Raw genomic sequence first — 144,179 nt, 5'->3', positions numbered from 1 at the left:
GCACTCTTATTTTTTTTTAAATGGACCCCATATTGGTGAAACCACATCCTTGATGGCAAACACTTTTTAACATTTGTGTACCTTTAAAGAGCTCACTTGAAAAGCTCCTTTTTGTGTTGCCTGGTTGCTCACATTGGACACAATACACTTCATATATATTTGATAAAGCAATGCTGTTAGTTTGGCTCAGTAGTTCATTAAAAATATAGCTTTGTACATTATATTAGTTTCTCTCCTTGAGAGCCATAACTTTGGCTGCCTCAAATGTACAAATGGCGAATATGCAAATGGCGATTTGTAAACAAGATTGAAATGCTGTATACCGAATGCATTCAATCACATAGCTGCATTTCTTGTAAAACATTTACAGATGTGACAGACAATGCTCATAGTGACACAATCTTGAGAAATGTTTGTTTGTTTACTCACTTCACAAACAATTCTAAGCCTCAATAGGTTTGCGGTTTGTTATTGTAAAACATTAAGGTTTACTGAAACTATGCCTGCAGTGGTTTGATCTAAATCCTTGTGGCTTTTACTTTCTAGGGGTTTATGGCCCCTTGTCCGATGACTCCATGATATCTCAGTTTCATCCAATCTTGAAAAGTAGCCACTTGAAGGTCTGGGTAAAACTAGAGTTACTACATAGTGTAAATCACTATATAAGACCAGAGAATCATGACTAAGACAGATGCCAAAACTGGGGTACCTGTACATGTACAGTGTCATGATACCTGCATAATTGGGGATGCCCATGCAGTGTAGGTAATCTCCCAGGGGTTCTCTGTCTTGGTGTTGCTTCTCTGATATTCCAGATGGATGATGTTTAAAAGCCTCTTGGTGATGATCTAACTATACTGTATGTAGTGAATCTTCATATATACGTAATCACTATATTTATGTAATCCTTATATGTACTTATTAACCTTTGTATTTTAACTTATACAAAAGTGTACGCACTCACACTATTCAATCATACTATTCCTTGAATTTTGTAGTTTGCAATTAAATTGCTTTGTATTGCAAGGATTAGCCTTTTTTAAAGCCGTATTTGAACCTTAGTGTTAAAAACATGGCAAATACAATTGTCAAATTCTCCTGTAAATAATTCTGGAAAGAGGGAACCATCATACCATTAAAAAATACGAATGGATTTTCATGGGCTCATCCAGTATTTGGTTTCTAAGGCGTAATGGGGTGCATATGACTGACTATGCAGCAGGGCTGGCCTTGCTGCCAATCTGTAAAACAAAGGAGTACAGGAGTACAAAATGCATATTGTGAAGTGGATTTTTATGGGCCCATCCAGTATGTGGGTTCCAAGGCGTAATGGGGTGCATATGACTATGAAGCGGGGCTGGCCTTGGTGCCAATGTGTAAAACAAAGGAGTATGAGAGTACAAATGCATATTGTGAAGTGGATTTTCATGGGCCCATCCAGTATGTGGGTTCCAAGGCGTAATGGGGTGCATATGAGTATGCAGCGGGGCTGGCCTTGCTGCCAATGTGTAAAACAAAGGAGTACGGGAGTACAAATGCATATTGTGAAGTGGATTTTCATGGGCCCATCCAGTATGTGGGTTCAAAGGCTTATTGAGGTGCATATGAATTGGTAGCAGGGCAGGCTTTGAATTTAATACAACACTTTTTCAGGAGTCCCCCCTGGACATCTTATCACAGGGTTATTGTGGTGCATCGTAATTCTTGCCAGCCATCCACTCACAGAATAGGCTACAAAAGCTTAGGAGACCCACTGTTTCATAATGGCCCTTTAAGAAGATTAATGCCACCTGATGCACCAGTAAAAATAGGCTCTGTGACGTTAAGAGTCCCTCTTTCGTAAATGAAACAAGATGGGTCTGCTTATGTGTCACACACCACATGGCCAGCTAGGGTTGTTAAATGTTACAGTGACATTTCCCAGTGAATGCATTTGTAATGGTTGAAAGCAATGTTAAAGTTAAAAAAAACGCTTCAAAAACGCTGCGTCTGAACTAAGCCTAAGTGGGGGGAGGAAATTTTCGGTCTGGGGTTAAATATTTGGCCTTACAGGCAAGTCATTAATCTGCAAAGGATATACCTTGACATATTTCCAAGCAAAATACATTTTGGTCTCATTTTAGTGTGTTTTTTTGTGGCACCGGGATAAATGGCATGAATCTCGGAAAAAAATGATTAAAGCTGTGAACTAGGAGTCGGGAATGCTTCCTGGGGCGATCCCCATGATGTCCCTGTGTCATTTGAGCAGTGATTCCATAATTTTCAGACTTTTTAGACCTTAAAAGGACCCCCGGGGGGATCGTGATAAAAATACTTGGGTCTACCATAGACTTACATTGGGCTTGTTGTACCCGAGTATTCCAATTTGCTCGACCCAAGCAACGAGCACCAGATCATTTTAGTGCTCGCCCATCACTAGTAAAGACTCGTTGCTCGGGTTTTCCCAAGCATGCTCGGGTGGTCTCCGAGTACTTATGACTGCTCGGAGATTAAGTTTTCATTGCGTCAGCAGCATGATTTACAGGTATTAGCCAGCTTGATTACATGTGGGGATTACCTAGCAACCAGGCAACCCCCACATGTACTCAGCCTGGCTAATAGCTGTAAATCATTCAGCTGCCGTGATGAAAACTAAATCTCCGAACGCTAACAAATACTCGGAGGTCACCTTAGCGTGCTCGGAAAAACCCAAGCAACGAGTACACTCGCTCATCACTAGTAAAGACCTGCTCGATTACAACCAACGCTTTCTCTCTTGCATTCCTGCACCAATCCAGAATTCTAGAGAGGTGAGAAGCTATATAAAAGTATCTAAAATCAGGCAAGGCTATAACCCCTGCGGACTTGAAACAATGTAATGTATTTCTACTGACATGGGGAGATTTACCAGACTATGGGAACTTGGTTTGAACTGAGGAAGAGGGAACCCCAAGCGAAAGAGCCTGAGGGTCATTCCACGTCAAACGAACCAATAAATATTACCACTAAATTTTTTAATTCTTTTAAGAATTTGTTCTTTGGTAATACTCTGATAGAGGATGCAAATTGTGAAAAACCTAAATTTTTGGGGGTTTTTTTTAAATAAATTTTCAAAGTTGGGAAAAAATACAAATTTCTGTGTTGTATGCCCTTTATGTTTCTCATAATTCAGGCAAGAAACAAGATGGGGAAATGGGAACAACACCATTCAACTCTGAACTATACAGGCTTTCAACAGATATGCCACAAGAATCTTCATTACTACTTTACCCATTTGGAATCAAATGTAAAATTTCAAAACGCATTTCCAGATAATCAGTTGTATTAAATTAGCAAAAAATTCACACGTGCCTCCTAAGCTCCTAACCATATCTGAACCAAAATTCAAGTTGCGCACTCAATGGGATCATACTTAAAAAACAAACAAAAAACCTATATAACTAATGTCAATTCGAAAATCTTAAATTCAGATCTGTTCAGCCTGTGGTCTAAAAGTGTAGTGTCTGTTTTCCAAATAAAAACTTTTTTAACTAGTAGGAGGGATGCTTAGGCTGCTTCTTCACACAACGAACCGCTGACTGGACCATGAGATGAGCTTGAGAAACACTCAAATCTTTGCCCTTTAACTGCTCTCTACCAATCCAGTCACATCTTCCAGATCTGTCCAGTAATGAAGACGACATGAGCAAATTCTAGCAAGGCGAGTACCACAAGCACACTCGAGAAGGAGTGTGGAATATAGCAATAATTAAATTAAAAAAAAGGAACAAATCAATAAATACCTGAAGGGGAAAATTAAGGGGTTATTACTGACAGAAGTGAAGTAGTATTTTAAAAGCGAGAGAGGCAAAGGAGAACCCATGTCCTGACATGCCTGGACCTGTGCCCTCTTCCTGAGTTAAACCAACAGTAGTCTCTACACAGGCATCAAGTGAGTCAGTGTACTACAATCTGGTTTGACGTGTTCAGTTTCAGTGGATTTGTATTAATAGTTTAATGTTTGTCTTTTAGTATTAATACTGACTAGTTATATCTGTTACTACAGTGTAGAGTACTGAAAATCTTTTCCTTTTATTCGTGTTACTACAGAGCAGAGTTCCCCAACCTTTTTTACCTAGAGAGACACATTCAGCTCTGAGTGAGGCTCACAAGCCACATCCAGCTCTTGCCACCCTCACAGTAGTGACACCCAGAGCCCCCATTCATGGTATAATGACAGTCAAAGCTTGCCCACAGAAATTGCACTGGGGCAGTATACCAAGATCCAGAGGTTCCTCCCTTACCCCCTTTCTGATCTGCACTTCTAGGGCAACTGATCTGACAGGCGCAGCTCACTTAGGGTATGTGTCCACGATCAGGATGGCCGGCGGTATCGTCGGAGCGGCTTAGCCGCTCTGCGGTAAGCCCCGCCCCCTTTCTGGGACACGATGATGCCGGATGTGTTCATAGCACACATCCGGCATCATCGCTCCCCACCATAGGGCCCTGTGCTATATCTTGCGGCGACGCAGCGTCGCCGCAAGATATACGGACATGCTGCGATCTGAAAAGACGCGCAGCATGTCCGGAGTCGCAGGGCCCCCGCGTGCGTGTTACCACGCATAGTGGAGACGGGATTTCATTAAATCCCCTGCACTATGCTGTAACATCTGGACGCTGCGTGTCTGACGCTGCGGCTCTATGCAGCGTCAGACACGCAGCGTTTCCTGCACGTGGAAACAGACCCTTAGTTTCATTTCTCTACTTTAATTGGTTTGTCTGGGAAACACCATCCTCCCAGTACCTTCCTAAAGGTACCTTCACACATAACGATATTGTTAACGATATCGTTGCTATTTGTGACGTAGCAACGATATCGTTAATTAAATCGTTATGTGTGACAGCGACCAACGATCAGGCCCCTGCTGGGAGATCGTTGGTCGCTGAATAAAGTCCAGAACTTTATTTCGTCGCTGGACTCCCTGGAGACATCGCTGGATCGGTGTGTGTGACACCGATCCAGCGATGTCTTCACTGGTAACCAGGGTAAACATCGGGTAACTAAGCGCAGGGCCGCGCTTAGTAACCCGATGTTTACCCTGGTTACCATGCTAAAAGTGAAAAAAAACAAACACTAGATACTTACCTACAGCCGTCCATCCTCCAGCGCTGTGCTCTGCTCTCCTCCTGTACTGTCTGTGAGCCGGAAAGCAGAGCGGTGACGTCACCGCTCTGCTTTCCGGCTCACAGCCAGTACAGGAGGAGTGCAGAGAAGCAGAACGCAGCGCTGGAGGACAGACGGCTGTAGGTAAGTATCTAGTGTTTGTTTTTTTTCACTTTTAGCATGGTAACCAGGGTAAACATCGGGTTACTAAGCGCGGCCCTGCGCTTAGTTACCCGATATTTACCCTGGTTACCGGCATCGTTGGTCGCTGGAGAGCGGTCTGTGTGACAGCTCTCCAGCGACCAAACAGCGACGCTGCAGCGATCCGGATCGTTGTCGGTATCGCTGCAGCGTCGCTTAATGTGAAGGGGCCTTAACTTTAAAGGCTGTGTGAAACCTGAGAAGCCTCTTGTGCTGCAGGAGATCAGATATCAGTGTTTTGGCTTCTCAGGCTCATTGCCCCTGAATGCGTCACACCTTTGACGGCTAGTATTTGCTGTTTTTTATTCATCCCAATTGTTTTTTTAGCTTGTTTTATGAATAGCTAGTGCTAAATTTGTGGATTTGTCATAGAAGGGTTTTGTTAGAAATAAGAGTGTGCTTCTCAGGCACATTGCGCCCTAAGGCTATATGCACACGTTCAGGTTTTTTTGCATTTTTTTCGCCAGTAAAAACGCTATAAAAAATCATTAAAAAAAATGCATACATTATGCATCCTATCATTTAGAATGCATTCTGCATGTTTTGTGCACATGATGTGTTTTTTTCTGCGAAAAAAAACGCATCGCGGTAAGAAAAGCAGCAAGTTCATTAATTTTGCGGATTTTCTGCGTTTTTCACGCTATTCTATGCATTTGGGAAAAAACGCATAAAAAACGCGTCAGAAACGTGGTAAAAACGCATGCGGATTTCTGGCAGAAATGTCTGGTTTTTGTCAGGAAAATTTCTGCAATAAATCCTGACGTGTGCACATACCCTCACACATATTCTCTCTCTTGCTTCAGCTTATCTTCTGAAATGGCGAGGAGAATATTTGACTTGTCAAATGCCCTTCATGTTGAGCAATTGCAAAATATACTGCTTGATGATGAGACAGACCCCTTACAGTTAGAAGATTTAGGGGAAGAAAGTGACATTGATTCAGAAGATGATGTGTCTGATACAGATCAAGATGGAGAGAGTGAGGAGGATGCTCAAGACATAGAAACGTATTATTTGGGCAAAGATAAAACAACAAAATGGATAAAAAAGCCACCCCCTAAACGTTCTCGCACACGCTTGCATAACATTTTGAGCCACCTTCCTGGTGTCATAGGAACTGCAAGGAATGCTAAAAATGAAATGGAATGCTGGAACTGTTTATTCACTGATGACATTCTGGTCACAATTGTGACATATACAAATCAGTACATGGACACCATAAGGGACAGTTTCATTCGAAAGCGAGATGTCAACCCTATTGATGTAATTTGAACTGAGGGCGTTTATTGGTTTGCTATATCTTGCAGGCGCCTATAGGGCAAACCGACAGAGTTTGGAGGAGCTCTGGGGTAGAGATGGGGATGGCATTGAGACATTTTCAATAAAGAGATTCAAAATTATAATGCGGTGTCTTCGTTTTGATGACAGAAGTACCAGAACTGAGCGAAAAAAATATGACCGGATTGCTGCGATTCGTGAGATATTTGAAAAATTTGTGCAAACCTGTCAAAAAAGCTATTGGCTAGGTCAAAATGTCACTATTGATGAAATGCTCCCGGGAATTCGTGGTAGATGTGCCTTTCGGCAATATATCCCATCTAAACAAAACAAACATGGGCTAAAAAATTTTGCCTTTGCTGACTCCAGGATTTCTTATACCTACATATATGTATATATATACTGTACTGTGACTATACACTGCAATCACAGTATCACCTATATAATGTATGTACAGCAGTCTATATACATTGTATAGGTGAAACTGCGACTGCGATATGTAAGTTATTACACTGTGTGTAATATACTGTGCCCGCTGTGTATAGCTCATATAGGCCAGCGCAGTGTGTGTGTGTGTGTGTATATGTGTGTATACACACTTTGCCTGGCCTATATGAGCTATACACAGCGGGCACAGTATATTACACACAGTGGTGTAACCTACATAATGTACATACCGCTGTCGCAGTTTCACCTATATAATGTACGTGTGTGTGTCTGTGTACATATATATATATATATATATATATATATTTATACACACGCACACAGCACTCTTGATTGAATGTGATAAAAGTGTCAGACTCTTTATTGGACCATGTGGCAACGTTTCGGATCAATAACTGAACAATTCTCTGATATGAAACTGAAATGTTACCACATGGGCTAATAAAGAGTCCACTGTTTAAAGGGATTGTCTCCCGCTAGAACAACCTTGTCTTAAACTGAATGTTCAGCCCAGATAAATTAATAAAGCCTATACTCACCTCCTGTGCCGGCGCCGTTCCAACAGTGGCTGTGATGACCCCCTCGGGGCTGTGATGTACTGTTGTGACTCCCGGCACCAATCAGCGCTGGTGTCACTTTCTCTATCTTCGGACAAACTGAATGTGAAGAGGAAGTCCAGGACGAGGGTGTGAGTTTGGATCAGGCTACCCTCCACGAGGCTGGAGGCTGTGGTCTGTATACAGACCATGAACTTCACTCTTGTGAACACAGCCTACAACTAAGGCCAGCGTCACACTCAGCGTATAAAAATACGGTCCGCAATTTACGGCCGTAATACGCAGAAAAATCCCCAAAATAGTGGTCCGTATCTCCTACGTAGGCAGGGTGTGTCAGCGTATTTTGCGCATGGCATCCTCCGTATGTAATCCGTATGGCATCCGTACTGCGAGATTTTCTCGCAGGCTTGCAAAACCGACATACAGACATACAATGGATCCATGTGCTCCCAAAAACATAAAAACATATGTACTGTCTATAAAATATATATATATATATATATATATATATATATATATATATATATATATATATATATATACAGTGGGGCAAAAAAGTATTTAGTCAGTCAGCAATAGTGCAAGTTCCACCACTTAAAAAGATGAGAGGCGTCTGTAATTTACATCATAGGTAGACCTCAACTATGGGAGACAAACTGAGAAAAAAAAATCCAGAAAATCACATTGTCTATTTTTTTAACATTTTTTTTGCATATTATGGTGGAAAATAAGTATTTGGTCAGAAACAAACAATCAAGATTTCTGGCTCTCACAGACCTGTAACTTCTTCTTTAAGAGTCTCCTCTTTCCTCCACTCATTACCTGTAGTAATGGCACCTGTTTAAACTTGTTATCAGTATAAAAAGACACCTGTGCACACCCTCAAACAGTCTGACTCCAAACTCCACTATGGTGAAGACCAAAGAGCTGTCAAAGGACACCAGAAACAAAATTGTAGCCCTGCACCAGGCTGGGAAGACTGAATCTGCAATAGCCAACCAGCTTGGAGTGAAGAAATGAACAGTGGGAGCAATAATTAGAAAATGGAAGACATACAAGACCACTGATAATCTCCCTCGATCTGGGGCTCCACGCAAAATCCCACCCCGTGGGGTCAGAATGATCACAAGAATGGTGAGCAAAAATCCCAGAACCACGCGGGGGGACCTAGTGAATGAACTGCAGAGAGCTGGGACCAATGTAACAAGACCTACCATAAGTAACACACTATGCCACCATGGATTCAGATCCTGCAGTGCCAGACGTGTCCCACTGCTTAAGCCAGTACATGTCCGGGCCCGTCTGAAGTTTGCTAGAGAGCATTTGGATGATCCAGAGGAGTTTTGGGAGAATGTCCTATGGTCTGATGAAACCAAACTGGAACTGTTTGGTAGAAACACAACTTGTCGTGTTTGGAGGAAAAAGAATACTGAGTTGCATCCATCAAACACCATACCTACTGTAAAGCATGGTGGTGGAAACATCATGCTTTGGGGCTGTTTCTCTGCAAAGGGGCCAGGACGACTGATCCGGGTACATGAAAGAATGAATGGGGCCATGTATCGTGAGATTTTGAGTGCAAACCTCCTTCCATCAGCAAGGGCATTGAAGATGAAAAGTGGCTGGGTCTTTCAACATGACAATGATCCAAAGCACACTGCCAGGGCAACGAAGGAGTGGCTTCGTAAGAAGCATTTGAAGGTCCTGGAGTGGCCTAGCCAGTCTCCAGATCTCAACCCTATAGAAAACCTTTGGAGGGAGTATAAAGTCCGTGTTGCCAAGCGAAAAGCCAAAAACATCACTGCTCTAGAGGAGATCTGCATGGAGGAATGGGCCAACATACCAACAACAGTGTGTGGCAACCTTGTGAAGACTTACAGAAAACGTTTGACCTCTGTCATTGCCAACAAAGGATATATTACAAAGTATTGAGATGAAATTTTGTTTCTGACCAAATACTTATTTTCCACCATAATATGCAAATAAATTGTTAAAAAAACAGACAATGTGATTTTCTGGATTTTTTTTTCTCAGTTTGTCTCCCATAGTTGAGGTCTACCTATGATGTAAATTACAGACGCCTCTCATCTTTTTAAGTGGTGGAACTTGCACTATTGCTGACTGACTAAATACTTTTTTGCCCCACTGTATGTCAGTGAGACATATATATATATATATATATATAATATTTCATCCAGCGCGAGATAGCTTAAAAGCCGGTAATTCAATTCGAGCCTGGGAACTTTTCTGAATATTTTCCCAGGCTCGAGTTCATATGAGGACATCCAGCAGAGTGCGCATCACCGCGAATGAAGGTAAGTGCAGGTCATTGACCTTTCCATTCATTCGCTGGGGTTTTACAGGCAAGAGCATAGCTGCATTATAGCAGAGCTCCTTCCTGTAAAATAATTTAACCCCTTCAGATGGATTTACATCGTAGGACATATCGACGGAAGGTATGAGATATTGTTGGTTTTTTATTTTTAATTTGTTACAGGTCGAGGGTCTTCAGGTGGATTGAGAGTGGAATAAAATATTACAACAATCTTTGTGTTTATTTCATTAAAATACTTTGCAATATTGTGTGTGTGTTTTTAACCATTTCATGCTATTGGATTAATAATGGATAGGTGTCATAATTGACGCCTCTCCATTATTAATCTGGCTTAATGTCACCTTACAATAGCAAGGTGACATTAACCCTTCTTTACCCCATATCCCACCGCTACACGGGAATGGGAAGAGAGTGGCCAAGTGCCAGAATAGGCGCATCTTCCAGATGTGCCTTTTCTGGGGTGGCTGGGCGCAGATGTTTTTAGCCAGGGGGGGGCCAATAACCATGGTCCCTCTCCAGGCTATTAATATCTACCCTCAGTCACTGGCTTTACTACTCTGGCAGAGAAAATTGCGCGGGAGCCCACGCCAATTTTTTCCGCCATTTAACACTTTAATTTAATAGACAGCCCAAATTTTGCACATACACACTACTAACAGTAGTGTGGAATATGCAAAAAAAAAATGGGGATATGACATGGTTTACTGTATGTAAACCATTTCTCATATCATGTCGGGTTTAGGAAGGAGATAGCAAAGCCGGCAATTGAATTACCGGCTTTTAAGCTATCTCGCGCTGGATGAAATATTAATATATATATATATATATATATATGTGTCTCACTGACATATATATATATATACAGTGGGGCAAAAAAGTATTTAGTCAGTCAGCAATAGTGCAAGTTCCACCACTTAAAAAGATGAGAGGCGTCTGTAATTTACATCATAGGTAGACCTCAACTATGGGAGACAAACTGAGAAAAAAATCCAGAAAATCACATTGTCTATTTTTTTAACATTTTTTTTGCATATTATGGTGGAAAATAAGTATTTGGTCAGAAACAAAATTTCATCTCAATACTTTGTAATATATCCTTTGTTGGCAATGACAGAGGTCAAACGTTTTCTGTAAGTCTTCACAAGGTTGCCACACATTGTTGTTGGTATGTTGGCCCATTCCTCCATGCAGATCTCCTCTAGAGCAGTGATGTTTTTGGCTTTTCGCTTGGCAACACGGACTTTCAACTCCCTCCAAAGGTTTTCTATAGGGTTGAGATCTGGAGACTGGCTAGGCCACTCCAGGACCTTGAAATGCTTCTTACGAAGCCACACCTTCGTTGCCCTGGCGGTGTGCTTTGGATCATTGTCATGTTGAAAGACCCAGCCATGTTTCATCTTCAATGCCCTTGCTGATGGAAGGAGGTTTGCACTCAAAATCTCACGATACATTGCCCCATTCATTCTTTCATGTACCCGGATCAGTCATCCTGGCCCCTTTGCGGAGAAACAGCCCCAAAGCATGATGTTTCCACCACCATGCTTTACAGTAGGTATGGTGTTTGATGGATGCAACTCAGCATTCTTTTTCCTCCAAACACAACAAGTTGTGTTTCTACCAAACAGTTCCAGTTTGGTTTCATCAGACCATAGGACATTCTCCCAAAACTCCTCTGGATCATCCAAATGCTCTCTAGCAAACTTCAGACGGGCCCGGACATGTACTGGCTTAAGCAGTGGGACACGTCTGGCACTGCAGGATCTGAGTCCATGGTGGCGTAGTGTGTTACTTATGATAGGCCTTGTTACATTGGTCCCAGCTCTCTGCAGTTCATTCACCAGGTCCCCCTGCGTGGTTCTGGGATTTTTGCTCACCGTTCTTGTGATCATTCTGACCCCACGGGGTGGTATTTTGCGTGGAGCCCCAGATCGAGGGAGATTATCAGTGGTCTTGTATGTCTTCCATTTTCTAATTATTGCTCCCACTGTTCATTTCTTCACTCCAAGCTGGTTGGCTATTGCAGATTCAGTCTTCCCAGTCTGGTGCAGGGCTACAATTTTGTTTCTGGTGTCCTTTGACAGCTCTTTGGTCTTCACCATAGTGGAGTTTGGAGTCAGAATGTTTGAGGGTGTGCACAGGTGTCTTTTTATACTGATAACAAGTTTAAACAGGTGCCATTACTACAGGTAATGAGTGGAGGAAAGAGGAGACTCTTAAAGAAGAAGTTACAGGTCTGTGAGAGCCAGAAATCTTGATTGTTTGTTTCTGACCAAATACTTATTTTCCACCATAATATGCAAATAAATTGTTAAAAAAACAGACAATGTGATTTTCTGGATTTTTTTTTTCTCAGTTTGTCTCCCATAGTTGAGGTCTACCTATGATGTCCGGACCCGTCGAAGCACCTGTGTGTGCGAAACGGCCGTCGTCCGAGCTCCTATACCGCACCCTCGTATATACCTGATGTCCTGATGGATGTAACTTGCATTTTTCTCCAATAAAGACCACAATCTTCACAGTTATCCTGGGGTGAGTGCCGCATATTTTCTTCTTCTCTACTGTTGATGGATTTCTTGTTGGATATTTATGCAGAGCACCGGTTCCCATACTGATTGTGGCGCCTGTATACACAGCTGTCTGCTAATAGTCCTGACTGCTTGGAGACGTTCTACTCTAGTGCCGTTCTACTCTCTGTATTTTCACAAATCTTAGAGTCTTGATCACTACCTCCTGGAACTGAAGGTATGTATCACTCTGGCCTGCACATCGTGATAGCAAATAAGAGTTATACATTGCCATGTGTACAATGTGCATAGCCAGCTGTTTCTACCACACCTTGGCTTTTCTCATGGCACTATATGGCTGGAGGACATGATCAGAGAGATGAACTCCCTCATGTTCTTGGTGTACTCCAGTACAGTTTGTTTTGTGGACCTGTGTAGAGGTACCAGGTACACGGGTGGGGCTGCTGCCATCACCATGTCTGGTGCTCAGAAAAAGGACATCCCTTTTGTACTTGTAGATGACCAGCAGCATGTTGTCACTACATTGGGCTCTTCTCTCATCCTTTCTGTTCTGCTGCCCAATTAGAGACTTAGATTTTTTTTTAGGATAGTAATGCAGGTTGCAGTAGTTTGCTCAGAGAGGGACTTGAAGACTGGCATGCTGATATAAAAGTTATCTGCGTAGAGGTGATAACCTTGATCCAGCAGTGGGTACACCAAATCCCACACAATTTGGGGAATAGACAGTGACAGAAAAAAAAAGTCCTGGAAGACAGTGAGAATGAGTGCTAATAAGTGATTTGCGTCACTGATGAACGCTCGACAGTTGCTGGACGCACGTAAAAGAAAAAAACTGCCAAAAATTGATCAAGTACTGATCAGCGATCAATTACTGAAGGGTGGGATGGGGTGATGGGGATTGGGGTGGATTAGCAATGGTCAGGAATGTCTTCTTAAGCAGCAGCAGTGATGGCACAGGCTTGAAAAAGTCTGTGGCACCAAAAGGCCTGGCAAAGTGCAACAAATTGACACAGTAACCATCCTGTACACATCTGCAGCTAGAATGAGGAAGTACAGGACGGTCACTGTGGGGTCAGTTTGTGCCCGATCACACCAATTAAAGCTGACCATGGTGGGTGATGCCATAGTTGCTAGGCTACAGCCTATGATCTGTGCTGTTACAGCACCGATCCTAGGCTAGACATCAGTGTTTCAGGTGAACACTAAAAATGCTGTGATTGGCTGTTCAGAATTGAACAGCCAATCACAGCAATTGTAGAGAATTGAACAGCCAATCACAGCGATTTTAGTTGTGGGAGGACGTCGCCGCCCTCGGGATGACTACTCCAGGTGCCCTGCTGCAAGGTTCAACAGGCAACTTAATGCGATCAATGCATCTTAGCCATGACGTATCCATTATTTCCAAGGTCGGTAAGTACTTACCAACCTGGACATACTGGGTACGTCCAAAGTCAGGAAGGGGTTAAAAAGTGGCCTAAAAGTAAATCAACTGATAGTGTAGATGACCCAGGTTATAAAAAAATGCACCACATTTATCATTCATCATGAGCCATTGGGATAAACTTGGTGCTCCTTAAGATTTGGGACCCAATTAATTAGGACTGGAATTTTATACGCCAATCTTGATAAAGTGTCCAATGGAGCAAGTTGCGCCAGGTTCATTAAGAAGCTTTGTCATGGATTTGGCATCTCTTTCCATTGGCCATGCAGGACTACAACAAATATATTCCAGTGTCTGATTGTACATTTCTTGCAATTTATGCAGTTTTGTAGCGGAAATTGTAGTAAATTTGTTGGTCGTGCTTGGCCACATCTCCTCCCAGCGTAAACACTCTAAAAGTTTATAAATCTTGGCACAACTAGCAGCTATGCAAGAAATTACAATATTTAGTGCAGTTTTAGGTTATAAAAAATGGTGTAAACTGCTTGCTGAGTAGGCCCCTTAGGGTATGTGTCCACGGTTCGTAATCACGGCGCTTTGGACGGAGCGGAAAACCCGCTCCGCCCAAAGTGCCGCCCCCTTCTGTACTCGCGGTGATTCCGGGTGTGTTCATTGAACACATCCGGAATCTCCACACCCCATACATAGGGCCTGTGATTTACCTTGCAGCGACGCAGCGTCGCCGCAAGGTAAACAGACATGCTGCAGTCTAAAAAGACACCCACATCTCCGTTAATGCAGGGCCGCCGGATGCGTGTTTGCATGCATAGTGGAGACGGGATTTCAGAAAATTTTAGGGGGGCCTAAAGAGGTTTTCTGGATTAATAAAATCCATTCAAAGCGTTTTTGCTTTTTTTTCTTTAAACAAAACTGTTCTTCACTCACCGTCCTTGGGCCCAGAAAAAAAAAGAAACCATGTAAAGGAATATATATATATATATATATATATATATATATATATATATATATATATATATATATATATATATATATATATATATATACGGTCTTTTATCGCCCCCCAAAAAAAAAGAAAAAGGGGGGGGGAATACTATCATAAATAGTCTCAATTTTCATCTGTGCACTATGCATTTTCTGAAGAATTAGAAATGAAAAGTCAGCATTTTATCTGTGTGGTTTATGCATTTATTTTTTTTGTAATGGTGTCTCATTCACAGAGAAGTCTTAAAACAATAAGGGAGAAATTAAGAAATTTAACAACGGAGATTCGTGACTAAAAATCACCCATATCGTATGATATTACCCAATGAACTGACTAAAATGGTACAATGCAGTTAAAGATGTGAGCATAACTTAAAATTTTAGAAAATAAAAAATTATTTTATATATATTATATATATATACAGTTGTGCTCAAAAGTTTGCATACACCTGCAGAATTTTTTTTTGCTTTCTTGGCCTCAGAATATGAACGATAACACCAAAACTTTTTCTCCCCTCGTGGTTAGTGGTTGGGTGAAGCCATTTATTGTCAAACTACTGTGTTTTCTCTTTTTAAATCATAATGACAACCCAAAAAATCCAAATTACCCTGATCAAAAGTTCACATACCTTGGTGATTTTGGCCTGATAACATGCACAGAAGTTAACAAAAATGGGTTTGAATGACCTATGACCTGTTTGCTTGTAATCAGTGTGTGTGCATAAAAGCTGAGTTTCTGGGATCCAGAGAGACTCTTGAATCTTTCATGCAGCCAAAGACTTTTCTGGATTGTGAGTCATGGGGAAAGCAAAAGAATCGTCATTGTATAAAACAGGAAAGGGATACAAAAAGATATCCATTGAATTGATAATGCCAGTCAGCATCGTTCAAACTGTTATTAACAAATCAGGGTCTCCATAAAAACAAAACCATAGTCGGGTAGACCAACAAAAATGTCGTCCACAACTGCCATAAGAATTGTTCGGGATGCAAAGAAAACCCCACAAATAACATCAGCTGAAGCACTTGAAGAAAAATGGGCTGTATGGTCGAGTCGCCAGAAAAAAGCCATTAATGCGCAAATGCCACAAAGTATCTCGCCTACAATACGCAAAACAGCACAGAGACAAGCCTCAAAACTTCTAGAACAAGGTAATTTGGAGAGATGAGACCAAAATTGAACTTTTTGGCCACAAGCATAAACGTTACATTTGGAGAGAGGTCAACAAGGCCTATGCTGAAAGGAACACCATTCCTACTGTAAATCACAGAGGCACGGAGGTGGATCGCTGATGTTTTGGGGAAGTGTGAGTGAGCTACAAAGGCACAGGAAACTTGGTCAAAGTTGAAGGAAAGATGAATGCAGCACATTATCAGCAAATACTGGAGGCAAATTTGCACTCATCAGCCCGGAAGCTGCACATGGGACGTACTTGGACGTTCCAACATGACAACGATCCAAAACACAATGCGAAGTTGACCTGTCATTGGTTACAGCAGAACAAAGTGAAGGTTCTGGAGTGGCCATCTCAATCTCCTGCCCTCCATATTATTGAGCCACTCTGGGTAGATCTCAAGCGCACAGTTCATGCTAGACAGCCCAGGAATTTACAGGAACTGGAGGCTTTTTGCCAAAAAGAGTGGGCAGCTTTACCATATGAGAAAATAAAGAACCTCATCCACAACTACCACAAAAGACTTCAAGCTGTCATTGATGCTAGAGGGGGCAATACACGGTATTAAGAAATAGGGTATGCACACTTTTGATGAGGGTCATTTGGACGTTTTGGGTTGTCATCCTGATTTAAAAAGACAAAGCACAGTAGTTTGACAATAAATGGCTTCACCCAACCACTAACCATGAGTGGAGAAAAAGTTTTGGTGTTATCATTCATATTCTCTAAAAAAAAAAGGCCAAGAAAGCAAAAATTCTGCTAGGTTATGTAAACTTTTTAGCACAACTGTAGTCATAGCTGAAAGTGTTGGTACCCTCCCTTGATATTGTTCAAGAAAATGAAGCATTTCTCCCAGAAAATTATTGCAATTAAACATCTGTATAACAAAACAAGTGTATTGGAACAACACAAAAAATGAAGAAAAAAAAGGCAAGTTGGACAGAATTTCACACAAAACCCCAAAAATGTAAACAACTTTGTTTCAACTCACCTGTGGCAAAGAACAGGTGTGGGCAATATGAATATCACACCTGAAACCAGATATAAAGGGGAGAAATAGACTCAATCTTTGCATTGTGTGTTCCACACTAAGCATGGAGAACAGAAAGAGGAGAAGTCGTCTGAGGACTTGTAACCTTGAGATTGTTGATATTTTTCAACTATTTTGGTTCTCAAGTCCATCTCCAGAGATCTTTAATGTTCCTTTGTCCACGGTTCACAACACAATCAAGGAGTTGACAACCCATGGCACTTTAGCCAATCTCCCTGGGTATTGATGACAGAGAAAAATTGCTAAAAGGTTGCAACGCAGTATAGTCTGGTGCTGCTTATCCACCATCCAATCAAGTTCCAAAGAAATTCAAGCTATCCTGCAGGCTCAGTGTGCATTGGTGTCAGTGCGAACAATGAATCGTACGCCAGATTTGATATGGGATATATGGATGTGTGCTGCTAGGGCTTTTTGGCTATCGACATTTGCGCAGCTTCACTGTGTCTGTGCACTATGGTCTTATGCTACCCATTAGCGTGGGCATTACAGTTTAGAGATCGATCTCCTAAGTTTATGGTTCAGTTCTGGACACTACTGGCGTCGGTATTCCGACGCCCGTATGAGTCTAGCTGCTGTAAGCAATAATGTTATCACATGACCGCTTAAATATCTCCTTGCTGGCTTTGCATAGCTGTATGTATACTTGAGTTTATTGTTGCTGTGAGTGGGATTTTACAGCATTTTTCGTTGCTAGGCACCAGGTATTCCGGGTGTCTATATATATATCTGCCTCTGCCAGAAGGGTATTGTAGCGTCTAGACCGGTGTTCTAATGCCTGTGGTTCAATCCCAGATATCTCTTTGCTCCGGTACACCGAATTTTGCCACAATAAAATCTCGTAGTTGTGAGCAAGATGATACACCTATGTGCGGACTCGGCATCTCCATTCCTTATGAGCATCGTTGCTTTTTACCTGGGCTCCCCGGCAACTTGGTAACATCCTTTGTTGGCTGCTTGTGGGCAGCGTGAATAAGTGACTGCTGTTTCATTATCATTGCTTGTCACTATTCTACTCTGGCATGCTGATGCCTGTGCAGATCTGACCGCTGGGAACATAATGTTACCACACCCCGCTGGTCTGTCTGTGCGGGGATAGTATTGTCTGTTGTTGTGTGTTGTTACCTAGCACCGATGGCTTCCGGTTTTCTGGACGCCGACGCATGCGCAACTGATCATGCTGAACGCCATTCTAGTGTCTCTGCTTTACCATTTCCAGATGGTGTAGTATCGCTGTTTATCGTTGCCTAGCACCAGTGGTTTCCGGTCTTCAGGGCGCCGACGCCTGCACAATAGATCATACTGGATGCCATGTGTGTGTCTCTGCTCTGCCATTTCCAGACGGACTTCCACAGCTGCGTCCACTTAGACATCATATTATGAGGTATTTATACATGGGCTTCTAGAGCAAAAACCATACCCCTGATGAAGCCACCATAGTGGCGACACGCGTCGGGTATTTGCTCCTTGTATGCCTGTCAGCACATTTGGGTTATTATACCTGTTGGTTGTTTGGGGAAATGATTTATGTGCAGGATTTTCCAGCCCTGCATGTAGGTAGTGTGTTCACTCAGGGTGCCTTATTTTGGTAACATATTGGTACATCTTGGTTTTGGGGCATGTAGGGTTATTATGCTTGTGCTATTTTGCATTATTGGAAGAATAGGAGTGTGATAAAGTTCAATTTCCTTGCCTTATTTGCCTGCATATACCTGAGTGACTTTATTTTATTGTGTGTGCACTACCTTAGGCTTCTGAGCTTTATTTCTAGCTTTTAAAGCTCCTATATTGTACTGCATGTTTCTCTAACACAGTATATCTATATGTGTCTTATTTGTTGAACATGCGTTTATTTTTTACGCTTTGTAATCTGAGTAATATGCTGTCCATATAGTACTTCTAGGAGGACCTGTTTTTGTCATGCTGTCATGTGCTGCTCCCATCCTGCCATGTGCTACTCTCTTCCTGAGCCCTCATCCTGTCATGTGCGCCCATCCTGCGCCCCAATCCTGTCATATGGTGCTCCCATCCTGCGTCCCCATGCTGTCATGTGCTGCTCCCATCCTGCGCCCCATGCTGTCATGTGCTGCACCCATCCTGAACACCAATCCTGTCATGTGGTGCTCCCATCTTGCGTTCCCGTTCTGTCATCTGCTGCTCCCATCCTGCGCCCCGTTCTGTCATGTGCTGCTCCCAACCTGTGCCCCGTTCTGTCATGTGCTGCTCCCATCCTGTGCCCCCATTCTGTCATGTGCTGCTCCCAACCTGCGTCCCCGTTCTGTCATGTGCTGCACCCATCCTGCGCCCCCATTCTGTAATGTGCTGCACCCATCCTGCGCTCCTATTCTGTAATGTGCTGCACCCATATTTTGTAATGTGCTGCACCCATTCTGCGCCCCCATCCTGTCATGTGCTGCTCCCATCCTGAGTCCCCCATTCTGTAATGTGCTGCTCCCTCATCCTGTCATCTGCTGCTCCCATCCTGCACTCCATACTCATGTGCTGCTCCCATTCATATGCCCGGTACGCTGCTCCATAAAGGTTGATGGCCCCAATAAGATGCTCCATAATATAATATGCCCCATATGCTGCTGTTGCGATTTAAAAAAAAAAAAAGACATACCTATCGTCGCTGGGACCCCCGGCACTTGCTATATTCACATACAGTGGGGCAAAAAAGTATTTAGTCAGTCAGCAATAGTGCAAGTTCCACCACTTAAAAAGATGAGAGGCGTCTGTAATTTACATCATAGGTAGACCTCAACTATGGGAGACAAACTGAGAAAAAAAAATCCAGAAAATCACATTGTCTGTTTTTTTTTTAACATTTTATTTGTATATTATGGTGGAAAATAAGTATTTGGTCAGAAACAAACAATCAAGATTTCTGGCTCTCACAGACCTGTAACTTCTTCTTTAAGAGTCTCCTCTTTCCTCCACTCATTACCTGTAGTAATGGCACCTGTTTAAACTTGTTATCAGTATAAAAAGACACCTGTGCACACCCTCATACAGTCTGACTCCAAACTCCACTATGGTGAAGACCAAAGAGCTGTCAAAGGACACCAGAAACAAAATTGTAGCCCTGCACCAGGCTGGGAAGACTGAATCTGCAATTGCCAACCAGCTTGGAGTGAAGAAATCAACAGTGGGAGCAATAATTAGAAAATGGAAGACATACAAGACCACTGATAATCTCCCTCGATCTGGGGCTCCACGCAAAATCCCACCCCGTGGGGTCAGAATGATCACAAGAACGGTGAGCAAAAATCCCAGAACCACGTGGGGGGACCTAGTGAACGAACTGCAGAGAGCTGGGACCAATGTAACAAGGCCTACCATAAGTAAAACACTACGCCACCATGGACTCAGATCCTGCAGTGCCAGACGTGTCCCACTGCTTAAGCCAGTACATGTCCGGGCCCGTCTGAAGTTTGCTAGAGAGCATTTGGATGATCCAGAGGAGTTTTGGGAGAATGTCCTATGGTCTGATGAAACCAAACTGGAACTGTTTGGTAGAAACACAACTTGTCGTGTTTGGAGGAAAAAGAATACTGAGTTGCATCCATCAAACACCATACCTACTGTAAAGCATGGTGGTGGAAACATCATGCTTTGGGGCTGTTTCTCTGCAAAAGGGCCAGGACGACTGATCCGGGTACATGAAAGAATGAATGGGGCCATGTACCGTGAGATTTTGAGTGCAAACCTCCTTCCATCAGCAAGGGCATTGAAGATGAAACGTGGCTGGGTCTTTCAACATGACAATGATCCAAAGCACACCGCCAGGGCAACGAAGGAGTGGCTTCGTAAGAAGCATTTCAAGGCCCTGGAGTGGCCTAGCCAGTCTCCAGATCTCAACCCTATAGAAAACCTTTGGAGGGAGTTGAAAGTCCGTGTTGCCAAGCGAAAAGCCAAAAACATCACTGCTCTAGAGGAGATCTGCATGGAGGAATGGGCCAACATACCAACAACAGTGTGTGGCAACCTTTTAAAGACTTACAGAAAACGTTTGACCCCTGTCATTGCCAACAAAGGATATATTACAAAGTATTGAGATGAAATTTTGTTTCTGACCAAATACTTATTTTTCACCATAATATGCAAATAAAATGTTAAAAAAACAGACAATGTGATTTTCTGGATTTTTTTTTTCTCAGTTTGACTCCCATAGTTGAGGTCTACCTATGATGTAAATTACAGGCGCCTCTCATCTTTTTAAGTGGTGGAACTTGCACTATTGCTGACTGACTAAATACTTTTTTGCCCCACTGTATGTCTCCGTTGCACCGCTGCGTGCCGCTTCGTCTTCCGGTCCTCTGGTAGTGACTGTTCAGTTAGAGGGCGCGCACTAACCACGTCATCGAGCCCTCTGACCTGAACGTCACAGGTAAAGGACACGGAAGACAGAGCGGCGCGCAGCGGTGGAACGGGGGCAGGTGAATATCGCATACTCACCCTCCTGGCACGTCCCTGCTTCTCCATTGGAGATTACAGTATGTGATCAGTGCTTACGCATACCGCGATCTCCTGGGCTGCGTCACTCTGTGGGGTCCAGACTGCGCAGGCGTTTGCGCAGTCTATAAATGGGACAGACAGAGTGACGCTCCCAGCGTTTATATTATATATATCGTATATACTCATGTATTAGTCGACCCATGCAGGGCTGCCACTAGAAATTTTGGGGCCCCATACTGGCAAAATTTTCGGAGCCCCCTTGAGACTCCGCCCAGGCTTCACCCCAGCCCCGCCTCCAGGCTCCACCCCTCGAACTGTCCACAGTCCCACCGTTCTCTCTTGGAAAATCTCCACTTCTCACCTATCACACATTGACAGTTCCCATCACCAGATCACACATATAGCCAGCAGCTTTTGTTTTGGCCAAAAGATTTTTTAAGCCGCCACCATAACACGGTAGACACTTTTGGCCGGGCCCTACTCTGCTGTAACCTATTAAATATTTGTTAAAATATGCAATACAATTTAGGTATATTTTTATTTATTTTTCAATTTTTAAAATGACCTATAATACCACATACAAGGAACAAATACCACAGCACTATGACCAGATGACATATTACCACCACAGTGATCGAATAATATCAAATACAAGGAACAAATACCACAACATCATGACCAGACCACATATTACCACCACATAGTGACTGAATACTACAATACTGATCAGTAATAAAAAAAACCACAATACTATCACCATCAGTGCCATTATACACAGATCTGTAATTAGTAAGCAGTGTCTGTGTACAGGTAACACAGTGATCACCGGTGACATTATACACAGGAGCTCTGTATATAATGTATAGGTAATACAGTGATCACTGGTGACATTGTACACAGGACCTCTGTATATAGTATACAGTGTATAGTGTCAGTGTATAGGTAACACTGAATCACCAGTGACGTCTCTAGGTGAAGTCCTTCATCTTTCATCCAGCACAGACCGCCATCACTTCATCCAGCCAGGACTCGTCTCTGCAGGAAATAACAGTTATCTCGAGTTCCGCTTGTAAAACACATTACTTCATTTTCCCAGCCTCTACATTACACATGAAGAAGGCGACATACTATCACTCTACACAGTAACAGGACCGCCCCCCATTTAAAACAGTATACTCAAAAAATAAAATAAATACATCACAATAATAATATCCCTTAATTAGCCCATATGGTAATATTCGCCATCCTAGCCCCCGTGTGTCTCATTCCTGGCGTCAGCCATATGTTCTCCCATCCTGCCCTCATGAGTATCCATTCTGCCCCATATGATCTCCCCATCCAGCCCCATCGTATCCATCCTGCCCCATGATCCTGCCCCATCTGTCTCCAATCCTGCCCCGTGTCTCCAATCATGCCCCCATGTCTGCAATCATGCCCCCTATGTCTCCATTCTGCCCCATCTGTTTCCAATCCTGCCCCATCTGTCTCCAGTCATGCCATGTCTTTCATCCTGCCCCGTGTCTCCAATCATACCCCGTATATCCATTCTGCCCCTGTGTCCAGCTTTCTGCACCTGTGTCCAGCTTTCTGCCCCCGTGTCCAGAGTTTTGCCCCCGTGTCCAGCGTTCTGCCCGTGTCCAGCTTTTTGCCCATGTCCAGCTTTCTGCCTCTGTGTCCAGCTTTCTGCCCTGGGCCCCCCGGATCGCCGCTATCAATAATAAAAAAAAAAAGTTCTTCTCACCTGGCCGTGCTCCTGCGGCGGGCGAAGTTCTCCGTCTCCATGCAGCTGCAGCGTGCACTCGCCGGCGACTGACAATGATGTCAGACGCCGGCGACATGCACGCACGCTGCGGCTGACGTCAGCTGCCAGCCTCAGATTGGCTGGCGGCTGTTAACTATTGACGTGTGGGCCCGCGCCCGCACGTCAATAGCTTTAAACAGCTGCAGCGTCGGCGCTAAGGGCCCGGTTAGCCTGCGGCTGCCGGTAGGGGCCCGGTGAGCAGATGAGACTGGGCCCGATGCCCACCGGGCCCCATACGCCAGTCACGGCCGTAATGCCCTGATGGCGGCCCTGGACCCATGTATAAACCGAGGCACCTAATTTTGCCACAAAAAATCTGGGATAACTTATTGGTTTTAGTATAAGCAGAGTATGCGTTGTCCCCTCATCCCTATCCTGGTATGCATGGCTCCTCATCCCTGTATGCATGGCTCCCCATCCCTGTATGCATGGCTCCCCAGTCCTGTCCTTGTATGCATGGTTCCTATAACAAAAAAACAAAACAAAACATCCTACTTAAAGGGAAGGTGCCATTAAAAAAAAATGTTTTACCGCAATTGAAAAAATGTAAAGAATTAATGTTTACATTTAAAAAAAAAAATATTATCATTTGTTTATAATTTAGTAAAATATGAAAAATAATTTGAAAAGTTTTGGAATTTCCACTTTTAAACACTAAGGGGGGCAGCTGCTGAAATTTCACAAAAACCTAGTGTACAAATAGCTCACATTACAGCACTGCAGTAATTATGGGCAGAGTCTGCTGACGTGTGATGTCTCCTCTCCTCCCCTTCTGGGTGTTTGCTAAGGGATTAGAGAGGATGATATTCAGGAACCCAGTGAGCAGCCATTTTGTTGGTGACTGCAGAGTTAAAGGGACACTGTCACCTGAATTTGGAGGGAACAATCTTCAGCCATGGAGGCGGGGTTTTTGATTCACCCTTTCCTTACCCGCTGGCTGCAATATTGGACTGAAGTTCATTCTCTGTCCTCCGTAGTACATGCCTGCACAAGGTGCAATCTTGCCTTGCGCAGGCATGTACTATGGAGGACAGAGAATGAACTTCAATCCAATATTGCAGCCAGCATGCAGCCAGCGGGTAAGGAAAGGGTGAATCAAACACCCAAAAACCCCGCCTCCATGGCTGAAGATTGTTCCCTCCAAATTCAGGTGACAGTGTCCCTTTAAGGTACCTTCACACTAAACGACGCTGCAGTGATCCAGACAACGATCCGGATCGCTGCAGCGTCGCTGTTTGGTCGCTGGAGAGCTGTCACACAGACAGCTCTCCAGCGACCAACGATGCCGGTAACCAGGGTAAACATCGGGTTACTAAGCGCAGGGCCGCGCTTAGTAACCCAATGTTTACCCTAGTTACCATCCTAAAAGTAAAAAAAAACAAACGCTTCATACTTGCCTTCCGCTGTCTGTCCCCGGCGCTGTGCTTTCCTGCACTCACTGTGAGCACAGCGGCCAGAAAGCAGAGCGGTGACGTCACCGCTCTGCTTTCCGGCCGCTGTGCTCACAGCCAGTACAGAGAAGCAGAGCGCCGGGGACAGACAGCAGAAGGTAAGTATGAAGCGTTTGTTATTTTTACTTTTAGGATGGTAACCAGGGTAAACATCGGGTTACTAAGCGCGGCCCTGCGCTTAGTAACCCGATGTTTACCCTGGTTACCAGCGAAGACATCGCTGAATTTGTGTCACACACGCCGATTCAGCGATGTCAGCGGGAGAGCCAGCGACCAAATAAAGTTCTGGCCTTCTAGCCCCGACCAACGACATCACAGCAGGATTCTGATCGCTGCTGCGTGTCAAACTGAACGATATCGCTAGCCAGGACGCTGCAACGTCACGGATCGCTAGCGATATCGTTTAGTGTGAAGGTACCTTTATACTGACAAGTAGACGGTCACCGAGGATGGCAGGCAGCAAGGATTCTAGGAGATATATGGTGGAGGGAGCAGGGTGACAGCAGTACAGAATTTCAGGAGAGCAGTGTGCTGGTCTATGGGGGCCCCCTGTTCGGTGTGCGGAGCAGCCAGGGATTGTACATAGAGCGCTGTCTTGTATACACATGGATGGACCGTCTGCTTGTCTGATCCACAGAAATCCAGGAAACATTTCTGTGGATTGATGGCCTGTTCTGATCCAGACTTGCATACAGACCCATTCCCCTCCTCAGATCCTGTCTTCTCCATCCTGTCCTGGCGATGTGTGAAAGCGAGGCGACAGGCGAAGTATGGGGTGACGCTGGGAAGGAAATGTAGCCATATAGTAACCATAAAAATGAGACGCCTCTCTTCAGCTGCCTCACCAGCCCTGACTGCACCTAACTGGAGATCATGTTGCCCCCTCTATTACAACAGACCCGTGTGCAGCTGCTCAGCCAGGACCACCATAGAATGGGTCCCCTTTCTGAAGATAATACCGCCATATAGATCACACACAATACCGCCATATAGATCACACAATACTGTCATACAGTTCTCACATACCACCATATAGATGAACACATAATACCGCCATAGTGTTCACATAATACCGCCATAGTGTTCTCACATAATACCGCCATATAGATCACACAATACCGCCACATAGATCTCACATAATACCGCCATAGAGATCACACACAATACCACCATATAATTCTCTCAATACTGATCAAGCATAATACCACCATACAGATTACATAATACCGTCATATAGATCTCACATAATGCCATAATACAGCATGACACCCGCAGCACCTGTTATCGCACACATTGAGTTGTGTGTGCAATGGTGAAAGACATGCAGGGGGAAAGGAGTGCATAGGAGAGGATTAGATACACGATTCACCAGACAGTATCACACAGGATAGGATTAGATACATGGCTCAGCAGACAGTATCACACAGGATAGGATTAGATACACAGCTCAGCAGTCAGTATCACACAGGACAGGATTAGATACACGGCTCAGCAGTCAGTATCACACAGGACAGGATTAGATACACGGCTCAGCATAGTATCATACAGGATAGGATTAGATACACGGCGCAGCAGACAGTGTCATACAGGATAGGATTAGATACATGGCTCAGCAGTCAGTATCACACAGTATAGGATTAGATACATGGCTCAGCAGTCAGTATCACACAGTATAGGATTAGATACACGGCTCAGCAGTCAGTATCACACAGGACAGGATTAGATACACGGCTCAGCATAGTATCACACAGTATAGGATTAGATACACGGCACAGCAGACAGTATCATACAGGATCGGATTAGATACAGTTATATGAAAAAGTTTGGGCACCCATATTAATCTTAACCCCTTAATGACCGCCAATACGTCTTTTAACTGACCTGAGATATAAGAGAATAGCCTCCCCAAACAGGTGACAATCCATTATGTGTCGGCTGTACACTATAGCTGACAACTTGCTGTATCAGCCACGATCAGTATTTGCACCTTCTAAATCTGTTTAACCCCTTAGATGCTGCTGTCAATAGTGACTACATCATTATAAATGGTTAACAGAGTGTGGGGGCTTCTTCTTTATCCCAATTGGTGCCCTCAGATCATGATTTTGTTGTCCTAATGTTTGCGATGGCAATTCATGACCAAATAGCGGCCTTAGAGTCTGACGGCTGTAGTAATCTGTTTAGAAGTTAGCAACATTTAGGTGGTAAAAATACACATTTTCATTTCTGTCATGTCACTTTGCATTAATTCCTGTAAAGCACCTGAAGGGTTAATAAACTACCTGACAGCAGTTTTCAATATGTTTAGGGGTGCCGTTTTTAAAATGGTATCACGTTTGGGGTTTTTCCAATATATGGGACCCCTAAAGTCACTTCAAACATGGATAAGTCCCTAAAAAAATAAATGTGGTAAATTTCTTTGAAAAAATGAAAAATTGCTGCTACATTTTTAAACCTCCTAAAATGCTAACAAAATAAAATAACATTTTACAAATGGTGCTGATGTAAAGCAGACATGTGGGAAATGTTATTTATTAATGGTTTGCTGTTGTATGACTATCTGGATTAAAGGGATAATCCTTCAAATTTAGAAAATTGCTAATTTTTTAACATTTTTCTCAAATTTGTAATATTTTTTATAAATAAACACAAAAAATGTTGAACTAAATTTACCATTATCATAAAGTATAATGTGTCACGAAAAAACAATCTCAAAATCACTGGGATTTGTTGAAGCATTGCAGAGTTATTACCACATAAAGTGACACTGGTCAGATTTCAAAAATTTGGCTCGGTCACTAAGGGGTTAAGCTTAATGTTTTATAAAAATTGTTTTTCTTTTGCAACAGCTATTTCAGTTTCATATATCTAATAACTGTTGGACACAGTAATGTTTCTGCCTTGAAATGAGGTTTATTGTACTAACAGAAAATGTGCAATCTGCATTCAAAAAAAATTTGACAGGTGCACAAGTATGGGCACCCCACCAGAAAAGTGACATTAATATTTAGAAGATCCTCCTTTTGCAAAAATAACAGCCTCTAGTCGCTTCCTGTAGCTTTTAATGAGTTCCTCTTTACAAAACAATTCCAGTTCAGTTAAGTTTGATGGTCGCTGAGCATGGACAGCCCTCTTCAAATGATCCCACAGATGTTTAATGATATTCAGGTCTGGGGACTGGGATGGCCATTCCAGAACAGTGTAATTGTTCCTCTGCATGAATGCCTGAGTAGATTTGGAGCGGTGTTTTGGATCATTGTCTTGCTGAAAGATCCATCCTCTGCGTAACTTCAACTTTGTCACTGATTCATGAACATTATTGTCAAGAATCTGCTGATACTGAGAGGAATCCATGCGTCCCTCAACTTTAACAAGATTCCCAGTGCCGGAATTGGCCACACAGCCCCAAAGCATGATGGAACCTCCACCAAAGTTTACTGTGGGTAGCAAGTGTTTTTCTTGGAATGCTGTGTTTTTTGGCCGCCATGCATAACACCTTTTTGTATGACCAAAAAACTCAATCTTGGTTTCATCAGTCCACAGGACCTTCTTCCAAAAAGAAATTGCCTTCTCCAAATGTGCTTTTGCATACCTCAGCCAACTCTGTTTGTGGCGTGCTTGCAGAAACGGCTTCTTTCGCATCACTCTCCCATACAGCTTCTGTTTGTGCAAAGTGCGTTGTATAGTTGACCAATGCACAGTGACACCATCTGCAGCAAGTTGATGCTGCAGCTCTCTGGAGGTGGTCTGAGGATTGTCCTTGACTGATCTCACCATTCTTCTTCTCTGCCTTTCTGATGTTTTTCTTGGCCTGCCACTTCTGGCCTTAACAAGAACTGTACCTGTGTTCTTCCATTTCTCTATCGCCTTTCATTGGGGGACACAGAAACCATGGGTGTATGCTGCTGCCACTAGGAGGCTGACACTATGCAAATAAAAAAGTTAGCTCCTCCTCTGCAGTGTACACCCCACCGACAGGAAGTAGGATATTCAGTTTAGCTTAGTGTCAGTAGGAGGTGGACACGGGTCTTTCATTAGACCCTTATCTACCTCAATGTGCGTCGTTTCTTTTCAGATTTTTCTGGAGGGATACAGGGTGAACAGTCACACCTGTAGTCCCACAATGCGGACTATGAGTACGGCGTGTACTGCCACCCCGTATCCTCATAGATCCCTCTCCAGGACCAAGATCCTAGCACACAAGCGTGCTTAGAAGTCCGGTCCTGGCTCCGTCCCCCACCCACTCGCCCACCAGAGCCTGTCAGTTGGAGGAGACGAGGACGTCCATCACAGCTCCGTGGACATCTCAATCCCTTCAGGTTAGTAACTGCATGGGATGTTTAGGTGAGTATTTCCTCTAAATTTCCAGATCTTCCCCTTACTCTCTCACAGTGTGGGGGAGTAGTAGTCCATAAATACGCTGCACGAGCAGTGGCTCTTCTATGGCGGCGCTGATTTTATTTTAAAAGGGATCCTAGGGGCACCAAGATGAGCAGTGGCTCTGCACTACGGGCTATCCCCTTCATCAGGCCGCAGTGCCCTCCCTGCGGCCGCACTGCGCAGTGGCCGCAATGTCACTTTTCTGGCGACGCCGGCACCCCCCCTGCGGGCTTCGGCACCGCGATCCCCTTTCCGGCGGCCTCTAATTTGGGTCCAGGCTTCAGCCGGAGCCTACTTCAGCGCCGTGTCCCGTTCTCCCTGCGGTCCTGGCAGGCTGCCGCGCTGCTCTGCGGCGCACTGTTCCGGGGCCGCGGCCTCTTTTCCAGCGGCACCGGCCTCTAATTTAGGTCCCGGCTTCCGCCGGGGCCTACTTCCGGTACCGCGCTCCTCCACTTCCTTCGGGCGGGCTTTCTCCCGCCCGACAAACTGTGCCCTGCAATCTCTGCCCACCGGCGCCATCTGGGCTGTCTCCGCCCCTTCCTTCACGTCGCTGCTGAGCACAGGGCAGGAGATTCCAACCTGCACGCATTTTCACCTGGGGGCACAGCACATCATCAGCGTGGATTGCACCAGAGGCCGCAGGGCAGCAGCTCCATCTTTCTGTTCCACTGCTGTTCTTCAGGCCTGCAGTAAGTTCCGGACAAGAGTGCCCCAGATGTGTCTACCTGTTCTCCTAGGGGCTATCGTTCCTGAGGAGCATCTTCCAAGCCGTGCAGCCTTCCATCTGGACACCGCAGCGCCTGCCATGAGTACCTCTGCACCGCAGTTTGACTCAAACCCCTAATCTTCTGACATTTCCCTCAGGGGCCCGTTCGGTCTAATTTTAAGGGAGGTCGCTCCCGGCCTCCTACCTTTTCCTGCGTCTTAGTGAAACACTTTCAGGGTTCGCCTTGTAACCACAAGCTCCCCTCAGGCAGGCCTGCAGCAACCCACATTTTGTCCCCCCCCCCCCCCCCCCCCGCTGCTCCGCCTCAGAGCGAAGTCCCCACCCCAGGCTGGGCCTCCCCTCTGTCTCTATCAGTAGCGGATCTCACACGGGTGTCCCAGACCCTTGTGTCCGTGCTCGATCGGTTGCCCCTGCAGCCTTCCGTAGTAGCCAGCGGGTCGCAAGAAGCTCTGCCGAGTCTTCCAATACAGGCCGCGAAAGATTCAGACGGGAACGCCAGTCTGAGTTCTCTTCTCGGTCCATCTCGCCCCACGGTCCTTCTCTGTGGTCGAGTTCCCCCTTATCCTCCCCCCGCAGTCAGGCGAGGCTTTCTCTGATGTGCCTTCGGAGGATATTTTGGGGCCGGAGTCGAACCATATCTTAACATGAGGGATATGGTTCAAAGCCTCATTGGAGCGTTCAATCTGACCAGTGGCAACAAAGATTCCTCTACGAAACCCGCAGATCAGGCGGTTTCGTTTAGATGGTCTAAACTACCTCCCAGGGGATTCGCTCCTCATCCTGAATTGAGGAGCTTCTGGCCAGAGAAAGAGCGAATTCGACCAGACGTTCTCAAAGAGGAAAGCGTCTTGGAGTCTCATATCTCTTTCCTCCGGATCTCATCGCCAACCGGAATGAGAGGCGATGGAGAACGACCTCTCCCCCTGTGGATCCGCCGGCTGCTAGACTTGCCACCAACACAGTCCTCACGCTGTCCGGTGGGGCGACTCTGACAGATTCCATCGATAGGTTCATGGAATCCTTTGTGAATTCGGCTCTCGAACCTGCCGCATCATCCCTATGCCCGGATTTCGCTTGCACTTGGGTTTCGAAGTCGGTATCCGAAGGGGCTAAAACAACCCCGTTGGGGCATTCAAGCCGGAGCTCCACCAGACTGGCTGGCGGAAGTTACCACCCAGATTACTCTAGCCGGGGAATAATTTGTTCTCTGGACGTCGCGTCTTCTGCCGCTCAGACACCCAGTAATGTTGTTGCCAGCCGTCGTTCTGTTTGGCTCAAGAGTCAAAGAAGTCCCTTACGAGTCTGCCTTTTTCAAGGATCACGTCTTTTCGGTTCCAAGCTGGACCAAATTATTAAGGACGCCATTGGCGGCACCAGTTCTCTCCTTAGGCGGCAACTTCGGTCCCTTTCGGCCTTTTTTTTTTTCGTCGTTTCGCGGCATCAGATTCCTTTTCGCAACAGAGGCCACAGGCACGTTAAGAGAAGAAGGTATTCTTCGACTCACTCCTTCCTGGCGTTCCCGCTACTCCTAGGGTGGTATCTCCAGGTCCAGGACTGGAAGTTCCACCTAGTTATGACCCACGACTAGACTCTAGCCCGTTTCTCCTGTTCCTCAGGGACGTCTGGGTCTCCTCAGTAGAGGACGCATGGGCCAGGGCACTTGTATCCTCTAGATAAAAAATCTTCATTTCTCGGCCCTGGGATCGTTTTCTTCGAATCCCAACCTCCAAGACCCCGCTCTAGTCCCGGGTTTCTTTACAGCCATTGTTTCCCTCCTTGGATCCGGGGTAATCGTTCCCGTCCCAGAACAGGAACGGTTCAACGGTTCACAGGCTTCTCTTCGAAGCTTTTTGTACTGACAGAGGACGACAAGGTTCGTCCCAGTCCGGATCTCAATTTGCTGAACAGGAGGTTTCGTCGGAGACACTTCAGGATATTCCCTCGTTCAGTAATCGCTTCCATGGAGGCTCAGGAATTTCGGTTTCAGGCTCCCGAAAGTCTATCCATCTTTCCCGACACTCTAGCCGTTGCGGGTGGCTCGTCAACAGGAAGAAGTTCCGTCTTGTTCAGCGCCTCGTATCTCCGGGCATGTTCTTCGACACTTGTCGGACCAGAGTCTTCCTTCCCGAAGACAGGATATTCCTCCTTTGTCAGGAAGTTCACTTACTCCAGGGTTTTCGGCTCCCCTCCTTTCTGATGGGCCTTAAAGGTCCTAAGGAGGTTGGTTGCAACATCGGAAGCAATTTTCCCTTCGCCAGTTACATTCAAGACTTCTTCAGCAGGCTATTCTATCACAGGGGGACAGGTCTGTCTTCTCCCTGCATCGTCCGATCCGGCTTTCTCCCGGGTCAAATGGTTCCTCGACTGGTGGCCGAGGTCACTTCTCTTATCCCAGTTCCCTAGCAGGTGGTGACGACGGACGCCAGCCCGCTCGGCGGAGGCGCGGGGCTTTGTCACCTGTTCTTTTCAGGGTTGTTGGTCGGCGCAGGAGTCCTCTTTGCCGATCAATGTCCTCGAGTTCCGGATCATCTTTCTGTCTTTCCTTCACTGGGTAAGGATTCTCAGCAGCCTGCCAATTTGAATCCAGACAGACAATGACACAGCAGTGGCATATGTCTACCACCAGGGGTGGACTCGGCATTCTCTGGCCTCGGCCGAGATTCCAGGATCCTCCTTTGGACAGAGGCAACGGTCCTGGTGAGCTCCGCAGTGCATGTCCCCAGCGTGGACATTTAGGTCGCAGACTTCCTCGGCCGCGAGGGCCTTGTGGCAGGGGACTGGTACTTCAGGAGGTTTCCTATCGGATTGCTCTTTGATGGGGGACTCCAGATGTGGACCTCATGGCGTCCCGATTGAATAGGAAGGTCCCTCGGGTCGGCCCAAGGTCCCGCGATCCTCTCACAGTGGTGTTGACACTCTGGCCATTCCTTGGTTGCAGTTCGTACTCCCCTATCGGTTCCCACCCCTTTTCCTTGCTTTCCAAGCTGTCGAAAAAGATCAAGGCGGGATGGGGTGCCGGTCATTCTGATCGTCCCGGATTGGCCCAGGAGGTCTTGGTTTGTGGACATCGTCAATCTTCTCGCGGACACCCCTGGTGCCTTCCAAACAGACCCGATCTGCTGTCTCAGGGTCCGATCTGCCACCCGAATTATCGGTCGCTCAGTTTAACGGCGTGGCTGTGGACTCCACAGTTCTAAGAGCGTCCGGTCTTTCGGCCCGGATGGGTCACGCTATAATCCAGGCTAGGAAGCCTTCGTCTTCTTCCAGGATCTACTATCGTACCTGGAAGGCTTACTTTCGTTGATGCGAGTCCAACCGCTTTTCACCTATGTCCTTTCCCTGCCTTCCATTTGGTTTTCCTTCAGGCAGGACTGGATTCGGGCGTCGCTCTCAGTTCCATAAAGGGCCAGGTTCCTGCGCTCTTCTTCCCTTTTAGAAGACGTTATCTTCTCAGCCACAGGTTAAGACCTTCCTTCAAGGAGTAGCCCATGCTGTCCCTCCGTACAGGGCCTCTGTGGATTCATGGGATTTAAAGGTTGTGCTGGTTGTTCTTAGGGGTTCCCCCCTTTTGAGCCTCTGAAGGAGTTTTTCCCTGTCAGTTCTATCTCGGAAGGTGGCTTTTCTCAGGTCCATCTCTTCGATCCGCCGTGTTTTTGAGTTGGCGGCCATTCTTGCCGACCTCCTTTCTTGTTTTTCCACCAGGACAAGGTGGTCCCAGGGCTCCGCCTTCCTTCCTTTCACGAGGTGGTTTTCATCTTTCCACCTCAACGAGGACATCGTTCTACCTTCCTTTTGTCCAGCTCCGACTCATCTTCTGGAGCGATCGTTGTACATGCTGGACCCCGTCAGGGCAGTGAGGATCTCCCTGGCTAGCACGGCCGCTTTCCGAAAGATGGATTCTCCTTTCGCCATCCCTGATGGCGTGCGTAGAGGCCTGCCGGCTTCCAAGGCGACTATTGCTCGCTCGATCAGAACGGCAATTTTGGAAGCTTACCGGGTCAAGAATAGAGTGCCCCCTCCTGAGATAAAGGCTCACTCTACCCGGGCAGTCGGCGCTTCCAGTGCGGTACGTCACAGGGCTTTTGCCGACGGCTTTGCAAAGCGGCAACCTGGTCTTCCATCCACACGTTTCGCCGGACTACGGCGGACTCCAGCCTGGGCAGAAGGATCCTGCAGGCGGCAGTGGTGAGTCCTCGGACTTGATGGAAGTCTGTTTTTCCCACCCCAGGGACTGCTTTGGGACGTCCCATGGTTTCTGTATCCCCCAATGAAAGGCGATAGAGAAAACAGGATTTTTGGTTGCTTACCGTAAAATCTGTTTCTCGGAGCCTTCATTGGGGGACACAGCACCCTCCCAAGTTGAACAGCTCTGTTTACTGTATACGTTTGAGTTCTTTAAACACTCTTTGAGTGCTTGAAACTGTTAATCTATGGAGCGCCGTGGAATTTGTTGGCGCTATGTAGATAAAGTTTATTATTATGTTATTATTATTCTTTCTCTTTTACACGTTGCTTCTCCTACTGCTTTCTCACTAACTGAATATCCTACTTCCTGTCGGTGGGGTGTACACTGCAGAGGAGGAGCTAACTTTTTTATTTGCATAGTGTCAGCCTCCTAGTGGCAGCAGCATACACCCATGGTTTCTGTGATCCCCAATGAAGGCTCCGAGAAACAGATTTTACGGTAAGCAACCAAAAATCCTGTTTTTCTTACTATGTTCCTCACAGTGGAAATTGACAGGGTAAATCTCTGAGACAGCTTTTTGTATCCTTCCCCTGAACAACTATGTTGAATAATCTTTGTTTTCAGATCATTAGACAGTTGTTTTGAGGAGCCCATGATGCCACTGTTCAGAGGAGATTTAAACAGGAGAACTTGCAAGTGGCCACTTTAAGTAGCTTTTCTCATGATTGCATACACCTGGCTATGAAGTTCAAAGCTCAATGAGGATAGAAAACCAAAAAAAGTGCTTTAGTAAGTCAGTAAAAAGTAGGTAGGAGTATTTAAAACAAGAAAATGATAAGGGTGCCCATACTTATGCACCTGTCAAATTTTGTTTGAATGCAGATTGCACATTTTCTGTCAGTACAATAAACCTCATTTCAAGGCAGAAACATTACTGTGTCCAACAGTTATTAGATATATGAAACTGAAATAGCTGTTGCAAAAAAAAACAATTTTTATAAAACATTAAGCTTAAGATTAATAGGGGTGCCCAAACTTTTTCATATAACTGTACACGGCTCAGCATAGTATCACACAGTATAGGATTAGCTACATGGCGCAGCAGACAGTATCATACAGGATAGGATTAGATACACGGCTCAGCAGTCAGTATCACACAGGACAGGATTAGGTACACGGCTCGGCATAGTATCACACAGGATAGGATTAGATACACTGCTCAGCAGACAGTATCACACAGGATAGGATTAGACACACGGATCAGCACATTATAGTGATAGATACACGGTCTGATGTCCTGATGAGGAGCTACAGTGAGAGGCAGGGTCGGAGCAGCACAGAGAGCCTCCCCCATCCCCCTGTTACCTCTCTGAAGCTCCCGATAAGAGGACATCAGACCGCAGCACTTCATCCTCTCTAGCGATTCTAGAGATTAGAGCCAGGGCACAAGGCAGCATAGAAAAGGACAGGGAACGGCCGCTGCTGACAGTGTGAAAGGAGAGACAGATGGAGCTGTCCCTCCTATAACAGCGCAGCTCTTAAGTCACAGTGGAGCTCACAGATACACTCCATGGGCTGAAGATGGCGCCGACCTCCTGCCTCTACTGTGATGTGGAGACAGCCCAGGGGGCATGGCCAGATCACAGCAGGGAGCAGCTCAATTATAGCAGTCTCCTATGCCCAGGGCTGCCGTATTTGCAGAGTGTAAGTGTCGTGCTGGGACTTTTACACTCCTGCAAAGGAAAATGGTGGCGCCCAGTGGCTGCAAAAATAATAATAAAAAAGATATTAAAGTTAAAAAAAATAATTTTGTATTAAAAATAATTGTTTATATAAACTGTCATTTTTAATACAAAAACAAAATTGCAGCACCTTCCCTTTAACTTCCCTGCGCGCCCTCGCTACGTCTTGTTCCATGCCAGCAGCTCTTCCGGCCGAGCGATCAAGTGTCCCTCGCTCATTAAGGTAATGAATATTCAATCCACACCTATGGAAGTGGAGAGAGGTGCGTGCAGGGAAGGTAAGTAGGATGTTTGCTGGAAGCCAGCAGCTGCGGCTGTAACTGTGCATGCTATAAGAGACATTCATATTCAGTGCCAGCGCCGTGAAAATTCATTTCTCTTTAACAGCGGGCACAGGCTTTTGCCATAGCCACTGGCTCCTGCCTCGGACCTGCTGCTCCCTCTCCCCTGCTGTCTTTCTGGGACAATGACTCGTGTATAAGCCTAGGGGGGCATTTTCAGCACAAAAAATGTGTTGAAAAACTCTGTTTATACACATATGTATGCATGTATGTGCAGCGCCCCAGAGTCCTGGTTCGTTGCAGTAATGTTATTCTTCCACCAGGGGGGAGTGATGTTACGTCTGAAGGCAATGAAGGAGATCTTCTGTTCAGGTATCACAGCCACACACACACACTTCACACGCCAGTCCACCAGGGGGAGCTAAGGGTGCGATCTATTAGGCCACTGCTCACATTAGGGTAAAACTGGGGGGGGGGGGGGGAGGTTGGTGAGGAAGTTAGTCAGAGTCAGAACGAGAAGTCTGAGGAGAGTTCCTGACTGGGGACCGACGAGGAAAGGTCACCCGGTCGAGCTGGCTAGGGTGATCTCTAGTCAGATCCAGACTGAAGGACACGGAGCTGCGCCTGCAACCCATGCGGCAGCATCCCAAGAAAGGAATTGTGCTGTAGTGAGTGAGAATAGAAGTCATAGCAACAGGAGTGAAACACCAGTGGGAGACCAGCTAGAAGCATGCTGCCTCCATCTGAAGTGCAGATCCGGTGGCCAGAATACCGAGGGAGTAAAGAGCTCTATGCCGTTACTTCAGAGACTGGCAGGACAGTTAATTCCAAGTTGGCTGTCCGATCTTTATACCGAAGAAGACAAGGTGGCAACTTGTGGGGGTCGGGGTGTCTCTAGGGTCCCTATAAACAAGCCTCAGGCCATCAGTCATACGGGTTTTGTCCTATCCGTACCATCTGGGGGACAGAGAGGAGTAACAACAGTGAGGACCTTATGGTAGCTTATGCAAGTAGGGACCTACTGAGTTACTGTGCACTAGGGGAAGGCTATTGAATTCCTCCTGGATAAGGGGACTCTGGATATTGCCTTCAGACCGGCCGGACTGTGCCTACCCTGTGGTCCCTACCCTGGACTGTGGATGCTGAAGCCTTCAGTAAAGGTAAAGAGACTGCACCCCTGTGTCCTCGTTATTCACTGCGCCTTGCACCATCCACCATCAACACTCTGGGAAGCCCTGGGGACATACTTCACCTGTGGGAAGGTATACCATCTAGCTGCCATAACATCACCCCAGTGGACCTCTAAGCAGCATCGGTCACCCTGACCGAATACCACAGGTGGCGTCACGAACACTATACCATAAACTGTTATCCTTTTATTGGACGCCCCTCAAAGGGCCATGGGCCGGGTCCAGCCACTGTGACATCCCAACCGACTACAGAAGGGGCCCGATACCGAGTACCCCATTGCCCTACTCTGGGGGAGATATGTATGTATGTATGTACTGTGCAAATTAATTGGGACAAAGCATTTTTTAAGTAAAATCGTAAGTTGGTTACCAGTCAGTGATTCAAACCAGTTTTAATATATAATAAATAAATCTTGGTCAACTAGCCAGTGGAAAAAGGTAATTTTCAGAATTGGTATGTAACAGTGCATTATATAATTTTATTGTTAAATATTCAAAAAAATTTGTTTTTTTAGCTTTGTCCCAACTAATTTGTACAGCACTGAATAAATATATATATATATACACACACACACACACACACACACATACTCTCATGGCCAAAAGTATTGACACTCCTGCAATTCTGTCAGATAATACTCATTTTCTTCCTGAAAATGATTGCAAACACAAATTCTTCGTTATCATTATCTTCATTTAATTTGTCTGAAATGAAAAAACACAAAAAGAATTGTCCTAAAGCCAAATTGGATATAATTCCACACCAAACACAAAAAAGGAGGTGGACAAAAGTATTGGCACTGTTCGAAAAATCATGTGATGCTTCTCTAATTTGTGTAATTGACAGCACCTGTAACCTACCTGTGGCACCTAACAGGTGTTGCCAATAACTAAATCACACTTGCAGCCAGTTGACATGGATTAAAGTTGACTCAACCTCTGTCCTGTGTCCTTGTGTGTACCACATTGAGCATGGAGAAAAGAAAGAAGACCAAAGAACTGTCTGAGGACTTAAGAAACTAAATTGTGAGGAAGCATGAGCAATCTCAAGGCTACAAGTCCATCTCCAAAGACCTGAATGTTCCTGTGTCTACCGTGCGCAGTGTCATCAAGAAGTTTAAAGCCCATGGCACTGTGGCTAACCTCCGTAAATTTGGACGAAAAGAAAAATTGACAAGAGATTTCAACGCAAGATTGTGCGGATGTTGGATAAAGAACCTCGACTAACATCCAAACAAGTTAAAGCTGCCCTGCAGTCCGAGGGTACAACAGTGTCAACCCGTACTATCCGTCGGCGTCTGAATGAAAAGGGACTGTATGGTAGGAGACCCAGGAAGACCCCACTTCTTACCCCGAGACATAAAAAAGCCAGGCTGGAGTTTGCCAAAACTTACCTGAAAAAGCCTAAAACGTTTTGGAAGAATGTTCTCTGGTCAGATGAGACAAAAGTAGAGCTTTTTGGGCAAAGTCATCAACATAGAGTTTACAGGAGAAAAAAAAAAAAGAGGCATTCAAAGAAAAGAACACGGTCCCTACAGTCAAACATGGTGGAGGTTCCCTGATGTTTTGGGGTTGCTTTGCTGCCTCTGGCACTGGACTGCTTGACCGTGTGTATGGCATTATGAAGTCTGAAGACTACCAACAAATTTTGCAGCATAATGTAGGGCCCAGTGTGAGAAAGCTGGGTCTCCCTCAGAGGTCATGGTTCTTCCAGCAGGACAATGACCCAAAACACACTTCAAAAAGCACTAGAAAATGGTTTGAGAGAAAGCACTGGAGACTTCTAAGGTGGCCAGCAATGAGTCCAGACCTGAATCCCATAGAACACCTGTGGAGAGATCTAAAAATGGCAGTTTGGAGAAGGCACCCTTCAAATATCAGGGACCTGGAGCAGTTTGCCAAAGAAGAATGGTCTAAAATTCCAGCAGAGCATTGTAAGAAACTCTTTGATGGTTACCGGAAGTGGTTGGTCGCAGTTATTTTGGCTAAAGGTTGTGCAACTAAGTATTAAGCTGAGGGTGCCAATACTTTTGTCTAGCCCATTTTTGGAGTTTTGTGTGAAATGATCTGTTTTGCTTCATTCGCTTTTGTGTTTTTTCACTTAAGACAAATTAAATGAAGATAATACCTCATAATTTGTGTTTGCAATAATTTTAAAGGAAGAAAATGAGTTATCTGACAGAATTGCAGGGGTGTCAATACTTTTGGCCATGACTGAATATACACACACACATATATATATGTAATGTATGTGTGTATATATGTAATGTATGTGTGTATACATTACATATATACATTATATGTGTATTTGTGTATATACATATATATATATATATGTGTATTTGTGTATATATATAGATAGATAGATAGAGAGAGAAAATATATATATATATATATATATATATATATACATATATATATATATATATATACATACACACACACACACACCTGTTAGGTGCCACAGGTAGGTTACAGGTGCTGTTAATTACACAAATTAGAGATGCATCACATGATTTTTCGAACAGTGCCAATACTTTTGTCCACCCCCTTTTTTATGTTTGGTGTGGAATTATATCCAATTTGGCTTTAGGACAATCCTTTTTGTGTTTTTTTCATTTAAGACAAATTAAATGAAGATAATAATACCAAATAATTTGTGTTTGCAATCATTTTCAGGAAGAAACTGAGTATCATCTGACAGAATTGCAGGGGTGTCAATACTTTTGGCCATGATATATATATATATATATATACGCATATACGCATACATACATATAGTGGGGCAAAAAAGTATTTAGTCAGCAATAGTGCAAGTTCCACCACTTAAAAAGATGAGAGGCGTCTGTAATTTACATCATAGGTAGACCTCAACTATGGGAGACAAACTGAGAAAAAAAAATCCAGAAAATCACATTGTCAGTTTTTTTAACATTTTTTTGGCATATTATGGTGGAAAATAAGTATTTGGTCAGAAACAAACAATCAAGATTTCTGGCTCTCACAGAACTGTAACTTCTTCTTTAAGAGTCTCCTCTTTCCTCCACTCATTACCTGTAGTAATGGCACCTGTTTAAACTTGTTATCAGTATAAAAAGACACCTGTGCACACCCTCATACAGTCTGACTCCAAACTCCACTATGGTGAAGACCAAAGAGCTGTCAAAGGACACCAGAAACAAAATTGTAGCCCTGCACCAGGCTGGGAAGACTGAATCTGCAATAGCCAACCAGCTTGGAGTGAAGAAATCAACAGTGGGAGCAATAATTAGAAAATGGAAGACATACAAGACCACTGATAATCTCCCTCGATCTGGGGCTCCACGCAAAATCCCACCCCGTGGGGTCAGAATGATCACAAGAACGGTGAGCAAAAATCCCAGAACCACGCGGGGGGACCTGGTGAATGAACTGCAGAGAGCTGGGACCAATGTAACAAGGCCTACCATAGTAACACACTACGCCACCATGGACTCAGATCCTGCAGTGCCAGACGTGTCCCACTGCTTAAGCCAGTACATGTCCCGGCCCGTCTGAAGTTTGCTAGAGAGCATTTGGATGATCCAGAGGAGTTTTGGGAGAATGTCCTATGGTCTGATGAAACCAAACTGGAACTGTTTGGTAGAAACACAACTTGTCGTGTTTGGAGGAAAAAGAATACCGAGTTGCATCCATCAAACACCATACCTACTGTAAAGCATGGTGGTGGAAACATCATGCTTTGGGGCTGTTTCTCTGCAAAGGGGCCAGGACGACTGATCCGGGTACATGAAAGAATGAATGGGGCCATGTATCGTGAGATTTTGAGTGCAAACCTCCTTCCATCAGCAAGGGCATTGAAGATGAAACGTGGCTGGGTCTTTCAACATGACAATGATCCAAAGCACACCGCCAGGGCAACGAAGGAGTGGCTTCGTAAGAAGCATTTCAAGGTCCTGGAGTGGCCTAGCCAGTCTCCAGATCTCAACCTTATAGAAAACCTTTGGAGGGAGTTGAAAGCCCGTGTTGCCAAGCGAAAAGCCAAAAACATCACTGCTCTAGAGGAGCTCTGCATGGAGGAATGGGCCAACATACCAACAACAGTGTGTGGCAACCTTGTGAAGACTTACAGAAAACGTTTGACCTCTGTCATTGCCAACAAAGGATATATTACAAAGTATTGAGATGAAATTTTGTTTCTGACCAAATACTTATTTTCCACCATAATATGCAAATAAAATGATAAAAAAACAGACAATGATTTTCTGGATTTTTTTTCTCTCAGTTTGTCTCCCATAGTTGAGGTCTACCTATGATGTAAATTACAGACGCCTCTCATCTTTTTAAGTGGTGGAACTTGCACTATTGCTGACTGACTAACATACATACATACACATACATACATATACAGTCATGGGCAAAAGTTTGGACACACCTTCTCATTTAAAGATTTTTCCGTATTTTCATGACTATGAAAATTGTAAATTCACACTGAAGGCATCAAAACTATGAATTAACACATGTGGAATTATATACTTAACAAAAAAGTGTGAAACAACTGAAAAAATGTCTTATTTTCTAGGTTCTTCAAAGTAGCCACCTTTTGCTTTGATGACTGCTTTGTACACTCTTGGCATTCTCTTGATGTGCTTCAAGAGGTAGTCACCGGAAATGGTTTTCACTTCACAGGTGTGCCCTGTCAGGTTTAATAAGTGGGATTTCTTGCCTTATAAAATGGGGTTGGGACCATCTGTTGTGTTGTGCAGAAGTCTGGTGGATACACAGCTGATAGTCCTACTGAATAGACTGTTAGAATTTGTATTATGGCAAGAAAAAAGCAGCTAAGTAAAGAAAAACGAGTGGCCATCATTACTTTAAGAAATGAAGGTCAGTCAGTCTGAAAAATTGGGCAAACTTTGAATGTGTCCCCAAGTGCAGTTGCAAAAACCATCAAGAGCTACAAAGAAGCTGTCTCACATGAGGACCGCCCCAGGAAAGGAAGACCAAGAGTCACCTCTGCTTCTGAGGATAAGTTTATCCGAGTCACCAGCCTCAGAAATCGCAGGTTAACTGCACCTCATATTAGAGACCAGGTCAATGCCACACAGAGTTTTAGCAGCAGACACATCTCTACAACAACTGTTAAGAGGAGACTTTGTGCAACAGGCCTTCATGGTAAAATAGCTGCTAGGAAACCACTGCTAAGGACAGGCAACAAGCAGAAGAGACTAGTTTGGGCTAAAGAACACAAGGAATGGACATTAGACCAGTGGAAATCTGTGCTTTGGTCTGACGAGTCCAAATTTGAGATCTTTGGTTCCAACCACCGTGTCTTTGTGCGACAGAAAAGGTGAACGGATGGACTCTACATGCCTGGTTCCCACCGTGAAGCATGGAGGAGGAGGTGTGATGGTGTGGGGATGCTTTGCTGGCAATACTGTTGGGGATTTATTCAAAAGTGAAGGCATACTGAACCAGCATGGCTACCACAGCATCTTGCAGCAGCATGCTATTCCATCCGGTTTGCGTTTACTTGGACGATCATTTATTTTTCAACAGGACAATAACCCCAAACACACCTCCAGGCTGGGTAAGGGCTATTTGACCAAGAAGGAGAGTCATGGGGTGCTAAGCCAGATGACCTGGCCTCCACAGTCATCAGACCTGAACCAAATCTAGATGGTTTGGGGCGAGCTGGACCGCAGAGTGAAGGCAAAAGGGTCAACAAGTGCTAAGCCTCTCTGGGAACTCCTTCAAGATTGATGGAAGACCATTCCCGGTCACTACCTCTTGAAGCTCATCAAGAGAATGCCAAGAGTGTGCAAAGCAATTATCAAAGCTAAAGGTGGCTACTTTGAAGAACCTAGAATATAAGACATATTTTCAGTCGTTTCCTTCAGTGTGAATTTACAATTTTCAAAGTCATGAAAATACAGAGAAAAAAAAAAAATCTTCAAATGAGAAGGTGTGTCCAAACTTTTGGTCTGTACTAATAGAGATATTATATATATATATATATATATATATATATATATATATATATATATATATATATATATATATATATATATACACACATACACACACACACACACGCAGTCCTGTTTGAGTTGTTTGAGGTGCATAAATAAACAAATTATCAGTTTGTTATAATATGCAGTATAAAATACATTTTACTAAAGAAAATTTAATTCCACAATCTATGAAGTTTTAAAAATACTCCCAGTGTCAGACACCTAGTTTAAGAATAACTCCATTTTAATATATTGAAATTGAACCACGACTTACTAATACTGATTTTTAATGGAAGACTTCGGTATTACAGTATATACAAAATTAAGATTTTTCTTTTCAATCTGGAAGACTAGTGTAGCAGTGATCAGTCTGCGATGTATAAAGTGCAATGCTGTATTGTCTGGGGCAATACCCTGAATCTCAGCCAACATAGTTCTTCTGCTCAGCTGCTGCTTGGGAAGTAGTCATCAGTACTGAACACTGTGGGAGGCTCATATCTTGCTTGCTGACTTCTCGGAGAAGATGCTGCTTTCTATTAAAACACAAACAGATTTTTTTTAAGAATCTTATTTATAGGATTGTTACAAATTTTAACAAAAATGTGTTATTAAAAGAAGTGCATGGTTCTGCCTCTTGAAATAGCATCTATGTATCTTGTCCGACAATGCTCGATGGCCTAAAGAGAGCGCTCCGTATGAACGGCATACTCCTGTAAGCTCACATTACAAACAGTTCATGAGCAACCACATGTGCACACGGGCTTCACTGCTATGATTGCTCGCTATTTAGCTGCCATCACACTAGCAGTATTTGGTCTGAATTTTACATCAGTATTTGTAAGCCAAAACCAGGAGTGGAACAGATAGAGGAAAAGTATAACAGAAACATGATCTGTGGTCATAATAAATGGACAGGTCTTACATTTTTACATTTACAAAACCTGTCCATTTATAATGACCATGGACAAGATAAAGATCCCCAATTCACATCAGGACTACAAGATCCCAGGTGTCATGATCCAGTTCTGAGATTATGTTCAGCTCTTGTCTCTGGACTGGTCATGTGGGAGTTAATCCTCTCTGCCTCACCCTGGAGCTGGCTGAACTATTTAAGTCCTCTGTAGCCATTGGGCCAGTGTCAGCTATAGTTCATGCTGCAAGGTTTGAGCTCCTGACCTGATCCCTGTTAATGTGTTCCTGTTTGCCTCTGACTGCTTACACCCGTTTATGACTTGTTCTGACCTTTGGCCTGTACCCCGACTCCGTCTCTGTCTCACGTTTTGGTTACCACGTTCCCGGTAGGTTCTGACATCTTGCTTGTCCCCGACGATTCTCTGCTCGCCCCTTCTGTACCGTGCTGCTATCTCCGTGTATGACCTTGGCTTGTTTCATGTCCCTTTCATTACCTGTGACACCTGTGTTGTTGTTCAGTGTTGCTGTGCTGTGTGTGCAACCTCTTTTCCTTAGCCAGCACCCCCTGGTGGAGATTGCTCTATACTGCACTGCAGCAGCACATCACACCAGGTACTTTCAGCTGCATCACATCTAATGTGGTGTACTTAATTATTTGTACTAAATGTCCAACTGGGGGTCTGTATGTGGGGGAGACAGGGCAAAAGCTTAGAACAAGAATCAATTCTCACCGCCACACAATAAGAGAAAAAAGAATGGATCTACCTGTGGCAATACATTTTTGTCTCCTAAATCATAACATTATGGACATGAAATTACTTGTGTTAAAAGGTAACTTTAAATCTCAGAGAGACAGAAGAGTCTGGGAATATAAACTGATGACGACCTTTGACAGTCTTAGTGGAGGAATGAATGTGTCGCACGGATTTATGTCTTTTTACATCAACTAAGGAACTTGCCCCTCAGACTATGAGGGGTCATCACAACAGAACTTACCCCAATCAAAGAACAATAAAACAATCCTTATCTAAGAACTGGCCCAATATTTATGGACATAACTGTTTATCACTCATGGAAATTCTGCTTCATGTCACCTGTCCATGGTTTTTCCTTTTTTTTTTCTTCTGTGCTATGTTGTGCATAAATATGTGATTCTTCAGACTTTCTTTTAGTCTTTGCCTGATGAAGAGACCTGTGTAGTCTCAAAAGCTTGCAATTTGTTACCATCTTTTCAGTTAGCCATTAGGCCGGCGTCACACTAGCGAGTTTTACGGACGTATGAGCGCAGAAAATACGTCCGTAAAACTCGCAAAACAAACGTCCCAATTATTCTCTATGCCCCTGCTCCTATCTGCTGTATTTTACTGATCAGTATTATACGGCTTTCAACGGCCGTAGAAAATCGCAGCATGCTGCGTTTGTCACCGTATTGCACAAAAAAAACGCCAATGAAAGTCTATGGAAGCCCCAAAAATACGGATTACACACGGACCAGCAGTGTGACTTGCGAGAAATACGCAGCGGTGTTAGAGAGAAAAGCCGGCAATTCAGTGCGGTGTACAGTAAAATCACACTGACAGCTTACAGTAGAATAGGTAGAATAAATGTGTACACACATATATATATATATATTCATTCTATGTCAGTGAGACACATATATGTATATATATTACTTCATACAGCGCTAGATAGCTTTAAAGCCGGTAATGCAATTACCGGCTTTTGCTATCTCCTTCCTAAACCCGACATGATATGAGACATGGTTTACATACAGTAAACCATCTCATATCACCATTTTTTTTGCATATTCCACACTACTGTTAGTAGTGTGTATATGCAAAATTTGGCCGTTCTAGCTATTAAATTAAAGGGTTAAATGGCGTGGGCTCCCGCGCAATTTTCTCCGCCAGAGTAGTAAAGCCAGTGACTGAGGGCAGATACTAATAGCCTGGAGAGGGTCCACGGTTATTTCCTGTATTTTCAAAAATATGCAATCACAGGACAGATTAGCAAAAGTGGCTCAGGTGTTTGGTGGTATTGGTCTGGATCCAGTGGGGAGTGGTGATTTCGCCACATGTATGAACTAGAGAAATTAATGAAAACTGAAACGAAACTATGGTGGAATTACACCACTCTAGAAAATTACCTAACGAAAGAAATGATTCCTAGAGGTCTGAGGATCAAAAAAATCTCAACAACTTCTTACTCTGATGAGTTTAATAAAGAGTGGAATCAGATCCTCACGGACTGTTCCTTCAGTTTAATGAAACTCCTGATTACAAATGAAGAGCACAAATTGAAATTTAATAGCTAGAACGGCCAAATTTTGCATATACACACTACTAACAGTAGTGTGGAATATGCAAAAAAAAATCGTGATATGAGATGGTTTACTGTATGTAAACCATGTCTCATATCATGTCGGGTTTAGGAAGGAGAAAGCAAAAGCCGGTAATTGAATTACCGGCTTTAAAGCTATCTAGCGCTGTATGAAGTAATAATATATATACATATATGTGTCTACTGATAGATATATATACATCAGTAGACACATATGTATATATATTATTACTTCATACAGCGCTAGATAGCTTTAAAGCCGGTAATTCAATTACCGGCTTTTGCTCTCTCCTTCCTAAAACCCGACATGATATGAGACATGGTTTACATACAGTAAACCATGTCATATCACCATTTTTTAAAGGGTTAAATGGCAGAAAAAATTGGCATGGGCTCCCATATACAGTATATATGTTTTTTTGTTTACACACATGGATCCCTTGTATAGCCGTATGTTGGTTTTGCAAGCCTGCGAGAAAAACACGCAGTACGGATGCCATACGGATTAGATACGGAGGATGCCATGCGCAAAAAACGCTGAAACACCCTGCCTACGGAGGAGCTACGGACCACTATTTTGGGGACTTTTCAGCGTATTACGGCCGTAATATACGGACCGTATTGTCTTACGCTGAGTGTGACTCCAGCCTTAAAGGGACTCTGTCACCTGAATTTGGCGGGACTGGTTTTGGGTCATATGGGCGGAGTTTTGGGGTGTTTGATTCACCCTTTCCTTACCCGCTGGCTGCATGCTGGCTGCAATATTGGATTGAAGTTCATTCTTTGTCCTCCATAGTACACGCCTGCGCAAAGCAATCTTGCCTTGTGCAGGCATGTACTACGGAGGACAGAGAATGAACTTCAATCCAATATTGCAGCCAGCATGCAGCCAGCGGGTAAGGAAAGGGTGAATCAAACACCCCAAAACTCCGCCCATATGACCCAAAACCAGTCCCGCCAAATTCAGGTGACAGGTTCCCTTTAAAAGGTATCAACCACTGAGGACTCAATTCTAAATATTTTTCCATATTTCTCAGGCTTTCAAGGAGAAATGCATGCACAGCATGTCCTGGCTTCACCCTTAAATAAGGGTCACCTGATTCACACCTGTTTCTTCAAATAATGATTGACCTCACTAATTGAACTCCACACTGCTATTATTTTGAACACACCCCCTATAAATTAATTATCCTAATACACAGAGTCAAAAACATACAAATCATGACTGCACCAACTGGTAAATTGTTTGACATGTGGTAATATAATTTGTACCAAAACCATGATTAATCTGATTAGTCATATTGGACTGCTGTTATTTTAACCCCTTTCTACCGTTGGACGTACTATTCCGTCCATGTGGGGTGGACCTTACTTCCCAAGGACGGAATAGTACATCCAGCGCAATCAGCCGCGCTCACTGGGGGAGCGCAGCCGAGTGTAAGCTGACTATCGCAGCTGACATCCGGCACTATGTGCCAGGAGCGGTCACGGACCGCCCCCGACACATTAACCCCCGGCACACTGCGATCAAACATGATCGCAGTGTTCCGGCGGTATAGCGAAGCATCGCACAGGGAGGTGGCTCCCTGCCGGCTTCCCCGAGACCCTCAGAGCAACACGATGTGATCGCGTTGCTCCGAGGGTCTCTTACCTCCTCCTCCCTGCAGCAGGCCCGGATCCAAAATGGCTGCAGGGCTGCATCCGGGTCCTGCAGGGAGGTGACTTCACAGCGCCTGCTCAGAGCAGGCGCCGTGAAGCCTCCAGGCGTGCACGTCAGTGCACAGCAAAGTGTTAGATCAGCGGTCACTTTACTGTGTTAAATTCTTAACCCCTTTACCCCCAGGGTGGTTTGCACGTCAATGACCAGGCCAATTTTTACAATTCTGACCACTGTCCCTTTAGGAGGTTATGATTCTGGAACGCTTCAACGGATCCCAGTGATTCTGACACTGTTTTCTCGTGACATATTGTACTTCATGATAGTGGTAAAACTTCTTTGATATTACCTGCGTTTATTTGTGAAAAAAACGGAAATTTGGCGAAAATTTTGCAATTTTCCAACTTTGACATATCTCTGATTTAATTGCATAAAAATTCACACAAAATATTTAATAAGTAACATTCCCCACATGTCTACTTTACATCAGTACAATTTTGGAACCAAAATTTTTTTTTGTTAGGGAGTTATAAGGGTTAAAAGTTGACCAGCAATTTCTCATTTTTACAACACCATTTTTTTTTTTTTTTTAGTGACCACATCTCATTTGAAGTAATTTTGAGGGGTCTATATGATAGAAAATAAAGTAAGACACCATTCTAAAAACTGCACCCTTAAAGGTGCTCAAAACCACATTCAAGAAGTTTATTAACCCTTCAAGTGTTTCACAGAAATTTTTGGAATGTTTAAATTTTTTTTTCACAAAATTTATTCAGCTCCAATTTGCTTTATTTTACCAAGGGTAACAGGAGAAAATGGACCCCAAAAGTTGTTGTACAGATGGTCCTGAGTACGCCGATACCCCATATGTGGGGGTAAACCACTGTTTGGGCACATGGCAGAGCTCGGAAGGGAAGGAGCGCCATTTGACTTTTCAATGCAAAATTGACTGGACTTGAGATGAGACGCCATGTTGCGTTTGGAGAGCCACTGATGTGCCTAAACAAGGAAACCCCCCACAAGTGACACCATTTTGGAAAGTAGACCCCCTTAGGAACTTATCTAGAGGTGTGGTGAGCACTTTGACCCACCAAGTGCTTCACAGAAGTTTATAATGCAGAGCCATAAAAATAAAACAAAAATTTTTTCCCACAAAAATTATTTTTTAGCCCCAGTTTTGTATTTTCCCGAGGGTAACAGGAGAAATTGGACCCCAAAAGGTGTTGTCCAATTTGTCCTGAGTACGCCGATACCCCATATGTTGGGGTAAACCCCTGTTTGGGCACACGGAAGAGCTCGGAAGGGAAGGAGCACGGTTTTACTTTTTCAACGCAGAATTGGCTGGAATTGAGATCGGACGCCATGTCGCGTTTGGAGAGCCCCTGATGTGCCTAAACAGTGGAAACCCCCCCAATTATAACTGAAACCCTAATCCAAATACACCCCTAACCCTAATCCCAACTGTAACCCTAACCACACCTCTAACCCAGACACACCCCTAACCATAGTCCCAACCCTATTCCCAACCGTAAATGTAATCCAAACCCTAACTTTAGCCCCAACCCTAACTGTAGCCTTAACCCTAGCCCCAACCCTAACCCTAACGGGAAAATGGAAATGAATACATTTTTTAAATCAAACCCCCTTTCATCACCCCATTAGTTAGGGAAAAATTAAAAAATTTACTTATATAGTGGGTTTTTTATGATTGGCAGCCGTCACACACTGAAAGACGCTTTTTATTGCAAAAAATATTTTTTGCGTTATCATATTTTGAGAGCTATAATTTTTCCATATTTGAGTCCACTGAGTCATGTGAGGTCTTGTTTTTTGCGGGACGAGTTGACGTTTTTATTGGTAACATAAGCAATGCAAAAATAATTATTTTTTCTATAAAATAGTTTTTATCGTATAAAAGCGCCAAAACATAAAAAAATGATATAAGTTAGGTATTGCTGTAATCGTACTGACCCGAAGAATAAAACTGCTTTATCCATTTTACCAAACGCGGAACGGTATAAACGCCTCCCCCAAAAGAAATTCATGAATAGCTGGTTTTTGGTCATTCTGCCTCACAAAAATAGGAATAAAAAGCGATCAAAAAAAGTCACGTGCCCGAAAATGTTACCAATAAAAACGTCAACTCGTCCCGTAAAAAACAAGACCTTACATGACTCTGTGGACTAAATATGGAAAAATTATAGCTCTCAAAATGTGGTAACGCAAAAAATATTTTTTGCAATAAAAAGCGTCTTTTAGTGTGTGACTGCTGCCAATCATAAAAATCCACTAGAAAACCCGCTATAAATAGTAAATCAAACCCCCCTTCATCACCCCCTTAGTTAGGAAAAAATAAAAAAAAAATTATTTCCATTTTCCCATTAGGGTTAGGGCTAAGGTTGGGCTAAAGTTAGAGTTTGGATTACATTTACGGTTGGGAATAGGGGTGTGGTTAGGGCTACCGTTGAGATTAGGGGTATGTTTGGATTAGGGTTTCAGTTATAATTGGGGGGTTTCCACTGTTTAGGCACATCAGGGGCTCTCCAAACGTGACATGGCGTCCGATCTCAATTCCAGCCAATTCTGCATTGAAAAAGCAAAACAGTGCTCCTTCCCTTCCAAGCTCTCCCGTGCGCCCAAACAGGGTTTACCCCAAAATATGGGGTATTAGCATACTCAGGACACATTGGACAACAACCTTTGGGGTCCAATTTCTCCTGTTATCCTTGGGAAAATACAAAACTGGGGGCTAAAAAATATTTTTTGTGGGGAAAAAAAAAAACACGATTTTTTTATTTTCACGGCTCTGCGTTATAAACTGTAGTGAAACACTTGGGGGTTCAAAGCTCTCACAACACATCTAGGGGGTCTGCTTTCCAAAATGGTGTCACTTGTGGGGGGGTTTCAATGTTTAGGCACATCAGGGGCTCTCCAAACGCAACATGGCGTCCCATCTCAAGTCCAGTCAATTTTGCATTGAAAAGTCAAATGGCGCTCCTTCCCTTCCAAGCTCTCCCTTGCACCCAAACAGTGGTTTACCCCCACAAATGGGGTATCGGCGTACTCAGGACAAATTGTACAACAACTTTTGGGGTCCAATTTCTGCTCTTACCCTTGGGAAAATAAATAATTGGGGCGAAAAGATCATTTTTGTGAAAAAATATGATTTTTTATTTTTACGGCTCTGCAGTATAAACTTCTGTGAAGCATTTGGCGGGTCAAAGTGCTCACCACACATCTAGATAAGTTCCTTAGGAGGTTTACTTTCCAAAATGGTGTCACTTGTGGGGGGTTTCAACATTTAGGCACATCAGGGGCTCTCCAAACGCAACAAGGCGTCCCATCTCAAGTCCAGTCAATTTTGCATTGAAAAGTCAAATGGCGCTCCTTCCCTTCCGAGCTCTCCCTTGCGCCCAAACAGTGGTTTACCCCCACAAATGGGGTATCGGCGTACTCAGGACAAATTGTACAACAACTTTTGGGGTCCATTTTCTCCTGTTACTCTTGGTAAAATAAAAACAGATTGGAGCTGAAGTAAATTTTTTGTGAAAAAAAGTTAAATGTTCATTTTTATTTAAACATTCCAAGAATTCCTGTGAAACACTTGAAGGGTTAATAAACTTCTTGAATGTGGTTTTGAGCACCTTGAGGGGTGCAGTTTTTAGAATGGTGTCACACTTGGGTATTTTCTATCATATAGACCCCTCAAAATGACTTCAAATGAGATGTTGTCCCCCCAAAAAAATGGTGTTGCAAAAATGAGAAATTGCTGGTCAAATTTTAACCCTTATAACTCCCTAACAAAAAAAATGTTGGTTCCAAAATTGTGCTGATGTAAAGTAGACATGTGGGAAATGCTACTTATTAAGTATTTTGTGTGACATATCTCTGTGATTTAATTGCATAAAAATTCAAAGTTGGAAAATTGCGAAATTTTCACCAAATTTCTGTTTTTTTCACAAATAAACGCAGGTAATATCACAGAAATTTTACCACCATCATGAAGTACTATATGTCACGAGAAAACAGTGTCAGAATCACCAGGATCCGTTGAAGCGTTCCAGAGTTATAACCTCAAAGGGACAGTGGTTAGAATGGTAAAAATTGGCCTGTCATTAACGTGCAAACCACCCTTGGGGGTAAAGGGGTTAAACGCTACTGTACAAAGTTTTGTTGAAATGCTTATTCACAGCTCTCTGTGTATTTTGATGCCTATATATACACACATCTACTATTGCACCGATAACGATATCCAACGCAAGTAATAATCATTTCTTCAGGTACTCACAGAAGGAGAAAAGAGGGGTGAAGAACTGAGATTCTGGAAGATTTTCTTGAGTGGATTAGGAAACGTCCCAAGGTTAGTTTCAGCCTGAGTAACCTGATCATCCATCTGAGCAACGTTGCTTCCAACCCTTTTCACAAAGGCCTGTTAAGAAATTAATATAATAGTACAACATTCACATAACCTTAAAAGAGTTGCCCACCATTAAGAATCGCAACAATTGTATAGATCACAAAAAAAAAAAAAGATTTTGAGTCCGACTTCAAAAAATATGGTAGTCTCTAACTATAAGATGCACCCCAAATATTGACGTGGGAAATAGCAGAAAAAATATTTTTTATAAAATGGGGGGTCAGTCTTATTGTTTGAATTTAAGGTAGCTTACCTGAGGGCTGGCGGTGGTACAGCAGGGTCACAGAAGGCATGGTTCCTTCCTCAGGAAGCCGGTGGCGTCAGAAGTGGGACAATGCTGCAGTCCCAGGGTGCGATGCTGCGGGTCCGGTGTCGGCGGCAAGGCAGAGCATGGAGCAGGGTCCCTTCCTCAGGATGTTGGCGGCAGAAAAGTGGCGATGCCGCAGCTTGATGTCCACAGTGAGCAGAGCCGAGTGCATCACTGGTTTCCCTACGGCCATCTTCCTGAAGCCGTGGGCCGCCAGAGGCTTCAGGAAAATGGTCGCTGGAGGTCGCACGTACGTAGTTTGAGATCTCGGTGGCCATTTTCCTGAAGCCTCCGCTACCCATGGCTTCAGGAAGATGGCCACAGGGAAACCGGTGATGCACTGGGCTCTGCTCACCATGGACACTGGGCTGTGGCGTCTCCACATTTCTGCCTCCGGCATCCTGAGGAAGCGACCTAGCTCAGGTGCACTCCGCACCGCCCACCGTCACAGCATCGCCACACCTCTGCCGCCTCTGGTTCTGCTGCTACACCACTGCCGCAACCCCCCGGTAAGCCTGCGTTTGCACTATAAGACGCCCCTCCCCCCATTTTCCTCCCAATTTTTTGGAGGGAAAAGGTGCGTCTTATAGTCTGAAAAATACAGTACTTGTAAGCCAAAACCAGTGGTAACATGTTTCTATTATACTTTTCCTCTGATTGTTCCACTCCTGGTTTTGGCTTACAAATACTGAACATGTGAACGTGGCCTAACATTATGGCTTTCACAAAGTTTGCAGCTTCAGTTTTTATAGTGGCAATTTGCAATAAGTCTAGATTGTTATGAAGAGAGAACAGATTAACTTAACAAAAAGAACCAAAAAAAAAGTCATTGATTTTGTGCCCTGCCACAAAATAACCTGCTTAAAGGGAATCTGTCAACAGGTTTTTGCTATGTAGTCTGAACACAAAAGGAGACAGAGGCTGAAACACAGAATTCAGGGATGTGTCACCGTTTACTAACTGAAGAATTGATCACTAATAGATCATTGCAGACTACACTACTTCGGCAATGCCCCCTCCCCCTGTGATAAGCAGCTCACTGTCTATGGACTTTGTACATGGAGAACCTGTTGTGGACAGGGTTAGCTTTCTCAGTTCTGCTTCATTCTGTGTGAACACAAGAAAAAAGGGAGAAAACCGAACTACAAGGATCAACACAGTAATAGAAAAAAAACACATGATAATGTATAAAGTAGTCCAAAAAACACTTTTATTGGTAACAAATAGGGACAAAAAAAAGGAGAAAGAGATGGCAATGTGGCGCTAGCCACACACAATGTGTATCAACCCACACAAACACCACATACACATACCAAGAATGTATAGATACTCAAATGTACATAATGTAAACAAAGAGAGACAATGACATATATCAAAAATATAATATATATATATATATATATATACAGTGGGGCAAAAAAGTATTTAGTCAGTCAGCAATAGTGCAAGTTCCACCACTTAAAAAGATGAGAGGCGTCTGTAATTTACATCATAGGTAGACCTCAACTATGGGAGACAAACTGAGAAAAAAAAATCCAGAAAATCACATTGTCTGTTTTTTTAACATTTTATTTACATATTATGGTGGATAATAAGTATTTGGTCAGAAACAAAATTTCATCTCAATACTTTGTAATATATCCTTTCTTGGCAATGACAGAGGTCAAACGTTTTCTGTAAGTCTTCACAAGGTTGCCACACACTGTTGTTGGTATGTTGGCCCATTCCTCCATGCAGATCTCCTCTAGAGCAGTGATGTTTTTGGCTTTTCGCTTGGCAACACGGACTTTCAACTCCCTCCAAAGGTTTTCTATAGGGTTGAGATCTGGAGACTGGCTAGGCCACTCCAGGACCTTGAAATGCTTCTTATGAAGCCACTCCTTCGTTGCCCTGGCGGTGTGCTTTGGATCATTGTCATGTTTAAAGACCCAGCCACGTTTCATCTTCAATGGCCTTGCTGATGGAAGGAGGTTTGCACTCAAAATCTCACGATACATGGCCCCATTCATTCTTTCATGTACCCGGATCAGTCGTCCTGGCCCCTTTGCAGAGAAACAGCCCCAAAGCATGATGTTTCCACCACCATGCTTTACAGTAGGTATAGTGTTTGATGGATGCAACTCAGTATTCTTTTTCCTCCAAACACGACAAGTTGTGTTTCTACCAAACAGTTCCAGTTTGGTTTCATCAGACCATAGGACATTCTCCCAAAACTCCTCTGGATCATCCAAATGCTCTCTAGTAAACTTCAGATGGGCCCGGACATGTACTGGCTTAAGCAGTGGGACACGTCTGGCACTGCAGGATCTGAGTCCATGGTGGCATAGTGTGTTACTTATGGTAGGCCTTGTTACATTGGTCCCAGCTCTCTGCAGTTCATTCACTAGGTCCCCCCGCGTGGTTCTGGGATTTTTGCTCACCGTTCTTGTGATCATTCTGACCCCACGGGGTGGGATTTTGCGTGGAGCCCCAGATCGAGGGAGATTATCAGTGGTCTTGTATGTCTTCCATTTTCTAATTATTGCTCCCACTGTTGATTTCTTCACTCCAAGCTGGTTGGCTATTGCAGATTCAGTCTTCCCAGCCTGGTGCAGGGCTACAATTTTGTTTCTGGTGTCCTTTGACAGCTCTTTGGTCTTCACCATAGTGGAGTTTGGAGTCAGACTGTTTGAGGGTGTGCACAGGTGTCTTTTTATACTGATAACAAGTTTAAACAGGTGCCATTACTACAGGTAATGAGTGGAGGAAAGAGGAGACTCTAAAAGAAGAAGTTACAGGTCTGTGAGAGCCAGAAATCTTGATTGTTTGTTTCTGACCAAATACTTATTTTCCACCATAATATGCAAATAAAATGTTAAAAAAACGGACAATGTGATTTTCTGGATTTTTTTTTCTCAGTTTGTCTCCCATAGTTGAGGTCTACCTATGATGTAAATTACAGACTCCTCTCATCTTTCTAAGTGGTGGAACTTGCACTATTGCTGACTGACTAAATACTTTTTTGCCCCACTGTACATATATATATACATATATATACACACACACACACACACATATATGTACACATATATATATACTCAATGTGGAATTTAAAATCCAACCAAATATGTATTAGCCCCGTTTTTAGTATGCCTAGGGGGTTAGATGTATATGGACTTCTAGTTGTATATTTGGATAGGGTTATGATAACTTTATTCCAATTTTAATTTTAAATGTGATTTTATTTTCTTCTAGATATATCCTCACATCTATCAAGAGTTACAACATAATCTGTCGATATATGGAGCATAACCACATGGAGGCTGAGATTGAATCTTTCTGCGCAAAATTATTACTATTATATTTTCTATTTTTTTATATAATTTTGTCATTGCTGTCGGCCAGTACAAAGCCTTAATAAAAGAAATGCAATATAAAAAAGAGTTGAGTCTGATGACCTACAAAATATACATGGACATTTGGCAATTTAATAGCACCTAGATGTATCGTTTGGCGATGATTTCTGGCTGTAACAGGCCGGGAATCTAGCTGAAGGGACATTGGTGGGCGGGGGTAGCCCGAAGAAGGTTATGTCCGCGTTACCAGAGTGCAAACCCATTAAGCCACATGATGCCTATGAGCCCAGAACACAGTGAAGCATAGTAGGAGGCAAATGTAAATATATGTACCGCTGGATAAAAGCAGGCTTATTACAAATTATAAATAATTTATATAAGTAAACCACAACCAAGATGGTGCTGCGGCACGGATGGGAGCCGAGTGCGCATGCGCAAGTGGAAGGTCACTATAGGGGACTTTGTATTGGCTAACAGGCTATGACTGAGTGCTGTGACGCTAGGACATGCGCAGTAAGGAGAAAGGAACGCCGATAATGGCGTCTTGTGTCCTCCATGTGGTGTGCACTGTGGGCGGCAGGGGAAGGTAACCTTATAGATATGAAATATTAATAACATATGATGAGTACATGAAATAATGAATAGAAAGAGGTACAGAATAAGAGAGACAAAAATATGTGTGAGGATATATAATAGTATTGTACATTAGCACTATGCACTTTAATGATGGCACAAAGAATATATCTATATACACATTTGAATATTTATGTATGAAGTAATAAGTTTTTCTGAATAATTATGTAAATGGTTGTAGATTATGTCTATAAAAACACTGCTATTGGTACCACTCACTGCTTGAAAAAGGCTCAGTGTGAGCCGAAACGTCGCACAGAGATGTGGGCTGAATAAACCTCACTGTTTTCACCCTGACAAGGATTTGGAGTGCTGCCTTCTTTTGCTTCTTTTTGGGTAGAGGATTGGACTACTCTACTCAGGAGGCCTGGCACCCGCTGGTGAGCAATTGTGCTGTTCCAATTCTATTTTCTATTTTTGTCTGGAAATGTATGCACAAATATGAACAATTACGTTGGTAATTTTTGCATAATCTACAACATAATTTTTTGCTTTGCAAGCCATTTTTTGTGTTCCATGGACAAAAGCACCATGGAACTAGGAGTATTTAATTATACACCTGAGGAGGAGGAACGGATACTTGGGGGCATTAATGGAGAAGCTATATTTTTGAGAACACCTACCACATTGGAGTTGAAACGCAAGTATGAAAGTGATGTGAAACGATTAACGAATCTACAACTACATATGATGACTCTGGGGCAGTATTATAAGGAAGGTAAAATCCCTAGGGGATTGAGATCAAATATACGTCCTAATCTTTTCCAAGGTAATGCGGTATATTGCTCCCGTTTTATGATGATCTCTAATAAATATGCAATGGACACTATTCTATTAAATATAGACTTTTTGCAAGTAGAGACCAAGAAATTGCAATTGAATATTGGAGAATCTGAGTGCAAGATAAAGGCATTGGTAACAGTGGAGGAGTGGAATGTATTTAAAGATAAAGTGGAGAAGGAGAGTGTTAAGTTGCGTAATGATTTGGAAGAAATCAAAAGGAGAAAGTGGAATAGAGATCTGGAGGATTATGAAAGTGGACAGATATACACATGGCAGAAGGAGAATAGTAAACCTACTTGGAAAAAGAAAGGTGGTTGTGTGGACAAATATGAAAGGGGTGATAATATATCAATGATCAATAATAACATTGTTCCCTATAGACCAGGACAGTACTATGGAAGGACAATCAAGCGCAAGAGGAGAGGAGGTAAACGCCACCGCCGGTACCAAAAGAAAACCAGAGAAGAACAGGTCACAGCCGCAGCGACAAGCAACGTCCAGAAAGAAGGATTAGAACTTGTGATCAATATATCAGATAAGGTATTAACCCCTCCGCAGGTCTCCATCCTTAGTAGAGGACTATCGTTTTCTCCTTGTTCACATACAAAGTGGTTTGATTTACGTATTGATATGGAGAGGTTCTTTAGGACAATCAAACTCAGAGAATGGTTCCAAGATAAGAATGTGATAAGTACAATAGGGAATAGCGAGTTTAGCTCTAAAAATCTGGGGTTGAGAAAAAGTGGTGATTTTGTGCCGCCTGTAAATTCTACCATTATAGATGCCTTTGAAAAAATAGTAAAAAGGGAAATTGAGGAAATTAGAGATGGAGTTTCTGACAAATTCAAACGACCGAATGTAACGAAAGAGGAATATGAGGCATTGCAGGAGCTTGTCCATGATGACGACATCATAATTAAACCCGCGGATAAGGGGGGTGCTGTCGTCATCATGGACAGGTCCAAGTATATTACAGAAATCAATAGACAACTTAGGGATGAAAATGTATATCAGAAATTAGAAAGTGATCCTAAATTTAACATAATGGAGGAGTTAAAAAGTTGCCTGAAAGATGCTTGGGAAAATAAAACAATTGATCAGGAATTGATGGACTATCTATATCTGGAATTCCCCAGGACTCCAGTGTTATACATAACCCCAAAGATTCATAAATCCTTGGTCGACCCACCTGGGCGACCAATAGTGTCAGGGGTGGATTCAGTTTTTAGTCGGATAGGCACATTTCTGGATAGGATTCTCAACCCCATTGCCAAAAAAGCAAGTTCATATATCAAAGATACTACTGACTTTTTAAATAAATTGGAGTCGGTTGAGTTGAGGGGGGAGGTGATTATGGCATCAATTGATGTCACCTCACTCTACACCTCAATCGAGCATACCTCTGGGATAAAAGCTGTTGAGAAAAAGTTGGATAGTATTGAAATATCAAACGCAGGCAAAGTATTCATAAGAAAACTATTGGAAATAATTTTGAATCGGAGCCATTTCCTGTTTGGAGATACATACTATACACAAAAACGCGGTACAGCGATGGGGGCCAATATGGCCCCCGCGTACGCAAACCTGGTCATGAGTGTCTTGGAGGAGGACCTCGTCTATGTGTCCCACCACTTCCGGCATGTGCTGGTGTGGTGGAGATACATAGACGATGTCTTCCTCCTATGGAGTGGCACAGAAAAAGAACTTGAGGACTTCCATCAATATTTGAACATAATCGATGAGACCATTAAATTCACATTAATCTCCTCTAAGAAAGATTTACAGTTCTTGGATGTCTTGGTTAGACAGACTAATGGAGAACTGGTAACCACTTTGTTTGTAAAAGAAACAGATAGAAATAATCTATTGACATATGACAGCCAGCACCCTCGTAGTATGGTCAGATCAATCCCGTTAAGCCAACTACTAAGGGTACGTAGGATTGTCAAAAAAGATGAGGATGTAGATGGAGTTATGGATACCCTGGTAAAGAAATTTATGAAGAGGGGTTACCCACGAGAAATAATGAACAGAGCAAAAGATATGGTCCGGAAAAAGGATAGAAAAGTATTATTATTGGGGAGTGAACAAAAAACAAAAAAACCTCTAAGTAGAATACCATGTGTAATGACGTACACGGAAGAAAGTGGTAGAATAGCAGAAATAATTAGAAAACATTGGGGAATGCTGGGAAATTGTCTACCAAGTATAAAAGAATTTAGGGAGCCCCCATTGTTTTCATATCGCAGAGGTAAAAGTATTAAAGACCATGTGGTCAAGTCTGACATTGTTGTCTGACAACTATTTTTTAAAGGACCAATCACTGGGACAAGTAAGAAAGGTTGCTTCCCATGTTTGTCATGTGTGAATTGTGCCCACATGTTGAAAGGTTCTGTATTCAAACACCCAGATTCAAATAAAATATATACACTCAAGCAATTTTTAACATGTAACTCCGATCATGTAGTTTATTTGCTAGAATGTCCATGTAAATTGTGGTACGTAGGGGACACGACGTGCGAGCTAAAAGTGCGTATCAATAATCACCGACATTCAATTAGAAAAAAACGACTTGACCTGCCGGTCTCTAAACACTTCACGGAATTAGGACATAAAGAAAAGGACTTAAAATTCCGAATAATAGACAAAATCCCCATTCAGAGAAGAGGAGGGGACAGAGTCTCCCTTCTAAAAAAAACAAGAACTAAAATGGATCTATGAATTAAATACGTTAAAACCGAAAGGACTCAATGTGGAATTTAAAATCCAACCAAATATGTATTAGCCCCGTTTTTAGTATGCCTAGGGGGTTAGATGTATATGGACTTCTAGTTGTATATTTGGATAGGGTTATGATAACTTTATTCCAATTTTAATTTTAAATGTGATTTTATTTTCTTCTAGATATATCCTCACATCTATCAAGAGTTACAACATAATCTGTCGATATATGGAGCATAACCACATGGAGGCTGAGATTGAATCTTTCTGCGCAAAATTATTACTATTATATTTTCTATTTTTTTATATAATTTTGTCATTGCTGTCGGCCAGTACAAAGCCTTAATAAAAGAAATGCAATATAAAAAAAGAGTTGAGTCTGATGACCTACAAAATATACATGGACAATTGGCAATTTAATAGCACCTAGATGTATCGTTTGGCGATGATTTCTGGCTGTCGTTGTCCATACGATTACGCAGATACCAAACAAGCATTTTATTTTTCATTTAAGTGGTGAAGAGAAAAATATTCCTTGCGTTACCATTTGCCTGGAACCATAGCATTTTAAATTTCTTTGTCAATGGGGCTGTGTAAGGGTAATTGTTTTGTACACGGTGCTGCCATTTTTATTGATACTACTTAGAGGTAGACACAAGGTTTTGATCGCGATCGCCCATTATTGCAATGTTCCATTGGCCTAGTAAAAAACGTAATTCTGTTTCGATTATTTTCTTGTTACATCGTTTACGAATTGGGTTCATTTATAGCTTGATAGATAGGAGAACGGATTTTACGAACGCAACGATATCAAATGTGTGTATTTTTTTTATTTTTAATGTGGGAGAAAGTGGATGATTTGGATTTATGCTTTTTGTCTCTCCATATTTTTAACGCCATCACAACCTTTGACATACCCACACATCCCGGTCGCATAAGGGTCCACAACCTTTGACGTATAGGTACATCATAGTGATCTTGTGGGGAACAGGAGCTGTGCCTGCGCAATCACCACCACAAGCTCAGCTTACATAATAGCAAAGACACAGTTCAGACAGCCAGGAGCTGTGCCCACACCAACTCTGGCTGTTTAACCTTCTCAATGCTGCGATTGGTATCGATCACAGCATTTGGGAAGCTAGGAGAGGGAGGGGCTACCTCTTACTTCCAATCGATGCCACCCACGAAGTCATTGCAAGGTCCCAATCATTGCCATTCCAACGTGAAGTCTTTTAAAGGCTTTTGTCAATGTAATACTGATTGGTATAAAGCATTGAAATGCTAGTGCGTAGCAATGCATTATACCAGAAATTAGGGTAATGAAAGTCAAAGTCCCATAGAGGGATTAAGTACATTTTTTTTGTAAATCTCTATATAAATATATAAAAAAATAAATAAATAATATCATACCAATAAATTTATGTAAAAACAAAACAAAAACGTACACATTTGGTATCGCCGTGTTCGGAATGACGACCTATTAAAAAAAAAAAAAAAAGTGTCAATCTAGTTATCCCTTTCAGTCAATACTGTAAAAAATATATATAAAAAAAGGCAAAAAAAAAAAAACTATGGTTTTTCATTATATTGTCGAACAAAAGTGGAATAAAACATGATTAAAAAGACAAATAGAAAAAAAAAATAAGCCGCCATTCAGCTCCATCAGCAGAGAAAAAAAAAAAAAGCTATAGCTCTCAGAATAAAGCGATGCAAAACAAATTCTTTTTTCTATAAAATTGCTTTTACAAAATAAAACCTTCAAAATACAGGGAAAACCCCCCCCCCCCACAATTCCTGAATTGACGGTTTTTGTTCAATATGCCTCACAAAAAATTAGAATAGAAAGCAAAAACAAGTCCTCACATGACTGTCGGCAGACATACAGAAAAATGATAGCTTTCAGAATATGGCGACGCACAGTAAAAGGCATTTTTTTTTTTTGTGTGCAACAGCAGCCAAACATAAAAAAACAATATAAATTTGGTATCGCTGCAATCGCACAGACCCAAAGAATAAAGTAATCTATGGTAATTACTTATGCCACATGAGGAACAGCGTAAAAAATGAAAGAAACCAAATCTTCACCTGCCATTGATTTGTTCATTCTGCTTCCCAAAGATCACAGTAAGCCTCGGCGCATATTTATTCTGCGCTCTGAGCTGAGCGCTTACACATGGGTTTCCATGAAAGGCCGGGGTCCCATTAACATATGGCATCTGATGATTCTCATGTGAGAGAATCGGATGCGATATGCTAGTTTCTAGTGATGAGCGAGTATACTCGTTGCTCGGGTTTTCCGGAGCACACTCGGGTGATCTTCGAGTATTTGTTAGAGCTCGGAGATTTAGTTTTCGTCACCTCAGCTGAATGATTTACAGCTATTAGCCAGCTTCAATACATGTGGGGATTCCCTAGCAACCAGGCAACCCGCACATGTACTTAGGTTGGCTATTAGTTGTAAATCATTCAGCTGAGGTGACGAAAATGAAATCTCCGAACACTAACAAATACTTGGAGGTCACCCGAGCATGCTCAGGAAAACCCCAGCAACAAGTAGTCGCTCATCACTACTAGTTACCCTTGGCTCCTGCTCTGCTGCGATCGGGAGCCAAGTGTCAGTGCTTTGAGCCTCTCGCATAAGATCGCAGCACAGCTGCGGAGGAGACGGAGAAAATAATTTCTCCATCTCCTCTGCTGCTGGCGTCGGTAGGAATCACACTGCACTTGGGTGATATCGGACTGCAGTGCGATGTTTCGCACGCACCCATAGACTTATATGGGTTTGTGTGATCCGATTCTCAAGTGAAATCACAGCATGCTGCAATTGTTTTTGCATGCCAAATCGGCATGACAAAATCGTAGATGTGAGCTGAAACATTGGGGTGAGTGCAATCCAATGTTTTATTGGATTGCATGCGTCTGATTGCATCGCAAGTGGTAATAAGCCCTAACTCTCTTGATTCAGATGGAACCCCTGGCCGAAGATTCCCTATAATGAAGCAGATTTTGACTGTCTTGTGATCCAGTAGTGTCTGCCTTTTTAACCACTTCACGTCATCTGCCGCAAATGTACGGTGCATGTCGGAAACAGGTATCTGGAGCAGGCTCGCTGCATTAGGCAGGTGATGGCTGTGTGTTACAGCCAGAATCTGCCCTTTAGGCGGTGTTCATACTGCGTTAAAGCAGCCCGTTCAACGCATGCGTTAAAACGGACTGCGTTAACGCAAGTGCCGAAATGTGATCGCGCTAGCGCAGATAGAGCTAGCAGATGCTCTATCTGCGCTAGCAGTGACGAACCCGGAAACGCTGCAGCCGGCGTCCCAGGGTCCGTGACAGAATGACAGCACATCGCTAGTGCATGCCCATTATAACGCAGTCCTTCTAACGGACTGCCATAATGCAGTATGAACCCAGCCTAACCTGCGTGCACATCATTATCTCAATCCATTGGAGCGCCCGTGATGTGTTTGCTGCTCGCCGATGGGTTGTCATGACATGACAGCCGAGGGTCAGCTGATGACCCCCATGCTAGTCATTACAAAGGTCCTTTGAAACCCTGCCTGTGGCCAGGCTTAGAAAGAGATTGTGATTTCTGCTATATGCAGCGATGTTGTTGCATCGCTGCATGTAACAAGAGATATTGGACTTGAAAATGCGATCATTCTAAGCGCTAACAAAAACAGTAAAAACACAAAAAAAATAATACCTAAAACGTTAAATCAGCCCCCTTTTCCCCCATTGAAAATAAAGATATAACAAAAAATGCACATGTGGTATTGCCGGTTCCAGAAAAGTTCGATCTATCAAAATATAAAACAATTAACCTGATCAAAGTAAACACTGGAAACGGAAAAAAATCAAGAACACCAAGATTGTTTTTATGGTCGCAGCAATTCCACAAAAACGGCTGTAACAAGCAATTAAAAAGTCACATCTATCACAAAATGGTACTAAAAAAAACCAAAAAAAAAAAAAAAAACACAAAAAAAAACCAAAAAAAAAAAAAAAAAACACTTTGTCTCATCCCGCAATAAGCAAGCTACACAGCTCCGCTGGATGAAAAATAAAAATGTTAAGGGTCTCGGAAAATGGTGACACAAATCCCCTTCCCCCCATGATTTGTTTTCGCAAACATCTGATTTTTTTTTTCCCACCACTAAAATAATAATAAAACAAAAACTGGACAAGTTTGGAATTGCCGTTATTATACTGATGAGCAGAATCATACTGTGAAGTAATTTTTACCACAAAATGTACACAGTAAAAACAATTCCCCTCTCCCCCCCCCCCCAAAAAAAAAAAAGTCAATTGTGTGTTGCTTTTTTTTCTTCACAATTTCACATTGGATTTTCACATTTCGCATTTGGATTTTTTCCCCCCATTTTCCAGTACACTATGAGGTAAAATTAATGATTTCATTGAAAAGTACAACTTGTCCAGCAAAACACAAGCCCTCATATGCGGACAGAAAAATAAGAGTTATGGCTCTGGGAAGAAGTGGAGAAAAATCGGAAACGCAAAAACAGAAATTGGGTGCAGCATGATGAGGTTAAGCGTGCATAAAAGTGCAGAGGGTCACAGTTGTGTGCACCTCTGAAATGAAGGATATCACTGAACAGAGGCCAGGCGGAGTCCAGAGTAACTCTGCGGCCTCACTATAGTGAACGGATCCCCTGTCACGTCACTCAGAGATTTAGATGGAAATCCCAAAGTAAGTGCTCATCGTAGAGCACCAGATAAATGTGATAATTATGTAAAATGTTCCCAATAAAAGCGTCAACTCAATCCACAAAAAAAGCAAGTCCCCACTCAGGTCTGTCATCTGTTAACGGAAATATAGGGGCTTCCAAGTTACGTTCCACGTCAGAGACCTGGCATATGATGTAACTGTACGTCATATGTCAGAAAGGGGTTAAAGGGAACCTTGTCAGTAGAATCAACACTCCTAAATCGTCTATTTAGGCATGTAGGTCACCAGCTAAATAAAATGATATCTACCTTTAAAGGGAACCTGTCACCCCGAAAATCGCGGGTGAGGTAAGCCCACCGGCATCAGGGGCTTATCTACAGCATTCTGTAATGCTGTAGATAAGCCCCCGATGTAACCTGAAAGAGGAGAACAAGAGGTTAGATTATACTCACCCAGGGGCGGTCCCGCTGCTGGTCAGGTCAGATGGGTGTCTCTGGTCTGCTGCGGCGCCTCCCATCTTCATTCCAAGACGTCCTCTTCTGATCTTCAGCCACGGCTACGGCGCAGGCGTACTTTGTCTGCCCTGTTGAGGGCAGAACAAAGTACTGCAGTGCGCAGGCGCCGGAAAGGTCAGAGAGGCCCTGCGCTTGCACACTGCAGTACTTTGCTCTGCCCTCAACAGGCTGTAACCTGAGCAGCATTAGGTAGAGTCAGAAAGCGTGATTGCAGGGATGCTTCACTTCGCTTACCGGATGGAGGTTATGATAGTCACAGTTTTCTCTGCTGCAGAAATAGCAGAGCTCAGTTGTTGAGCTATGTATAATCCTGAACACACCACTGCTTTCTCTATACATTGTATAGTGAGAGAGCAGAGAAGCAGTCCTGGGGGCCTGGTTGGACTCCAAGGCATGAGGCTGCTTGCCTTTAAGTGATAAGCTTAGGGTGATAAAACACTGATTGTATTGAAACAACAAAACAGAGCCCAGTAAGTAACATCACTGCATTCAGGGTCTCTGACAGGAAGAGGTCAAAACTAAAGCAAACTGCTGGTTTACAGCAGACAGATTTATCTGTTACCATAAGCCTATGTGCACAGGTTCAGGATTTCTTGCAGAAATTTCCTGAGCAAAACCGGACATTTTCTGCAAGAAATCAGTATGCGGTTTTTTTCGCGTTCTTGATGCGTTTTTTTTTCCTGAAGCTTCCCAATGCATTAAATAGCAGGAAAAACGTTAACCGCAATGCGCTTTTTCGCGGAAAAAAACGCATCATGTGCACAAAAGTTGCGGAATGCATTCTAAATGATGGGATGCATAATGTATGCGCTTTTTATGCGTTTTTATAGCGAAAAAAACGTGAAAAATCCGCAATGTGTGCACACAGCCTAAGATGGGGGCACTTTACAGTTGTGGCCAAAAGTATTGACACCCCTGCAATTCTGTCAGATAATACTCAGTTCCTTCCTGAAAATGATTGCAATCACAAATTCTTCGTTATCATTATCTTCATTTAATTTGTCTTAAATGAAAAAACACAAAAGGAATTGTCCTAAAGCCAAATTGGATATAATTCCACACCAAACATAAAAAAGGGGTGGACAAAATTATTGGCACTGTTCGAAAAATCATGTGATGCTTCTCTAATTAGTGTAATTAACAGCACCTGTAACTTACCTGTGGCACCAAACAGGTGTTGGCAATAACTATATCACACTTGCAGCCAGTTGACATGGATTAAAGTTTACTCAACCGCTGTCCTGTGTCCTTGTGTGTACCACATTGAGCATGGAGAAAAGAAAGAAGACCAAAGAACTGTCTGAGGACTTCAGAAACCAAATTGTGAGGAAGCATGAGCAATCTCAAGGCTACAAGTCCATCTCCAAAGACCTGAATGTTCCTGTGTCTACAGTGTGCAGTGTCATCAAGAAGTGTAAAGCCCATGGCACTGTGGCTAACCTCCCTAGATGTGGACGGAAAAGAAAAATTGACAAGAGATTTCAACGCAAGATTGTGCGGATGTTGGATAAAGAACCTCAATTAACATCCAAACAAGTTCAAGCTACCCTGCAGTCCGAGGGTCAACAGTGTCAACCTGTACTATCCGTCGGCATCTGAATGAAAAGGGACTGTATGGTAGGAGACCCAGGAAGACCCCACTTCTTAGGGTATGTGCACACGTCAGGATTTCTTGCAGAAATTTTTATGACAAAAAAACTGACATTTCTGCCAGAAATCCGCATGCGTTTTTAACGCGTTTTTTCCCAAATGCATAGAATTGCGGGAAAAACGCAGAAAATCCGCAAAAATAATGAACATGCTCATTTTTTTTACCGAAATGCGTTTTTTTCGCGGAAAAAAACGCATCCATGTGCACAAAACATGCAGAATGCATTCTAAATGATAGAATGCATAATGTATGAGTTTTTAAGCTTGAAAAAAAACGCAAAAAAAAAAAACACGTGAAAAAACCTCAACGTGTGCACATAGCCTTACCCCGAGACATAAAAAAAGCCAGGCTGGAGCTTGCCAAAACTTACCTGAAAAAGCCTAAAACGTTTTGGAAGAATGTTCTCTGGTCAGATGAAACAAAAGTGGAGCTTTTTGGGCAAAGGCATTAACAGGGTTTACAGGAGAAAAAAAAAAAAAAAAAAAAGAGGCATTCAAAGAAAAGAACACGGTCCCTACAGTCAAACATGGCGGAGGTTCCCTGATGTTTTGAGGTTGCTTTGCTGCCTCTGGCACTGGACTGCTTGACCGTGTGCATGGCATTATGAAGTCTAATGACTACCAACAAATTTTGCAGAATAATGTAGGGCCTAGTGTGAGAAAGCCGAGTCTCCCTCAGAGGTCATGGGTCTTCCAGCAGGACAATGACCCAAAACACACTTCAAAAAGCACTAGAAAATGGTTTGAGAGAAAGCACTGGAGACTTCTAAGGTGGCCAGCAATGAGTCCAGACCTGAATCCCATAGAACACCTGTGGAGAGATCTAAAAATGGCAGTTTGGAGAAGGCACCCTTCAAATATCAGGGACCTGGAGCAGTTTGCCAAAGAAGAATGGTCTAAAATTCCAGCAGAGCATTGTAAGAAACTCATTGATGGTTACCGGAAGCGGTTGGTCGCAGTTATTTTGGCTAAAGGTTGTGCAACCAAGTATTAGGCGGAGGGTGCCAATACTGTTGTCTGGCCCATTTTTGGAGTTTTGTGTGAAATGATCAATGTTTTGCTTTTTGCTTCATTCTCTTTTGTGTTTTTTCATTTAAGACAAATTAAATGAAGATAATAATACCAAAGAATTTGTGTTTGCAATCATTTTCAGGAAGAAACTGAGTATTATCTGACAGAATTGCAGGGGTGTCAATACTTTTGGCCACAACTGTAAATGATCTAGCTCCAACCTGGGCAAACTGCATCTTGCGGTCTATATTCAGCCCCTTAACTATTCTTATCAATCCAAGCAAAGTATATCTATGCTTATCTAAATTCTAGGTTGAATAACAGGAGCAATATTACTACTACTTTTTTCAAGTTCATAAAAAGCAGTAAAATTAGATTAATTTGATAAGCCCCACCGTAACATGTATTACCAGAATAATAATATTCAGAATTAAGTTTGGCCCATTGGTTTGGACCTCCACAACAGTCATGGTCTCCACCGGATCAGCATGAGAAAATAATTGCAGATGTGCACTGCCCCATAGAGTAACACTGGTGCGAGTGCAAGCCGATTTTATATATCAGATTGCACTTAGGGCTGTGGAGTCAGCGCCTGAGTCCATTTTGGTGGAGTCGGTATAAAATGGACCGACTGACTCCTAAAATAAATAATACATTGGGTACAGTAGTACAATGCAGGATGTGCTGTAATTTTCATAAGAATTTGGGAAAGTTATGAAATGTCCTATAAATGTCTGCTCTGCTCCTGATCTAATGATCTCGGCTTTTAGTTGAGATGAATCTGTGCTGCACTTTATGAGCATGCTCAGTAGGGAGGCAGTGCTGTGGAGGAGGAGTCAGGGAAATTGAGGAGACGGCGGTTTGGCTTACCGACTGCATAGCACTGATTGCACTTGTCCAATTTATTCGCTAGTGCGAGCGAGCCCTTAGACTGATGGGAGGAGTGTTCAGCCGATTAAGGAGGAAGTCACCACCTCCATATTTATACTAAAAAACAAAAAACTGAGCAGCAACTCCTAAGGGCTCGTGCAGAAGATCAGATTTTCGGTCAGAGTGCAACCAGACAAAACATCGGATTGAACTCGAACCAATGTAATTGAATATGGCTGTGCACATGTCCAAGTTTTTCCTGGAAAAGAGTCTGTCAGAGGTAAAAAAAGAAAAAAAAATTGCAGCATCCGATATTTGGATAATCAATTTATATCACTGTAAGTCAGTGATTCAGTGGGAGGAAAAGAAAAAAAAAAAAAAAAAAAAAAAAGCGACTTCACTTGGATGACATCTGATTGCAGTGTAATTTTCAAAGACTGACAGAATGGAGATTTTTTTTTTCCATTTCGCCTCATATGAGAAAGTCGAATCACACTCGGATCAAATTGTGATCAGAGTTTTATCAGAGTGTGATTAGCATAATCGACTCGATTCTTTCAGATGAGAGGAAAAATAAACTGTTGTGTGACACTAGCATAAAAGGTGTGTGTACTCTATATAGCATTGGATCATACCTACCCATTACATTTGTAGGCTTCTTGCGTAGTAGAGGCATAGCTGATGGAAACAGTAAGGCCAAGTTCACACGTTGAGTATGTGGTTGGTATTTTACATCAGTATTTGTAAGCCAAAACCAGGGGGGGAACAATCAGAGGAAAGTATAACAGAAACACGTCACCATTTCTGTATTTATCACCCACTCCTGGTCTTGGCTTACAAATACGGATACAAAATACTGACCAAATACCTAAGGGTCTTATCAGAGAGCAGGCGCATTCCCGTGACTGGTGTGCACACTTAAATTGGACAATTTATGTGCTAATTACCTTCATTTTCTAAGTATATTCTATATAATAGTAATGTAGGTTAAATTTCACATATTCAATGTTTGCCTGCATCTTGGCACATAGAGTGCTGCTGTATTCCTTTCTGCATGTAACGCAGTTATAGTAGCTTGCAAATGTTCACACTTGCATCATTCTGTTAGGAGGTGCTGGTCAGTTTTATTGTAATTGTATTTATGTACTATCCAAAGGCATGCGACTTAGACACGTAGTGATGTCCATGCTGCACATCATTGAAGGAGCACGAGTAAGGCTTCTTTCACACTTCCGTTTTTACAATCTGCACAGGATCCGTCAAAATGTTGGATCCTGTGCAGATTGCAAAAAAACGGGTGCACTGGGCCCGTTTTTCTGACAGACCCGTCGAGGCTAGGTGCACCTGTTGTGTATGAGTCTTCGCAGCGGTTTTCCGCTGCGAAAACGTATACACAACACAACCCAGGTTTAAAAAGAATAATAAAAAAAATTGCAATATTCTTACCCTCCAGCGAGACCGCGACGTCATCGGGTCATTTTGCAATGCATCCATGGGAGCGCTAGCTGCCAGGAACATCGCGAGCATCGATAACGCTGCGCGGGACACCGGAAGGTGAGAATATTGCGATTTTTTTATTTATTTATTTATTTTAACATTATTTCTTGTTACTATTGAAGCTGCATAGGCATCAATAGTAAAAAGAGAGAGAGCGCGAGACAATTTCCCTGACGGGAAATTCTTCCACGCATGCTCCGTTTCAAAAGACGGAACCCGTCGCTGGATTCCTGCTTTTCACAGTCAGCAACGGATCCTGCGTTCATAGGCTTCCATAGCCAACGACGGGCAGCGCAGGATCCGTCGCTGAGCAATTTTGCGACGTGCAGAAAAAACATTCCACTGATAGTTTTCTCCACCCGACGGACAGCAGTTTTCCGACAGATCCAGTGCACGACGGATGAAACGGATAGCCATCCGTCACTAATACAAGTCTATGGGAAAAAAATCAGGATCCAGCTGAAAAATTTGCTGGATCCTGTTTTTTCAAAAATCGACGGATTTCCATGGGAGCTAAAAGACAGAAGTGTGAAAGAGGCCTTACAGAGACCGGCAGGAGATTACTATGCAACAGGAACATAGAGGGATTAGCGAGATGAATGTAACTTTTTGAAACCATTTGAGGTTGCCTGAACTGAAGACGTTCCATCCATCGTCACCTCTCAATGGCTTCAGCAATCATGTGACTGAATGGAGAGAATGGAAGCACGAGGAGAGGGGAAGACTGAGGTTTAGAGATCTGAGTGGTTAATAAAGGTTTATTTTTTTTTATTTTACGACATTCTCTTCCCTCTGGTCAGTTTGAAGAAAATGGGTGAAAAAAAAATCTGTGGGTATGTGCACTTGTCAGGATTTCTTGCAGAAAATTCCTGAAGAAAATCGGACATTTTCTGCAAGAAATCCGCATGCATTTTTTTTTTTTGCGTTTTTTGACGTGTTTTTTTTGCGTTTTTCCCCAATGCATTAAATAGCGGGAAAAACGCAGAAAAACCCGCAAAATTGATGAACATGCTTCGTTTTTTACCGCGATGCATTTTTTCGCATCATGTGCACAAAAATTGCGGAATGCATTCTAATTGATGGGATGCATATGTATGCGTTTTTTATAGTGAAAAAAACGCGACGCGTGCACACAGCCTAAGGACGGTGTCACACTTGCGTGTATAATGTGAGAGACTCGCATCAATACCTGGCACTGCCGCCGGCACTCGGGACCGGAGTGTGCGGCTGCATGTATTTCTATGTAGCCACACACTCCGGTCCCGAGTGCCAGCGGCAGTGCCAGGTATTGATGCGAGAGACTCGCATTACACACGCAAGTGTGACCCCGACCTAAGTAACATACTCACTCAGCACTTCGCATGAAGCATCTAAGTCCATACCTCAAGCAAGTCAATTTTCTGGTACAGTTTTCTCATTTCTGCAGCTTTGGTGTAAATCTGAGGCACTTTTTCATTAACAACTTGAGAAGTATCATTTCTAATCTAAGGAAAAAAAACACATTCAGGTTAAAGTGATTTCTAAAGAGTTAAAAGGCACCCAAGGCTAACTTTCTGTGATCTGGTAGCATGCAGCACTGTATGTTGTGAGCATCTGCATCATTGGCTACACAGACAATTTTTCCCACCTACAAAGAATGGAGAGGGCTGTAATTTTTTATCGTAGGTACACTTCAACTGTGAGAGACAGAATCTAAAAATATTAAACAGAAAATCACCTTGTATGATTTTTAAATTATTAAATTGCATTGTATTTCATGAAATAAGTATTTGATTACCTACTAACCTACTCTGCACTCATTATTTGTACTAACTAGATCTGTCTAAACTCATTACCTGTATAAAAGACACCTGTCCACCCATTCAAATCACATCACACTCCAACCTCTCCACCATGGCCAAGACCAAAAAGATGTCTAAGGACACAGGGACAAAATTGTAGACCTGCACAAGTCTGGGATGGGCTACAGGACAGTAGGCAAGCAGCTTGGTCAGATGGCAACAACTGTTGGCTCAATTATTAGAAAATGGAAGAAACACAAGATGACTGTCAATCTTCCTTGGTCTGGGGCTCCATGCAAGATGTTGCCTCGTGGGGGTAAGAATGTTTCTGAGAGAGTTCAGAAATCAGCCCAGAACTACACAGGGGACCTGGTCAATCACCTGAAGAGAGCTGGGACTACAGTCTCAAACATTACTATTAGTAACACACTATGCCATCATGGATTAAAATCCTGTAGTGCATGCAAGGTTCCCCTGCTCACGCCAGCACATGTCCAGACCCGTTTGAAGTTCACCAATGACATCTGGATGATCCAGAGGAGGCATGGGAGAAGGTCATGTGGTCAGATAAGACTAAAATAGAGCTATTTGGTATCAACTTCACTCACCGTAGTTGAAGGAAGAAGGAGGAGTACAACCACAAGAACACGGTCCCAACCATGGTTAATGGTGGGGGAAACATAAAACTTTGGGGGTGCTTTTCTGCTAAGGGGACAGGACCACTGCACTGTATTGAAGGGAGGATGATGGGGTCATGTATTGCGAGGTTTTGGCCAACAACCTCTTTCTCTCAGTAAGAGCCTTGAAGATGGGTCATAGATGGGTCTTCCAGCATGACAATGACCAGAAAGAAAGTCAGGGCAACTAAGGAGTGGCTCTGTAAGAAGCATTTCATAGTCCTGGAGTGGCCTAGCCAGTCTCCAAACCTGATCCCAATAGAAAATCTTTGTAGGGAGCTGAAACTCAATGTTGCCAAGCGATAACCACGAAGCCTGAAAGATCTGGAGAAGATCTGTATGGAGGAGTGGGCCAAAATCCCTGCTGCAGTGTGTGCAAACTTGGTCAAGAACTACAGGAAACGTCTGAGCTCTGTAATTGCAAACAAAGGTTTCTGTACCAAAAATGTTAAGTTGTTTTTAAATTAATAATAACAATTTTTATTTATATAGCACCAACATATTCCGCAGCACTTTACAATTACCGTATATACTCGAGTATAAGCTGAGATTTTCAGCCCAAATTTTGGGGCTGAAAGTGCCCCTCTCGGCTTATACTCGAGTCACGGTAGCGGTGGGGTCGGCGGGTGAGGGGGAGAGGGCGCTGAGGTATACTTACCTAGTCCCAGCGATCCTGGCGCTCTCCCTGCCCTCCCACGGTCTTCTGTGCTGCAGCTTCTTCCCCTCTTCAGCGGTCACGTGGGACCGCTCATTAGAGAAATGAATAGGCGGCTCCACCTCCCATAGGGGTGGAGCCGCCTATTCATTTCTCTAATCAGCGGTGCCGGTGACCGCTGATAGAGGAAGAGGCTGCAGCACAGAAGACCGTGGGACAGGCGGGGAGCGCCAGGATCGCTGGGACTAGGTAAGTATGTCATATTCACCTCTCCCTGTTCCAGCCACCGGGCGCCGCTCCATCTTCCCGGCGTCTATCTGCGCTCTGACTGTGCAGGTCAGAGGGCGCGATGACGCATATAGTGTGCGCGGCGTCCTCTGCCTGATCAGTCAGTGCGGAGAGACGCCGGGACCGGACGCCGGGAGCTGCAAGCAAGAAAGGCGAGTATGGCTTTTTTTTTTTTTTATTATCACTATATGGCACAGCTATGGGGAAATAATGATCTATTTTTATTTTTGAAATTCACCGGTAAATGCTGCATTTCCACCCTAGGCTTATACTCGAGTCAATAAGTTTTCCTAGTTTTTTGTGGCAAAATTAGGGGGGTCGGCTTATACTCGGGTCGGCTTATACTCGAGTATATACGGTAAGCGGGGACATGTACAGACAATAAATTCAGTACAAGTTAAGACAATTTAAATAGTGACATTAGGAGTGAGGTCGCTGCTCGCAAGCTTACAATCTACAAGGAGATGGGGAGACACAATAGGTGAAAAGTGCTTGTTATTTCAGGTCTGGCGATTATAATAAATAGGGATTTTCATATAAAGCTGCATGATCCGGTCATCAGCCCGTGTGTTTAAGTGCAATAGTCAAGTATCAAGTGCAGTTATCGTGTGCATGGAGGGTGTGGAGACAGATGAATAACATAGTAACATAGTAACATAGTTAGTAAGGCCGAAAAAAGACATTTGTCCATCCAGTTCAGCCTATATTCCATCATAATAAATCCCCAGATCTACGTCCTTCTACTGAACCTAATAATTGTATGATACAATATTGTTCTGCTCCAGGAAGACATCCAGGCCTCTCTTGAACCCCTCGACTGAGTTCACCATCACCACCTCCTCAGGCAAGCAATTCCAGATTCTCACTGCCCTAACAGTAAAGAATCCTCTTCTATGTTGGTGGAAAAACCTTCTCTCCTCCAGACGCAAAGAATGCCCCCTTGTGCCCGTCACCTTCCTTGGTATAAACAGATCCTCAGCGAGATATTTGTATTGTCCCCTTATATACTTATACATGGTTATTAGATCGCCTCTCGGTCGTCTTTTTTCTAGACTAAATAATCCTAATTTCGGGTGCAGTAGGGTGCAGATTCAGAATAATATTTGGAAGGAGGGAACAGGGCAAAGTTAGTTTGCTGAGTAGTTCATGTGGTAGGCTTGTTTGAAGAGATGGGTTTTCAAAGTGCGCTTGAATAGGTCGGGGCTAGGTATCAGTCTGATCGTCTGGGGAAGTGCATTCCACAGAGCTGGCGCAGCACAAGAGAAGTCTTGGAGACGGAGGTGCGAGGTTCGGATTACGGGGGATCTTAGTCTTAGGTCATTTGTAGAACGGAGGGCACGTGTAGGGCGATAGAGATGAGATGAGAGAGGAGATATAAGGCGGTGTAGAACTATGGAGAGATTTGTGGGTGAGAGAGATGAGTTTATACTGGACCCTGTAGTGAATGGGTAGCCAGTGTAATGACTGGCACAAGATGGCGGCATCGGTGAAGCGGCTGGACAGAAATATGACCCTGGCTACCGCATTCAAGATGGATTGAAGAGGAGAAAGTTTGGTAAGAGGGAGACCGATTAGAAGAGAGTTGCAGTAGTCCAGACGGGAATGAATAAGAGCAACAGTAAGAGTCTTAGCAGTTTCAAAGGTGAGAAAAGGTCGGATTCTGGAGAGGTTTTTAAGATGCAGGTGACAGTAGCGAGTGAGTTGTCGGATATAGGGAGTAAAAGAAAGTTCGGTGTCGAATGTGACTCCAAGACAGCGGGCATGCTGCTTGGGAGTTATGGTTGAACCCTCCAGGGTAATTTCGATATTGAGTAGAGTGAGGTTAGTAGAAGGGACAAACACAAGAAATTCAGTTTTGGAGAGATTTAGTTTCAGATAGAGGGAGGACATGATGTTAGAGACAGCAGACAGACAATCCTTGGTATTTTGAATTAGGGCAGGGGTGATGTCGGGGGAAGAAGTGTATAATTGGGTGTCGTCAGCATAGAGATGGTACTGGAACCCAAATCTGCTGATTGTTTGTCCAATAGGGGCAGTGTATAGAGAGAAGAGGAAGGGACCTAGGACTGAGCCCTGCGGAACCCCGATAGTAAGGGGACGAGGAGAGGAAGAGGAGCCGGCAAAAGATACAGTGAAGGAGCGGTCAGAGAGGTAGGAGGAGAATCAGGAGAGGGCTGTGTCCTTGAGGCCTATAGAGCGGAGCATAGTGAGGAGGAGCTGGTGATCCACAGTGTCGAATGCTGCAAAGAGATCCAGGAGAATCAGCAGGGAGCAATGACCTTTGGATTTAGCTGTTATTAGATCATTAGAGACTTTAGTGAGGGCAGTTTCAGTGGAGTGTAAAGAGCGGAAACCAGATTGTAAGGGGTCGAGAAGAGAGTTATCTGAGAGATAGCGGATTTGACGGGAGTGGACCAAGCGTTCCAGGAGTTTAGAGATGAAGGAAAGGTTAGAGACAGGTCTGTAGTTAGCAGTGCAGGTCTGGTCGAGGGATGGCTTTTTAAGTAAAGGGGTTATGGTGACATGTTTAAATGAGGAGGGAAAGATACCTGAAGAAAGAGAGAGGTTAAACATTTTAGTCAGGTGAGTGGTGACCACTGGTGAGGGAGACTGCAGGAGATGTGAAGGAATGGGGTCACTGTTGCAGCTTGTAGGCCGAGCAGATGCGAGGAGCTTGGAAAAATCTTCTTCTGAAACAGGCTCAAAGATGTCTAATGAGCTTGAGGTGCGGCAGGGCAGGGGATCCAGGCACTGAGGAGATTGGGCTGAGATATCCTGATGGATGTGGTTGATTTTTTCTAGGAAATAAGTGGCCAGATCCTCACCGCTGAGGTTGGTGATGGGGGCCTGTACTTTAGGTTTCAGGAAAGAGTTTAAGGTTTCAAAATTGTATCAAATACTTAATTCACGCAATAAAATGCTAATTAATTACGTAAAAATCATGCAAATGTGATTTTCTGGTTTTTAGTTTTAGATTCCGTCTCTCATAGTTGAAGTGTCCCTACCACCATGTAATGTAAACAGAGTGCCAATGACCCTACCTATGAGTAGAACCCTCATTTTTCATGTGAAATAATCCTTTGGCTTGCTTAAAAGATCATTGTTCTCGGCAGCACTACGCCCTTTGTGAACATGACCTGTGCTGACGAGAACAATAGCAGCCTATGTTCAATGAACAATCTATTACAGATAATTCTGAGTGCATATTATATTGGTCGGCCTACCTAAATAGGCTATTAAATGACCACAAAAAAAGTAGCCGATTGAGGGTCATTTAATAATCCCACAAGTCAGGTGGTGTGTCTATTCATACTATGGCGCCAATTCATCCTTTGCATTTTTTACATCATTCTTTAACCTTTATTTTTTTTTTTTGGCTTTACCCCTTTTGCTTTGTTTGTACTATTGCATAAAATATCACATTAAACCATTAATTAACTTTAAAGTGTAAAAGAAGTCAAGAAAACAAATCCCCACAAGGGATACAGAGGACAATTGTGCAAAAATGGTTCGTAATTACAAAAAGTAAAAAATTAGAATTAGCCGAAAAACATTTTTGGCAACTAAAAACCATGCACACGGTCAAAGAAACCCACAAAAAGAAAATGATAAGGACTGAAAAAAAACTAACATGAAAATGGTGCAAAAGCCATAATGAATCTGGCACAAACATAAAAATGCAGACGGTCCTAGTTTATATGCCCAAAAAGTCAGAAAAAGAATGATGAATTGATGCCTGTGTCCTTCTATTCCGGTTTGTTGTATACACTGAGGAAGCTCGGATGATAAACAGCCTTCTGTTATGCGAGTGTCGGGAGCTTTTGCTGAGTATGTGTTTAATGCAAGGAAAAATGCAGTGTGAAAAGTCCATCTATAACAGCAGTGTGAGCTGGTAATCCCTGCTGTGCCCATTCTCCCTGGGTGGATTACATGTGCACAGCTGCTATAAATGCACTCATATTTACTTCACTATTAAAGGGATTGTCCCCTTTCAAAGATTATCGCTCCAGAGGCTCAGGCAGGCAACAGATAAACAAAAATCAACGACAAAAAAATTCTGCAGTTACTCTCCCTGCCTTCTGGGGTCTAACACGGTTTCTTGCTACCGCTCCAGTGATTGTCTACATACACAATTGTGCGCCGTTGTGACATTACATCAATAATGCTGTAGGCCGTGATCTCATTGGTCTTGCCGATAAAATCGGCACAAGACACTGACTCCTGCAAGGGCTGCAGCCTATACACAGTCACCAGAGCAGGAGGCAGCACAGGGGGTCAGGGAGAGGAACAGCTCAATTTGTTTGCATTTATTTCTCTGCATGACCCTTGGAGCAATAATTCTTCAAAAGAGGACAACCCATCTTAGGCATTTCTGTTTACACCATAAATGGTCAGTACCAAGCAATCTTTACATACCACATCAAGTACGTCTTACACTACAAAAATGCTCTATGATCTGGACTTACCATATCCAACATCCCAACAAACTCATCAACTCTTACAAGTAAATCTTCCAAGCTCTTTTCCAAATTCTCAATCTTTAAAACAAAAAACAAAAACAAAAAAAAAACACAATAAAGAAACAAAGTTTCAGTTGAAGTTACATTTTCTTTAAAATTTATCTGGTCATATGATATTGATGACCGATCCTTAGGACAGGTCATCAATATCGAGGTAGCAGCAAGGATGAATGGTAGGATAACAAAATCTAACCTTTAATTGATATACGGTAATTGAAATATGGGGAACATAATCAAAACAATCCACGAGGTGCTCAATAAAATCAGTGCTCATTAAAAATTGGTTTGGCCTGACCCTTTTGATGTCCAGGATGAGCCATCCAATTTTTAGGAGAGGGGAGGGGGTTAGTAGCCATGTCTAAGCTCCTATGTCCTGCCCAGTGTAGGTCTCCAAACCCGACAAGGACCGTCCCCAAGTGTGGTCTTGTCCTCTGCAAAGTAAACAGAATGAGTAGTAAGGCTTTACTCATCATTTTGTTTAGCGCCTGAACCCTTATCTCCATCATGGTTCCAAACTTAGAACCTTGAAATAATTTCTAAGACCTACTAAAATTTAACCTGATGAGTCCATGGGTGGACAAAACACGTTAGGAGGCTATTAAGGGACATTAGGGAGGACAGGACCACACTTGGGGACTTGTTGCATTTTCTTGCGTCCGACGCTAGCGTCGAAAACGACGCACATGTCGGAAAACGCTACCAAAAAAACGCACGCGTCCCCCATGTTAAACATAGGGGCGCGTCGCCGACGCAACAGCGACGCACATTAGCGAAACGCTAATGTGAACGTAGCCTGAGTCATATCTACTAAGCCCCCCCCCCCCCTAAGAAATTGGAAGGCTCCTCCCGGACATCAAAAAGGGTGAGACCACACCATTTGGTAATGAGCACTGGTTTTATTGAGAACCTTCTGGATAGTTTTGATTATGTTCACCATATTTTAATGATCTATTTTAATAAGTTAGATTTTATTATCCTACCAATAGTCATCCTTGCTGCTACCTCTATTAATTTATAGGATATTTCTTTTGCTTATGCACAGGTCATCAATAATTCTCCGGACCCCTCCACTGATCTGCTGCTATTTGCTCGAGCAGCCAGTCTAAAGCACAGAATGGAGCAGAACAGTACACCTTTGTTCAATTTGTAGTAGGAGCTGGAAGGTACTGAAGATCAGAAAAACCTAGAAGACCCTCCTACCATTTACAAATGTAGAGCCGCTGGAGCCGAGAGCCCCCCCCCCCAGGTTGTTTCCACTTTAGGATTTGATGTGGATTGGACGCTGTGTACAGCCAGTGTCCAGATGTTACAGCACAGTGGAGGGGATTTTATGAAATCCCGTCTCCACTATGTGTGCAGGGCCACATCCGGCTTCCCTGAATATCCGGACATGCAGTGCGTCTTTACCGACCGCGGCTGTGGAGACGCTCCGTCTCCACAAGATAAATAACCTGGCCTATGTATAGGATGCGGTGACTCCACATGTATTCAATGAACACCCGGAATCACCACGCGTACAACAGGGGGTGACACTTTGGGTGGAGCAGGGTGTCTGTTGCGTCCAAAGCGCAGAGATTACGCCCCGTAGAAACATAGCCTAAAGGTACCTTCACACTGAACAACGATAACGATAGCGATCCGTGACGTTGCAGCGTCCTGGATAGCGATATCGTTGTGTTTGACACGCAGCAGCGATCTGGATCCTGCTGTGACATCGCTGGTCGGAGCTAGAAGTCCAGAACTTTATTTGATCGCTGGATCACCCGCTGACATCGCTGAATCGGCGTGTGTGACGCCGATCCAGCGATGTCTTCACTGGTAACCAGGGTAAATATCGGGTTACTAAGCGCAGGGCTGCGCTTAGTAACCCGATGTTTACCCTGGTTACCATTGTAAATGTAACAAAAAAAAAAAAAAACACATACTGACATTCCGGTGTCTGTCACGTCCCCGGCATCTGCTTCCCTGCACTACTCCTGCATCCTGTGTCAGCGCCGGCCGTAAAGCAGAGCACAGCGCTTACACAGGATGCAGGAGGAGTGCAGGGAAGCTGACGCCGGGGACGTGACAGACACCGGAATGTCAGTATGTGTTTTTTTTTTTTACATTTACAATGGTAACCAGGGTAAACATCGGGTTACTAAGCGCGGCCCTGCGCTTAGTAACCCGATGTTTACCCTGGTTAGCCGGGGACTTCGGCATCGTTGGTCCCTGGAGAGCTGTCTGTGTGACAGCTCTCCAGCGACCACACAACGACTTACCAACGATCACAGCCAGGTCGTATCGCTGGTCGTGATCGTTGGAAAGTTGCGGAGTGTGACGGTACCTTTATACTCACCTGTCCCCACTGTAATCCATGCGGCCAATCATGCAGCGGAGTCGGGGAGAATGACGCCTGCAGAGAGTGGCCCAGACCTTAGCGAGCGGTGTCCTGTCACTCCCTGAGGTCGGGGGCCGCGTGCTGCAGGGGTCATTCTCCCCGACTCCGCTGCATGAACGGTCATGAGCTTTACAAGGGAAGGGACGATTAGGGTAAAATAACACAAGTCACAATACAGAGTAGGAGTGAGGGCCTGAACCCAGGAGCTACAGTCTGAGAACATGGCAGAGCTAAAAGCCTCCCCCAGACACCTGTGCAGGCGAATACTGAGGTCCGGGCTTTATAGTGAAGGGACAGGAGTGAGAACAGCAGCACTGTGTGCAAGAAGGGTAAATGCTAGAGTGTATGGGCTCCTTCCAGGTGTGACGTCATTTCCGGGGGCGTGTGCGTGTTTTCAGTCACATCATGAAGGCGGCAAAGCAAAGCAGCATGATTATAGCTTGTGGACGCCATGGCACATGGAGGTTAGTGGTTTCAGGGTGAAAAAAATGCTACTTGCGCTCTGGGGGGAGGCTCTGTGGTGGGCGACCTGCTTGTCTGTGTGGGGGGCACCGCTGCTGCTGTGGGGGACCCCCGTGGTGGGCTTTGTGGGGGGGCACCGCTGCTGCTGTGGGGGACCCCTGTGGTGGTGGTGGGGGGGCACAGCTGCTGCTGTGGGGGACCCCTGTGGTGGGCTTTGTGGGGGGGGGGCACCGCTGCTGCTGTGGGGGACCCCCGTGGTGGGCTTTGTGGGGGGGGGGCACCGCTGCTGCTGTAGGGGACCCCCGTGGTGGGCTTTGTGGGGGGGGGCACCGCTGCTGCTGTGGGGGACCCCCGTGGTGGGCTTTGTGGGGGGGGCACCGCTGCTGCCGGCCGGCTGTTGTGGGGGGGCCACCTCTGCTGCTGTGGGGGACCCCCATGGTGGGCTTTGTGGGGGGGGGGGGCACCGCTGCTGCTGTGGGGGACCCCCGTGGTGGGCTTTGTGGGGGGGGGGGCACTGCTGCTGCTGTGGGGGACCCCCGTGGTGGGCTTTGTGGGGGGCACCGCTGCTGCTGTGGGGGACCCCTGTGGTGGGCTTTGTGGCGGGCGGCACCGCTGCTGCCGGCTGTTGTGGGGGACCCCCGTGGTGGGCTTTGTGGGGGGGCATCGCTGCTGCTGTGGGGGACCCCCGTGGTGGGCTTTGTGGGGGACCCCCGTGGTGGGCTATGTGGGGGGGCACCGCTGCTGCTGTGGGGGACCCCCGTGGCGGGCTTTATTTTTTGGGGGGGGGTCACCGCTCTTGTTGTGGGGGACCCCTGTGGTGGGCTTTTTGGGGGGGGCACCGCTGCTGCTGGCTATTGTGGTGGGACCCCTGTGGTGGGATTTTGGGGGGCACCTGCTGCGGCTGACTATTGTGGGGGACCCGTGGTTGGATTTTGGGGGGCACCTGCTGGCTGTTGGGGGGGACCCCTGTGGTGGGGTTTGGAGGTGACCTGCTGCTTACGGGGTGGACCCCTTTTAGTGGGGGAGACCTGTGGTGGGGTTTGAGGGTGACATGCTTGTGGTTCGGTTTGGGGGGGACCCCTGTTGTGGGATTTGAGGGCTATCTGCTTGTGGGATGTGGGGGGAGACCTGCTGCAGGCTATTGGGGACCCCTGTGGTGGGATGTGGTGGCGACCTGCCTGTGGTGGGACGTGGGGAGGCGACCTGCCTGTGGTGGGACGTGGGGAGGCGACCTGCCTGTGGTGGGACGTGGGGAGGCGACCTGCCTGTGGTGGGACGTGGGGAGGCGACCTGCCTGTGGTGGGACGTGGGGAGGCGACCTGCCTGTGGTGGGACGTGGGGAGGCGACCTGCCTGTGGTGGGACGTGGGGAGGCGACCTGCCTGTGGTGGGACGTGGGGAGGCGACCTGCCTGTGGTGGGACGTGGGGAGGCGACCTGCCTGTGGTGGGACGTGGGGAGGCGACCTACCGCTTACGGAGGGATCCCCTTTATTGGGGGGCGACCTGCTTATGGGTTGGGTTTGGGGGGCTGATGAGGGCTTAGGCTGGGTGGAGTGGACGTCCGATAAGAGTTTAGGCTGGGTCGGGGGTGGACGTCCGATGGGGGGTTTGTGCTGGGTGGGGTGTCCGCGTCTGATGGGGGTGTGTGCTGGATGGGGGTGTGTGCTGGATGGGGGGGTCCACGTCCTGTGGGGGTTTGGCCGTCCGGTGGGGGTTTATTATTGGGTGGGCGTGGTGTACGATGGGAGTAATGCTTGGAGGAGGGGTGGACGTCCGATGGGGGTTTATGCTGGGGGGTTTATGCTGGGGGGTTAAGCTGGGGTGGCATCCGATCGGGGGGGGTGTCTGATGGGATTTATGGTTGGGGGCAGGGGGCGTCATATGGGGATTTACGCTTGTGGGAGGGAATGTCTGGTGGGCTGTGGGTTTATCCTGTGGGGTCCGCTGGTTAATGTGAGGTGGAGGTTTCTGACTGGGGGAGCGAGGTTATGCTGTGTGGCCTTCTGGTTGATGTGGGGAAGCTAATGCTTCATTGGGGTACACAAAAAAAAAAAATGGGTGTATGCTGCTTAGGCTATGCAAAAATTTTTTTTTAGGTATTTCCTGTAGAGGAGGGTACACCACCAACTAGCACGAAGCTAATCCGTTTTAACTTAATGTCAGTAGGAGGAAGACATGGGTCTGGACCGCCCAGCCCAGTTTAGGCCTTAGGTTTTTTTATTAACGATTTTTCTTTTTAATTTTTTTTTTTCTTCCCAGATATGGCTTTTGAGGGCGTCAGTGGAATTGTCACTAATCTCCCACCTAGAATTGTCACTACCATATCATCTGTGGTCTACGAGGCAAGGCCCTAACACATCAAGAGTGTTTGGGGTTCCCCGGAGGACTGTTCATGCCACGAATCGCCCTACCCTCTCGCCTCTCTGCGTCCAGGTTATTCCATGCCCATCTTCATCATCGCTCTGCGAAAAAGGATTTGTGATCTTAAGGACTGGTATATCCTATGAGGCAGTAAGGGGGCTACTTTAAAAAAAAAAAAAAAACACACAGAACAAATATGTCCTAGTTTTCCCCTGAGCAATGTGGACGTCTCCTGAGGAAACCTTCCTATTCATGCAGCCTCCACGTTTTCCAGAGGCTCCTGTGACCTTGCTCTTAAAATATCCAGGCTTTGGTCTAGGCCTTCTCTGGTGGCCGGTCCACACCGCCAGCGCCCTGAACAATCATGCACGCCAACTTTCTAGTGCGTCCTACTCTGCGCCTATCAGTTTAAGAGTACTTCGCTTCTGCAACAGAGGACTAAAGTCTGCCTCCCAAGAGATCTGTTCAAATTTGGTTGTTTTGGAAATGTTCTGTCCAAAAAAAAAAAAAAAAAAAAAAAAAATCGACGGGACAACTCTCTGACCCACCAGGAAAAGACGAGACCTTCCTTTAGGCCAGCTCCCTCCTGGCATCCATGAACCCACTAGCACTGGTCTGCTAGGCCTGGATCTAGCAGACTCTTCGACATGATGGGGCATTCCCACCTTGGATGTTTCTCAGGATCGGCTGCCGTGTCCTTCACAATTCAAGGCCGGTATTATGATCTCTGGTCCGGGACACCGAAACCTCAGACACCGGAGGCAGGCCTGAGGGGGGGGGGGGGCTTCAGAGCCGCATACCCTACCGACAGTCCTGCCCGCATGCACCAACAGTATATTACATTTTTACAATACTTTAGAAATGCATAAAATGAAACAAGCAAAGGCTTAAAATCAAACAAGGAAAGGCATAAAGTTTTTCTATGCAAAAAAGGCAGTTTTATAAAATTAGAAATATTTCTATATCTAATGTTAAAATGATATTTATCCAGTATTTCTATAAGTAAAAGTCTGAGATTTCTGTGAGAAATGGTAATTGTTTACCTCTTAAACCAGTTCTGAATGTAAATAAAACATTGCTCTGATTAAGGCCATGTTCACACAGTGCGTTTTTTACTGCGGAACCGCAGCGGTTTTGCCGCTGCGGTTCCGCAGCTGTTTTCCATGCAGGGTACATAACAATGTAACCCTATGGAAAACAGTCACTGCTGTGCACATGATCCGTAATTTCGTTTAAAAAGCCGCGCAGAATAGCTGCGGCAAAAAAGAAGGAGCATGTCACTTCTTTTTCCTGAACCGCAGCGGTTCTGCACCCATAGACCTCCATTGTGAGGTCAAAATCGCAGTAAAACCCGCAGATCAAAAATATATCTGCGGGTTTTACTGCGATTTGATGTGCAGAACCGCTGCAGCAGGAAGTGCGGGGGAGCGGGCGGAAGTGCGGCTGCCCCCCCGTGCTCCGATCCCGCCCCCCCGTGCTCCGATGCCCCCCCCCCGTGCTCCGATGCCCCCCCCCCCGTGCTCCGATGCCCCCCCCCCGTGCCCTAATCTCCCCCCCTTATACTTACCCGGCGTCCCGGTGTCCGTCCGGCCGTCTTCTCCCTGGGCGCCGCCATCTTGCAAAATGGCGGGCGCATGCGCAGTGCGCCCGCCGAATCTGCCGGCCGGCAGATTCGCTCCAAAGTGCATTTTGATGACTGAGATATAACCTATCTCAGTGATCAAAATAAAAAAATAGTAAATGACACCCCCCCCACTTTGTCACCCCCATTGGTAGGGACAATAAAAAAAATTAAGAATTTTTTTTTTTTTTTTTTCACTAAGGTTAGAATAGGGGTAGGGGTAGGGTTAGGGTTAGGGTTAGGGTTAGGGTTAGGGGTAGGGGTAGGGTTAGGGTATTTTCAGCCATTTTAGCCCTAAAAAGCTTCCTAGGAAACACACAGTCTCTGCATAGAAAACTGCATAAAAAAAGGATAAAAAAACGCATCAAAAAAGGACAAAAAAAGGACCAAAAAAAGGACCTGCGTTTTCTGCCAAGAGCTGCAGTTTTTAAAAAAAACTGTCCTGAAAAAAAAAGGATGGAAATCCTGAACGTGTGAACATACCCTAAGTCTCCACATTGTATTTGTCTTTCATTTCATGCGTAGGGCAGGACAAGCCCATGATGTATCTGTGTAAAGCTAGGTTCACATTGCGTTAATGGGTTAACGCTAACGGACTGCGTTGCACGGCAAAAATGTCGAAATTAACACCGTGCAACGGGTCCGTTAGCGCACCCATTGACAGCAATGTTACTTTTAGCTGAAGCGCATCACTAGCGCATGCCATTTTCGGCACGCGCTAGCGATGTGCCGTTCTTTTGTGACGGACCTCGGACGCTGCTTGCAGCGTCCGAGGTGTGTCCGAGGCCCGTTCCTCGCTACCGCAGATCGGGGATCTGCGCTAGCGGGGAGGGTGAACGCCGACCCTCTAGAAACATTCCGTTAGCGCAATCCGCTAGCGCTATGCGCTTAACGGATTGCACTAACGCAATGTGAACCTAGCGTAAGACATAAGGTGCTATAATAACAGCCTTGGGCTGGTTTCACACCAGCATTCGGCAGGGCTGCGGATGGCAGCCTTCTTCCTCCGTTAAGCCCCGCCCAATGCCGCACCTCTTCCTTCAGTTTCGCCTACGTCTGCATGCGTCCTGCATACCCTATCTTTAACATTGGGTACGCAGGCCAAGCGGATGCCGCTGCATGCGTTGTTTTAACGCTGCGCCGACCGCAACAAAATGCAACATGTTGCGTTCGACGCAGTTCAGCGCATCGTCAAAACGACACGTGCCTGTGTACCCAATGTTAAAGATAGGGGATGCATGCAGACGTAGGCGGAGCTGAAAGAAGAGGTGTAGCAGTTGGTGGGGCTTAACGGAGGAAGAAGGCTGCCGAACGCTGGTTTGAAACCAGTCTTAGGTAAACCACTTTTGAAACAATGTTCACTTGTACAAGCATTTAACCCCTCAGTGACGGGGCCAATTTTTTTAAAATCTGACCAGTGTAACTTTATGTAGTAATAACTCTGGAATGCTTCAACATATTCTATTGATTTTGAGGTTGTTTTTTTTCCTGACATATTAGACTTTGATAATGGTAAACTTGGGCTAATGATAAACTTGGGTTAATATGTTTTGCTTTATTTTGTAAAAATATCAGAAATTTTAAAAAATAGAAATTTTCAAATTTTGAATGATTTTCCCTTTAAGGCCGGAGTCACACCAGAGAGGAATACGGACGAGTGCTATGCGAGAAAAAAAAAATTGCATACCACTCGGACCAATGTTAATCTGTTGGGCAGCTCCCATCCCTTTTTTTTTTTTTTTTCACGGCCGTATTATATGTGCGAGTGAAATTGCACTATGCTGCGATTTGCACCGTATATCAGCCGAGAATCCTCTATGAAAGTCTGTTTATGCAAGAAAAACTCACACCACACGGGCCATCAGTGTGACTTGCAAGAAATACGCAACGGTGTCCTTTTTAAAGGCTTGCAATTCAGGTGCAGTGTACAGTAAAATCACACTGACAGCTTACAATATTTACAAATAGTTAATTTGTCGGCTTCTGTCAAATCATTGCAGGATAGGAGTCATGGTTTACATACAGTAAACCATTGCAGAACGGTTAGATTTATATAGGTCAGTGACTAATACGGTTAGTAGTATGTGTGTGTAAAATTTGGGACCTGTATGTATTTAATAAAAATGTTTTCACTGAAAAAACTGGCGTGGGCTCCCACACAATTTTCTGTGCCACAGAGGGAAAGTCAGTGACTGAGGACAGATATTATAGCCTAGAGAGGGACCATGGTTATTGCCACCCCAGAAAAGGTGCATCTGTAAGATGCGCCAATTCTGGCACTCAGCCTCTGTTCTCACTGCCCTGTAGCGGTGGCATATGGGGTAATAAGGGGTTAATGTCACCTTTGTATTGTAAGGTGACAGTAGGCCAGCTTACTAATGGAGAGGTGTCTGATAGATGCCTCTCCATTACTAACCTGTGGGCTTGATGTTACTTGACAATAAAATGGTGACATCAACCCCACAAATCTGAGCCCCACTGCTACAGGGCAAGTGGGAAGAGCGAGGCTAAGTACCAGAATTGGCAGATCTATAAGATGCGCCATTTCTGGGATGGCTGAGAGCTGATGGTTTTTAGCCTCTGGGGCTGCCAATATCCATGGCCTCTTCACAGACTATTAATATCAGCCTACAGCTTTTATAGGGGGACCCCATGTCAATATTTTGTGTCCCACTGTAAAATAGCCAGTAAAGGCTAAGCAAACAGCTGTGAGCTGATATTAATAGCCTGGGAACCTTTATGGTTATTGGCTCCTTTCCAGAATATTAACATCAGCTGTCAGCTTTCCCTCTGCTGGTTATGAAAATTATGCCGTGCTAGATATAGACACTGACATTCACAGCAGCGCGTCCGCCCCGATGCTCTTTTCTGACTCCTTTCTCAGGCCCCCAAAAAAGTGTTAACTAAGTACCCTTTATTTTCTTGCACTGTAGCCGTTCACTTACTACAGGGTATTCAATCATTGTTTCTGTCCCCCCCTCCACATAAAGTACGACCACTATCTATATGCCTTTATATACAGCATTCTAGAATGCTGTGTATATATAGTAGGCCCACTGCCTGTATACCCTTATATACAGCATTTTATAAAGCACAACCACTATCTGTATGCCCTTAAGACTTGCCTAGCCCCATACAATGGGCTTTGCTAGTCTTAATCCGGGGCCTTCTCCTCTTCTATCACCGTCCTTCTTTCTTTGAGTCGATGACGCGTCCTATGTCATCCACACGGTGTCTTCCATCGTGCTCCTGTGCATCGCACTTCTTTCTGCCCGTTGCAGTACTTTGCTTTGTGCTTGGCAGAGAAGTGTTCCTGCACAGAAGCGTGATGAGGGAGGTTGTGTGGATGATGTAGAACACATCATCCACGGGAAGGACTGTGCCGGATGTATACCAGCGCCAAACATAACACCGGACCGCCCCGTAGGTGAGTATAAGAAGTTATTTACATTATGCACATTGGCTTAGGGACATACCGTATATACTCGAGTAGAAGCCGACCACCCCCCCTAATTTTGCCACAAAAAACTGGGAAAACTTAATGACTCGAGTATAAGCCTTAGGGTGGAAAATGCAGCAGCTACTGGTAAATGTCAAAAATAAAAATAGATACCAATAAAAGTAAAATTAATTGGGACATCAGTAGGTTAAGTGTTTTTGAATATCCATATTGAATGAGGAGCCCCATATAATGCTCCATAAAGTTTATGATGGCCCCATAAGATGCTCCATATTAAAATATGCCCCATATAATGCTGCACAAATGTTAATAATGGCCCCATAAGATGCTTCATAGAAACTTTTGCCCCATACAATGCTGCATAAAGGTTGATGGCCCCATAAGATGCTCCATAGATTTTACTCCATAGATTATGCCCCATGAGATGCTCCACACATTATGCCCCATTTGCTGTTGCTGCGAATAAAATAAAATAAAAACACATACTCGCCTCTCTTCGCTCAGGCCCCCGGCACTTTCCACTGCTGCGCGCTGCTCTGTCTTCCATCCTCTGCACTGACTGTTCAGGCAGAGGGCGGCGCGCACACTAATTACGTCATCGTGCCCTCTGACCTAAACAGTCACAGCCAGAGGACAGAGCGGCCCGCAGCTGTGGAAAGGGGAGAGGTGAATATCACGCAATGCTCACCTCCCCCGTCATACTCACCTGCTCCCGACGCGGTCCCTGGCAGCTTCTCACTGTCAGATGGTCTCCGGGAGTCGGCAGCGTCTTCCTATGTTCAGCTGTCACGAACAGCTCATTAAAGTAATGAATATGCATCCATATTCATTAATGAGCGGTTCCACGTGACCGTTGAACAAAGGAAGAGCTGCCCAGAGACCATCGGACATGCAGGGACCGCGCCGGGAGCAGGTGAGTATGTGACAGCCACCGCTCCCCCTTCCCCGCCGACAATGACTTGTGTATAAGCCGAGAGGGTCACTTTCAGCCCAAAAAAGTGGGCTGAAAATCTCGCCTTATACTCGAGTATATACGGTATGTACGGTACAGCACTGTAGAAGGGTGTGTATAAGGGCATATAGGTTATGGTGGTACTATATATGGGGAAAACCTGGTGACAGGTTCCCTTTAAGAAACCTATGGAACTAGGTAAAAAATAGCATTTTTTGGATGGTGAAAAACTTGTAATTTAAATATTGATGAAGGCTGAGCTGCAGGTGGTCTGTGTCTCTTCATAAGTTTAAGGCCGGGGTCACACTAGCGTAGAATACGGACGAGCGCTATGTGAGAAAACATCGCATGGCACTCGGACCAGTGTTAATCTATGGGGCAGATCACATCTGTGATTATTTTTTCATGCCGAATCGGCATACGAGAACAATCGCAGCATATATACCTGACAGGGGCCCATACATTCTGATATCATCAGTAATATATACCTGACAGGGGCCCATACATTCTGATATCATCACTAATATATACCTGACAGGGGCCCATACATTCTGATATCATCACTAATATATACCTGACAGGGGCCCGTACATTCTGATATCATCAGTAATATATACCTGACAGGAGCCCGTACATTCTGATATCAGTAATATATACCTGACAGGGGCCCATACATTCTGATATCATCACTAATATATACCTGACAGGGGCCCATACATTCTGATACCATCAATAATATATATACCTGACAGGAGCCCATACATTCTGATATCAATAATATATACCTGACAGGGGCCCATACATTCTGATACCATCAATAATATATATACCTGACAGGAGCCCATACATTCTGATATCAATAATATATACCTGACAGGAGCCCATACATTCTGATACCATCACTAATATATACCTGACAGGGGCCCATACATTCTGATATCATCAATAATATATACCTGACAGGGGCCCATACATTCTGATATCATCAGTAATATATACCTGACAGGGGCCCATACATTCTGATATCATCAGTAATATATACCTGACAGGGGCCCATACATTCTGATATCATCAGTAATATATACCTGACAGGAGCCCATACATTCTGATACCATCACTAATATATACCTGACAGGGGCCCATACATTCTGATACCATCATTAATATATACCTGACAGGAGCCCGTACAGTCTATATCTACAGTAATATATACCTGACAGGAGCCCGTACAGTCTGTATCTACCATACTATATACCTGACAGGAGCCCGTACAGTCTGTATCTACAGTAATATACACCTGACAGGAGCCCATACAGTCTGTATCTACAATAATATATACCTGACAGGGGCCCATACAGTCTGTATCTACAATAATATATACCTGACAGGAGCCCGTACAGTCTATATCTACAATAATATATACCTGACAGGAGCCCGTACAGTCTGTATCTACAATAATATATACCTGACAGGAGCCCATACAGTCTGTATCTACAATAATATATACCTGACAGGAGCCCATACAGTCTGTATCTACAATAATATATACCTGACAGGAGCCCATACAGTCTGTATCTACAATAATATATACCTGACAGGGGCCCATACAGTCTGTATCTACAATAATATATACCTGACAGGAGCCCGTACAGTCTATATCTACAATAATATATACCTGACAGGAGCCCGTACAGTCTGTATCTACAATAATATATACCTGACAGGAGCCCATACAGTCTGTATCTACAATAATATATACCTGACAGGAGCCCATACAGTCTGTATCTACAATAATATATACCTGACAGGAGCCCATACAGTCTGTATCTACAATAATATATACCTGACAGGAGCCCGTACAGTCTGTATCTACAATAATATATACCTGACAGGAGCCCATACAGTCTGTATCTACAATAATATATACCTGACAGGAGCCCATACAGTCTGTATCTACAATAATATATACCTGACAGGAGCCCATACAGTCTGTATCTACAATAATATATACCTGACAGGAGCCCGTACAGTCTATATCTACAATAATATATACCTGACAGGAGCCCGTACAGTCTGTATCTACAATAATATATACCTGACAGGAGCCCGTACAGTCTGTATCTACAATAATATATACCTGACAGGGGCCCATACAGTCTGTATCTACCATACTATATACCTGACAGGAGCCCGTACAGTCTGTATCTACAATAATATATACCTGACAGGAGCCCATACAGTCTGTATCTACAATAATATATACCTGACAGGAGCCCGTACAGTCTGTATCTACAATAATATATACCTGACAGGAGCCCGTACAGTCTGTATCTACCATACTATATACCTGACAGGAGCCCGTACAGTCTATATCTACAATGCTATACACCTGACAGGAGCCCGTACAGTCTGTATCTACCATACTATATACCTGACAGGAGCCCGTACAGTCTGTATCTACCATACTATACACCTGACAGGAGCCCGTACAGTCTGTATCTACAATACTATATACCTGACAGGAGCCTGTACAGTCTATATCTACAATACTATATACCTGACAGGAGCCTGTACAGTCTATATCTACAATACTATATACCTGACAGGAGCCCGTACAGTCTGTATCTACCATACTATATACCTGACAGGAGCCCATACACTCTAGCATCTTCAGTACTGAGCCGGCTAGAGTGCATGGGCTGAAGTCAGGTGACCTGGAAGGAGCCCATACACTCTAGCATCTTCACCAGTGAGCCGGCTAGAGTCTATGAGCTGCAGTCAGGCCCATACACTCTAGGCTCAACCGTGCAAGAAGAGCCGAAGCCTCGCATCACGTGACCGCTCCTGCCCCGCCCTCACCTCGAAGCTGTGCAGCGCAGGCAGGAGGTGACTGGACAGCTGAGCCGCTGTGGCGGGGAGGACGTCGTCACATGACTCTGTAGCGAACAGTTCCTCATCGTTCAGGAGCCCCACGGAGACGCCGCTGCAGACGCTCTGACTCTGGGACACGTGACCGCTGTCCCCGGGACTCCCTCGGGAAGTGCCGCCTCCCGGCTCTTCTAACGGCTCCCACTGTCCCACAGCAGCCGCCAGCTCCATGCGACCTCGCTACAAAGCTGGAAGCCTGAGACACGTGACACGGCAATCATCCCGTACAGGCGCCGAGTCAGGCCAAACTTATGCGGGAAGCGTTTATCTGAGAGCGTAGAGCTAGAGTTGATCATGTGACCATTGGCCACCACGTGACCGCAGCTTGTTACACTAGCTACATACTGTACAGATCTGGGCCAGAAATAAGACCGCTCCTCACTGTCTCCCCCTGAAGGAGAGAGGCGGACAGTGCAGTATAACTATACTTGTAGGTGGCCTTAGTTCTGGTGCTATATACCTGAGGTGCAGCACAAGGCCTAGCCCTATAGGCTACTTTCACACTAGCGTCGTACGACGCACGTCACAATGCGTCGTTTTGCAGAAAAAACGCATCCTGCAAAGTTGTTTGCAGGATGCGTTTTTTTCTCCATAGGCTTGTATTCGTGACGCATTGCCACACGTCGTGCGACGGTTGCGTCGTGTTGTGGCGGACCCTCGGCACCAAAGAACGTTGCTTGTAACGTCTTTTGGTGCGTCGTGTCCGCCATTTCCGACCGCGCATGCGCGGCCAGAACGCCGCCCCCTCCTCCCCGCAACTCACAATGGGGCAGCGGATGCGTTGTAATAATGCATCCGCTGCCCCAGTTGTGCTGCGTTGTCACAGGATGCGTTGGTACGTCGGGCCAACGCTAGTGTAAAAGTAGCCCAAACATAGCATCCGATTTACATCGAGTGCAGCGCGATTGCTATCAGACTGCAATGCAATTTAACATGAGCTTTTACATAGAAGAATTCTGTATGTCATCTACATCTACACAAGGTTTTCAAAGGAAATATTCATCAAAACACACAATTCAGCAGCCTCCTACAATAAAATCACAGCAGGAGCCGACAGGATAGAAGGCCATTGTCCCAGAAGCTTTGTGGCTTGTCAACATGTAGTTTGGCAAATTCCAGTCTGGCTTTTTATGATTTTTTTTACAACAATGGTGTCCTCCTTGGTCGTGAAGCTTTAGCTTGAAGTTCACTTTTAATCTTTTGAGAAGTTTGTCTGGGCTGTCCCTTTATGAGGTTATAACTCTGGAGCGCTTCAATGAATGCTTGTGATTCTGACACTGTTTTCTCGTGACATATTGTACTTCATGACAGTAGTAAAATGTCTTTGACATTACCTGCGTTTATTCGTGAAAAAAATCTGAAATTTGGTGAAAATTTTAAAAATTTCGCAATTTTCCAACTTTAAATTTTCATGCCCTTAATGCGCACAGATATGTCACACAAAATACATAAGTAAGGGTACTTTCACACTGGCGTTTTTTGTAATACGTTGCAATGCGTCGTTTAGGGGAAAAAACGCATCCTGAAAAGTTGTTTGCAGGATGCGTTTTTGCCCCATAGCGTAACATTACCGACGCATTGCGACGTATTGACACACGTCGCAACCGCCGTGTTGTGGCGGACCGCTGGGAGCAAAGAATGTTAAATGTAACGTTTTTTGCTCCAGACGGACCGCTTTTTCCGACCGCGCATGCGCGGCCGGAACTCCGCCCCCACCTCCCCGCACCTCACAATGGGGCAGCGGATGCGCCGGAGAATGCATCCGCTGCACCCATTGTGCGGTGCTAACAACACTAGCGTCGGAATCTCGGCCCGACGCAATGCGACGGGCCGAATTCCGACGCTAGTGTGAAAGTAGCCTAACATTTCCCACATGTCTACGTCACATCAGCACAATTTTGGAACCCCCCAATTTTTTTTTGTTAGGGAGTTATAAGGGTTAAAAGTTGACCAGCAATTTCTCATTTTTACACCATTTTTTTTATGGACCACATCACATTTGAAGTTACTTTGAGGGGTCTATATTACACAAAATACCAAAAAGTTACACCATTCTAAAAAATGCACCCCTCAATGTTCTCAAAACCACATTTAAGAAGTTTATTAACCCTTCAGGTGCTTCACAGGAATTTTTGGAATGTTGAAAAAAATGAACATTTTAACTTTTTTGCACAAAAAAATTACTTCAAATCCAATTCGATTTATTTTACCGAAGGTAAAAGGAGAAATTGGACCCCAAAAGTTGTGCAATTTGTCCGGAGTACGCTGATACCCCATATGTGGGGGTAAACCACTGTTTGGGCGCATGGCAGAGCTTGGAAGGGAAGGAGTGCCATTTGACTTTTCAGTGCAAAATTGGCTGGAATTGAGATCGGACACCATGTCACGTTTGGAGAGCCCATGATGTGCCTAAACAGTGGAAACCCCCCACAAGTGACACCATTTTGGAAAGTAGACCCCCTAGGGAACTAATCTAGATATGTGGTGAGCACTTTGAAACCCCAAGTACTTCACAGAAGTTTATAATGTAGAGCCATAAAAAATCATATTTTTTCACAAAAATGATTTTTAGCCCCCAATTTTTTATTTTCCCAAGGGTAACAGGAGAAATTGGACCCCAAAAGTTGTTGTGCAATTTGTCCTGAGTACGCCGATACCCCATATGTGTGGGTAAATCACTGTTTGGGCGCATGAGAGAGCTTGGAAGGGAAGGAGCACCATTTGACTTTTTCAACGCATAATTGGCTGGAATTGAGATCAGACGCAATGTCGCGTTTGGAGAGCCCCTGATGTGCGTACACAGTAGAAACCCCCCACAAGTGACCCCATTTTGGAAATTAGACCACCTAAGGAACTTACCTAGATGTGTGGTGAGCACTTTGAACCCCCAATTTTTTCACTTAAATTTATAATGTAGAGCCATGAAAACAAAAAAAAAACATTTTTTTTCCAAAAAAATGATATTTTAGCCCCTAATTTTGTATTTTCCCAAGGGTATCCAGAGAAATTGGACCCCAAAACTTGTTGTCTAATTTATCCCGAGTATGACGATACCCCATATGTGGGAGAACACTACTGTTTGGGCACACAGCGGGGCTCGGAAGGGAAGAAGTGGCGTTTTGGAATGCAGACTTTGATGGAATGGTCTGCGGGTGTCACATTGCGTTTGCAGAGCCCCTGATGTACCTAAACAGTAGAAACCCCCCAAAGGTGACCGCATGTTGGAAACTAGACCCCCCAAGGAACTTATTTAGATGTGTTGTGAGAACTTTAAACTCCCAAGTGTTTCACTAAAGTTTATAACGCAGAACTGTGAAAATAAAAAATAATTTTTTTTCCCACAAAAATGATTTTTTAGCCTCCAGATTTTTATTTTCCCACGGGTAACAGGAGAAATTGGACCGCAAACATTGTACAATTTGTCCTGAGTATGCTGATACCACATATGTGGGGGTAAACCAATGTTTGTGCGCACAGCAGAGCTCGGAAGGGAAGGAGCACCATTTTACTTTTTCAGCGCAGAATTGGACGGAATTGAGATCGGACGTCATGTTGCATTTGCAGAGCCCCTGATGTGCCTAAACAGTGGAAACCCCCCAATTCTAACGCCAACCCTAACCTCAACACACCCCTAACCCTTATCCCAACCCTAACCACACACCCTAACCATAACCCTAACCACACCCCTAATCCCAAAAATAACCCTAACCCTGACACACCACTAACCCAACCGTAAACGTAATCCTAACCCCAACTCTAGCCCCAACTCTAACTTTAGCCCCAACTCTAACCCTAATGAGAAAATGGAAATAAATACTTTATTTCATTTTTCCCTAAGTAAGGCGATGATAAAGGGGGGTTTGATTTACTATTTATAGCGGGTTTTTATAGCTGTTTTTTGTTTGGCAGCTGTCACACACTAAAAGACGCGTTTTATTGCAAAAAATTATTTTTGCGTCACCACATTTTGAGAGCTATAATTTTTCCATATTTTGGTCCACAGAGTCATGTGAGGTCTTGTTTTTGCGGGACGAGTTGACGTTTTTATTGATACCATTTTCGGGCACATGACATTTTTTGATCGCTTTTTATTCTGATTTTTGTTAGGTAGAATGAACGAAAACCAGCTATTCATGAATTTCTTTTGGGGGGGCGTTTATACTGTTCCGCGTTTGGTAAAATTGCTAAAGCAGTTTTATTCTTCGGGTCAGTATGATTACAGCGATACCTCATTTATTTTTTTATGTTTTGGTGCTTTTATACAATAAAAACTTTTATATAAAAAATAATTATTTTTGCATCACTTTTTTTTTTTAAATTCGTTTATTAACCACAAGATGAAAATATACAATATACACATTTATGCCCAGTAGTGTTACACTTAATATATATATATAAAAAAAGTTATATGCATTATTGAGTGTAAAGCAGGACATATATTCTAATTATATCCAAAACAGTATTACAGTCTATGGAATTCCAAAAGACAACAATTTGTGTATATCAAATCATTTACTTCATGCGAACCACAGAAACATGGAGCCATGAGAATTTAAATTTCTTAAACTACATCTACAACTATATCTATAATAACTACTATTCTGCCGCTTGATAGTAAGCATTATATTTTCCTCTGTGCGATATTGTAATAGATCTAACTCTTTACACTGATACCAATTAACTATGAATTTATAGAGTAAGGTGAGAGGAATTCCACCCGTTCCAGATTTTATCGAATTTACCTGTACATCCTCTATTCTGATATAATGTACGTTCGCATGGGATGATCGAGTTCACCAGTTCAATCCAGGCTGAGGGAAGGACATGAACCCCCCATCCACCGTAATGCCAGTACTTTCCGTACCATAAAAAGTGTCTCCCGGAGAAAAAAGTCCGACATAATGATCCCAGGTCTCCTCATCCCATACCACAAATAAACAGATTAGTGGCTCAAGAGGAACAGGAGCCGACAACAGGGACGTTAGTAATGATGTCACTTCTTTCCAGTATTGAAGGATGACGGGGCACTTCCACATCATATGGATAAAATTCGCGTCTGATGATTGACAATGTAAACACAGACAGCATATAGGTATATAAAGAAGAAATAAGGCCCTGGGGACCCTGCGAGTTGACGATTCCTATCAGAGGCAGAGACGAGATAGTTTGACCAGCACCCGCAACCCTCATATACGATTGGAAAGCTGATCTTAGTAGAAAACAAAAAAATTTGGCATCTCGGTATACCATATTTAGTCCATAATTGTTCAAATGACACACAGGTTCCCCGGTCATGTAAATCACCCACCGAGGAAACTCCATGTAAGATCCAAAAATCAGTGGATGGGTGGCTCACCAGCATCGGGAAATAGTTATTTTTCCATAGGGGCATTTCAGCTATAATGTGTTTGAATCCAACAACTTTTTTAATTTGTCTCCAGATTAACCGTGCCAGCCGAAGCATAGGCAATAAACGGGGAACATTTATTTTTTCTAATTCCAGGAAGCTCAATGGACACTCAATTCGGGCAGAATGAAGCAAATGATGTTCAGAATTAGGGAGACGACTATTAGGCATCCATGTACTTAATGCTCTGGCCTGTCCGGCCAGGTAATACAGAAAGAAATACGGCAATGCCGTTTAGGTCTCTGTAAAACAGCCTAAGTTTGGGTCTAGTTTTCCCCCATATAAAAGAAGTAATTTGGGAGTTTAGATTTGCAAAGAGGGATTTAGGTACCTGTACTGCGCTATGTTGAAGGAAATAACTAAGCTTAGGGAGAAGTATCATTTTAATTAGGTTAATACGGCCCGCAACAGACAATAGGAGTTTGCTCCAAGACGCAAATTTAGATTTGACTAATTCAAACAGTGGATAAATAACATAGTAACATAGTTAGTAAGGCCGAAAAAAGACATTTGTCCATCTAGTTCAGCCTATATTCCATCATAATAAATCCCCAGATCTACGTCCTTCTACAGAACCTAATAATTGTATGTTACAATATTGTTCTGCTCCAGGAAGACATCCAGGCCTCTCTTGAACCCCTCGACTGAGTTCGCCATCACCACCTCCTCAGGCAAGCAATTCCAGATTCTCACTGCCCTAACAGTAAAGAATCCTCTTCTATGTTGGTGGAAAAACCTTCTCTCCTCCAGACGCAAAGAATGCCCCCTTGTGCCCGTCACCTTCCTTGGTATAAACAGATCCTCAGCGAGATATTTGTATTGTCCCCTTATATACTTATACATGGTTATTAGATCGCCCCTCAGTCGTCTTTTTTCTAGACTAAATAATCCTAATTTCGCTAATCTATCTGGGTAGTGTAGTTCTCCCATCCCCTTTATTAATTTTGTTGCCCTCCTTTGTACTCTCTCTAGTTCCATTATATCCTTCCTGAGCACCGGTGCCCAAAACTTAAGTTGTAAGTCAGAATAGCTATATTGGGACATATAAATACCTAAATATTTAAAATTGGACACAGTAGGCAACGAGGAGAGAGCCTCGAGGCCTGGCAATGGGGGACAAGAGAGAGGCAACAGAGCAGATTTATCCCAGTTTATATGTAGACCAGAGTATTTACTGAACTTATCTATACGTAGCAATTACCTGTGGCAATGTTTCCTCCGCCCGGTCCATAAATATCACCATGTCACCAGCATATAGACCAATAACACCTTTACAACCCGCTATATCTATACCCTTAATGTCATTGGAGGATCTTATATGTATTGCTAATGCCTCTATCGCGAGAGCAAAAAGGGCTGGAGAAAGGGGGCACCCCTGACGGCTTCCCCTATATAATGAGAAGGACTCAGAAATGGAATTGATTTACAATTATACGGGCTTTAGGTTTCATGTATAGTATATTGATCCATTTTAAAAATTTATCTCAAAAGCCATACCTCAGCAAACATGCTAACAGAAAGGGCCATTCAAGAGAATCAAAGGCTTTGGCTGCATCGAGTGATGCTAATGCCCAGTTGTTATCTGACACTAAAGATCTATATTGAATTATCGACTGGACTCGCCTGATATTGATAGAGGTACTCTTGCCGGGCATGAAGCCAGTTTGATCTGGGTGGATGAGATCCAATATAATTGAATTCAGTCTAATGGCCAGGACTTTAGTGAAGATTATATAGTCTACATATTTTTGCATCACATTATTCTGAGGGCTATAACTTTATTTTTTCGCTGATGACGCTGTGTGGTGGCTCGTTTTTTGCGGGAGTAAATGACATTTTCAGCCGTACCATGTTTATTTATATCCGTCTTTTTGATCGCGTGTTATTCCACTTTTTGTTTGATGGTATGATGATAAAGCATTGTTTTTTGTCTTTTTGTACGGTGTTCACTGAAGGGGTTAACTAGTTTGATACTAAATGTGTACTTTTATTGTTTTTTACATAAAGAAATGTATTTATTGGAACAATATTTATTTTTTCTTTAGGAATTAAAAAAAAAATATTTTTACACAATGTAATATATATATTTTTTTACTTTTTTAAATTGTCCCAGGGTGGGACATCGCTATACAGTGGGGCAAAAAAGTATTTAGTCAGTCAGCAATAGTGCAAGTTCCACCACTTAAAAAGATGAGAGGCGTCTGTAATTTACATCATAGGTAGACCTCAACTATGGGAGACAAACTGAGAAAAAAAATCCAGAAAATGACATTGTCTGTTTTTTTAACAATTTATTTGCATATTATGGTGGAAAATAAGTATTTGGTCAGAAACAAACAATCAAGATTTCTGGCTCTCATAGACCTGTAACTTCTTCTTTAAGAGTCTCCTCTTTCCTCCACTCATTACCTGTAGTAATGGCACCTGTTTAAACTTGTTATCAGTATAAAAAGACACCTGTGCACACCCTCAAACAGTCTGACTCCAAACTCCACTATGGTGAAGACCAAAGAGCTGTCAAAGGACACCAGAAACAAAACTGTAGCCCTGCACCAGGCTGGGAAGACTGAATCTGCAATAGCCAACCAGCTTGGAGTGAAGAAATCAACAGTGGGAGCAATAATTAGAAAATGGAAGACATACAAGACCACTGATAACCTCCCTCGATCTGGGGCTCCACGCAAAATCCCACCCCGTGGGGTCAGAATGATCACAAGAACGGTGAGCAAAAATCCCAGAACCACGCGGGGGGGACCTAGTGAATAAACTGCAGGGAGCTGGGACCAATGTAACAAGGCCTACCATAAGTAGCACACTACGCCACCATGGACTCAGATCCTGCAGTGCCAGACGTGTCCCACTGCTTAAGCCAGTACATGTCCGGGCCCGTCTGAAGTTTGCTAGAGAGCATTTGGATGATCCAGAGGAGTTTTGGGAGAATGTCGTATGGTCTGATGAAACCAAACTGGAACTGTTTGGTAGAAACACAACTTGTCGTGTTTGGAGGAAAAAGAATACTGAGTTGCATCCATCAAACACCATACCTACTGTAAAGCATGGTGGTGGAAACATCATGCTTTGGGGCTGTTTCTCTGCAAAGGGGCCAGGACGACTGATCCGGGTACATGAAAGAATGAATGGGGCCATGTATCGTGAGATTTTGAGTGCAAACCTCCTTCCATCAGCAAGGGCATTGAAGATGAAACGTGGCTGGGTCTTTCAACATGACAATGATCCAAAGCACACCGCCAGGGCAACGAAGGAGTGGCTTCGTAAGAAGCATTTCAAGGTCCTGGAGTGGCCTGGCCAGTCTCCAGATCTCAACCCTATAGAAAACCTTTGGAGGGAGTTGAAAGTCCGTGTTGCCAAGCGAAAAGCCAAAAACATCACTGCTCTAGAGGAGATCTGCATGGAGGAATGGGCCAACATACCAACAACAGTGTGTGGCAACCTTGTGAAGACTTACAGAAAACGTTTGACCTCTGTCATTGCCAACAAAGGATATATTACAAAGTATTGAGATGAAATTTTGTTTCTGACCAAATACTTATTTTCCACCATAATATGCAAATAAATTGTTAAAAAAACAGACAATGTGATTTTCTGGATTTTTTTTTCTCAGTTTGTTTCCCATAGTTGAGGTCTACCTATGATGTAAATTACAGACGCCTCTCATCTTTTTAAGTGGTGGAACTTGCACTATTGCTGACTGACTAAATACTTTTTTGCCCCACTGTATATTGTCTGATCGCTGATCTGACATTTTGCAGAGCACTGTGTCAGATCAACGATCTGACAGGCAGTGCAGGAGGCTTGCCAGCGCCTGCTCTCAACAGGCACTGACAAGCCACCTCCCTGCAGGACCCTGTGACCATCATGGATCCGGGTGCCTACAGGGAGGAGACCCTCAGAACAACGCGATCACATCGCATTGTTCTGAGGGTCTCAGGGAAGCACGCAGGGAGCCCCTCCCTGCGCGATGCTTCCCTGTGCCACCGGAACGTTGCGATCTTGTTTGATTGCAGTGTTCCAGGGGTTAAAGTGCCAGGAGCAGAGAGTGCCGGATGTCAGCTGTGATAATCAGCTGACACCTGGCCGTGATCGGCTGCGATCCCTCCGTGAGCATGGCTGATCGCATATACCATACTATCCTGTTGATGGTCACACGGGCCCAGGTCACCTCAACTGGATAGTACGTCCGATGTCAGAAAGGGGTTACATTTCTGAATAACATGTGCAACTGTAGTCACAGGAACATCAAGCTGCTTGAAGATGGTCTTATAACTTTTACCTTTAACGTGTTTGTCTATAATTTTCATTCTATTCTCCTGAGACAACTCTTTCCTTGGCTTCCTCTGGTCCATGTTGAGTGTGATACACACCATGTCACCAAACAGCAGAGTGAGTATCTGTAGCCCTATATACAGGCCCACTCACTGATTCCAAGATTGTAGACACCTGTGATGTTAGTGGACAAAACCTTGATTTAACATGTCCCTTTTGTCACATTATTTTGAGGGGTACCATTTCTGTCCAGGCCTATTTCAGGAATTTTTTTTTAACCCCTTCCCGACCTTTGACGCCACGTAGGCGTCATGAAACTCGGTGCCAATCCGACCTGTGACGCCTATGTGGCGTCATGGAAAGATCGCGTCCCTGCAGATCGGGTGAAAGGGTTAACTCCAATTTCACCCGATCTGCAGGGACAGGGGGAGTGGTAGTACAGCCCAGGGGGGGTGGCTTCACCCCCCCTGGCTACAATCGCTCTGATTGGCTGTTGAAAGTGAAACTGCCAATCAGAGCGATTTGTAATATTTCACCTATTAAAACTGGTGAAATATTACAATCCAGCCATGGCCGATGCTGCAATATCATCGGCCATGTTTCCATGGCTGGAAACACTGATGTGCCCCACCCCACCGATCGCCCCCCCAGTCCTCCGATCAGTCCTATGCACCGCTCCGTCCTGTGCTCCGCTCCCCCCGTGCTCTTGTCTGCTCCCCCGTGCTCCAATCACCCCCGTGCTCCGATCCAACCCCCCTGCACTCCGATCCACCCCCCCGTGCTCCGATCCACCCCCCGCGCTCCGATCCACCCCCCATGCTCCCCCCACCCCATCATACTTACTGATCCTCCCGGTGTCCGTCCGTCTACTCCATGGGCGCCGCCATCTTCCAAAATGTTTCAGGCCGGCAGATTCGTTCCAAAGTGCATTTTGATTACTGTGATATAACCTATCACAGTGGTCAAAATAAAAAAAATAGTAAATGACCCCCCCCCCTTTGTCACCCCCATAGGTAGGGACAATAATAAAATAAATATTTTTTTTTTCCACTAAGGTTAGAATAGGGTTAGGGTTAGGGTTTCAGTATGTGCACACGTATTCTGGTCCTCTGCGGATTTGATAAATCCGCAGTGCTAAACCGCTGCGGATTTATGGCGGATTTACCGCGGTTTTTCTGCGCATTTCACTGCAGTTTTACAACTGCGATTTTCTATTGGAGCAGTTGTAAAACCGCTGCGGAATCCACAGAAAGAAGTGACATGCTGCGGAATGTAAACCGCTGCGTTTCCGTGCAGTTTTTCTGCAGCATGTGTACAGCGATTTTTGTTTCCCATAGGTTTACATTGAACTGTAAACTCATGGGAAACTGCTGCGGATCCACAGCGTTTACCGCAGCGTGTGCACATACCTTTAGAATTAGGCTATGTGCACATGGTGCGGATTTGGCTGCGGATGCGCAGCGGATTGGCCACTGCGGATTCGCAGCAGTGTTCCATCACGTTTACAGTACCATGTAAACCTATGGAAAACCAAATCCGCTGTGCCCATGGTGCGGAAAATACCGTGCGGAAACGCTGCGTTGTATTTTCCGCAGCATGTCAATTCTTTGTGCGGATTCCGCAGAATTTTACACCTGTTCCTCAATAGGAATCCACAGGTGAAATCCGCACAAAAAAACACTGGAAATCCGCGGTAAATCCGCAGGTAAAACGCAGTGCCTTTTACCCGCGGATTTTTCAAAAATGATGCTGAAAAATCTCACACAAATCCGCAACGTGGGCACATAGCCTTAGGGTTAGGGTTGGAATTAGGGTTGTGGTTAGGGGTGTGATTAGAGTTACGGGTGTGTTGGGGTTAGGGCTGTGATTAGGGTTATGGCTACAGTTGGGATTAGGGTTAGGGGTGTGTTGGGGTTAGTGTTGGAGGTAGAATTGAGGGGTTTCCACTGTTTAGGCACATCAGGGGTCTCCAAACGCAACATGGCGCCACCATTGATTCCAGCCAATCTTGTATTCAAAAAGTCAAATGGTGCTCCCTCCCTTCTGAGCCCCGACGTGTGCCCAAACAGTGGTTTACCCCCACATATGGGGTACCAGCATACTCAGGACAAACTGCGCAACAATTACTGGGGTCCAATTTCTCTTGTTACCCTTGTGAAAATAAAAAAATGCTTGCTAAAACATCATTTTTGAGGAAAGAAAAATGATTTTTTTATTTTCACGGCTCTGCGTTGTAAACGTCTGTGAAGCACTTGGGGGTTCAAAGTGCTCAACACATATCTAGATACACAAAAGAGAATAGTAAAACCAAAAACACTCAGTTTGAAAAAATGTTGCAGTAATCCGCAAGTGCTAGTAAAAGATGTAAAAAACAGGGTATTTGGTTGATACGTTTTTTGCAAAAAATGTATACTAAGCTGCTCTACCAATCTTCACGGTATACCCTTATCAGAGCAGTCCTAACTAATGTATGCAATCCCTATCTGATGTATTTAAAAACCTGATCATCTGTATATAACCTGTGTGAACAGGGTTCAGAGAGGAAAAATCCATGTGTGCATACAGGGTAGAACAGCTTTTGTGCAGATAGCCCAAGAGGAGTGGTGGAAATCCCCAGTCTTGTAGACACAAGAGAACAATTATGGAAACAGGAACACATGGGCTACTTGCACAGTGAACAAGTCTGTATGATCATGTTCACACACCACCAAGAAACCTGAAGACACAAAAGAGAATAGTAAAACCAAAAACACTCAGTTTGAAAAAATGTTGCAGTAATCCGCAAGTGCTAGTAAAAGATGTAAAAAACAGGGTATTTGGTTGATACGTTTTTTGCAAAAAATGTATACTAAGCTGCTCTACCAATCTTCACGGTATACCCTTATCAGAGCAGTCCTAACTAATGTATGCAATCCCTATCTGATGTATTTAAAAACCTGATCATCTGTATATAACCTGTGTGAACAGGGTTCAGAGAGGAAAAATCCATGTGTGCATACAGGGTAGAACAGCTTTTGTGCAGATAGCCCAAGAGGAGTAGTGGAACTCCCCAGTCTTGTAGACACAAGAGAACAATTATGGAAACAGGAACACATGGGCTACTTGCACAGTGAACAAGTCTGTATGATCATGTTCACACACCACCAAGAAACCTGAAGACACAAAAGAGAATAGTAAAACCAAAAACACTCAGTTTGAAAAAATGTTGCAGTAATCCGCAAGTGCTAGTAAAAGATGTAAAAAACAGGGTATTTGGTTGATAAGTTTTTTGCAAAAAATGTATACTAAGCTGCTCTACCAATCTTCACGGTATACCCTTATCAGAGCAGTCCTAACTAATGTATGCAATCCCTATCTGATGTATTTAAAAACCTGATCATCTGTATATAACCTGTGTGAACAGGGTTCAGAGAGGAAAAATCCATGTGTGCATACAGGGTAGAACAGCTTTTGTGCAGATAGCCCAAGAGGAGTGGTGGAACTCCCCAGTCTTGTAGACACAAGAGAACAATTATGGAAACAGGAACACATGGGCTACTTGCACAGTGAACAAGTCTGTATGATCATGTTCACACACCACCAAGAAACCTGAAGACACAAAAGAGAATAGTAAAACCAAAAACACTCAGTTTGAAAAAATGTTGCAGTAATCCGCAAGTGCTAGTAAAAGATGTAAAAAACAGGGTATTCGGTTGATACGTTTTTTGCAAAAAATGTATACTAAGCTGCTCTACCAATCTGAGTGTTTTTGGTTTTACTATTCTCTTTTGTGTCTTCAGGTTTCTTGGTGGTGTGTGAACATGATCATACAGACTTGTTCACTGTGCAAGTAGCCCATGTGTTCCTGTTTCCATAATTTTTCTCTTGTGTCTACAAGACTGGGGAGTTCCACCACTCCTCTTGGGCTATCTGCACAAAAGCTGTTCTACCCTGTATGCACACATGGATTTTTCCTCTCTGAACCCTGTTCACACAGGTTATATACAGATGATCAGGTTTTTAAATACATCAGATAGGGATTGCATACATTAGTTAGGACTGCTCTGATAAGGGTATACCGTGAAGATTGGTAGAGCAGCTTAGTATACATTTTTTGCAAAAAACGTATCAACCAAATACCCTGTTTTTTTACATCTTTTACTAGCACTTGCGGATTACTGCAACATTTTTTCAAACTGAGTGTTTTTGGTTTTACTATTCTCTTTTGTGTCTTCAGGTTTCTTGGTGGTGTGTGAACATGATCATACAGACTTGTTCACTGTGCAAGTAGCCCATGTGTTCCTGTTTCCATAATTGTTCTCTTGTGTCTACAAGACTGGGGAGTTCCACCACTCCTCTTGGGCTATCTGCACAAAAGCTGTTCTACCCTGTATGCACACATGGATTTTTCCTCTCTGAACCCTGTTCACACAGGTTATATACAGATGATCAGGTTTTTAAATACATCAGATAGGGATTGCATACATTAGTTAGGACTGCTCTGATAAGGGTATACCGTGAAGATTGGTAGAGCAGCTTAGTATACATTTTTTGCAAAAAACGTATCAACCAAATACCCTGTTTTTTACATCTTTTACTAGCACTTGCGGATTACTGCAACATTTTTTCAAACTGAGTGTTTTTGGTTTTACTATTCTCTTTTGTGTCTTCAGGTTTCTTGGTGGTGTGTGAACATGATCATACAGACTTGTTCACTGTGCAAGTAGCCCATGTGTTCCTGTTTCCATAATTGTTCTCTTGTGTCTACAAGACTGGGGAGTTCCACCACTCCTCTTGGGCTATCTGCACAAAAGCTGTTCTACCCTGTATGCACACATGGATTTTTCCTCTCTGAACCCTGTTCACACAGGTTATATACAGATGATCAGGTTTTTAAATACATCAGATAGGGATTGCATACATTAGTTAGGACTGCTCTGATAAGGGTATACCGTGAAGATTGGCAGAGCAGCTTAGTATACATTTTTTGCAAAAAACGTATCAACCAAATACCCTGTTTTTTACATCTTTTACTAGCACTTGCGGATTACTGCAACATTTTTTCAAACTGAGTGTTTTTGGTTTTACTATTCTCTTTTGTGTCTTCAGGTTTCTTGGTGGTGTGTGAACATGATCATACAGACTTGTTCACTGTGCAAGTAGCCCATGTGTTCCTGTTTACATATCTAGATACGTTCCTTGGGGGGGTCTAGTTTCTAAAATTGGGTCACTTGTGGGGGGTTTCTACTGTTTAGGCACACCAGGGGCTCTGCAAACGCAACGTGACCCCCGCAGACCATTCCATCAAAGTCTGCATTTCAAAAGTCACTACTTCCCTTCTGAGCCCCGATGTGTGCCCAAACAGTGGTTTACCCCCACACATGGGGTATCAGCGTACTCAGGAGAAACTGGACAACAACTTTTGGGGTCCAATTTCTCCTGTAACACTTGGGAAAATAAAAAATTCTGGGCTAAATAATTATTTTTGAGGAAAGAAAACGTATTTATTATTTTCACGGCTCTGCGTTATAAACTTCTGTGAAGCACTTGGGGGTTCAAAGTGCTCACCACACATCTAGATAAGTTCCTTTCGGGGTCTAGTTTCCAAAATGGGGTCACTTGTGGGGGGTTTCTACTGTTTAGCCACATCAGGGGCTCTGCAAACGCAACGTGACGCCCGCAGAGCATTCCATCAAAGTCTGCATTTCAAAACGTCACTACTTCACTTCCGAGCCCCGGCATGTGCCCAAACAGTGGTTTACTCCCACATATGGGGTATCAGCGTACTCAGGAGAAACTGGACAACAACTTTTGGGGTCAAATTTCTCCTGTTACCCTTGGGAAAATAAAAAATTGCAGGCTAAAAGATCATTTTTGAGAAAATAATTTTTATTTTCATGGCTCTGCGTTATAAACTTCTGTGAAGCACTTGGGGGTTTAAAGTCCTCACCACACATCTAGATTAGTTCCTTTGGGGGTCTATTTTCCAAAATGGGGTCATTTGTGGGGGATCTCCAATGTTTAGGCACACAGGGGCTCTCCAAACGTGACATGGTGTCCGCTAATGATTGGAGCTAATTTTTCATTTAAAAAGCCAAATGGCGTGCCTTCCCTTCCGAGCCCTGCCGTGCGCCCAAACAGTGGTTTACCCCCACATATGGGGTATCAGCGTACTCAGGACAAACTGGACAACAACATTTGGGGTCCAATTTCTCCTATTACCCTTGGCAAAATAGGAAATTCCAGGCTAAAAAATCATTTTTGAGGAATGAAAAATTATTTTTTATTTTCATGGCTCTGCGTTATAAACTTCTGTGAAGCACCTGGGGGTTTAAAGTGCTCACTAGGCATGTAGATAAGTTCCTTGGGGGGGTCCAGTTTCCAAAATGGGGTCACTTGTGGGGGAGCTCCAATTTTTAGGCACACGGGGGCTATCCAAACGTGACATGGTGTCCGCTAAAGAGTGGAGCCAATTTTTCATTCAAGAAGTCAAATGGCGCTCCTTTCCTTCCAAGCCCTGCCGTGCGCCCAAACAGTGGTTTACCCCCACATATGAGGTATCAGCGTACTCAGGACAAATTGGACAACAACTTTCGTGGTTCAGTTTCTCCTTTTACCATTGGGAAAATAAAAAAAATTGTTGCTAAAAGATAATTTTTGTGACTAAAAAGTTAAATGTTCATTTTTTCCTTCCATGTTGCTTCTGCTGCTGTGAAGCACCTGAAGGGTTAATAAACTTCTTGAATGTGGTTTTGTGCACCTTGAGGGGTGCAGTTTTTAGAATGGTGTCACTTTTGGGCATTTTCAGCCATATAGACCCCTCAAACTGACTTCAAATGTGAGGTGGTCCCTAAAAAAAATGGTTTTGTAAATTTCGTTGTAAAAATGAGAAATCGCTGGTCAAATTTTAACCCTTATAACTTCCTAGCAAAAAAAAATTTTGTTTCCAAAATTGTGCTGATGTAAAGTATACATGTGGGAAATGTTATTTATTAACTATTTTGTGTCACATATCTCTCTGGTTTAACAGAATAAAAATTCAAAATGTGAAAATTGCGAAATTTTCAAAATTTTCGCCAAATTTCTGTTTTTATCACAAATAAACGCAGAATTTATTGACCTAAATTTAACACTAACATGAAGCCCAATATGTCATGAAAAAACAATCTCAGAACCGCTAGGATCCGTTGAAGCGTTCCTGAGTTATTACCTCATAAAGGGACACTGGTCAGAATTGCAAAAAACGGCTAGGTCATTAAGGTCAAAATAGGCTGGGTCATGAAGGGGTTAAATTCTGTGGAAGCATGGTTGAAAAGCAATGTCTGACTAACATTTGTTCATTTTCATAGATCTTTTATTATTACTTTTGTCAGATTCAAGTTATTTCTGTGACCATTGTGGGTTTTTCGGTCATTAAATGAGGGGAACCAAGAATTTTGACCACGTTAGTATATTGTATAAAAACACATACAGAATAAAGTCCTTTAATTGAAAGAATGACACAGACTCCTTTAATAAATCTTAATTAAGCCATACTTACAGCATCGCCCACTCCAGTGATGACACTGTCCTCTGCAAGAGAATTAAAATAAACAATATTCCTCACATGTCCGCTGAGATGATAATCCATTTGTCCCATAACAGGACTAGCTCTGCTACATCTAGATGGCAGGCTGCATGATGCGACCATACAGCCTGCATCCAGCAGAGACACTGAGCAGCATCTGCTACCGCTGTTCAGTGGCTCATGGTCAACTCCTATAACCTGTCTGACGGCACCGCAAGCGTGAGAAAGTTCTGCTTGCTGTCCCATCAGAAAAGTTCTGGGAGTTCACAGCAAATGAACTCATTTAACCTGATGTCCACCCTAGCGCCGTTAGAAATGTTCCCACAGCGCTTGCTCTGACGTCAGGTGAAGTGAGTTAATTGACTGTGGTTTAATTAAGATTAAATGAGTCTGAATTTCTAGAATTGGCACATCTTATAGTTGTGCCTTTTCTGGTGAAGCTGAGAGCAGATGTCTTTAGTCTGGAGGAGGGCAATATCCATGGCCCCTTCCTAGGCTATTAATATCAGAATATCAGCCTGCAGTGGTTTGCTCCGTGGGTATTACCCCCTTCCCAGGCTATAAATATCTGCCCCCAGCTGTCAGCTTTCCTTTTGCTAGTTAAGAAAATTACGCGGGAGCATACGGCATTTTTTTCAGAAAAATCTTAATAAATACATGTACAGTGAGCTGCACACTGTATTAATTGTATATGTCACTGACATTTATATATCTATTCTGTGTGTATATACAACATGTAAACTTCAAATGTATGTTCAGTAAATGCACTCAATACTTAGTCGGGGCTCCTTTTGCATCACTGGGGCGTGGCATGGAGGCGATCAGCCTGTGGCACTGCTGTGGTGTTATGGAAGCCCATGTTCCTTTGATAGCAGCCTTCCGCTAGTCCTTATTGTTGGGTCTGTTGTCTCATCCTTCTCTTGACAATATCCCATACATTCTCTATGGGGTTATGGTCAGGCGAGTTTGCTGGCCAATCAAGCACAGTGATATTGTTGTTTTTAAACCAGGTATTGGTACTTTTGATAGTAGACAGGTGCCAAGTCCTGCTGGGGAATGAAATTTCCATCTCCAAAAATCGAGTTTTTTTTTCTCCTTGGCGTTGTCTATTGGTCATGAGTGGCTTGACACAAGGAATGCGATACTTGTAGCCCATGTCCTGGATACCTCTGTGTGTGGTGGCTTTTAAAGCAATGACTCCAGCAGCAGTCCACTCCTTGTGAATCTCCCCCAAATTTTGAATGGCCATTTCTTAACAAACCTTTCAAGGCTGCGGTTATCCCAGTTGCTTGTGCACCTTTTTCTACCACACTTTTTCCTTCCACTTAACCTTTCATTAATTTGCTTGGATACAGCACTCTGTGAACAAGCAGCTTCATTATCAATGACCTTTTGTGGCTTACCCTCCGTGTGGAGTATGTCAGTGACTGCCTTCTGGACATCTGACAAGTCAGCAGTCTTCCACATGTTTGTGGAACCTACTGAATTAGAATACGGGACCTTTTTAAACACTTAGGAAGCCTTTGCAGGTGTTTTGTTAATTATTCTAATTTACTGAGATAACGACTTTAGGGTTTTCATTGGCTGTAAGTAATAATCATCAACATTAACAGAAGTAAACACTTGAAATAGATCACTCTGTTTGTAATGACGCATATATTATATAGCGTTTCACATTTTGTATTGAAGAACTGAAATAAATTAACTTTTAGAATGTATTCTATTTTTGTGAGAAGCATTTGTACGTTTTAAGTTTGGCCACGCTAAGGGAGCAACGTAACTATAAGTCCCCTGTATTCCTTTGCCAAAACCAGCATGAGAAATTTATTGATATAGTTCAATTACATTTTTGTTACATTTTTGAACTTGTTTCGGTCACCCTATAGGTTCCACCACACTTTTGAAGCATTGTTTTCTCGTCCACATGGATGTGGTCTGGGCCACAAAATGTTTTCCCAACAGATTTATTATTTGCAACTGTTTGCTGCAGTTTTACTTTAGGTAAAGGGGTGGGATAAAATGATTATTTGAACTTGGAAATTCATGGTAAAGACTCAAAATTTGATAACTTGCAAAAGAAATAGTAATGACACATGGTTTAATTTTTTGCAGTTGGCATTATATTGGAATATCAAAAAGAACTGTAAACATCCTGCTAATGATAAATTATCCCCATTATTTTTGGGCCTAATATCACGCTTCCCTCCTAGTGATACTCCTGTTAAAGGGAATCTGTCACCTACTTTTTTGCATATAAGCTTCGGCCACTGCCATCAGGGGCTTATCTAAAGCATTCTGTAATGTTGTAGATAAGCCCCCGATGTAACCTGAAAGATAAGAAAAACAAGTTATATTATACTCACCCAGGGGCGTTCTGGTCGGATGGGTGGCGCTGTCCGGGTCTGGCACCTCCCATCTTCATGCGATGACGTCCTCTTCCTTGCTTCTGTCGCGGCTCCTGCGCTGGTGTACTTTATCTGTCCTGTTGAGGGCAGAGGAAAGTACTGCAGTGCCAGGCACTGGGAAAGGTCTGAAGCCCAGCGCCTGCGCACTGCTGTGCCTTGCTCTGTCCTCAACAGGGCAGATAAGGAACCCGAAGCCGAGGACCATGAAGCAATAGGAGGGCGGCATCGCAAGAAGATGGGAGGCTCTTGACCTGTGACCCCCATCAGACCGGCCCGCACTCCGGGTGAATATAACTTGTTTTTCTTCATTTGCAGGTCGGACCAGGGGCTTATCTACAGCATTATACAGGGTGGGCCATTTATATGGATACACCTAAATAAAATGGGAATGGTTGTTGATATCCACTTCCTGTTTGTGGCACATTAGTATATGGAAGGAGGAAAACTTTTTAAGATGGGTGGTGACCACGGCGGCCATTTTGAAGTCGGCCATTTTGGATCCAACTTTATTTTTTCCAATGGGAAGATGGTCATGTAACATCAAACTTATTGAGAATTTCACAAGAAAAACAAATGGTGTGCTTGTTTTTAGTGTAACTTTATTCTTTCATGAGTTATTTACAAGTTTATGACCACTTATAAAATGTGGTCAAAGTGCTGCTCATTGTGTTGGATTGTCAATGCAACCCTCTTCTCCCACTCTTGAGACACTGATAGCAATACCGCAGAAGAAATGCTAGCACAGGCTTCCAGTATCCTTCATTTCAGATGTTGCACATCACATATCTTCACAGCATAGACAATGGCCTTCAGATGACCCCAGCATTTGAAACAACAGATACTGGAAGCCTGTGCTAGCATTTCTTCTGCGGTGTTGCGATCAGTTTGTCAAGAGTGGGAGAAGAGGGTCATAAACTTGTAAATAACTGTTGTGAATTCTGCTCTTGGGCTCCCTCCGGTGGTTATGAGTGGTAGTGCTGCTGTCTTTGGATCGCAGCATTTATCAGGTGTGTCCACTTATTGCAATTTGGACTGGGCTGTTATGACCTGGTGGTTAGGACAATAATGGAGCACACGGAATGACCTGATAGTTAATAATGATACAGGACAAGCTCTGGGATGTGGGAACTCTGCTGACCGCAATCCCTAATCCTATCACACACACTAGAAATAGCCGTGGATTGCTCCTAACGCTCCCTATGCAACTCGACACAGCCTAAGAAACTAGCTAGCCCTAGAGATAGAAAAATAAAGCCTACCTTGCCTCAGAGAAATTCCCCAAAGGAAAAGGCAGCCCCCCACATATAATGACTGTGAGTAAAGATGAAAATTACAAACACAGAGATGAAATAGATTTAGCAAAGTGAGGCCCGACTTACTGAACAGACAGAGGATAGGAAAGGTAACTTTGCGGTCAGCACAAAAAACTACAAAAAGACCATGCAGAGGGCGCAAAAAGACCCTCCGCACCGACTCACGGTGCGGAGGCGCTCCCTCTGCGTCCCAGAGCTTCCAGCAAGCAAGACAAATCAAAATAGCAAGCTGGACAGAAAAATAGCAAAACAGAGAAAAACAAGCAGGAACTTAGCTTCTGCTGGGAAGACAGGTCACAAGAACGATCCAGGAGAGAACTAGACCAATACTGGAACATTGACAGGTGGCATGGAGCAATGATCTAAGTGGAGTTAAATAGAGCAGCCAGCTAACGAATTAACCTCGTCACCTGTGGAAGGAAACTCAGAAGCCGCAGCTCCACTCACAACCACCAGAGGAAGCCCATGGACAGAACCAGCAGAAGTACCATTCATGACCACAGGAGGGAGCTTGACGACAGAATTCACAACACTGGGCTATTTAGTCTTGCTTGATCCTTTAGTCAGTGCCAGTTGTCCATTGTTTTTGGAGGATTCACATCCCTTACTGGTCTCTCCTGTTTTGCTGTTCTTTTCAACAAAGATAAGTTCTGGCTTTGTTTTTGCTGTCCACATGCTGTGGGCCTTATAGTTCTGTGCATTTTCATGTTTTGTCTTGTCCAGCTTTGTCTGTGTAAGGATTTTTTGCAGCCAAGCTGTATCTCTGGAGATGCAGATGTACCCTCCATGTCTTTAGTCAGATGTGGAGATTTGTATTTTCTGTGGTGGATATTTTCTAGTGTTTTAATACTGACCGCATAGTACTCTGTCCTTTCTTTTTAGCTAGAAAGGCCTCCTTTGCTAAATCCTGATTTCAGTCTGCGTATGTCATTTCCCTCTCTTCTCACAGTCAATATTTGTGGGGGGCTGTCTATCCTTTGGGGATTTTCTCTGAGGCAAGATAGTTTTCCCGTTTCTATCTTTAGGGTAAGTTAGTCCTTAGGCTGTGTCGAGGTGTCTAGGGAGTGTTAGGTACATCCCACGGCTACTTCTAGTTTCGGTGCTAAGTTCAGGGTCTGCGGTCAGTACAGGTACCACCTTCTCCAGTGTACGTCACATGCTGCTCCTAGGCCACCAGATCATAACAATAACTCATGAAAGAATAAAGTTACGTTAAAACCAAGCACACCATTGTTTTTCTTGTGAAATTCTCAATAAGTTTGATGTCACATGACCCTCTTCCTATTGGAAAAAATAAAGTTGGATCCAAAATGGCCAACTTCAAAATGGCCACCATGGTCACCACCCATTTTGAAAATTTTTCCCCCTCCCATATGCTAATCTGCCACAAACAGGAAGTTTGTATCACCAACCATTCCCATTTTATTTACGTGTATCCATATTCATGGCCCACCCTGTAGAATGCTGTAGATAAGCCCTGAAAGGCAGTAGCTGCATTTTATAGCGGCCAAACAGCTGACAGGTTCCCTTTAACTGCCAGGACCTTCTATATACATAATTGCCTAAGGGGTACTTCCGTCTGTCTGTCTGTCCTTCTGTAACGGTTATTCGTTCGCCAATTGGTCTCGGCAGCTGCCTGTCATGGCTGCCGCGACCAATCAGCGACGCGAACAGTCCGGAAGAAAATGGCCGCTCCTTACTCCCTTACTTACTCTGCCCTCACACAGGGTTAATAGCAGCGGTAACTGTTATGGCTGGCAATCAGGCAACACAGCGTGCAGTAATCAGCGCACATACAGAGATCTGGCAATAACCCAAAACAATAGGACGAGCTCTGAGACGTGGAATCTCTGTAGACTGCAGTACCTGATCTATCCTCACACAACTGGAAGCAGCAGTGGATTGCGCCTATCCACTACCTATGCAACTCGGCACTGCCTGAGGAGCTGACTAGCCTGAAGATAGAAATACAAGCCTGACTTACCTCAGAGAAATACCCCAAAGGAATAGGCAGCCCCCACATATAATGACTGTTAGCAAGATGAAAAGACAAACGTAGGAATGAAATAGATTCAGCAAAGTGAGGCCCGATATTCTAGACAGAGCGAGGATAGCAAAGAGAACTATGCAGTCTACAAAAAACCCTAAAACGAAAACCACGCAAAGGGGCAAAAAGACCCACCGTGCCGAACTAACAGCACGGCGGTGCACCCCTTTGCTTCTCAGAGCTTCCAGCAAAAGATAATAACAAGCTGGACAGAAAAAACAGAAAACAAACTAGAAGCACTTATCTAGCAGAGCAGCAGGCCCAAGGAAAGATGCAGTAGCTCAGATCCAACACTGGAACATTGACAAGGAGCAAGGAAGACAGACTCAGGTGGAGCTAAATAGCAAGGCAGCCAACGAGCTCACCAAAACACCTGAGGGAGGAAGCCCAGAGACTGCAATACCACTTGTGACCACAGAAGTGAACTCAGCCACAGAATTCACAACAGGTAACGGACCGCGTTATGCTGCGGTGTAATGCAGTCCGTTACCGCTGCTATTAACCCTGTGTGACCAAGTTTTTTACTATTGACGCAGCCTATGCAGCGTCAATAGTAATACCGCTGCTATTAACCCTGTGTGACCAAGTTTTTTACTATTGACGCAGCCTATGCAGCGTCAATAGTAAAAACATTGAATGTTAAAAATAATAAAAAAATTAAAAATGATTATATACTCACCTACGCCGCCTTTCCGCTCCTCGCGATGCAACCGGCACGTTCCGGTCACACGGATGGTCTGGCAGAAGGACCTGCCATGACGTCACGGTCATGTGACCGCGACGTCATCACAAGTCCTGTGCGCCTGCGCAAAAAGGACCTGCCGTGACGTCACGGTCATGTGACTGCTACACGCTCATGTGACTGACGTCACGGCAGGTCCTGCACGACAAGGACCTTGCCGCTTGCAATGGAGCGGTCGCGGGAGCGTGGCGAGGAGCGGCAAAGGCGGCGGATGGTGAGTATAGCAGGACTTCCAATGGGCCTTTGGAAGGGGAGTATAGGTTTATTATTTTTTCCGTCTCTATGCTACGTGGCTCTGTGCTGGGCAATATACTACGTGCTGCTGGGCAATATACTACGTGCTGCTGGGCAATATACTACGTGACTGGGCAATATACTACGTCGCTGGGCAATATACTACATGGCTGGGCAATATACTACTTCTACGTCACTGGGCAATATACTACGTGACTGGGCAATATACTACGTGGACATGCATATTCTAGAATACCCGATGCGTTAGAATCGGGCCACCATCTAGTTCTATAATAATGAAGTACTGTGTACAGTCTCCTGCACTGATACAATAAAAAAAATAACAACCATTCATAATGAAGTAGAACCTGATAAATACTAGTGACATACTTTATTCTTTTTACCCCTATAATTAGGGAGAGGGACAGGATAAAGCAGGTGGTGTGGAACCTCTGGCTCGCGGACCGTTTATAACCTGTGATGGCACTAGCTGTGGCTCTCAGGCAGCTTACCAGTGTGCTTCTCTGCTTGGACAGCTGTCCCTTTAATTCTTGAGTGCATGCATGCAGCATTCCTTACTAAATGACGCCACAGCATACACAGTGCTGGATTATGTCTTCACTTGGGCTAGTGCCAGAATGTTGTTTCTGGACACTGGTCTCTCGCTGGTGATGTAATGCTGAGGGTTCTGCTGAAAGCTAAATGTGGCAACATGCAGGACGAACCAGCTACAGATCTCCATCTTCTAACTGTAAAGAAGACAGCATCCACCTTTAGCAAATATTTTACTTGTTGAAGAATTAAAATATAAAGTACGGACGTGATTAAGCTTTTACACTAACCCAACTAACTCAATATGAATAGCAATACTGCTTCTGGAAAATAGGAAGAAAAAAAATAAGACGCTTAGCACAAAATATGGCCAATTCGTGCATGCCCAGCAGCCAATGACAAGGTGGTCTCAGAACTGCTGGGTCCTAACATGTCTAGTGTGAATACCTCTCTAAGGGTTCATGCCCACTTGCAATGAAATCGGACGATTCAATCCGATAAAAAAAAATATCTGATTGAATTCGGACCAATGTTAATCTATGATTGTGTGCTTAACTGCCTTTTTTCCCAGCTCGGATTTGATCACGATAGGGCTTGAAAAAAAAAAAAAACAAATTGCAGCACACGGCAAATGTAATCAAAAAACTAATCACATCCCGCAATAGAATGCAATGGGTGCGATAAAAACAGTAATTAGACCTACCGGTAATTGTATTTCCAGGAATCCATCCTAACATGGTACTGTACACCGCATGGAAAACTGCTGCAGATCCGCAGGGCCAAATCCACTGCGGACCCGCAGCTAAATCCGCAACGTGTGCACATACCCTTGATCTCCTGTAACAAAAAAATTAAATAAAAAAAACAATATCTGGGGTATATACAGTTTACAACTGGGAGCGGTGCTAATGCGACCGTCCCGGTTGTAAACTACTGGGGAATGAATGAAATGCTGGGAGCGGAGCTTCAGTGACTAGCGGTGATGTGACCGAAGCTGCGCTCCCTGCCGGCCTGAACTCAAATGAACTCTTCAGCGTGGGAAAATCAGCTGGCATTTTCCCACGCTCAGGAGTTCATTTGAGTTCATATTTCCAGGTCACCACCTGACAGCACCATGGAGGTCGTCCTTCTTATCCATAGTGGGACAGAAAACCATGAGAGTTTAAAAGGACCCTCCCCCTTCCACCCTTCAGTGATTTTCCAAGGTAACATCTGGATGGAGGCAAAAAGAGAATTTTATTTTGAACATAATTTTTCTACAAATGTTACTTCGCATAAGTATACAACATATTTGTAATAGAGAGGGAACTAACAGTGCTGTCAGGATGATTCCTGGAAATACAATTACCGGTAGGTCTAATTACCAGTTTCCAGGTCACCACTTGACAGCACCATGGAGAAGTACCAAAGGAGATTTTGGTCCTAGGGTGGGACTACTGCCTGAAGCACCTTCCTGCCAAAAGCTAGCTGAGAAGAGACTACATCTAGCTTGTAATGTTTAGAAAAGGTACTGTGGCTAGACCAAGATGCAGCTCTGCAGATCTGATATGCTGAAGCCCCCCCTTTCTCTGCCCATGAAGCTGCCATAGCCCTGGATGAATGAGCCTTAAGATTGTCTGGGGAATCCCTACACTGTGCCTGATAAGCCAGACTAATGATGGACCTAATACATCTCGCAATGGTGGATTTTGATGCCTTTTTTCCCTTATTAGGACCCCCATAAAGGACAAAGATTACTATCCTGTCTCCAGGCCCTAGTTGCTTCTAAGTACTTAACCTGGATGTCAGGGAAACTGCACTTATAGAAAAAAATGTATTTTTTATTTTTGGGAAACTGGCAAAATGATGGCAGCACTACTTCCTGATTTATATTTGAAGTCGAGACCACTTTAGGAAGAAAACCTGGATCAAGTCTTAAAACGAGCCTATTGTCAAAAATCTGTAGATAGGGATTTTGGGTGGACAGGGCTTGAAGTTCCCCCAGTCTTTTAGTCGATGTAATGGCCACTAGGAAGACTGTCTTGAGGGAAAGATTAGCAATGTATCTCTTTTGTTATATCAAATGGATCTTTACACAATTCGTTAAGGACCAGGTTAAGATCCCAAGGTGGGACTGATTTTCTAATTAAGGGTCTCCACCTTTGAACCGCTCTGGAAAACCGAGCTATCCAAGGGTGGTAAGCTAGGGTAGAATCATAAAATACACTTAGGGCTGCCACCTGGACCCTCAGAGTACTTAGTTTAAGACCTTTTTTGAATCCCTGCTGCAAAAAATCAAGAATCTTAGGAATGTCAGGGTGGTCAACATCGACTGTTGTGTCTCCACAAGAACTGCAGAATTTTTTCCATATCTTTAGATAGATTGCGGAGGTTACCGGCTTCCTACTTGCTTGAAGTATGGAGATGATTCCTTCCGAGAGCCCTTTTGCTTTTAGGATCTGGCATTCAGGATCCAAGCTGCTAAATGGAGGCTTCCTGGGTTCTGATGAAGACTCCGACCCTGGAAGAGTAGATCTTCCCTTTCCGGAAGGAGATAGGGTTCCTCTACCAAGAACTTCCTCAGCAAAGGGAACCAGCTTCTTTTGGACCAGGAAGGAACCACCAACATAACCTGAGCCCTGTCCTCGCATATTTTCCTGAGGATTCTCGGTATTAATGCAAGAGGGGGGAAAGCATATAACAGACCCTTGCTCCATGATTGAGAGAGAGCATCTACTCCCGCAGTTTTTTCTTGAGGGTTCAGCAAATAAAAGGTTCCGACCATCGCGTTTCGTCTGGTCGCGAATAAGTCCACTGTCAGTGTTCCCCAGCGTTGACATATTCTGCTGGAAACTTCGCAGTTCAGTTCCCACACCATTGCCGATAGTTTTTCTCTGCTCAGAAAATCTGCAACCTGGTTCCTCAAACCTTCTAGATGCACTGCAGAAATTGAGAGCACCGACGTCTCCGCCCATCTGAAGATCTGATCTGCCAGATGTTGTAATTTTGGATGTCTTGGACCACCCTGGTGGCGAAGAAAAGCTACCGTCTTCGTGTTGTCCGAGAAAATCTTTAGATGTTTGTTCTTTAGCAGGGCCTGCACCGAACAGATGACCTTCCAAACTGCATGTAGTTCTCTGTGATTTGAGGAATTCTTGCTGTCTGTTGAATTCCACTGCCCTTGGTAGTATCTTCCAAGGACCTGACCGCCCCAACCTAGTTTGCTTGCATCTGTAGTCACCGTGACAGCTGGAGACTGGATCCATGGGATGCCCCTTTGTAGGTTTCTTGGAATAGTCCACCAATGTAGGGACTGCTTGACCAGATGGGATAGGTGGAACTCCTTGTCCAGTGAGGTTTGTCTTCTGTCCCAAGAAGCGAGAACTGCTCTCTGTAACCGACGAGAATTAAACTGGCTCCAGCTGACACATGGGATGCAGGCTGTCATCAATCCCAGTATCTTCATCGCATCCCTGATAGAGATTCGACTCCTCGAAAATTGGCGAATCTTTATTAGGTCAGACCACTTCTTGTCTGGAAGAAAAGATTTCCTTACATTTGAGTTCAGGATAACGCCTAGGAATTTTATCCTTGGTTTGGGTGTGAGGTCTGACTGACCAGTTTATCACCCAACCTAGTTTTTGCAGTGTGGAAATCACCAACTGACAGTCGATTTTGAACTGCCCCACAGAGTCTGCCACTATTAGAAAGTCATCTAAATAGGGTATTATCGTGATGTCTTGTTTTCTGAAAGATCCTTCCTTCTATTTCTGCTGCAAACCTGAGGTATTTTTGATGATCTGGAAAGATTGGTACGTGATAATACGCACTTTGTAAGTCTAAAGTACACATTACCACATTTTTTCCTAACAGGGGAATTGTGGAACGTATTGATTCCATCTTGAACCTCTTGTTTTGCAGCCATTTGTTTAAAGGCTTGAGGTTTATTATAGTTCGGGATTCTCACAAAGGTTTCTTTATAGAGAAGAGGCCTGAGTAATGACCTCTTCCTATCTGTTGAGAAGGAACGGGAGATATTGCCTCCATTCGCAGAAGATCCTGTATGTTTGACCACATAGGGGAGGCTGAGGAGAGATGGACGTTTGATACAAAATATCTTTCTGGAGGAAGAGAGTCTAACTCTATTCTGTACCCCTGGGATATGACCTGAAGGACCCAAGGACTTTTGGTAATCCTCTCCCAATCTCCCAGGAAGTTCAACAACCGCCCCCCTATCCTGGTGGCATCATTTCCTTCGAAACTCTGGTAGAGGTCGAGGGACCGGAATCTTTTTTGTTTCTGTTCTCTCCCCCTTTCCCTTACGCCTATAGTCTGATCTCTAAATATAATAGGGCCTGCGAAGGCGCTAGAACTTCTTACGTTTTTCCTCTGGAAATCCCTTTTTTTCATCTGAAGCTTTCTCCAGAATATCATCAAGTATGGGCCCAAAGACTCTGCCTCCTGAAAAGGGAATAGAGCAAAATTTATTTTTTGAATGAACATCTCCTGACCAGTTCGTTAACCATATAGCTCTCCTGGCTGCATTTGATAAAGACTGGCCTCTAGCTGTGAACCTAACCGATTCTGCAGTAGCATCTGCAAGAAATCCGGTTACTAGTTTCAATAGAGGGATAGCTTTAATAATAGACTCTCGGGGTTCTAGCTGACAATTGATCTTTCAAGTCATCTACCCACAAATGAATGGCTCACGCCACAGATGTCACTGCAATATTTGTGCGGATTTCAGCCGCTGAACTTTCCCAGGCTCTTTTTAAGAGTCCATCCACCTTACGGTCCATTGGCTCCTTTAAGTTGGAATGGTGGTTCTTTTAGACACTTTTGCAAGCGGAATGTCAATCTTGGGAATATCTTCCCACTCCTTGACCTCCTCATGATCAAATGGTAGGCGAAGTCTGAAGTCTCTAGGAATTGATATCCTCTTTTCTGCTTCTTCCCAGTCTTCTAAGATCATAGAACGAATATGGGCATTTACAGGGAATAGTTATATGAAAAAGTTTGGGCACCCCTATTAATCTTAATGTTTTATAAAAATTGTTTTTTTGCAACAGCTATTTAAGTTTCATATATCTAATAACTGTTGGACACAGTAATGTTTTTGCCTTGAAATGAGGTTTATTGTACTAACAAAATGTGCAATCTGCATTCAAACAAAATTTGACAGGTGCATAAGTATGGGCACCCTTATCATTTTCTTGTTTTAAATACTCCTACCTACTTTTTACTGCCTTACTAAAGCACTTTTTTTGGTTTTCTAACCTCATTGAGCTTTGAACTTCATAGCCAGGTGTATGCAATCATGAGAAAAGCTACTTAAAGTGGCCACTTGCAAGTTGTTCTCCTGTTTGAATCTCCTCTGAAGAGTGGCATCATGGGATCCTCAAAACAACTGTCTAATGATCTGAAAACAAAGATTATTCAACATAGTTGTTCAGGGAAAGGATACAAAAAGCTGTCTCACAGATTTAACCTGTCAATTTCCACTGTGAGGAACATAGTAAGGAAGTGGAAGAACACAGGTACAGTTCTTGTTAAGCCAGAAGTGGCAGGCCAAGAAAAACATCAGAAAGGCAGAGAAAAATGGTGAGATCAGTCAAGGACAATCCTCAGACCACCTCCAGAAAGCTGCAGCATCAACTTGCTGCAGATGGTGTCACTGTGCATCGGTCAACTATACAACGCACTTTGCACAAGGAGAAGCTGTATGGGAGAGTGATGCGAAAGAAGCTGTTTCTGCAAGCACGCCACAAACAGTTGGCTGAGGTATGCAAAAGCACATTTTGAGAAGCCAATTTCTTTTCGGAAGAAGGTCCTGTGGACTGATGAAACCAAGATTGAGTTGTTTGGTCATAAAAAAGGCGTTATGCATGGCGGCCAAAAAACACAGCATTCCAAGAAAAACACTTGCTACCCACAGTAAAATTTGGTGGAAGTTCCATCATGCTTTGGGGCTGTGTGGCCAATGCCGGCACCAGGAATCTTGTTAAAGTTGAGGGACGCATGAATTCCTCTCAGTATCAGCAGATTCTTTACAATGTTCATGAATCAGTGACAAAGTTGAAGTTACGCAGGGGATGGATCTTTCAGCAAGACAATGATCCAAAACACCGCTCCAAATCTACTCAGGCATTCATGCAGAGGAACAATTACACTGTTCTGGAATGGCCATCCCAGTCCCCAGACCTGAATATCATTGAACATCTGTGGGATCATTTGAAGAGGGCTGTCCATGCCTGGCGACCATCAAACTTAACTGAACTGGAATTGTTTTGTAAAGAGGAATGGTCAAAAATACCTTCATCCAGGATCCAGGAACTCATTAAAAGCTACAGGAAGCGACTAGAGGCTGTTATTTTTGCAAAAGGAGGATCTACTAAATATTAATGTAACTTTTCTGGTGGGGTGCCCATACTTATGCACCTGTCAAATTTTGTTTGAATGCAGATTGCACGTTGTACAATAAACCTCATTTCAAGGCAGAAACATTACTGTGTCCAACAGTTATTAGATATATGAAACTGAAATAGCTGTTGCAAAAAAAACAATTTTTATAAAATATTAAGCTTAAGATTAATAGGGGTGCCCAAACTTTTTCATATAACTGTACTTACGAAGTCTGAGAACGTAGCCCCCAGACATCTCGTCTTGAACTGAGTAGTTGAGGGCTCCTCAATTTGCATAGTCCGCCTAGTCTATATCATTAGATGAGAACAAATATTTCTTCCCTCTTTCAGGAGGCCCCCTGATCAACTCCTCATCTTCCAGATCTGAATCAAAAGAGCTGTCCTTGGATGACCGATCTGATTCCCTGTCTTTTCCTAGATCTCTGTAAATCCTGAGGGTCAGACTAGATGGGCTGGGGAAAGCTTAAGCCAGATATCGAGGCCTGTACCTCTTCTCTGACAATGGCTCATGTCAGGGAAGCTTGCTCTTCTCCCACAATACGGCTGGTGCAAGATTCGCAAAGCGATTTCTGCCAGGAGTCTTTGAGCTTTACAGCACAGATGGGGCACTTCTTACACTTGCCGGGTTTCTTAGTCACCGACGGGGCCTACAACAGATAATATAAACACCTGATGGGCTCGTACAATTATTTAAATTATAGGTAGCAGACCCCCAGCCGGGGACTCACATTGGCCTGGCCCTCCTACAGTGTTTCAGATCTCGTGTCCTCCATGCTGCTGCTCTAGGCTGGCACCCACTGAACACATGCACTGCTCTGCAGAATCAGATAGCACAGGACACCGCTGTGTCACACATACCTTTATATAACCTTGATGTCGTCGTCGCCTGCCCCGAAGCCTCCTTACGTCGCGGAGAGTGGGAGGGAAGAGAACTCTGCCCCATGCTGCCGGCCGCAACCCGGAAGTGATGCGCGTGGCAGCCGTGAACCAGAAGTGACTATCCAGGAAGCCGATGCGGTCCGCACTCCTTGTTACAGACACCGCGGCTCACGATCTCACCATGGCCTGCACTCACCCCAGGATCCGCTCGACAAGGAAGCACCCTGCAGAGGCGTCCAGACGCAGGTACATCAGGGCTACATCCAGGGTCGAGAGCCCCCCCCCAGGGGGAAGCGACCCCTCACCAGGAGCAGTACTACACTGGTGCTGCTGAGGGACCCCATTACTCGGGTTTCAGCCAAGCAGGGTCTTGTAGTGGGAAGGAAGAGGCCGAGCCCCCCCGATCCTCACCACCTGCACAGGACAGACGGAGCTCTCGTCGTTCCCATCCACAGTGGGACAGGAAAACCACTAAAGGGTGGAAGGGGGAGGGTCCTTTTAAACTCTTGTGGTTTCCTGTCCCACTATGGATAAGAAGGACGACCTCCATTGTGCTGTCAGGTGGTGACCTAGAAATATGAACTCTTGAGCGTGGGAAAATGCCAGCTGATTTTCCCACGCTGAAGAGTTAATTTGAGTTCAGGCCGGCAGGGAGCGCAGCTTCAGTAACATCACCGCTAGTCACTGAAGCTCCGCTCCCAGCATTTCATTCATTCCCCAGTAGTTTACAACCGGGACGGTCGCATTAGCACCGCTCCCAGTTGTAAACTGTATATACCCCAGATATGGATTAGAGCATGGGACTGACTGTACACTGGACAGGTTTGGGTATATTGTTTTTTTAATTTTATTTTTTACAGGAGATCAAGGGTATGTGCACACGTTGCGGATTTAGCTGCGGGTCCGCAGCGGATTTGGCCCTGCGGATCTGCCGCAGTTTTCCATGCGGTGTACAGTACCATGTTAACCTATGGAAAACCAAATCTGCAGTGCACATGCTGCAGAAAATTCCGCGCAGAAACACAGCGGTTTATTTTCCGCAACATATCAATTCTTTGTGCGGATTCCGCAGCATTTTACACCTATTCCATTATAGGAATCTGGAGGTGTAAAAACGCAGGCAAAATCCGCACAAAATGCGCAGAAAACTCACAGGGAATCTGCAGGTCATTTAACCTGCGGATTCTGAAAAATCCGAGCGGAAAAAATCAGCAACGTGTGCACATACCCCAAGGGCTTCGCTTGGATTACCAGTAACAATAAAATGGTGAAGCAGTGTTTAGTGTATTTCATTGAAAAACTTTATTCTGCATGTGTCTTTATTTAACCCATTACAAACAATAGGATTAGTAATGGATAGGTGTCTTATTGACACCTCTCCATTATTAACCAGGCTTAATGTCACTTTACAATACAAAGGTGACATTAACCCCTTATTACCCCATATGCCACCACTACAGAGCAGTGGTGAGAGGCTAAGTGCCGAATTGGCGCATCTGTAAGATGGGGCGGCTAGGGGCAGATGTGTTTTAGCCAGGAAGGGGCAATAACCATGGTCCCTCTCTAGGCTATTAATATCTTCCCTCACTCACTGGCTTTCTCGCTCTCGGACAGAAAATTGCCGGGAGCACACGCCATTTTTTTTCGTGAAAACAATTAAATACATATAGGTCCCAAATATATATACACACACACACACATCTATTCTATGTGTATATATTTATTCTAACCTATTCTATAAGAGGCAGATCATTTGACGGTGTGTATATATATATATATATATATATATATATATATATATATATATATATATATATATATATATATATATATATACAGTGGGGCAAAAAAGTATTTAGTCAGTCAGCAATAGTGCAAGTTCCACCACTTAAAAAGATGAGAGGCGTCGGTAATTTACATCATAGGTAGACCTCAACTATGGGAGACAAACTGAGGAAACAAAATCCAGAAAATCACATTGTCTGATTTTTTAACATTTTTTTTGCATATTATGGTGGAAAATAAGTATTTGGTCAGAAACAAACAATCAAGATTTCTGGCTCTCACAGACCTGTAACTTCTTCTTTAAGAGTCTCCTCTTTCCTCCACTCATTACCTGTAGTAATGGCACCTGTTTAAACTTGTTATTAGTATAAAAAGACACCTGTGCACACCCTCAAACAGTCTGACTCCAAACTCCACTATGGTGAAGACCAAAGAGCTGTCAAAGGACACCAGAAACAATATTGTAGCCCTGCACCAGGCTGGGAAGACTGAATCTGCAATAGCCAACCAGCTTGGAGTGAAGAAATCAACAGTGGGAGCAATAATTAGAAAATGGAAGACATACAAGACCACTGATAATCTCCCTCGATCAGGGGCTCCACGCAAAATCCTACCCCGTGGGGTCAGAATGATCACAAGAACGGTGAGCAAAAATCCCAGAACCACGCGGGGGGACCTAGTGAATGAACTGCAGAGAGCTGGGACCAATGTAACAAGGCCTACCATAAGTAACACACTACGCCACCATGGACTTAGATCCTGCAGTGCCAGACGTGTCCCACTGCTTAAGCCAGTACATGTCCGGGCCCGTCTGAAGTTTGCTAGAGAGCATTTGGATGATCCAGAGGAGTTTTGGGAGAATTTCCTATGGTCTGATGAAACCAAACTGGAACTGTTTGGTAGAAACACAACTTGTTGTGTTTGGAGGAAAAAGAATACTGAGTTGCATCCATCAAACACCATACCTACTGTAAAGCATGGTGGTGGAAACATCATGCTTTGGGGCTGTTTCTCTGCAAAGGGGCCAGGACGACTGATCCGGGTACATGAAAGAATGAATGGGGCCATGTATCGTGAGATTTTGAGTGCAAACCTCCTTCCATCAGCAAGGGCATTGAAGATGAAACGTGGCTGGGTCTTTCAACATGACAATGATCCAAAGCACACCGCCAGCGCAACGAAGGAGTGGCTTCGTAAGAAGCATTTCAAGGTCCTGGAGTGGCCTAGCCAGTCTCCAGATCTCAACCCTATAGAAAACCTTTGGAGGGAGTTGAAAGTCCGTGTTGCCAAGCGAAAAGCCAAAAACATCACTGCTCTAGAGGAGATCTGCATGGAGGAATGGGCCAACATACCAACAACAGTGTGTGGCAACCTTGTGAAGACTTACAGAAAACGTTTGACCTCTGTCATTGCCAACAAAGGATATATTACAAAGTATTGAGATGAAATTTTGTTTCTGACCAAATACTTATTTTCCACCATAATATGCAAATAAAATGTAAAAAAAACAGACAATGTGATTTTCTGGATTTTTTTTTCTCAGTTTGTCTCCCATAGTTGAGGTCTACCTATGATGTAAATTACAGACGCCTCTCATCTTTTTAAGTGGTGGAACTTGCACTATTGCTGACTGACTAAATACTTTTTTGCCCCACTGTATATACACACACATATATACATACACACATATATATATATATTATGAATTTTCGTTTTAAAATAATGTGTCAATGACAAAGAATTTCTCTAAATGCTCATGTGAAAAATCGCTTTGCAGTCTGATAGCAATCGCACTGCATTTGGATGCAAATTGGGTGGATGTGAAAAAATTGGATTGCACTCGCACAAAAAGCGCATGACACTCGCAAGAGTGCATCAAAATCGGACTGATTTTTAAAATCGCTAGTGTGTCTCCAGCCTAAGACTGAAGTCTGAATTTCTGGGTAGATGTGAATATCGCTCTTTAAAGCCTGAATTTATTGGCAGGTAGGACCCTGTTGCAATTAAACCCACCACATGCTGACCAGTGGAGTGCTCGGTCAGAGAGCTAATATACACATGATAAAAGACTGACTGGCACTTCCAAGCTAGTGTGAACAGGTGCATACTAGGAGCAGCTACCTCCATATACAATATGCAAAACAAGTTGCACTCTGCAGTGCTAAAGCATGTCAATATGAAATATGATTAGCAATACTGCGTCTGGATAATGGGAAAAAACTGAGACGATTAGCATCCATTTCACACTGACATGCTTTAGCACTGCAGAGAGCAATTCTTTTTGCTTATTTTATATGGAGACGGCTGCTCCTTGTATGCACCTGTTCACACTAGCTTGGAAGTGCCAGTCTTTTGTCATTTTCCATGAACGGGGAGTCACCAGTGTGAAACAAGTAAGTAACACAAAACAGGAGGAATGAAATTAGTCTTCTTGCAAACACATTATTTTGCAGCTGTTGAGCTCTGCAGTATTGTAACAATATTACGACCCTGCCTGCCTCTGAGATGGAAGCCGAGAGGATCCTGCAGATGTGTCAGGTAGGCCGGGGTCACACTACCAAAACCAAAAACACATGGACTACTTGCACAGTGAACAAGTCTGTAGAAACCTGTTCACACCACCAAAGAACTTGAAGACACAAAAGCGCACAGAGAGGTAAAAAAATACTCTGTTGTAAAAAAAAGTCACAGTAAAGTAGCCCATGTGTTTTTGGTTTTATAATTGTTCTCTTGTTTCTACTAGACTGGGGAGTCCACCACTCCTCTGTGGGTCATTTGCATTGTAGCTGTTCCATCTCGCATGTTCTACGTGGATATTTTCTCTCTGAACCCTGTTCATACAGGTACTATACAGATGATCAGGTTTTTAAATACATCAGATAGGGATTATATACATTAGACAGGACTGCTCTATTATGGGTATACCTTGGCGATTGGTGGAGCAGCTTAACATACTTTTTTTGTGCAAAAAAACGTATTAACCCTCCGTCACATACAATATTCGGACTAACGAGTTCACATACAATGTGCCTGTCAGGCGCCTGCTGGAAAAATACCTATAATATCTAATGTTTGCAATTTCAGTGCTCTAAAAGTGATCAGTGACCTTCATAGGGATGTAATAAAAGAGACTACACATAATCAGTTGCAAAAAAAAGCATTTACTTAACATAAAACTAATAACTATGAAATACAAACTTTTCAAAACTCCCGCCAAATAGTCCCCAGTTCGACTCTCTCAAAAAAATGTACAAAGAAAATTTTTGAACACAAACTTAATTTTAAGGTACCTTAAGTACTATTAAAAACATATTCAATCAGAAGAAGATGCTGAGGTTTTCCCAGAAAAGTCACACTTGCAGAGCAAATAGCAAGAATTACACACCATTTTTGCATGTGTCAGGCAAATTGCTTTATGACATTTGAGACATTCATAATTTGAAAGCCTTCTGGTTCCGCTTTCCGTTTGGCAGATGGTGCATCTCCTTCTTTTGTGAGGTGGTGCAGATGGTGACTTTTCACCATCATCTTCTGGGCGGAACCTTTTGAGCTGAACTTGAAGGCGAGAGGGGATACCGATTGTTTTCACGCTTCTCCTGCGTAGCTCTCCAAGTACTAGTTCATGGGCCAATTTTTTCAGATACAATCGTCTACGGAGTGGTTCAAGCTTGTTTTCAAGATAAATTACTTGTGAATTTATACCACCCAAATTCAACATAGCAAAAAAAATGACCATTGGCCAGCGTTTGATGTTTCTGCTGACGTTGAAAGTGGAGCACATCTGATCTGCTGTATCCACACCCCCTTTGGTGGCATTGTAAAATGTAATTATCTCCGGTTTTTTTTCTGCCCCAGTCCCAGGATCGATGGCAGCATCATCATGAAGTGTTGATAGAAGAAGTACGATTTTTTTGGCATGTGGTACATAGGAAACTAAAGCCTTTCCATTATGGAATGCAAACATACTGCTATACTGTTGTCTCTCTTTCACACTTACAAACTGTGGCGGCAATTCCCTTTTGTTTTTTCTTACAGTTCCCACATATGACAGCTTCTGAATTTTCAGATAATCAATCAGATCACAACTTGTAAACCAATTGTCAGCTGTAATATTGCGACCCGATCCAAATAAGGGTTCAGCCAGTCTTTTTACAACATCAATGGGTTTGTTGCTCACACAGTAAGGACCTTCTGGTTGTTTTCCTGCATAAACTTCCAGGTTGTAAGTGTAGGTCTTACTGGCATCAACAAGGGCATACATTTTTATTCCATATTTGTTTGGCTTTGATGGAATATATTGACGAAAGGCACATCTACCACGAAAACCAGGGAGCATTTCGTCAATAGTGAGATTCTCTCCAGGGTAATAACTTTGTTTACAGTTTACAACAAATCTTTGAAATATATCACGAATTGGAGCAAGTCGGTCATGTGTTTTGCGTTCGGTTCGGGTAGTTCTGTCGTCAAACCGAAGGCAACGAATTAGAATCTTGAATCTGTTTATGGACATAACAAGGCTAAATTTTTCAACTCCATCCCCATCTTTACCCCAAAGTTCCTCCAAACTTTGTCTATTTGCCCTATAAGCTCCTGCAAGGTACAGTAATCAAAAAAAAGCACGCAGTTCTATTTCATCTGTGGGCTTGATGGTTCTGTTGCAGATGTACTTGTCCTTTATAATGTCTATATATTGGTTGGTATATGTGACAATAGAGTCCAGAATGTCATCTGTAAATATACTGTTCCAGCATTCAACTGCAGTTTTTGCATTACGTGCAGTTCCTATTACTGCAGGAAGGTGAGTAATAATGTTTAAAGGCTCCCTACGTTTTTTCTGGAATGGCTTCTTGTTCCATTTAGTATGTTTATCTTTTCCAATATAATATGATCCAACTTCTTCATCCTCACCACTGTCACCATCTTGCTCTGTTTCAGAATCCAGGACACATTCTTCCACCTCATCATGAGAATCAATCTCACTTTCCTCTCCTAAATCCTCATTCAGTGTGAGGTCTCTATCATCTAACAGCATGTTTGTTACTTCCTCAACATCAAGTTGTTTGGATAAATTGTACATTTTCCTCTCCATTTCAGCAGATAATCTGAAGCAAGAGAAGGAATATGTTAGGGAACTACTGTATATGCCTGAGCAGCACACTTTCTTTTATAAAATCTCCCTTATTTCTATGAAATATCCTCACATTTTGTGCTATACATTCATAAAACAAGCTAAATAAACTATTGTGATGAATAAAAACATAAAATCCAACCTTACCGAATGTGACGTATTCACATACAATGAAGCTCTGAAATCCAACTGTGATATCAGGTTTCACAGACCTTCAAGAGACAGGAGACTAACTGGAGGGAGGGGGTTTCCTCACAATCTGGTGAGGAAGGAGAAATGAAAGTAAAAGAGAAGCGCCTGTCAGATCAGTTGTATGTGACGGAGGGTTAACTAAATACCCTGTATTTTTTCATTTTTTGACTAGCACTTGCTTATTTACTGTGACTTTTTTACAACAGAGTATTTTTTGACCTCTCTGTGCGCTTTTGTGTCTTCGGGGTCACACTACCGTAGAATACGGATGAGTGCTATGCGATAAAACATCGCATAGCACTCGGACCGGTATTTCTTTATGGGGCAGATCACATCACCGTATTTTTTCTCGGTCGTTTTCAGTGTGCGAGTGAAATCGCAGCATGCTGTGACTGTCACCGACACTCGGCAGAGTCTCGCCTCACTCACACCCATATAAGCCTATGGGTGCGAGTGACAATGCACATCATTCGGAGTAATGTGCGATATATGTTGACCCCGGCAATGGAGGAGATGGATACATTACTTTCTCCGCCTCCCCCACAGCTGTGCTCCGATCCGCTCTGTGTGAGAGGCTTGGAGCACAGACGCGTGACACTCGGCTCCCGCTCGCAGCAGAGCAGGGGCCGAGGGTCATTAGCATATCAGATCCGATGCCATACGCTCGTCTGACCCCGGCCGTATCATCACACAGCCCTGCAGGGAGATCAGAGCGCGGCCATTACGCATCACACTGGTGACTCTGCCTCCAGAGATTATTATACATGGAGGCAGAGTTATCTTCCAGGCACCATCTTCCTCAGAACCAGGAAGAGGTCATTTATATAAAGCGATCAAAGATGATTTATCCACAAGACATCTGATATGAGACACACAGGTAGGACTTTTTAGCATTCGATAACCTGTATTCTCTTAATAGTTTAGAAAGGTCAAATGTGGTGACACGTTCCCTTTAAAAAGAAAAAAAAAAAAATGTTAATCTTACAATATTCAGACTGGCCAATGGTGCTTTCTTAATATCATACGTACTGTTCTTTCAGGAAGAGTTTTCAAAAAGGGGTCCTTATGGTTCTTGAAGAAAGGGCGGGATAACTTATTTTTCTGCCAATAAAAGCGATTCTCCAGGTAAGTACAATAACAGGAATAGCAAAGCTTAAAAAATAAAAAGGTTAACTTAAAATCTGATAAATCAGACTTAAGGCCCCTTCACATTTAGCGACGCTGCAGCGATACCGACAACGATCCGAATCGCTGCAGCGTCGCTGTTTGGTCGCTGGAGAGCTGTCACACAGACCGCTCTCCAGCGACCAACGATGCCGGTAACCAGGGTAAACATCGGGTAACTAAGCGCAGGGCCGCGCTTAGTAACCCGATGTTTACCCTGGTTACCATGCTAAAAGTAAAAAAAAAAAAACAGTACATACTTACCTACAGCCGTCTGTCCTCCAGCGCTGCGCTCTGCTTCTCTGCTCTCCTCCTGTACTGTCTGGGAGCCGGAAAGCAGAGCGGTGACGTCACCGCTCTGCTTTCCGGCTCACAGCCAGTACAGGAGGAGAGCAGAGCACAGCGCTGGAGGACAGACAGCTGTAGGTAAGTATGTACTGTTTGTTTTTTTTTACTTTTAGCATGGTAACCAGGGTAAACATCGGGTTACTAAGCGCGGCCCTGCGCTTAGTTACCCGATGTTTACCCTGGTTACCAGTGAAGACATCGCTGGATCGGTGTCACACACGCCGATCCAGCGATGTCTCCAGGGAGTCCAGCGACCAAATAAAGTTCTGGACTTTATTCAGCGACCAACGATCTCCCAGCAGGGGCCTGATCGTTGGTCGCTGTCACACATAACGATTTCATTAACGATATCGTTGCTATGTCACAAATAGCAACGATATCGTTAACAATATCGTTATGTGTGAAGGTACCTTTATAGATGCAGTAATGCCACATTTACAAAAAAAAAAAAAAAAAGGGAGGGAGGGGGAACAGACTGGTATTCATAGGAGTACCGTCATGGCAGGCACGGCAGTCTTCAGCAGACCCCTGGCTCCCACAGACTCATCAGCAATTCACAGGGTGTTGAGGGATGGTGGGGGATGGGCTTATGCTCCACTCAATGCTGTTAGAGGCAGAGGATTGTTGAATAACCGCCATCAATAGTCAGTACTGGGGCTAGCTCGGCTCCATACACTCGCTCTTGACGAGTGCCGTACATGTATAGCGCTTGTTGCCAAGAGATAAATGAATTCAGCACAATAAATTCCATGTATAAAGACACATTCTACATTTATTTTTCCCACCACCGCTTCCCCCACATTCTGTACCTTTAGATACAGTGTACTTCCATGCTGAACGGTGAGTCGTATAATGATCATCTGTAACAGTGATAGAAGGTTGACACTACTCATCCCCACCGTGGAGAAATTCAACAGTATAGTACATACAATTACCGTAATTCTGGTGGTTCTCCCCCTCCTTAAAAGAAACAAAGCCTGGTCATTCCCAAAAAGTCATAGCGGCCTAAATGAATAGGAATTCATGAATTTTCATATAGAGAAAAGACCACTCTAAATATTAGCTGAATTACACACATTGCAAGACCAGCGACGGAATGAATTAAAAACAAACCCTGGAGGGCTACTCCAAGACACCAGGCAGATTAAGAATAATCAGAATACCTGGAATATTGAGCAAGTAACTTTAGGGAAGTATGCTTAATACCAACTAGAACCACTAATTTTAATATCAGGATGAAATATAATTATATAGCCAGTAAGTACACCATGCTCATCAGGTATAAGATCTATTTCACGAATTCAGTGAATGGGATCCACTTTCAGACTAGCACAACTATGACCAGATTACGAATGCAAGTCCCTAGGCTGACCCCACTCTATAGTGGTGGGACCTATGAAGCCATCAGTTCTGATCCAGTCTAGCATTCGTAATAATCTGAACCTGGCCCATATAGGTATTCTCGCCAGCACAAGCGCTTGGTCAGGTAGCTAGAAGAGGGAGACATTTCTAATTATAAACTGCCCAATTGGTTTTTCTTTGTTGCTTTTTTAAGAAACCCAACAAGTATGTAATTAACATTTATTTTAAAACAGACACCACATGTAGATTTATATACATATAAACACAAATCATGCCCGATAAAAGTTAGCGTTCTGACTTTATTTTACATCTTTTAAAATACAAATGTATAAAAACACTGGCTGCTATCCATTTATACATTTACATTTGAGGCTTTAAATTAAAAGAAAAACAAACAAACCGGAATGTATTGTATATGATTAGTCCTTGTTTTCTACCCACAGAAGCTTTTTTTTTATTTTTTTATTTATTTTTTATTTATTTTAAAGGCAAATTCTCTGGGTTATGGCAATGACAGTGTAAAAAATAAAATGGAACTTTTCCGATATTTAGTGGTAAATTAAACCTAACAAGAAGAAAACAAAAAAAAAACATATCTAAAGATGGCGGTACCATTGCGGATTGTTAACTATAAAGTGCACTGCACACTTTTTTTTCTCTCCGTTCTAATGAAAAATTAGAGAAATCATTTTACTAAAAATTGTAACATTGTTGAATAGTGTAATTTCTGGGAATCTTTGAATTCAGTCTCTGTTTCAAACCAAAGATATTTTGGCCTTTTCCCGGATCTTACAGTGTAACAATATGGCATTTATTGTATATGAAAGCACATTGTAAAACGGTGGAAGCACAAGAGTCGATCCATCATTTCAGGAATGGCGTTAACAAGATAAGATCTGATGTGGGCAGCACAACATGATTCACAAACCACAATATTTCACAGAAAGAAAAAAAAGGCATGAACACGTGTGGTGCATGGAGCTCAAACATGATTTTGTTTTCTAAGAGTTACCACAGTTGACCAGCAAGTGGAGCCGTTGAGCCAAGGAACCAGGATGCAGTTCTTCCTACATTGAAGACTTCCTAGACCAGGGATCTGAAATCTTTGGCACGCTGTGAAACTAGTCTCCCAACATGCCCCGACAGCTGTCTTACCGCACGTGGTTGTCAGGTAATGCTGGGAGTTGTAGTTTCTCCAACAGCTGGAGTGCTGATTTCTGTCCCAAGACTGGAAAAAATGTAAGAAACCTGGATCTGGTAGGAAACCTACATTTTATATGTTCTGTAACCCAAGCATTTTAAGGAAAGTTACAGACCACCACATGATGAACGTACCACAGAAATACTGAGTGGCTTCAGACTGTTAAAACCTGATTCTACTTACTGTTTCACAATACAAAGCCCTGCAGTTATTAACCGTCTGCTACTTGTGAAGATTCACTATGAAAAGAGAAGCTTTGGTAGTGTGCCCCGTGAAGAAGCGGAGGCTGGCAGAAAGGTGGCTTCACACAGGCACAAAACAGCATCCAAGCAAATCACTTTCCAGTATTAGCATGAAACTCAAAAAGACACCGAGGAAGCAATGCACCATCAAACTGCTCCACATCAGTCACAGGCAAGGTCGGCTCCAGACGGTTCTCCTTTAAGACGTGTACCCGGCTGCCAATGATACCAGCCATTGTTTATAGTGTAATGACCGTGCCGTCCTCCTCGACACCACCCTTGGGTATCACCAAGCTATTCCTGGGGTCAGACTTTAGACTGCTCAGAATTTTGTGGATGCTTCCATTACTCTCCCGGCCTGAATGGTTAAGCGCCAAGTCTCTTTCTAGTCGGTGGCTAAGGCTGCTGCCATTGATTCGAGAAAGGCTGCCGGAAGGTAGGCTGTGAGACTTGGGAATGTTGCGTGGCTCAAGGCTACCTTCAATGACTATGTCAGCATCATCGTCACTCTCCATGTCATCAGGGTTAAAATTCTGTAATAGGTGAGCAGATGGCAAGCTGTGGTGGCTAGCTGTGCTGTCTGTCGATTGCCCAGAGCTGCCAGACATCCGGCTACTCCGGATTACATTGTTTCTTTGGTTTGCAGGTTTAACAGTAATAATTAGATTGTGACTGTTGGCAATCATCATATCGGTCACCTGGTCAAGAGTTTTTCCAGCTACCTCAATGCCATTGACTTCTAGAACCTCATCATTCACAGCTAGCAGCCCGGTGCTCTCCGCCAATCCACCTGGAACCATTCGAGAAATGAATATCCCCGGGACTTTCTCTAAGCCATGAGGGGTAACGCGGACACTAGTTCCGTCACGAATATAGAATCCCAGAGGTTTTTCACATCCGTGCCTGTACAATCTCACACGTCTATGTGTCTCAGGGAGTATGTCCACATCAATGATGGAGGAGACTGGCCTAAAGTCATGAGGCATGCTAATGTTAATATGTGGTTTCTTATGGCGAAGGCTGTCATTCCGTAATGCCACCAATGCATTTTTCTTCTTTCTGTTCAATGTTGCAGACCCGAAGGTGTTGTAGTCAACTTCTTCTACAAAAGAGAAAAAATAGAATGAATACATATTCGTAATATAGAATACTAATTAGGTAACATAGTAACATAGTAACATAGTTAGTAAGGCCGAAAAAAGACATTTGTCCATCCAGTTCAGCCTATATTCCATCATAATAAATACCCAGATCTACGTCCTTCTACAGAACCTAATAATTGTATGATACAATATTGTTCTGCTCCAGGAAGACATCCAGGCCTCTCTTGAACCCCTCGACTGAGTTCGCCATCACCACCTCCTCAGGCAAGCAATTCCAGATTCTCACTGCCCTAACAGTAAAGAATCCTCTTCTATGTTGGTGGAAAAACCTTCTCTCCTCCAGACGCAAAGAATGCCCCCTTGTGCCCGTCACCTTCCTTGGTATAAACAGATCCTCAGCGAGATATTTGTATTGTCCCCTTATATACTTATACATGGTTATTAGATCGCCCCTCAGTCGTCTTTTTTCTAGACTAAATAATCCTAATTTCGCTAATCTATCTGGGTATTGTAGTTCTCCCATCCCCTTTATTAATTTTGTTGCCCTCCTTTGTACTCTCTCTAGTTCCATTATATCCTTCCTGAGCACCGGTGCCCAAAACTGGACACAGTACTCCATGTGCGGTCTAACTAGGGATTTGTACAGAGGCAGTATAATGCTCTCATCATGTGTATCCAGACCTCTTTTAATGCACCCCATGATCCTGTTTGCCTTGGCAGCTGCTGCCTGGCACTGGCTGCTCCAGGTAAGTTTATCATTAACTAGGATCCCCAAGTCCTTCTCCCTGTCAGATTTACCCAGTGGTTTCCCGTTCAGTGTGTAATGGTGATATTGATTCCCTCTTCCCATGTGTATAACCTTACATTTATCATTGTTAAACCTCATCTGCCACCTTTCAGCCCAAGTTTCCAACTTATCCAGATCCATCTGTAGCAGAATACTATCTTCTCTTGTATTAACTGCTTTACATAGTTTTGTATCATCTGCAAATATCGATATTTTACTGTGTAAACCTTCTACCAGATCATTAATGAATATGTTGAAGAGAACAGGTCCCAATACTGACCCCTGCGGTACCCCACTGGTCACAGCGACCCAGTTAGAGACTATACCATTTATAACCACCCTCTGCTTTCTATCACTAAGCCAGTTACTAACCCATTTACACACATTTTCCCCCAGACCAAGCATTCTCATTTTGTGTACCAACCTCTTGTGCGGCACGGTATCAAACGCTTTGGAAAAATCGAGATATACCACGTCCAATGACTCACCGTGGTCCAGTCTATAGCTTACCTCTTCATAAAAACTGATTAGATTGGTTTGACAGGAGCGATTTCTCATAAACCCATGCTGATATGGAGTTAAACAGTTATTCTCATTGAGATAATCCAGAATAACATCCCTCAGAAACCCTTCAAATATTTTACCAACAATAGAGGTTAGACTTACTGGCCTATAATTTCCAGGTTCACTTTTAGAGCCCTTTTTGAATATTGGCACCACATTTGCTATGCGCCAGTCCTGCGGAACAGACCCTGTCGCTATAGAGTCACTAAAAATAAGAAATAATGGTTTATCTATTACATTACTTAGTTCTCTTAGTACTCGTGGGTGTATGCCATCCGGACCCGGAGATTTATCTATTTTAATCTTATTTAGCCGGTTTCGCACCTCTTCTTGGGTTAGATTGGTGACCCTTAATATAGGGTTTTCATTGTTTCTTGGGATTTCACCTAGCATTTCATTTTCCACCGTGAATACCGTGGAGAAGAAGGTGTTTAATATGTTAGCTTTTTCCTCGTCATCTACAACCATTCTTTCCTCACTATTTTTTAAGGGGCCTACATTTTCAGTTTTTATTCTTTTACTATTGATATAGTTGAAGAACAGTTTGGGATTAGTTTTACTCTCCTTAGCAATGTGCTTCTCTGTTTCCTTTTTGGCAGCTTTAATTAGTTTTTTAGATAAAGTATTTTTCTCCCTATAGTTTTTTAGAGCTTCAATGGTGCCATCCTGCTTTAGTAGTGCAAATGCTTTCTTTTTACTGTTAATTGCCTGTCTTACTTCTTTGTTTAGCCACATTGGGTTTTTCCTATTTCTAGTCCTTTTATTCCCACAAGGTATAAACCGCTTACACTGCCTATTTAGGATGTTCTTAAACATTTCCCATTTATTATCTGTATTCTTATTTCTGAGGATATTGTCCCAGTCTACCAGATTAAGAGCATCTCTAAGCTGGTCAAACTTTGCCTTCCTAAAGTTCAATGTTTTTGTGACTCCCTGACAAGTCCCCCTAGTGAAAGACAGGTGAAACTGCACAATATTGTGGTCGCTATTTCCTAAATGCCCAACCACCTGCAGATTTGTTATTCTGTCAGGTCTATTAGATAGTATTAGGTCTAAAAGTGCTGCTCCTCTGGTTGGATTCTGCACCAATTGTGAAAGATAATTTTTCTTGGTTATTAGCAGAAACCTGTTGCCTTTATGGGTTTCACAGGTTTCTGTTTCCCAGTTAATATCCGGGTAGTTAAAGTCCCCCATAACCAGGACCTCATTATGGGTTGCAGCTTCATCTATCTGCTTTAGAAGTAGACTTTCCATGCTTTCTGTTATATTTGGGGGTTTGTAACAGACCCCAATGAGAATTTTGTTACCATTTTTCCCTCCATGAATTTCAACCCATATGGACTCGACATCCTCATTCCCTTCGCTAATATCCTCCCTTAAAGTGGACTTTAGACAAGACTTTACATAGAGACAAACCCCTCCTCCTCTCCGATTTTTACGATCCTTTCTAAACAGACTGTAACCCTGTAAGTTAACTGCCCAGTCATAGCTTTCATCTAACCATGTCTCGGTTATTCCCACTATGTCAAAGTTACCTGTAGATATTTCTGCTTCTAGTTCTTCCATCTTGTTTGTCAGGCTTCTGGCGTTTGCGAGCATGCAGTTTAGAGGATTTTGTTTTGTTCCAATCTCCTCACTGTGGATTGTTTTAGAAATGTTCTTACCTCCCTTCTGAGTATGTTTTCCTGGGTCGTCTTTGTTCGAGTCTAATGTTTTTCTTACTAGGTCTTACTGTTATGGGTCTCAAGATAGAATAGAATAAGGGGGTGATTCCAAATACATGAAGTGATATGTAAAAGTTTGGGCACCCCTGGTCAAAATTACTGTTATTGTGAACAGTTGAACGGGTGGTCCGGTCAAAACCGCAAGTCTGCAGTCAGTCTGCAGACTTCTGAATCCCCCCAGCACATGCACGGTGCTCTGCGGCGATCCATCGGTTTCAGAACCAGGAACGGAAAGCATGTATGCGTTATACAAACCACGGCCAGTGGGCACGGCCTCGCTCCTTACACTTGTACATCCGGGTCACCAGGCACTAGCTAGTTAGATCATGCACTGCTCATGATCTAACTAACTCATATCTATAGGGCTGACAGGCTATAAAGATATGCTTCTTTATTGATATACCTTATAACTGTGATCAGACTGCAGAAAGTGAACCAAGTAAAAGAGCAAAAACCAAAGAAAAAAAAATATTGTTCACATAAATATGAAAAAAAAACCACAACAATAAAAGTACATACTTGGTATTGCGGCAACTGGAACGACCTTAGCTATAAAACTGTCCCACTATTTGATCCTTTTAGTGAACACCGAAAAAAAATAAAGCGATGCAAAAATTATTTTAAAAAGTTTTTACTGTATAAAAGCGCAAAAAAACAATAAAAATGTGGTGTTGCTGTAATCGTACAGACCCCAAGAACAAAGATGCCTTATCAATTTTACCATTAAAAAAATTCCTGAAGTGCTGGTTTTTGTTTTTTCTGCCTCGCAAAAATCAGAATAGAAAGATATCAAAAAATGTAATGAGCCCGAAAACTGTACCAATAAAAAAGTCAACTTGTCCCGCAAAAAATAAGCCTCACATTACTGTCAGCTGAAATATGGAAAAATTACAGTTCAAAATATGACTATGCAAGAAAATTAATTTAAAAAAAAAAAAAAAAAAAAAAAAAAAGCGTCTTGGTGTGCGACAGCAGCCAAACAAAAACCCGATTTATAAATCTGGTATCACTGTAATCGCACCGACCAGAAGAATAAAGATGTCTAATCACTTATACCACAATAGGAACAAGGTAACAAATAAAACCAATTCTTCATCTGCTGTTGAATTTTTTCATTCTACAGCCCAAAGATTGCAGTAAGGCTTAGCGCACATTTATCCTGCGCTCTATACTGAGCGCGCACATTGGGGTTTCTGTGTAAATCTCTGAAATAAGTTATTCAGATGAAACCCCTGGCGGAACATTCCTGATAATGAAGCAGATGGAGGCACTGTGGATGCCATCTGAATTGCGATCCGGTAGTGTCAGTCTTTTTAGGCGTGCATAAAAGTGCCGTTGGCCACATTTTTGTGCACCTCTGGGGAAAAAAAGGACATCGCTGAACAGAGGCCAGACTGAGTCCATAGTAACTCTGCTGACTCATTATAGTAAATATATTCCTCGTCCGTTTCATCATAATTACGTCACTCAGATTTAAAGGGAAACCCCCAATGCAAGGGCTCAGCGTAGAGCGCCAGATAAATGTGATCCAAAATGTTATGCAAAATGTTCCCAATAAAAGCTTCACCTATGGTGTCAATATGATCACTTCACCCCTAGATGAATTAATTCAGAGGTATAGTTTATAAAATGGGGTCTCTTATGGGGGTGGCGGGGTTCCACTGTTCTCACACCTCAGGGGCTCTGCCCATGTGACATGGCGTGCTCAAACCATTCCAACACAATGTGAACTCCAATATGGAGCTTCTTCCATTCTGAGCTGTGCACGGTGCCTCGAAAGCAGTTTTCGACTACATATGGGATATTGGTGTAATCCGGAAAAACTGCACAAATCTTGGGGTCCATTTTCTCCTGCCATCCTTGTAAAAATAAAAGAAATTGGGGCTAAAATAACTAGTGATGAGTGAGTGTATTCGTTGCTCGGGTTTTCCGAATATTTGTTAGTGTTCGGAGATTAAGTTTTCATCGCCTCAGCTGAATGATTTCCAGCTATTAGCCAGGCTGAGTACATGTGGGTGTTGCCTGGTTGCTAGGGAATCCCCACATGTAATCAAGCATGCTAGTAGCTGTAAATCATTCAGCTGAGGCGATGAAAACTTAATCTCCGAGCACTTACAAATACTGGAGACCACCCGAGGGTGCTCGAGAAACCTGGAGCAACAAGTATACTAGCTCATCACTAAAAAAAACATTTTATGTGGAAAATGTGATTTATTTTTTTTTCTCCACCGCTCAACGTTATAAACTTCTGTAAAGCTCCTGAGCTTAAGGTGCTCACCACACATCTAGATCAGTTCCCTGAGGGGTCTAGTTTCCAAAATGGTGTCACTTGTTGGCTCTCCAAACACAACACGGCATCCGCTAATTATTCCAGCATATTTTTCATTCAAAAAGTTAAATAGCGCTCCTTCCCTTCTGAGCCCTGCCATTTGTCCAAACAGTGGTTTCTCCCACATATGGGGTATCGGCGTACTCAGGAAAAAAAAGGACCCCAAAATCTGTTGTTCAATTTCTCCTGTTACCCTTGTGAAAATAAAAATTGGGTCTAAAGTAAAATTTGTGAAAAAAAAAAAAATCTTAATGCTCATTTTTTCCTTCCACATTCCAAAAAGTCCTGTGAAGCACCTAAAAGGCTAATAAACTTCTTGAATGTGGTTTTGTGCACATTGAGGGGTGCAGTTTTTAGAATGGTGTCACTTTTGGGTCTTTTCTGTCATATAAACCCCTCAACGTTACTTCATATGTAATGTGGTCCCTAAGAGAATGGGTTTGTAAGTTAATGAGAAATCGCTGGTCAACTTTTAACCCTTATAACCTCCCAAAAACAAAAAAATTATGTTTCAAAAATTGTGTTAATTTAAAGTAGACATGTGGAAAATGTTATTTATTAACCATTTCGTATGAAATAACTCTGATTTAAGGGCATAAAACTTAAAAGTTTGAAAATTGCAACATTATCGCCAAATTTTCTTTTTTGTTCATAAATAAACTTATACCAAGGACATTTTATGTCAATCATGAAGTACAATATGTCTCAGGGAAAAAAAACAATCTCAGAATCGGTGGGATGCGTTGAAGCGTTCCAGAGTTATAACCACAAAGTGAGTGGTTAGAAAAGTAAAATTTGGCCTGGTCATTCATGAAGGTGCAAACAGTCTTGGGGAGGTTGAAGGGGTTAAGAATTGGGGTGGGTCAATCATGCTTTGGGGTTTGTGTTGCAGCCAAATGGCATGGGGAACATTTCACAGGTAGGGAAGAATGGATTCAAGGACATGTTTACAAATTCTTGATGCAAACATAACACCATCTGTGAAAAGCTGAAATTGAAAAGAGGATGGCTTCTACAGATGGATAATGATGCTAAACATCTGAACATCATTGAAAATCTGTGGCTAGACCTCAAAATAGCAGCGGAATCTCACAGAACTGGAAGAATTTTCCAAGAATGGATGAAAATCCCTCAAACAAGAACTGAAAGACTCTTGGCTGACTACAAAAAGCGTTTATAAGCTGCGATAGTACGTAGTAGCACCTGCTTTTGAAACTAACAATGCAGGGTGCCTAAACTTTTGCATCAGCCCAAGGAAATATGTGTCATCTTTAACTTAGCCCTATTAGAGATGATTTCATCTTTAACTATTCACAATAACAGTAATTCTGACCAGGGGTGCCCAAACTTTTAAACGACACTGTACCATTTTTCACTTCTCACCCACTTATGAACCCAGCTCTGAGTTTACCCCTCGGTATCACTGGATACCTCCCTCTAGTAATTCATTGCTTGTCAGCAACATGTACACAGTTTCTTATTTTGTCTGTGCAGGCCAACCATACACTCAGGGTTTCCATGCTTTAAGTGCATAAATAACTGCGTTAACCCATTGCAAGTAACTTGCAGAGAGACCTTAAAAACGTTGCAGACATTGGACAGTGTGTGCCCAAGCGCTGCCAACCTTGTAGTTATGGGAGATGCGGGGAGCTTTGGGAAACTCATTTCCAGCTGTAATGGGAGATTACTGTAAAGCGCTGCGGAATATGTTGGCGCTATATAAATAAAAATTATTAT

At 43.6% G+C, this 144,179-nt stretch overlaps 2 protein-coding genes and 1 long non-coding RNA gene across 4 annotated transcripts in view; 1 reads left to right on the top strand and 2 right to left on the bottom strand.

Moving 5' to 3' along the window:
* Positions 1–43,506: 43,506 nt before the first annotated feature.
* Positions 43,507–92,931, bottom strand: LOC138642631 (biogenesis of lysosome-related organelles complex 1 subunit 4-like). Of its 2 annotated transcripts, XM_069730902.1 has the most exons (5): positions 92,635–92,929; positions 78,486–78,557; positions 72,001–72,102; positions 52,478–52,618; positions 43,551–43,813 (listed from the first exon to the last, which is right to left on the bottom strand). In XM_069730902.1, the coding sequence occupies exons 1-5, from the start codon at positions 92,872–92,874 to the stop codon at positions 43,724–43,726; spliced, it is 645 nt and encodes a 214-aa protein (XP_069587003.1). In that variant the 5' UTR covers positions 92,875–92,929; the 3' UTR covers positions 43,551–43,723. The 2 variants fall into 2 exon arrangements, with proteins under 2 accessions (XP_069587004.1, XP_069587003.1); XM_069730903.1 differs by lacking the exon at positions 78,486–78,557 and having other exon boundaries at positions 43,507–43,813; positions 92,635–92,931.
* LOC138642630 (uncharacterized) lies at positions 81,052–84,830 on the top strand. Its single transcript, XR_011314076.1, has 2 exons — positions 81,052–81,383; positions 83,641–84,830. It is a non-coding gene; the product is annotated as an uncharacterized lncRNA (long non-coding RNA).
* A 41,766-nt stretch (positions 92,932–134,697) lies between the features above and the next one.
* Positions 134,698–144,179, bottom strand: part of PARD6G (par-6 family cell polarity regulator gamma) — a 164,723-nt gene continuing 155,241 nt past the window's right edge. The window contains exon 3 of the mRNA XM_069730901.1: positions 134,698–137,037. Coding sequence (XP_069587002.1) covers positions 136,175–137,037 — 863 coding nt within the window. The 3' untranslated portion in view covers positions 134,698–136,174. The remainder of the gene's footprint in view (positions 137,038–144,179) is intronic.

The sequence above is a fragment of the Ranitomeya imitator genome, chromosome 6, assembly GCF_032444005.1.
Source record: "Ranitomeya imitator isolate aRanImi1 chromosome 6, aRanImi1.pri, whole genome shotgun sequence".
NCBI classification, from domain to species: Eukaryota; Metazoa; Chordata; class Amphibia; order Anura; family Dendrobatidae; genus Ranitomeya; species Ranitomeya imitator.
This window is presented reverse-complemented; position numbering and strand designations above follow the sequence as displayed.

What these genes read in the sequence shown, in the direction of transcription:
- LOC138642631 (XM_069730902.1), bottom strand. Translation starts at nt 92,874, where the DNA reads ATGGAGCTGGCGGCTGCTGTGGGACAGTGGGAGCCGTTAGAAGAGCCG. An exon ending in AGAAAATTGACTTGCTTGAG is followed by an intron (nt 52,619 to 72,000) that starts GTATGGACTTAG and finishes ATTTCTTAACAG; the next exon opens with GCCTTTGTGAAAAGGGTTGG. An exon ending in CACCCCTCTTTTCTCCTTCT is followed by an intron (nt 43,814 to 52,477) that starts GTGAGTACCTGA and finishes GTGTTTTAATAG; the next exon opens with AAAGCAGCATCTTCTCCGAG.